This window comes from Sinohyriopsis cumingii, unplaced genomic scaffold (genome assembly GCF_028554795.1).
Source record: "Sinohyriopsis cumingii isolate HCF-2022 unplaced genomic scaffold, ASM2855479v2 utg000459l, whole genome shotgun sequence".
Lineage (NCBI taxonomy): Eukaryota > Metazoa > Mollusca > Bivalvia > Unionida > Unionidae > Sinohyriopsis > Sinohyriopsis cumingii.
The window spans coordinates 55,785-199,963 of record NW_028315902.1 but is presented as its reverse complement, the minus strand read 5'-3'; the positions used below and the strand labels follow the sequence as shown (position 1 = coordinate 199,963).

The 144,179-nt window shown below is 35.8% G+C and overlaps 1 protein-coding gene and 1 long non-coding RNA gene across 3 annotated transcripts; one reads left to right on the top strand and one right to left on the bottom strand.

The window, feature by feature from the left end:
- Positions 1-57,676: 57,676 nt before the first annotated feature.
- LOC149773988 (uncharacterized) lies at positions 57,677-62,736 on the bottom strand. Its single transcript, XR_016417108.1, has 3 exons — positions 62,639-62,736; positions 59,061-59,119; positions 57,677-58,655 (listed from the first exon to the last, which is right to left on the bottom strand). It is a non-coding gene; the product is annotated as an uncharacterized LOC149773988 (long non-coding RNA).
- A 7,246-nt stretch (positions 62,737-69,982) lies between these two features.
- LOC149773987 (uncharacterized) lies at positions 69,983-114,926 on the top strand. Of its 2 annotated transcripts, none has more exons than XM_089945918.1 (2): positions 69,983-70,038; positions 112,584-114,926. In XM_089945918.1, the coding sequence occupies exon 2, from the start codon at positions 112,734-112,736 to the stop codon at positions 113,526-113,528; it is 795 nt and encodes a 264-aa protein (XP_089802044.1). In that variant the 5' UTR covers positions 69,983-70,038; positions 112,584-112,733; the 3' UTR covers positions 113,529-114,926. The 2 variants fall into 2 exon arrangements, with proteins under 2 accessions (XP_089802044.1, XP_089802045.1); XM_089945919.1 differs by lacking the exon at positions 69,983-70,038 and adding an exon at positions 94,741-94,878.
- Positions 114,927-144,179: the final 29,253 nt, after the last annotated feature.

The window sequence follows — 144,179 nt, the reverse complement described above, 5'->3', positions numbered from 1 at the left end:
AGTAGGTGTTAACTCAAAGCTAACAAACTATGAATAGTATTCAGCAGAGTTGCAGGGATGTTAAGTCATAGGTAACAAACTATTGTTTTCAGCAGATCTGCAGTAGGTGTTGTCTGAATGTGTGTGACTTGTATTTTTAATGTAGCTTTTAACAATTTTTCAGTCATACTGCTACGATGTCTGCAGTGTGGCAGTTTATAGTGATGTCTAGCACTTAGGCATCATGCCACAGACATGTAGCATGATGTCCCACCCAGTCACATTATTCTGACACCAGGCTGACCAGTCCTAACACTAACCTCATAATGCTGGGTGCCAAGTGAGGCAGCTGTTAGTATAATTTTTATAAGTCTTTGGTATGACGCAGCCGTAGGTGTTAAATCAAAGGTAACAAACTGTAGTGGATTTAAAGTAGTTTTCTGTGCTTCAACTGCCTATTTAGTGGCATATCAGTGGAAGTACAGTGGGTCTGCAGCAAACCAAATGACATCTGCTATTCCCTTTCTGATCAGCAGATTACAGTGGATTTGCAGTAGACTGCTTAATCTCTGTTTGTTGAATTTCTGAATCTCAGCTGAATAAACAGCAGAATAGTAGCAGCAGCACACTGTCTAACCATAGCAGATTTGAGGAACAAACTATTTTTCTTCTTCCAGTCAGTGACTTTGACCTTTTCAGCTGCAAATCAATAAGGTTCGTCCCTACCCTAAGTGCACACAATCTACAGGCTTGGTAACTGTAGATGGTGGAGAAACCAAATAAAGTTATTGTACAGAAACCAAACTGGTAACAGACAGACAGACAGATGGATGGATGGACAACATCATGACATAATATGCTCCACCTTACTGCATCCCTTAAATAAGAAATCAGAAGATGCAAAATTTGCCAACAACACCTGCAGGAAGAAACTCATCAAAGATTCCTTTAGAATATGGCTGAATACCAAACATGATATCAACTTGGCAGAAATAGTAGATATAAAAGATTGAGCAAATTTCTTGTATGAAATTCATTTTAATTCAAAGACCATAGCCCAGAGATCTTTTCTACAGTTCATGCAATCACCCAACTTTATCTATTGCTTTGATTCTGCCCTGCCAAATTTTGGTGATTTTCTAAAATTGGAGTTACTAGCTGAGATTAAATACACGTTCGGAAAATCACCAAAGTGAATTCTTTATGCACTTTTGGTAATTTATTTATATTTTTGGCACTCTGATTTAAATCTGGCACTGACTAGTTTTCAGCAAATATAGCCAAAATCAAACTAATGCAAAATGCATGCACTATACAGGAATATTTTAACAGATAAGCCTGCATGCAGAGCAGAAATCAATAAGCCATTCAAACTAGAACATGAATTCTGTTTCTTTCGACTGTTTTAAAAGTTATCCTGTTATCTGACAGATATCTAAGAGTATGTACTCTCTAAAGATACTGGTGTCAAATCTGAAGCCAACCTTTGTCTAGTCTAATTATAACTACTAAAGATGTTGAAAAGCAGATGACATGCCGTACAATTTAGTCAAGCATTTGATTTGGCCATATAACTGTCACAAAAATAAAGTAGATTTACTTTCATGGTTCACAACTGCAAATTCCCATGCTTTTTATTATATAAGCTGACATGCCCCATGCAGCACCGGCACCTCCAACCAACCAAATCTCCTGAGCCTGATCTCCCTCCAACCCAAGGCTCACAACTGAAAGTATGTTGCATATATTATGTATCTGCATGTATCAAGTTTGGTCAAACAATATTCAAAATGTTTCGTTAATTTCAATTTTTCTATATCTTATATGCTTGCTTTATAGGTTGGATCCAAATACATACACCCAGATTTGTTATCACATAATGCTCCAGCAGATCTGGGTTGATGCAGTTTGTTAGGAGTAATCAATAAAATACAAAAATATTGACTCTGATTTACAGGCACATTATGCAATATCAGATCAGGGTCTATGTTGAACGCAGCTGGACCCAACTCATATGCCAGTATATACAGCATTTGACCTTGGATGTCTTCGAAGTTGGACCTGGGGCCTAAGGTGCACCAGTGTTATAAGACCCTTGAATTTAAAGATCCCATCTATGTAGGTTCAAGTCTTGTGGTAAAACAACATGGGTATGGGTGTGTGAGAAATCTCACCAGTAGATTTCCAATTGAGATGATGGTTCTTCCTGGAGATTTCCTGAGTTTTTCTTCCAACAAATATACTGGCCATAATGTAATGCCTATCATATGCTGAAAAATGTCAATGAACCCATAACAACTAACCAGTCAACCAACTTGGACCCTAGAGAGAAGCTCAAAAAATATACCCCTCTTTACAGATGCTTACCACATAGGAGACCTACATGTATATGCCCAGTTTCGGATAATTTTCAAACCAGTCATTCCAGTGAAAATGGATTTAAGAAGAGATGACTGAACAGGTATCATAACATCTCTGCTAAAGCATGAGGATAAAAATGTACAATTACTTCAAAATTGTAGAAGATATTAATTTAATGACAAAGAGTTCTGTACAGGGGTGGATTTATACTGAAGTGAAATCTTGTTGGTTTATACACCCTACATTGCTACTAGAGAGAATTTTGTAATAACAGTGAAACTCCCCAAAACCCAAACCTCTGAATACTGGAATACCCTCAAGGCCATATTTTTTAAGACTAGACCAAAAATCTTCTTAATAACATATATTTATCTTCCAGTAAATCCAAACCCCTCAATCCAGACTACTGAATTAAATTTAGATCCCAAAATTAATTTTTACACGTAAAACCCCACTGCCATAAAGTCAAAACTCACTTCAAACATGGAAATACATTGCTGACACACTGGAACTGATTAATTATGGTAAGCAAGTACTGTAGTGGGCTGATCTGTTAGACCAAGACCAGGAAAATACCTCAAAGGAAGATGAGGTCAAAACAATACTTGACATGCCTGCCAGCACAGATTATGGCTGACAATGGGCTAATCTGAAGTCTTTGCAACACAGAAAAGAGGCAGCATTTAAGGTGAATTATTAACAACAACTAAATGCTTGCAATTTTAGAAAGACTATGCCTATTATCTAATTGTCATTGGTGCTGTTTACTCCTATGCATTACTGACAGAACATTCTTTGCTCGTTTTTAAAAAAAAAAATTAAAGATCAGAGCTCTATTAACCAGGAATGTCCAGGCCTCACTTCTGATGATTTGCCTACGGAGATTAACAAAGCAGTATTATAAAGGTCAGATCCACCCAATGACATATCCTGAGATTTTAGATCTTAAACAAAGATTTAAAAACTTCATGATTGCTAAGAATGGCTGTTATTGACTATGGTGTCATTGTAATTACAAAAAATGTAAGAAAAAACAGATAATGTACCATGCCTTCTTCAAACCAAGCTCTTGAGCTTTGAACATTATGAATTATACTTAGAATTTAAAAATTATGAAGCATCATACATAATTCAAATGGAATTGTAGTAAAATTATAACAGTATGTCATTCCTCACATATTCCTTGAGACAAGGACTGTATTTCTATGTGATAACTGTACTTAATTCATGCGACAGGATGTGATTCTTGGAAAGAATGTATATTGTTCAACTACATGTACTTCTTCAAGAAATATCTCTTTTTTAAACATAACGGCTTTCTTAATTTGCATACTCTTACACATACAGACACTGATGCTCTCATAATTACATTATTTTACTCACTCTCCCTTCTTCCTCTCACCACATAAGTGCGTAGGAAAAGACTTTTTTCAAATCTGGAAAAACCTCAGTATACCAAAAACTTCCCAAAACTGATAAAAAATTGTCTTGGTTTTCAGGAATTTCACTGTATCAGGCTTGTAAAGATCTCTCAAATTCCTTCCTCAGATATTCAATGCTATCAAGATTCAATCTACTCGCACTTCAATGTCAATGAATTTAGCCTGACACGCAAAGAATATTGAAAAGACAACAACGCCTCCAAACAAAGGTTCTGCCTGTGCATGGCATCATAACGATTTGAATTTATTGTGCAGCAACCATAAACTAAAATGATATCATTGTAAAAAAAAAACATTATGCATAAATTAATATCATTCCAAAGTTGTAGATGAATATAGCCATTGATACAATGAACAGCACAATGTTTACCCACCCACTAGTGTTCATCCATCTCTTTAGGCACTAGTACAACAGGTTGACAAGATATTATTGTTTAGCATATCTCTCAATGACTTCAACCTTTGGTCAAGGTATGCAATCTAAAACTATAATTACTATGCAGAAACCATTTTTGTATGAGACTTAGCATGACCTTGACCATTGATCTTTAGACTCCACAATATATGTTTTTTGTTTTTGTTAAAAATAAATGCAAGTCATCTAAGGTCTGTTAAAGGAACTTTCCCTATAAGAAAAATTTGTCACACGACCTGCATCTTTCACCTTTAGACCCCAAACTCAATAGACCTTTTACTTACCCATTACTGCAATCCCTTGATGCACATTGGTCAAGGTGTATGACCTGGAAAAAAACTTATGTAAAAACTGTTTTACTTGCTTTAGGCACAGTGACCTTGATCTTTGACAATGTGATCCCAGTACCAGCAGGCTTTTTTCTTATGCAAAGTGTAAGCCATCCACAAACTCTAGGGAAAGTATATTTTTGAGAAACCAAACAATCTGTGCAAATCTCATTTTTCATTTTCTAACCAGTGACCTTGATCCTCCAACTTCTGACCCTAAAACACTAGGCTTTCTTAAAAACTACAAATGCAAGCCACTGACAAAGTTTAGTCTAGGTCTGTGACGTAGAACAAAAGTAATTGTGCAGAAACCATTTGGTCATTTCAGTTGGTGACCTTGATCTTAGACCATGTAACTCTCAAAACTGTAAGGCTTCTTTCTTATCCCAATTTCAAACCTTCAATTACAAAACTAATGTTCTTCTGCAGAAGATTTTTTTTCGTTTTTCAGTCATGCTGATCTTGACTTTTGAGCTTTGAATCCAAAATTGACAGTCTTCTTCCTCACTCCAAAAGAAAGCTATTTACAAAGTTTGGTAAGGTAAATGGTGCAGAACTCAAGTTTCAGAGAAAAAATGACATACAGATCAAACTGACAGATGAATGGATACCATATCATGACATACCCAGTCTTAAAGCAAGTACATAAAAAAATCTCAGAAACTTCTATAATAATACACATAATAATAATAATAATAATAACAATAACGATAATAATAATACTTTATTTTCTGAGGGTGACACAAATAGTTACAAATGTGAACTAATCTACCATGAGGACTTCTGTTATGTGCATATATAATACAAGCTCACAATATCAACATGCATACAGAGAGAGAGGGTCTATATGATAAATAAAGACAGAAACATGCCTCTTAAAAGAAGTGGTAAATGCCTAACTTGGTACAGTATCTAGCTGATGTAAGAGCGGCTCCAGATTAAAGGACATGTCACAGAGTTAAGATCAGCAGTTTTGTGATAATATAATTTTTTTTAGAATAGCTGTTACAACTCTATCACCTTAAACTAAGTAACAGAAAAGAGTGAGAACCAACAAGTAAAATTCAACAAATAATTTATTTCCATAGAATATAATGTGAAAATTTAAAGAGAACTTACAGTATTGTGTATTAGATCCCAAATAATCCTTAAAGTTCCAAGTCCAAAAGAATAGAGTTCCAAATAAATGCATTCCATTGGTGATCCACATTAGAGTTCCAAATGCATTCCATTGGTGATCCACATTAGTTCTAATTTTGTATGTGCTGATGTGCAAATAGCCTGGAATGTGGTGAAGTATTGACAGTCTTGATGTATCACAATGATATAATCCAAACTGTTCTTGAATAAATTCACAATAATCCCAAAATAGTGGTTTAGTCCAAGAAGTATTAATAAGCACATTGGAATTCCCATGAATAATTTAAATAAGTAAATCCTCTCAGATAAAAACTGAACACATCAGTAAAAACTCCAATTCCACTTGGGATGTTAAGATAGGAATGAATAATCATGAAGTACACAACTTTATATATCCCTCCACTTGACCTATATCCCTCCACTTGACCTAGGTCACATTACCATTTTCAGAAACTACAATGTCATCTTAATGGAAAATTCATTTCTGGAACCTTCCTAGCTCAGAATTAAGACTGTATCTAAAACTAAAACTAAAGTAAACATATTTACAATAAATAATTATCTTAATACATAACCTACAATGATAGACAAATATTAGCTATGTATTGTGTTGTTTACAAAATAAACATCACTAGTCAGGTAGGCCTTACAATCTATAATCATTAACAACAAACATTAAACACACAATACAAATTAAATATACATAACTTCAATCAGACTACAATAGTAAAATTATTACTTTGTATGTCTCAAAACCGTGTAAAGCCTTGAATGAATGAGACCTAACACAAATAAAATAATGATTTTTGGCACCATGCAACTGTACCATTGGACTCTTAACAAGAGGCTGCAATAGTCTGTATTGTTAATATGAAGCTACAATATTCAGTACTTATAACAATAGGCTGCAATAGTGTGTATTTATAACAAGAGTCTGCAATGGTCAGTATTTATAATAATAGGCTGCAATAGTCAGCATTTATAACAATTGGCTGCAATAGTCTGTATTTATAACAAGAGTCTGCAATAGTCAGTATTTATAACAATAGGCTGCAATAGTCAGTATTTATAATAATAGGCTGCAATAGTCAGCATTTATTACAATTGGCTGCAATAGTCTGTATTTATAACAAGAGTCTGCAATAGTCAATACTTATAACAATAGGCTGCAACAGTCAATATTTATAATAACAGGCTGCAATAGTCAGCATTTATAACAATTGGCTGCAACAGTCTGTATTTATAACAAGAGTCTGCAATAGTCAGTATTTATAACAATAGGCTGCAACAGTCAGTATTTATAATAATAGGCTGCAATAGTCAGCATTTATAACAACTGGCTGCAATAGTCTGTATTTATAACAAGAGTCTGCAATAGTCAGTATTTATAACAATAAGCTGCAATAATCAGTATTTATAACAAAATCCTGCAATAGTCAGCATTTATAACAAATGGCTGCAATAGTCAGTATTTATAAAAATAGGCTGCAATAGTCAGCATTTATAACAATAGGCTACAATAGTCAGTATTTAAAACAAAAGGCTGCAATAGTCAGCATTTATAACAAAAGCCTGCAATAGTCAGTATATATAACAATAGGCTGCAATAGCCAGTATCTATAACAAATGGCAGCAATATGCATTGATGCACTAATACTGCAACAATATACCGTAACAATATATGTACTACTGCCAGACTATGCCAACACATATTGTGTCCAGAGTGTGATAATAACATAGATCTACCTGTAGTTGTTGTTGTGGTTTAATGCCATTTTTCAGCAAACAATAGGCTATATATGGCAATCAGTATAACTGGTGAAGGAAGAACCAGGGAAAACCGAGGTAAGGGGCCATCCATTTAGTATGTATGCATGGAGGGGGGAGGGGGGGTTTAGCCAAATGTATACGCTTGTTTGGGAGGGTCTTCTGTTAATAGATGTACGCATAGGAAATGTGGGGGGCATTTGAAACCTTGAAAATTTGTCTAATACATAACCTGTTCAACTGGGTTCAGTTGGTGTTTAAATTTTAGTGGACACCAGACAAACATTTTAAAGTTAAGCAGCTTATTTCTTTGATGCATCCAGGCATTCAACGTCGGTGGACTGTTTTATTAAACACATCATTATTAATCTTTGATTGTTTCTGCGTGGATTAAATATAGGCCATTCTATAGAATTGGGATGGTGCATCAAGCATACATATGCAGGTGTGAGTGTGTGTGTGTGTAACAAAGTATGCATGTGTACAAGGAGGGGGGAGGGGTTAAGCTTTGCCAGATTTTTGCGTACATACTAAATGGATGGTCCCTAAGAACCACTGACTATGGGACCCTACAGGAAAGCTTTCTCAGATATCCACATTGGCCAAACCTGAGACTTGAACCCAGAGGTGAGATTGCAGTGATTGGTAAAGGAGAGCTGTTTAGACCATTCAGCCCCCACCAACAAGTAGTAGCCGTTAAAGGTGATGTATCACAACACACATCACAACACACATCACAACACACATTAATTCAAGTTTAAAGGTTTCAGTATTGTCCTTTCTCTGTGTTGTTGTTTTTGTTGTAGAGTTTAATGCCATTTTTCAGCATGCGATAGGCTATGCATGGTGGCCAGTATTAATGGTTGAGGAAGAACCCAGCAAAACCCCTAGGAAGAACCACTGACCCACAAGAAGCTACTGGCACGTTTTCTCACATACCCACATTGGCCGAATCTGAGACTCGAACCCATGCAGACAGAGGTGAGGTGGCAGTGATCTGTAACGGAGAGTGCTTTAGACCACTCGCACTCGGCCACTCTGGGCCCCCCCTTTCTTTGTGTAATAGTATCCATCAGCTATACATAGGTTATCAGGCCCATTCATCTACAAAAGAAACCAATAGTCTCTTTGACAACAACAGAACCATTTTTTAAAATTCAAATGTAGTTATGCAAAATGATTTTAAAAAATCCTATTTTAAATATTTCTGTTTATTTTAAATTACAAATTCAGTTATGAAAGACAATATGTACATTTAGCATCCCTACGAAAAGTAACTTTTGATCCCATGATTTGCCAAGACTAAAATAGCAGTCAATATCTTAAATGTGAACCCCTCAGCTGTTTTTACTTCTTTCATTCGGGACTATTTTGTTGTTGTTGTTTTTGTTGTTATGGGGTTTAACGCCATTTTTCAGCACATGATAGGCTATACATGGCGGCCAGTATTAATGGTGGAGGAAGAACCCGGGAAAACCACGAACCCACAAGAAGCTACCGGCAAGCTTTCTCACATACCCACACTGGCTAAATCTGAGACTCGAACCGGCGCATACAGAGGTGAGATGGCAGTGATCTGTAACGGACAGCGCTTTAGACCACTTGGCCACTCAGGGCCCCGGGACAATTTTGGGTTACAGAGTTAAATGATTACAAAGCTAGTAATAAAACCATATTAAAATCTTGCAAAGGAGTCATAATATGTTCAAACAGTTGTAGTAATCTTGCAATATGATCACAGTGCCAACACTGTGACATAACCATTACATGCAAAAACAGATAAGGCAGGTTGTTGTCTGTATCATGATATATATTGTCCTATTAATCTTATATTGCAATATGTATTGAATTGACTGCTAACTGTATGATACATATTGTATGTAATGTATAGCAGTTACGTATCATGATATGTATAGTATATTTCAACCAAGTTGGCAATGCACAGCTCCACAATGAACATTTATGGCAGCTGGTTAAAAGATGTTGAAATATAAACACAATCATTCTTAAGTAATGTTCCAAATCCTGCAGAAAAAGTCACAGTGACCTGATTTTTTAATGTGTGAAATGCTTTCATTCAGATATACTTTCTTAGTAAATGTTTAGTAGCTATAGGTGAAAAGGTATTTTGAACAAAACTGCAAACATTCATGTAACCTCTTTATAACCTGAAAAGTTGGTCAGTGCCCCTAAGCTTACTGGAATTCCATGATGCACACAAAGTTAAAGTTTCAGCTCAATAGGTGCAGTAGTATAGACCTTGCCGAGGGAGGGGATACAGTTTTAACAAATAAATCCTGGATTGTAGGCCACAGTTATCACATTTTTCTGCACTAACATCTATCCAAAGATGTACTTTAATGTAAGTTTTGGTGGCTAAAGATGAGAAAGTATTGGAATTGTAGACCAGACATGATTTTTGATGAATATTACATCCTTCAAAGAAGTTCATTGTGACTGATTGATTGATTACTTGGATTTACGTCAAGTGCACCCAAAAGGGCATGTGTGACGGTACTTTGTGATCCTCTTCTGGTGAACAAAATATATCCAATCAAACCTTTACTGTAAGTTTGGTGGCAATATGTGAAATGTTATTTGAAATAGAGTCTGTACAAGATTTTGACATAATTTTAATAAATCCAGTCAAGTAGGTCACATCAACCCAGTTTTGGTTTGTGCAGATACTAGCAAAAGGTTGCAATCATTAAGTTGCAATTGAGGTGTTACAGCCTGGACAATGAGAATGGGTACAAATTTTAAGAATTTTAAATCCAATCTAATGTGCACCTTTGGTGTAAGTTTGGTGGAAACAGGTGAAAAAGTGCTGAAATTACAACTTTGACAAAAAATTTTAGCCAATCTATAACAAATCCTGGAAGTAGGCTATAATGACCCTATTTTGTTGCATAATACATGTTCAGTCAAAGATGTGCATACTAAACAGTTTGATATCAGTAGCAGATGTGTCAACAAATGACTCCTATATAGTGCCAGTGGTACTTCTAAAAGCATGTTCTGGGACTTGGGCAGCAGCTGTGATGTGTGGCAGTAACAGGAATTGTAATATAAGATGAACAGCAGAGAAGATCTGCAAAGAATGAACACTTCTCTAAAGATGCAGTGTCATGATGACTGCACAGTAGTTATTAATTATTCCCTACTGTGGGAGAAGCATAAAAATCCTCCACACCACTTATTTATCTACAGTGTATTCACACTGGATGCCCAAACAATGTAGCATAGCAAGTGAGGAACTAAGTTCTAAAGATTCAGTGCCTTAGCTAATGACTGTACAGTAGTCCCTCATTATTCCATGCTGTGGGGAAAATAGAAAAATCCTCCATGCCACTGATTAATCTGCAATGTTTTCACCCTGGTTGCCCAAAGTAGTCCTGATTTCTTCGACCCCTTATTGTGTTGGTTTTCTTTTCTCTTGAAAATATGAATGTAATGACCAAACAAACATCTCTGTCAAATAAGAAAATGGAAAAGTATTGATTTGTAGCCATAAAGAGTGATGGTGAAGCCATCCTATCAAGAAATAAATGCCAGGTCAGCTACCATCAAGGGATGGTTGACCTCAAGACAAAGACTGCAAATGCTTAAGTGGATAGTGCATTAAAAACATATACCAAAGTACTGTATTTTTTCTATGATAACACAGCAGGCATATATGGTAAAGTTTCTGAAATGGAAGGAAGAGAATGCTCTAATTTAAATAGTTTTCTTCAATGAAAAAAATTTGTAGACTGGAAAATGGGTTTATTTATAATGAAGTTTGTGGGCTTAGAATCACAAATACTGACTCCTCAAGAAATCAGGAATTTGTTTTTCATTATCATTACTGTGAATAACAAAATTTGTATGAACAAATTTTCTTACTGAATATTTTGAGACAATAGTATTGAAAGGGACAACTAATAAGATAAAGTACAATAGCAAAAGAAGTTGAAATGTATGTCATGGTAAAAATGTCTTCATCCATGCCATCGTGATTAAAATTGGGACTTTTGAAATAAGATGTGAAACAATGACTACTGTGACTTTCGGACTCCAACAAAGTCAGACTAAGTCATTAAGACTATAAGCTGTAATTCTGTGTCGTGACAAAGGGTCTGTGACATCATCACAGTTCATGATAAACCCCAGAACAGCAAAAAAATAAGAACAATTTACATTTACAATGATGCCAAGTAATGCAAAAAGCTCTTCTCACCTTAAAAAAGGAATTAAAAAAGGAGTATTTTCAAGACAAGATTATTTAATGCAAAACTTTGCTGGTTCCAGTGCTTGAGTTTGTTTACAGATTCAAGACTTCTTGATAGATGTAAAGCAGACATATCCAAATTTCACAAGGTCAGATTAACCTTTAGAAACATGAGGGTAAGTTTGAGACTTGTGGGGAAAAGGAAATCCTAGATGCAAAAACTATGGGTCCAATAAGAAAGAAAAAAATGCAGAATTTTCACCCATATACTAATGCATTTATAAAATAGTAAATCCAAACTACTTCTTCATATCCAAGCAACTGCCAAAACAAAAGTCTCTGACTCAGATATGCTTGCTTGGATTCAGCTGTAAGTAACAAGAAAATTGTCTTTTACCTGTTCTGTTATTGTCTTGTACTCTCATCTCAGGTGAAAATAAGGATAATCTTCTGACATTTACAAATTAAATATTTCAAAATTTAAAGAGAAAAGGTTTAAAAAATTGACGTACATGTATACTGGCAATTCTGAGTACAGATGAACAATTGATTATGTTAATTAATTTGTTGTATATTTAAAGTCAGTCACCATATTTTCAAGGAAAAAGTTATAATGCAGAAAATATAAACTTGTATTCCATATTGTATTTTATAATTTGCCAAAACTTCACAAAATTTTCACTAAAACTAAATGGCATGAAAAACAGTATGATTTACAATATTTTGTTATGGAATTGCAGTTGTCTGGTTATATTCTTGTAGCCTTCAGGAACATGCTTTCCAAGTATCCTCATTAATAAAGATGGATAAATAGTCTCAGAAATTCCACAACTGACTGCTTCAGCTCTCAGTCTGTAGCATACTAACTGTCAACTTGTAATGTGCATTACCATATATAGTTGCTTATAAGTCGAGTAAAACTGAAAACAGCAAAGATCCAGATCTTCCATCACATATTGCACCTGTTAGATCATGGTAACTGAAGTCTGTTCTACTGATTACTCCTTTTAAACTGCACAGACCCAAATCTGCCAGTGCACTATGTGACAGCAAATATGGGTCTATAAAGTTTATGCTTGGACTTGGCTTATAAGTGAGTATATACGGTACCAATCTTTTAAGACTAGATGACTATTAATGAAAACTTCATCCTTAAAATGTGTTTTCAAGACTGGTGTCTGACTCACTGTTGGCCATATCATATTTACATGTCTATTATATGTGCCCAAGTGTGAACAGTGTCATTAGACCCAGATCTGTTATCTGAAAGTACACCAGCAGATCAGGGTCTATGCTGTTAAGTCTCTTGATAATTTCAGCAGCAAGATCTGCCAGCATATTGTGTGCCAACAGTTCAAGATCTATGATCCATTTTCACTTGTAAGTCTAATCCAACTGCAAACACTATAGACCCTGATCTGGTGTTGTATAGTGTGCCTGCAGATCAGAGTCCATCTTGTTGTTCAAATGATTGGCCCTAACAAACTTCAGAGACTCAGATCTGCCAGAGCATGATGCATGAGGAGATCTGGGTGATTGAAGTTTGTAGCTGAATCCAATTTATACAGTATGGTCTTCCACTTGTGTACATGTAAAACACTAGTATTTGGTAGCTTCATCAATACAGTTTGAAAGTCTGGAATCTATGAAAGCTGCTATTTGTATCTAATCACATCCCACATCAAGATATCAGAATTAGAATTAAAAAATACATGACTGCATTTATCTACAAGTCCATATGCATGTAAATTATTTTATTTGTAAATTTTCTCCCTGCTGACTTCGCTTAACAGTGACAATGACTCAGAAATAAATGCAATTTTGGATGACTCTGGTCAATATAAGATTTATTCACCCTTACAATATACGCTCATTTTTAATTTCTCTATCCTATGATGGCAGTGAATGAATGAACTAGCATGCAAGCAACAAAAAAGCCACTGACACCTCATCGCCGCTTCAACTCTCAGCATCAGTGGGACTATTTATTTATCACTGACACATCTTAAGTTAGAGACAATAGTGCTGACCAGAAATAAACATAGTGCATTAACAGGAATTGCGGGCTGCATGTTGCTGCTGAAATGGTGCAATTTGCATGGAAAGCTTGAGAAATTTGGTTTTTTGAAGCCATTTCTTTTCAAATATAACTTGCGTAGACAAAAAATCAGGCATGAAAGTACGTACTAAGTGAATCAGCATTACTCTGCATTAGAAAAAAATGCCCTCACCCCTGAATATACTTTCATAGAGTTCAGTAAGAGTGAAACAACCCAAAAAATTTCAAGGAAAACATAAGATGGCAGCTGGCTTCTGGAAGCAAAAACTGGGCAATAAACTGCACTGGCAGCATACATTTCAAGGAACACAAAAACTGTCAGATGGAATCAGCAAGCTCCAAGCTAAACTGAGGGAGTTCTTGAATCAACATTTTTATCTACATTCTACACATGTCAAAATGGTATTTTAAGCTGAAACAGCTTGACAATTCCAAGACTGTTAACTTAACCCTCAGATTTATGAGACATTATACTGAAGATGATATTTGCTTTTTCTGACTTAATGAAAAGATTTTCTTATTTCATGTTGTGCAACATCTCTGGTTTCGTCTGTTTTTTCTGCAGTTTGGTAAGAAGTTACCATATATACTCACTAATAAGTCCAGTCCAATTGCAAACTGCAAAGATCAAGATCAACTTTTGCATAATGCACCTGCAGATCATGGGGTATGTGCAGTTTGCTAGAAGTAATCAGTAGAACAAACAAAAATTTACCCTGAATTGCAGATGTATTATGCTATGGCAGATCAGGGTCAATGTTATTTGCAGCTTGATTTGACCTATAAGCGAGTATGTAAGGTACAAAATGGTTTTGTGTGTGTGTGTGTGATTTCGATTTTTAATGTAGCTTTAACAATTTTTCAGTCATATCACTATGATGTCTGCAGTGTGGCAGTTTATAGTGATGTCTAGCACTGGGGCATCATGCCACAGACATGTAGCATGATTTCCCACCCAGTCACATTATCCTGAGACCAGGCCGACCAGTCCTAACACTAACATCTTAATGCTGAGAGCCAAGCAAGGCAGCTGTTGGTACCATTTTTGTAAGTCTTTGGTATGACTCGGCCGGGAATCAACCCCACAACCTCCTGCATCCAACATCTAACCACAGACTTTTGATCATGCAGATGGAAAAATCCTCGCATATCAGGAAACAAACGTTAGACAGAGTAACAATTTTATAAATGTTTCAGTGAGTACAGCAACTTGGGTAAAAGATATATAATTTTCTAAATCTTTAACACATTATTTTAACTCATAATCCTAATGTACCACCTTTATGTGTCATGAGATTATACCCTACTTCTGAGATATGTATTGTTGGTATCATTTATGATGCAACAAAGTTGGGGTATTATAGAAAAGGAAAGATGTAATTTTTGCTGATATGCCAAAAAATGTAAACTTTCTACTCATGTTAGAAAAATACTGGGGAAATAACACAATTTTTAAACCAGATTGGTTCTTTTACCTAAATTTTTTTACCAGTTTCAGAACTTGTGTCTAGATTTTAGACTTTTTGGCATTAGACCTAATGCACATCCATCTGAACTAGACACAGACAGATGAATTTTGGCAAAATGTAGAATAAGTTTGAGATTAGAAGTAAATAAAGGTACCAGGACACAAAATTGTTGGTCCAATATGCAAAAGGGTCCAATAAGTGACCCTTCTTCAAATGACTGCTGGGCAAACAGCCAGTCAAAAACAGCATCTTTTCTATACTTAAGCACTCAGCTAAACAAAATTCTCTCAGAAACAGATGTATTTGGATGAAATCAGAAGTATCCCCAAAATGCATTTTCTACTGGCATTACAGGTGAACATGAAAAGACTCTTCAGGGATCAATGAGTTAACACTACTGCTGAGAGCACTGGTGCCTAAAAAGAGATGCCCACTATAATGCATATCATACCCACACAGCCCTAAATAAATACCAACTCCTTCCTTACCCATGAAAATGGCCATTTTTTATCACATGTCTAAACCCTAGCATGCCTCATGGAAAGGTACCTGTTGCTAAAACTACACTAGAAATATACTGATTTTCTCATTATCATTGTTTTAAGTTTCCTATTGGTGAAATCATTCATAGGACTTAAGTGTGGTTTGTAGGTATTGCAAGAAAGCAGTCATTTGGCCAAACACTGACATTGTGGTCTGTGAGAACTGAATTAGTTCTGCGGCCACAAGTAACCATTAAACGCTGAGGAAAAGGACCCACATAAAATGTGCCTAACCCCTTTCCCACCCATTTTATCAGCTAGTTAGGGTGAATTTGTTTATAATTTATAAATAAGTTGTCTGTTGTGCAAATTGAGACTTTTTAAGTTAGAGTACCATTTTTTAAAATCATACCTTAATAAAATTATGTGTAATGCATTTTCTCAGCAGCACTAATAATAACACTTGGACCCAAAATTATATTTTACATAAATTTGAGTTGGCAAATGTACAGTTACCAGATCTTGACTTTCCGAAGTGAAACTAGACTGCAATTATTATGGGTTAGGTAAGAAAATTACAATTTTTACATTAATGTTTGTCAAAATATATTGATGGAAGCTGTGGTAGCTTAGTTGGTAGAGCACCAGTCTTTTAATTCAATGGTCATGGGTTTGATATCTGACCAAACCAGACCATGCCAGCTACCTTAACATATCCTTGGGAAAGACACTGATCTACCATTTACCTGGCATAGCAAAGCCAATAATGTGTTAAAAGTGCAAAGCCAATAATGTATTAAAAGTGCATAGCCAATAATGTGTTAAAAGTGCATAGCCAATTACGTGTTATAAGTGCATAGCCAATAATGTATTAAAAGTGCATAGCCAATTACATGTTATAAGTACATAGCTAATAATGTGTAAAAAGTGCCATTGTGTCATATCAGGTACATATACCAAAACAAAACAGGACCACTAAATGAGGTTACACAATAACTAACAGTCAAGTTTCATGTCTGGTCAAGAAAACACTATAGCATACAAGTCCAACTGCAAACTGAACAGACTCAGATCTGCCATAGCATAATGTGTTGGTTTATCTGGGTCTGTTCAGTCTGTCATGCATAATTAGCAGAAGAAACAACACAAACCCTGATCTACATTCACATTATGCTAGGGTATAATGTCCTATGGAAACTGAATTAGTTCTCATGGCACATTAGAAAGTAAAGGGTATGCAATGCACACATTTTTTCAAGAAAATGGCTGATTCTTTCAATGAAAATTTTGTATCTAAACCATTATAATTCCTTCGATGTAAGTAATTCAAGATGTCAAGTTAATAAAGTTTGAAAAGATGTAGATGGACTGGCAAAGAACATGTGATGCATTTTTGCTTGCTGCTTGAAGGTCCAGTGGAAAGGTAATTAGCATAAGTACAACTTGTCTTAAAAGAACTCCTCTACTGCCAAAGAATCATGGTACTTCAAGACAGGTGGTCCTTCATCAAGGGTTATATCATTATATAATTAATATATCCTTGCATTAAGAACCTGGTCTCTTAAGACTGGTCCTTCATCATGGGTTATACCATAATATAATTAATATATCCTTGCATTATGAACCTGGTCTCTTAAGATAGGTGGTCTTTCATTCAGAACTACAGGAGATCTGGTGTAGAAATTTAAGAGAAAATTTTTATCCACTGACTTCCAAAAGACCTTAAGAAGTACAGAAATTCTTGTAGATAAAAAAGATCATTGGACACTCAAACTTTTATTGAGTCTTTCTGTGTAAGGAATTAAAATAGAAAGTCAAAATGAGAAATACTGGACGTTATAATAAATGATTTGAGACAGAACAGACTCTTATGTTAATACAACATGAATATAACCCATATTGTCAGCTAATACTGCTTGTAAATTATGGCAGATATTTGTGCCTTTTACTGGGGCTGACTAAATCCCAGGCTGCTGGCCCATGGCCTGTGTGTTTAGAGACCAGTCAATTAATAATAACATCCATAAGCCCATGGGAAAGAGTTAATTTTCTGAAGTATTAATTTTGTTTGATTGGGAGGGGAGGGGATTTTCTGCAGCCCCTGTTGATTTTCGTGGCCAATGGAAAAATCTGTGTTTAGCCTGTACTTGCTCTTACATAAATATAGATCCAACTGCTACATACACCTTATTTAGAAACTCCAATTAAAATCAATTAATATATTTTTAAAATTACACTCTTTTCATTTTCTACAAAATATTAAATAATGTAACACAGAGTGACCATGCTAGAGCATGCTGTTATAACAAGAACTCAGATATAACATGATCATGGCATGGCTCCCAAAGTTTCGTATGCACGTATTTTTCTCAAATGCCAAAAAATATTTTCTTCTTAAAAGTAAAAGAAATAATGTCTGAAAAGTTTACTGTCATTTTGGGGAAGAGACTGTGTCTAAATTCTAATATAAGACAATCTGTCATTAAAGTTTCCTTTTTACAGGAAAAACGTTTATACTTATGACTGCTACAAATAGTGTAAATTAAATTTCCAATCTTTTGAAACCAAAGATAACTGGCCATCAAGTTACTTCTTAATTTGTTCATGTTTTCATTTTCCTATGAATAGCCTCATCCTTTGCATAGCATAGGCAAGATGATAGCCGTCTCCAGCTGACCAAAATCTAGGCCAGTGAAGAGGATGTAAACGTGGCATGTAAACAACTATAGTGAATTGTTTAGTGACATGTTTGTTGACAATGGGATACAGATCAAACAAGGACCAACATTTTTTATATGTTATTTTTGTTTTAATGGGATGCCACTTATACATGAAATTTATAATGTGATCTCAACTCAGATTCATGCATTTTTCATATAGATCTACAGTACTTAACACATTATGGGGGCCCCGAGTGGCCAAGTAGTCTAAAGCGCTACGGATCACTGTCATCTTACCTCTGTCTGCGTGGGTTCGAGTCCAGGATTCGGCCAATGTGGGTATGTGAGAAAGCTTGCCAGTAGCTTCTCGTGGGTCGGTGGTTCTTCCTCCACCATTAATACTGGCCGCCATACATAGCCTATCGTGTGCTGAAAAATGGTGTTAAACCCAATAACAACAACACATTATGGACTGGACTACACAAATGTACGTTTTCAATATGCAAGTGTATTTCAGACTAGTTTATCTTCATTTAATCATAAACTCCGTCTTTGGCACTAGCTTTTATTACACTCCACACCCCAGCCTAGCCATCTTATTTTGTGGTACATGCCTAATTTTCTTCAGCTAACATGTTTGGTTATAACACAGTTCGGTCTATAACACAGTCGGGTTCTATGGACCCCAACAACTGTCACAGCATGGTCACATTGTATTTTCAAAACTATTATGTGACTATATCTCTCATTTAAATCACTCTCTGTATATCTATGTGAAACAAGTACAGCTCTACTTAGTAAAGGAATTAGCAAAATGATTTTGATCATTTTGGCGGGGCCCCCTGGATTTAAGTGCAAGGCCCCTTGTGAGTATGGCATTTGGAAATCATCTTTTAAACAAGTCTGATCTCATATTGAACTTAAAATTTTCTTTCATCACTTTAAAATTATTTTCTCTCTATAGACATATTTTTATGAATTACTAGCATGCCGGGCCTGATTGGGCCAAATCAAATTGGCCTAAGGCTGGCCCTGGCTCTACTTTGTTATAATGTCATAGATGGGGTTCATAACAGGTGACGACATTATGTGCCTATTACTAGTGAGAATGAGGATTTTAATAGGAACAGGATCAACTGAGGATAGCTGATTTATTGCTAGAAGTTCAGGCTGACAAATGAGAGACCAAATCATAGCTACCACATGTATTTGTTTATAAGTTGACTACAACTGCAAACTGCACAGACCCAGATCTTCTGTTGCTAGGGCAGATAAGGATATTTGTTGTTGCAGTTACACTCGACTTATAAGTAAGTGCATACAGTACCATAAAAAATGTAAACAACCTTTTTCTAGTAAAATATGTTTCTTCACAAATATTTACCCAATATTTACTGTAACCTTAGTACTACATGTACTACTAATTCGCAAATCCAGCCCTCCCAGATAACTCCTTTCGCTTATGTGATGGTCAGACAGAGTGATCTCTCCTTCATATATGGATTGTAGCAGAACTTATGAGGCATATGTGTATTTTGATAGGGCAAGCATTCATGAAGAAACATATTTTACAAGAAATATTAGTTTCTTCCTTAAATACATTTAAATACGTTAACCAATAATAATACCTTAGTAGGATTGGTAAGAGTTGGAGGGAGGTACATCTCCTTACCCCAGAGATGCCATCTCCAGTCCCCTATGACAGCTTATAGGTAATCCAACTGGAGAAGACTCCATCTGTCAGGGAGCGACTTCAGAAATGGAATATTTTACCCATCACAACTCCAGTCATGAACCCATGTCTTATGAAGTTGTCAAACAACCTGGAAAGGTGTCCTGTTGCACCATAGGTCCTACATGATTGAGTTGAGCCCTATGGGATGAAACATCTCTAAGGTAAAAACTGGAGAATGTGGACTTAGATCTCCACTCCAGGGCATGGATAATATCAGTTAGAGAACAGTTCCAGTCAAGGCAATGGTTGTGGCAAATGCTCTAACCTCATGAGCTGAAATGCGTAACAAATTCATCTAAGTTGGAGTTATTTCTCAATATGCAGAGCACATAACCCACTTAATCCAGAATGAAAGGGCCTGTGCTGTTATATAACATCTTATCCCTGCTTGAGAGGATAAAAATAGGTATGATCTCCCTCGACACAACAGCTCTATCTTTATAGCATACCACTGAAAGGCTCAGACTGGATATTGTAGGTGGACTCAATTGGAAGTGTCTAGAGTAAACAATGATTTCTGAAGAAAAAAGGTCTAGGAACCTGTCCTTGATGATGAAAGAGCGAACCATCATAAGTGAAACTGATCCATCTTGTCTAAAATGCCTGTTATTTGGGTCCCCTGATAGGGCATGAATTTCACTGATTCTGTAAAGGAAGCATGTCTTGTATGAAAGGCGAGTCAAAGATTCCCTTGAAAGCAGTTTAAATGGTGCTTTGTTCAACCATATTAGTAACAATGAAAAGTTCCACTTTGAGGGAAGAACCAATGTTTTTGACCATATATAATAAAAGCTGGAGAGGAGGTCGGAAAGCCTTTATTGTGCCTGATAGCCTTTCTTCCATCATGATGAATGATGTTGGCAATCATGGAATGGGAATCTTTGATTGTGCTTGGTGAAGATACTTGAGGATACTTTGCTGTACTCATTCCCCACCACCAGATCATTAAGAACTGTAGAGTGGAACCCTGATGAAGCAAGGCCTAAAGGTATCACCAACAATGAGGAGGCCTTTGGTGGTAGCAGCTGCTGGGGTTGTCTCTGATCATGTAGATTTCCAGTGTTTTGTAACTGGATAGCCCTTAGTTAATTTATCTATATTATCCACCAAAATTATTGCATTGAGCAATTGTAAGCTCATGGCGTCTTCATCCTTAGGCATGTGTTTCTGAACTTTCAACCTGTCAAACCTGTAAGACAAATAGATCAGAACATATAAACCTGTTGTAACCCTGCACCTGTCTCTTTTTATTTAACACAAACTTGGTGCAGAGCTATGCCTTATAGCATTACCTGGAAAACTGCAGATGAATTTCGTAAAGATATGATGTGTTTAGGCAAAAACCAAAATAATTCACCATACTACCTGAAGAAGGTTCAAAGACAACATGTACAGGTAAATGCAATGAAGTGTGGCATCTGGACGCTAAATGTATTAGCAGAGAAAACTCACCTGTATGTAGCTAGTTGTTGTTGTTGTTGTTGTTGTAGGGTTTAACGCCATTTTTCAGCACAAGATAGGCTATACATGGCGGCCAGTATTAATGGTGGAGGAAGAACCTGGAAAAACCCTGAAAGAACCACCAACCCATGAGAAGCTACTGGCAAGCTTTATCACATACCCACATTGGCTGAATACAAGACTCAAACCCACGCAGACAGGTGAGATGGCAGTGATCCGTAACAGAGAGCCCTTTAGACCACTCAGCCACTCAGGGCCCCCATGTAGCCAGCTGATGTGGAAACATACATATATTAAGAGTTCTCCATAGGTCTCAGGCATTTGCATGAACATAAATTAAAAAATACAGCCTGAACTTATGTGAAGTCACATAGGCTATCTGTGCAAGTACAAAGTGCCTTAGGCTACATGTACAATTAAATGTGTAAAGATGACAAAGTGTTGTAAAATTGTAAAGGCAGAACTTTGTTGACTCAGAAAGAAACGTTAGAAATATAGGAGCATGCTTTCCTTAGAAGTGAGAACTCCTCCAACTTGTATCATGTTAATTCTGGCTTTTGCAAGGTTTCTCGTGGTGAGAGACTGCTTGTTGGCACTAGTGGAAGTAGTAACAGAGATATTCATGGGTTTTGCCACCAATCCCAATATCAAAGGGAGATCACTCTGCCTGACTGCCACCTAGGTGTGCAGATATCTTTTAGCTCTTTTCAGCTAAAAGTGTTATCAGGGAGAGCTGGATTTGCAAGGTAGTAGTATTTCTCCTAAGGTATTATGATTGGGTAACGTATTTAAAGGAGAAAATACCATTTTCTACCTCAACACTAACAAGAGGCAGGTTTCTAGAGCACAAAGTATCCAAATAGTTCTGGGGGCCCCGAGTGGCCGAGTGGTCTAAAGCGCTCTCCGTTACGGATCACTGCCATCTCACCTTTGTCTGCGCAGGTTCGAGTCTCAGATTCAGCCAATGTGGGTATGTGAGAAAGCTTGCCAGTAGCTTCTTGTGGGTCGGTTCTTTCCGAGGTTTTCCTGGGTTCTTCCTCCACCATTAATGCTGGCCGCCATGTATAGCCTATCGTGTGCTGAAAAATGGCGTTAAACCCCACAACAACAACAACAACAACCAAACAGTTCTGAAAGATGTGAGTTTAACCTTACAGTGAAGCCCATAGAGAACATAAGAATATTAAAGAGCTGCTCTATCGTGAATAATGAACAATCATTATCATAAAAAGAAAATGAAAATCTGCAGCAGCAGATAGAATCAAAACATTACTTACTGCACTAATTACAGAATATAATCCACTTGGCTTCATAAACCTAGGAAATCAATAGCCATCTAGCAGGAGTTCTTGAAAACTGATCCTGGCATATAGATCGTGTCATGTGAGCCAGACTTGAAGGTAACCAATTCAAATAGTGCTGTGCACAAGGGATCCCCTGTATGGGACAGCAAAGTCCTCCTCAGTGGTGCTTTCCTGCAATCAATGAGCAACAAACTGATCAGGAAGATTGCCAAACCTAAACTGCTTGATTGATGTGGCCACAGGGGAGCTATCTGGATGAGCCAAATCTTAGAGGTTCTGACTCTGTGAAGAACTTTTGGGATTATTCTGAAAGGTGGCAAGATATAGGCATACAGTTATTCCCATCTCCAACTGAAGGCATCCACCTACGCCCTTTGGTCTAGTGCCGGAGAGACATGAGAGTACTTGTTGTTCTGCCTCATTGTGAACAAATCTACCATTGTCCTTCCCCTCAGATGAGACAGTGCCCCTGCTAACAAGTGGCACATAAATTATTCCATATGGACATCCTGAACCTATATGAACAAGCTGTCTGCCAAAATGTCCAGACTTTCAAACAGAAAGAGGCATGAATGCCCCTTTGATGTTTGAGATACACTATGACCAACATGTCTGTAATGACAATGACACATCTATTGCTAATGTGAAAGGGAAGATTCTTCTTCAGATGATAGGCCCAGCTGGACTACTCCCTTGGGATCTAGGTGAGCCCCACAACCTGAATCTGTGACACTGGTGTGGAATGATTGAGGTTCCAGAGCATGCATCGGAACTCCACTCAAAGACAGGTCCTCAAATACTTTGATGGTGATGTAATGTAGATCCTAAGGGGTTCTGAGTGGAGAGAAATGTCCTTGTGACATCCCCAGTTTGTGACAAGCAAGAACTGGAGGGGCCATTGATGATGCCTTCGCAGGAGACCCAATCCACTGCCATGTATAAACTGAAGTTCTCTCATTTACTCTTGCTAATAGTGCAAGTACCTTTGAGATTCTATTCATAGGAGCACTCTGATAAAATAGCACTCTGATAAAATAACAAATTTAATTGTTGGGTCTTAAATTCAGCCAGTCTCATCACTTACTATTACATGCCAGTTGCCTCAGTTGTGAAGAATACAATAATAAAGATATTTTCCCAATCATTTTAGTGTATCTGATCAATTTTCAATGAACGTTTACAATAAGAACAAAACAACTGAAAACACATTTTCATTCATTTTGGGAATATAGAATATTCTACAATGGACTGATGTAATGAATACATGCAATATTTGTTTTGAAAACATGGACTTATTTTAAATTTTTCAATTTATGCATGTGACAATATCATGAAACAGAGTGGGTAGCTTGTGCACTGATACTTTGACATTGTAATGTCTTTGTCAAATCAAACAGGTTCCATGTTTAATCTAGTGAATTAGATTATAATTACGTGTATTTATATTTGCACTTTCTCTAATTTCCTTTGGGGTTCTGAAACTGAAATTGATCTTAAATTGTGAGTGCTGCCCCATCTGCTTGGATGAAATAGTGCACCGAGATATAATGGGGTCATATTGTTTGAAATGGTATAAGATTAGACTTATCATTCACTGCATTTGACCATTTTCAACATTATCTAGAATGAATGTGCCAACTCTTTGTTGCAAAAAGAATAATTTGCAACTATTCTGTCAGAAGTATTTTCCCAAATTACATTGCAGCACTAGAGTTTGGTGTACATATTTACTGTAATATATTAACCTATGTTTCTTTGGCATGGATGGTGATACCCAGTTTTAGTAAATTTGTTTTTGCCTCACTGTGAAAAATCATGTTTCATGGACTTTAAAATTATTAGTAAAAGTTTTGCAGTACTTCTGAACTGCTCCGGTGGCCTAGTGGTTAAAGCATCCACCTCAGATGCAGGAGGTCATTGGTTCAATCCCTGGCTGAGTTATACCAAAAACTTACAAAAAAGGTACAAACAGCTGCCTTGCTTAGCGCTCAGCTTCAAGAGGTTAGTGTTAGGACTGGTCGGTCTGGTGTCAGGATAATGTAACTGGGTGGGTCATCATGTACATGTCTGCAGCATGATGCCCCAGTGCTAGGCATCACTATAAACTGCAACACTGCAGACAATGTAGCGATATGACTGAAAACATTGTTAAAGCTACGTTAAAATCCAAGTCACACACACACTCACATGCAGTACTTCTGCATTTATACATATTTCTCAGAATGTGATCAAAAGGAAAACTCCTCCAATTTACATGACCCTCTACAGAAGTCATACATCAGGTCTAGAAGTGAAAGTGGGGGAACATCTCCCTCCATGTGAAAACAGGTGGAAATATTTCAAAACTAAAGGGTTTTAAAAGCAATTAAACATATATCATCATAATAAAAAAACCCAGACATGTAGTCTGACTCACTCTTTAAATGCACTGTTGTTTTTTTTGATAAGTAGTTAAAACAAAATTACTAGAACTTGCCAGGTAACTCGTTGCAAACTGCGAATTACTTATTAAATAAAATGCTATAGACTGGTTCATCTAGCTCTATAAATATCTAACATTTTCTTTTATGTGGAGATAGGGCCCAGCCAAGTCTAAAATTTTATCAAATCCCAAACTATTGTAGACTCAGAAACAGTGGAACAAAATGTTATGATGCCTCAATTAAATATCTGATCATTGAGATCATTGGAGGCACCAACAATTCTCTAGAGATTGGAATCCTTGTGAAGTGCAAGGTTTCTTGCAATGTAGCACTTGTCTATTCTGTAATGTTTTCAGGTCAGTTCTTTCAATGGCATATTATGTGCCTTGCACAATAGTATTGGCCATTCTGAGTGAATATGTGATGTGACCAAACCAATCGCGCTTTCTCTTCGTCACAACTATTAGGACATCATCTCTGCAAAGGACTAACTGGATAGTGTTATGCCTTTCTTGGTCAGTATAGTTCAAGCATATGATTTACAGTGTCATGAAATAATGGCCAAAATGGTGAGGTAAATTAATATTTGTCATATATATATATATATATATATATATATATATATATATATATATATATATATATATATATATATATATATATATATATATATATATATATATATACACATACATACACAGTGTAACTCTGCTATAGCATGCTCTGTTATAAAAGTAATTTGGATTTAACATGGACATGGTGTGGCTCCCAAAATTTCATATACATGTATTTTTCTCATACACAAAAATTTCTTTCTTAAAAGTACTGCAAAAAAATGTAAAAAGTTTAATTTCATTTTGGGGAAGAGATCATGAATGAATAATACAAGACAATTGTTGCGTGGCTCCTGAAAATTTTATATGTATTTTTCTTGTACATGAAAAAATAGTTTTTTCTTCTTAAACGTATGAAAATTAACATGTAAAATGTTTATTATGGGATCGCGCAGCACTTCGCCAATGTCGCAAATATTGATTTTTTTTTTCTTTTTTTCTTATTGGTGGCAAAATATACACTCTGGTGATTTTTGTTTTTATTGGCAACATTGTTGGCTGTTTAAACTTGTATGAACAACACTTGGTTTGGAATGGAGAAATTCAGAAGCCCCATGAAATGAAGTGGCAAATTTGATATAAAGTGCACTGAAATTTATCTATTGTTACAGGAACAAATTCTTTGTCCACACTGACAAACCATCAGTACATTGTTATATCATAATCCACTTATGTTGACATCTAGCATGAGTTCTGCATGTAGTGGAAGCAAAGATCAGCTGGATGAGGCGTTATTCATAATCTATCTTTCATCAGATTTTTGGCCGCTCGATAGTAATTAATCTATTTACATAGACTGACATTTGTTCGTGGATGCTAAGTAAAATTCCACTTCTTTTCACTCAGAACTGAATCCAACAGAACACTTTTTTATAGTAATCCCTGTCATCAGACCAAAATACTTTTTTATAGTAATCCCTGTCATCAGACCAAAATACTTTTTTGTAGTAATCCCTGTCATCAGACCAAAATACTTTTTTATAGTAATCCCTGTCATCAGACCAAAACACTTTTTTATAGTAATCCCTGTCATCAGACCAAAACAATTTTTTATAGTAATCTCTGTCATCAGAACAGAACACCTGCATCTTTATCATCCGTTTATTCTTTTTTAAATTTCTGATGCATACATTGAAGGCGGCATCACTCCACTACCAAAAATGTAAAAAACAACAAAGCAAAAAGAGTACAAACAAGATCTTATTTGTTGGTCTATTCAGTGGGAAGGGAGGAACAATAACTATAATTGACTAAACAATGGCCAATTCCCTTTTTTTAAATGTACCCAGATAAAATAGTTTGCTAAAATTTCAAAGAAAACAGATTACCTTTGAAGCACCGATTGTTATGAAATTGTATTAAGCAAATGAAAAAAATAATGTCTCAATTATGCAATACAATTATTTGATGTTGCCACCACAATAAGAAATGGTAATTTGTTTTGTTCTCCAAAGCTGTCCTTTAGTGGTGACTTCAATAATGCATGCACCCTTCATCAAAGAAAGCTGGCTACAATCTTCAATAAAATCAAAGAACCTTTCTTCAAAGGAAGTCAGTACCAAACTTAAATAAAAGCAGTGAAGAATCTGATGGATTGTTTCATTTTCCAATGTGACTGGAACACGTTTACTGTGCTGTGAAAGTTTCCTTTATGCAGGAAAAAAGTTTATGCTTACGAATACTACCAACAGCAGCTTAAAATGCAAACTTTTACCGACTCGGGACGCACTGAAAGGTAAATGTGCTTCAACATTCGTTATGTGATTCTGCTATTTTTTCCACTGAATTCAGGCCTATGTGACCTGTGACAAAATTACTGAATATTTTAAATCTGTGTGTATGCATATTTTCAATGGAATTACTTGTATTGTATTCAATGTATGTGATGAGATTCGCAGGCGAGTACACAGTGTTGATAATCTATTCATGCTATACATGAGACATGTATATATAAACAAAAACATGTACCAATTCGAGGTTCTCTGAATAAAGTAAAATGTTATATATGCCTTCACTGTTTTCACTATAGGTGTATTTCTCATTTAATATGCATTGATTTAAGATGGAAACTGTGCCAATGAAGTACATATTTTTGAGCCTGCATTTATTTACCCCCCCCATTTTTGAGGGTACCTGCATCCTTTTCTTCAGCTAGCTGACCTGGTTGCCTATAACACAGTTTGGTCTATAACATGATTGGGTTCTATGGCTCCCAACTACCGTGTTATTGTGGGATCACATTATGTGTACCCAGTATATATATATATATATATATATATATATATATATATATATATATATATATATATATATATATATATATATATATATATATATATATATATATATATATATATATATATATATAATAGTAGTTGGCTCTGATAATTCAGTTTCTGAGACTGCAATTCCATCCATATCATCTTCAAAACTAGTTTATAATGATACATCCTCTAACAGTGATAATTCCTTCATGGTATTCTAAAGCCTCCATCATAATGTTCCCAATGATGATGTTGAACAGCAGATGGAAGAGTAAGCAGTCCTGATGCACACCCACTTTTGTTGAGAACCATTCCCCAATTGTACCATTTACTGTACAATTATTGCACTTTCTGTGTTCTTTATAGTTCTTGAATGGTGTTCATGAATTTGATCTCTTGCATTAAAATTCCTTCGTAGTCCTGGATGTTTCATGCCACTCAGTCAAAAACTTTATTGCAGTATAGGAACTAGTGGAACAATTCAAGTTGATATTGTGCATCCTTTCCACAAATCAAGCATAGCTTGAATATCTGTGTCTTCCTGCTGTGAAACCTGTCTGCGCACAGTCAATGACTTCCTCTGCACAAGGTTTCAGTCTGTTCAACCTTACCTTACATGCTTATCAGACATGGATTGGTAGTCTGAGATAATATGGCTACTACCCTTCTTTGGCAGAGTTATGATGAGTTCATGGATATTACCATGTCCTCCAGATTTCGTTATGTATTTCAGTTAAAAAGTCATTCATGGTAGAGCCTCCTGCTCAGTTAAGTTCTACAGGAATGTCATCCATGCTTGCTGCCTTCCCTGGCTTGACTGAATTGATTGCTGTCTCTGAACATAGGGTGTGCATTAGGATACATTGGTCACACTTGGGTACCACTGAACACCAAACAAAGTCATCTATATTAATCTTTGAAATTATTACTCACTGGGATTTACTCATGGCCAAACAGAGAAATGGTGTAGATGTCTTTAGTGCTAGATAGAGTAATGTTATAAATTTATGGTCACTTTATGTTTCTTGCAATAATCATTTGATGGCAAGTCCATAACTGATAATAGCCGGGATCCACCCACCCACCCCCATATACAAACTTTTGGCAAGTATTTACTCTGTCAATATTATCTTGATGGCAAACCCAAATCACTCTCTTCCAAAAATTAATAAGATAGGTCCTCTCAGCTTTTCAAGAAGAAATTACGTATTATAAATTAGTTTTCAAAGACTGGTTATTAATAAGACAAAATTTAATAAGATAGCACCTTGGGCTTTTCAATAAGAAATACTGCATTCTAAAAAAGTTTTCAGAGACTGATCAGCAAATATTAATAAGACATGTCCCTGTGCTTTTCAAGAAAAAATACTGTACTGTCACAGTTTTCAGAAACCGATTAGCAAATATTAATAAAACATGTCCTTGGGCTTTTCAAGAAGAAATACTGTACTGTCATAGTTTTCAGAGACCGATCAGCAAATATTAATAAGACATGTCTCTGGGCTTTTCAAGAAAAAGTACTGTACTATAATAGTTTTCAGAGACTGATTAGCAATACAGTAGTAACTGATTATAACACTCTGTATGGGAGTGGCAGCATCAGCATCATCAATCCCTTAACCATGAGGTCGTTTGGGCACCACAGTTAACTTTACAGCAATTCTCTCCATCTTTCCCTGCTCTTTACTGCTCTTTGGGCATCTCCAAATTACATGCCTGTGATTCCTTAACGTTGTCTTCCCACCTCTCTTTCTGTCTTCGTCTTCTTCTGCACCCTCACACTGTGCCTTGCAGGATTGTTTCTGCCAGTCCAGATGATCTTGAGACATGACCATACCACTTTGCACTTTTTTACAGTGGTCAAGAGGTCTTCATAGGGTTTAATGGCTCATTTGATCCTGTTGTGGACTTCTTCATTGGTTACATGGTCAATGTATGAGATGCCCAAGATCTTGTGGTAGCATCTCATTTAGAAGGTTTGAATCCTTTATTTGTAGATCTGATGTGAGCATCCATGTTTCACAAGCATACAGAAAGATGGATATGACAATCAAGCTCATCAGCTTTATTCTGGAAGCAAGAGCAATGTTGGTTTCTTTCCATATTGGTCTCAACCTTGTTATTGCTGCTGTTATCTGGGCAATCCTGCAAAGCAGTTCTGATTTGGAGCCCTCATCTGTGATAATTTATCCCAAGTACTTGAAGCTTGTGACTCTTTCCAGGTTCTGTCCACTGCCCTTGTTTTCTGCACTGATGCCATTGGTGTTGTTTGTCATCAGTTTTTTTTTTTGGCACTAATCTCCATACTGCATGCTGTGGAGGCTGTGTCAAAGTGCTCAACCAAGTCAGCCAGTTCTCCTGATAAACGATCAATATCATCTATGTTGCGAAGGTTGGTGATTGTTCTAATAGTGCCCTTGTGGTCATGCAAGGCATCCTCCATGATCCTTTCCAGGGAAAGGTTGAAGAGTGTAGATGACAGTATACATCACTGTCTGACTCCAACTGTTGTTAGAATCCAATCTCCTCTGCTACCATTGATGAGGACAGCACTGGTGGCTTCGTCATAGAGGTGCTCAGCAACCTGCACCAGGTCTGAGCTGATGTTGTACTTCCTCATAGTTGCCCATAAAGCCGGATGCCATACCCTGTCAAAGGCCTTTTGAAATCTATAGATTCTTCTAATGCTGCAGGTATTTCTCGCATTGGAGTCTGAGATTGAAAATTTGTTCTGTGGTGATCCTTCTTGCTCGGAAGCCTACCAGCACTTCAGCAATAATTTTCTCTGCTTGAGGCTTTAGTCTGTTGAAATTACCTTCAGCATGACTTTGCTCGGGTGACTGATTAGAATGATGGTTCTGTAGTTTTGCCATAGCTATAGGTTTCCTTTCTTGGGGAACACGCTGACCAAGGATTGAGTCCATGCGGTGGGCCATTCTCCTGTCTGCCATATCTTGTTGTAGCTTGTTGTTAGGACTGTGACTATCTCTTCTCCTGCTTGAATGAGCTCTGCTGGAATGTTGTCAATGCCGGCTGACTTTCCTTTCTTTAGTGACCCAACTGAAATTTCTACTTCCTCACGAAGAATAGGGTTGTCATCAGTTTCTTCTGCCTGAGGACAATTTAGTACTGCTGGTTCTCCTTGAGTCTTATAATTGTACCAATTCTGAGCAGTTTTCAGTCCCTCGCTTGAGGATCTATTGATCTTCTGTGAGGCATTTTCCAGTTTTGTCTTGGATGTATTAGACCACCATATAAATCTAGTGGGACTACTTTGTCCATTAAATAATTGTATTACCACTTAATGAATGGAATCTATGACTGTATCTGCCTTATGAAAGAAACAGTGTAATAATAATGGACCTTAAGCAAGGGAGTGCAGTTGTAAAGCAGTTCTATAGAAAGGTTTTTATTTATCTACAATACAGTACATGTAGTAGCAATATCAATTAATGCATTTTTCAATTGCAGTTTTCTTTACCAATTTTCAAATACAGGACACTCCATCACAATACTGCATAGAGATAAACAACTACATATTATCAATATAAAGTGTTAAAAATTATTTCTTTTGACTTGTGTCATTCCCTCCATTACTAATGAAGCTCACTTATATTGATGTGATTTTTTATTCTGCATGGTGTATAAGAAGAAATAAGAATTTTTTTATACTCTAAAGTCAACAAAGTTATTTCTGTACATCTTTGTGTAAAGGAATGACAACCTTTTCAATTTATTCATTTCACCAGAAACTTTCATCTATTTCATGCCCCACAAAAATTCAATAGAGCAGATGCCTTCTATAAGAAGCTTTTAACTACCTGAAAAGTCCCATTTTTAAGGGTCATGACCAGGTGAATAACAATAAATTAACCCCATGACTGATCTGTAACTAATTTGACACAAGGGTGAGAATATGGACCAGGAGATTATAACCCATTAAATTCAATATGGTCTACCACTTGAGAGGTGCCCCCCCCCCCCACAAGATAACAATCAAGTTCTACTGGCACACAAATTACAGGATACTCAGAGTTAGTGCTGTTTAGATGACACATTTTGAATATAATCTACCAGTGCATAATGCTAGATTTGATTATTAAGATTGTAATTCAGTAAAACTTCAGTAACTCAAACATCAATCACTTAAATACAAGTCATCACTTCACATATTTGCTCAGCCCAGCTGAAAAAGCTTTCTTTGCAAGCAACTTCAGAAAATCTAAATGTGCAAACACTAAAACAAATATATATGTCAACTGAGCTTTTTGAGTTTCACGGTTATGGTGTATTGTATATAATCTTTTGTAAGTATGGTCCAAATAGCATAGGCAAAGATCTGCCTTCGCATAACATGCTGGCAGATCTCGGTCCATGCATTTTGCTAGGAATAATCAGCAGAACAAGCAACACAGACTCTGTTCTGTTGGTACTTATGTGCTGAAGATCCAGGTCTGTCTTTTGTAACTAGACCCCACTTATACCTGAATATATACAATACATCAACTACACACTTAATTGTCTGAACCCATAATTATCCAAACCAGTCTCCCTGTAAGTAAAGTTCAAAGTACCTGCTTTTATGTACAGTGCATTTGACACTGACCGATTGCATCACACCAAGGTAACTGAGATGGAAAATGGGTACCTCATTATATTATTCCATCATTTGAAGATTGTAGAGTGAAACCATTTCATGCCAACATCATTCATCAAAATGTCTTGCTGTCCAAATGACAATTATTGAGAAGATATTTCCTCATCATCCATGATTCTTTAAACTAGTTTTCAGATTTTACACATATCATAACAAAATAGATGGGAACAAAAACATCCTGAGTACAGTGACTTGGATTAACAGAGATACATTAATATTACATATAAGAACAAGAGTATCTTGAAGGGACTGATGCTCTACTGACCCAAACAGATTTCCAGAAATCCCAGATAAGCATGTATCTTCTTTCTAACTGTTTAGTATTAAACCATTTCTGACACAAAAAGTGAAACAAAACTTTTTCTTCTGTTTGAGTTAACATGTTCACAAGATGGCTATCTGATTCTCTGGCTCCATTTTTTATTTAAGATCGTATTTCATTCAAAGTATTTTTTTTAGTGAAAAACCCATGTCACTATGACTACCCATTCAGGAGAAGTAGCTGTAACTAAATTTTAAAGATGGTTATCTTAGCAGCCATACTAGATGTCAGATAATCACAATTTTAATTTCGGGGCCCCGAGTTGCCTTGTGGTCTAAAGGGCTCTCTGTTACGGATCACTGCCATCTCACCTCTGTCTGTGTGGGTTCGAGTCTCGGATTCGGCCAATGTGGGTATGTGAGAAAGCTTGCCAGTAGCTTCTCGAGGGTCAGTGGTTCTTTCCGGGGATTTCTCGGGTTGTTCCTCCACCATTAATACTGGCTGCCATGTATAGCCTATCGTGTGCTGCAAAATGGCGTTAAACCCTACAAAAACAACAACAATTTTAATTTCGGACCAACTAGACAACATAAGCATTTTTCTAGCAAAAAAAAAACTCATGTCACTATTGTTGTCCATTTAGGAAAAGTAGCCATAACAAGATTTTCAAGTTGACAACCATATTGGCAATGGTTGTATGTCAGATTTATTTAATTTTGAACCAACCAAATACATGTCTTTTGATAAAAATCACATGTAACTAATGCCATCCATTTAAAGAACTAGCCATAACAAGATTTGGCAGCCATGTTTGAGGTCAGATTGGCAGCCATTTTATTTAGTACCTAATAAACGTTACAAATGAAAACCCCATGTAAACACAGCCATTAATTCAGGACTAATGAATTAACACTTCCAAGATGGCCACTTCAGCACTTACACTGGCTGTCAAAGAAACACCGTTTTTATTTAGAACCTAGTAAACTTCATTAGAAGTCTTTTAATGAAAACCCCATGTCATTATGACCATCTGTTCTAGAGAAGTAACAAAACTAAAAGTTTGAAATTATATGTTGGATAAGCACCATTTTCATTTAGGATTTCATGTAAAGTCTATAAGTGACAATCCCATGATGATATCTAGTGATAAGATTTTCAAGATAATCACTGTGGCAGCCATACTGGATGTCCAACCAGACATAACATGATGCCTTTCAGTGAAAACCCCATGTCAATACAACAATCTATTCAGAAGTAGAGGTAATAAGAATTATGATGTCATAATGGCTATATTAGATGTCAGATTGGCACTATTTTATTTCGGACCAACTAGACATTACTGAGAAATTCCCAAGCTGATATGAATATTCATTCAGAAGGAGTAGCAATAACAATATTTTTAAGATGGCCACCATGACAACTATATTGGTTGTCAGCAGGACCATTTTCATTTAGGACCAATAAAATATCATAAAAAAGTCTTTTGTGCAAATTCCATGCTGATATGCTATCATTTCAGAAGCAGTAATGAGACCTTCAAGATGACATCCATGGATCACCCTTTTCAATCAGGCTGAACTAAACCTTGGGATAAATGTATTTGTAAAGCTATGTGGCAATCCTTCCCGGGCCCCGAGTGGCAGAGTGGTCTAAAGCGTTCGGATCACTGCCATCTCACCTCTGTCTGCGTGGGTTCGAGTCTCGGATTCAGCCGATGTGGGTATGTGAGAAGCTTGCCAGTAGCTTCTCGTGGGTCGGTGGTTCTTTCCGGGGTTTTCCCGGGTTCTTCCTCCACCATTAATACTGGCCACCATGTATAGCCTATCATGTGCTGAAAAATGGCGTTAAACCCTACAACAACAACAACAACAACAAAGCAATCCTTCCAATAGTTAAGGAGGAGTAGTAATAACAAACCTGTTCTAGAGGACAATGGATTGACAACAGATTGATACAGGTTTTCTGATCCCTTTATTTTTCGTAAATTGTCAGTAGTTCAATCAAAATAATAATTACTTTTTTATATACAATTTTCCATACTCTGAAATGAATAATTATTTTTCCATGTACAAAAGATACAAAAATTAAGTACAGTAAAATCTCTCTTGAAAGACCACCCCTCCTGCAAAAAAAGTATGGTCTCTCAAGACAGATGGTCTCTGATAACAGGTCATACCACTATATAATCAACAAATCTGTGCACTGAGAATATGGTCTTTCAAGACAGGTGGTCTCACATAGCAGTGGTCTTTCAAGACAGGTTTTACTGTACTAAACATTCAAACAAAAGTGTTCATGCCCTGAAATTACCCACAAGGGTTATTGCTTTAAGGATGACAATGCTAAACTACTGTTCACATATGCAGATGCCCCCCCCCCCCCATTGTGTCTCAGTAATCCACTGTAAACAGCAGAGTTGTGCAACATTACTCATACATGCATTTCCAGATTTTGTGTGTGTGTGTGTGTGTGTGTGTGTACATAAGGTTTAACTGCACATTACCTTAATACTAGCTGTATGGGCTCATTACAAGTTCTAATCAAGGATCTGGGTCACTGGGGGGGGTCTAGGACACTCCCATTTACAGATTACTGACATCTCACCTCTATCCATGTGGGTTCAAGTCTCAGGCTCAGCCAATGTGGATATGTGAAAAAGCTTGCCAGCAGTTTCCAATGGGTCAATGGTTATTCTCAGAGTTTTCCTTCCTTCTTCTGCCACCAAATATAATGGCCAAAATGTATCTTCTATCATGTGCTGAAAAATGGCATTAAATCAATAACAACAACAACAGGTTCTAACTAGAATGCAAACAATTCTTACATACCTCGTCTCTACAAAATGTTCAGTACTTTCCAGTAGCCATTGTAAATATTAAATATTAATGATCAGGCAGAAATAAATTCAGACTAAAGCAACCCTGACAATATAATGTTAGTTCCTGTTACGGCATATAAGATATAAAAAAAAAAACAAAATAGAACATTGTTTTCCATAATATTGAAAATAAAAGTCTATAATGAGTTGATAAAAACCTGAGATTAATTTTGCTATTCATTTTATTTTTTTTAAATCAATTTTCCCATGCATCATAAATCAGCCATTTTTATAGGTAACCCCATATTGAGAAAGGGATGGTCCAGCTGTATATAGACTCATCGGGCACTGGGACAGGTCATGTGGTACCACTGTATATAAAGGCCAAAGGCATGCCAATTACAGTTTCTGAGGTTTAAGAGAGAAAAAAGACTTGAGAATTGGTAAATCAAATTAATCCTGAGGAAATTATTATAACAAATAGACTAGAGGTGAAGTGCCTGAAGAAGGCTTTCCACAGATCTAGCAATATTAAAGACATTAAAAAGAATCACTGTTTTTATCTTCTTCATATAGGCATGTGCCAGGGCTCAAGACAGTTTATCAGGCACAATACCAATCTCTGAGAAAAACAAAGTAACAGCAAGGGAGAAGGTTTTGTTACTAAAAGTTACAAATATTTCTTTACACAAGTCCCTTACATGTCACAATATTTTAAATCATTATTTTTAAAATCTGTCTCAGAAGCTATCAGTTTCTATCCTGGAAGCCAGAATTTAGTAACCCTGGAACTAACTGCTAGTATGACTGATTCTGGAAGCATAGCTTGTACATGAGGGATTACTTTGATTAGCCACTATTACGGAGACCTCCCATAAAATACATGCAGTCCACTCATCTAATTCCTGTACTCATTCACATGACCAACACACAGTTAACCTATTAAAAGCAACTTATCTCAACATATAATCTATTGAATAAACATACTTCTTCTTACTTCTAACGGTCTAGGATGTATACAGCATGAAATATCTGTGATCATGAGCTCAACACAAACTTAACCTATGCAAGTAAAGCATAAAATGTTGGTCACAATGACCTTCTTTGACTGTAAGGGTGTAGAACTAAGATAGATGCATCCAAGTTTAATGATTCTAAAGCACCCAATGAATGACTGTTAAACGTAAAATTTTGATAAAATCCCTGAAGCATTATATTTAAGTCACAGAGGCTTATTTTTGCCATGTTGCGATAAGAGTGTTAAACTTACCAAGATGCATCCACTCACCAAGTTCCATGATTCTAGAACATGCCAAAACATGCTGTGGTTATGAGCTACATCTAAAAACTTAACCAAAACCAGTTAAAGATCATATATAGGTCACAATGATCATATATAGGTCACAATGACCTTCTTTATCTGTAAGGGAGTAGAAAATCAAACATACTCTAGCATGAACAGATGTCTTAGGAATGAATATAAGCACAAATTGTAACCAAAGTTAGTGAAGTGTAAAATACAGTGAGGGAGTTGTGCCCAACAAGATGCATCCCTCACCATGTATTATGACTCGAAATAACAAGTATGTAAACAGCAAGCAAGAAACAAATATGGTAACGATTTAAATGCAAAAAGTTAACATAAGACAGCAATGTGTGAAATGTAGATCACAATGGCCATTTTTGCACGGTGTACAATAATCTAGTTTAATGATCCAACCATGAACAGTCAAAACAAATTTTAATCCATTGCTTAAATTTGAAATATAGGTCATGCTGGCAAACTATTGTGATGATGGTGCAGTATTCATCAAGGTGCATCCCTCAACAAGATTCATGATTCTGTGAATAATAACAGTATGCATATATTGTGATTAAAAACTTGACCTAACTGCAAAAACTTGACCAAGAATATGGAATAAGGTCACAATTAATAGTTCCGATTCAGTACCCACAAATGTAGTCCCATTCTATTTTTAAAGCATTTGTTCCAGTCTCCTTTTGGTGGTGACACAAGAGTTAGATTTAGGCATGCTTGGTATGGATTTAAAGGTAATTGTTTAATATTCTTTAGAATATGAGCTTATGGTTGTAGATGTGTGTTTCGGTGACAGTGTACAGTGAGTAATAAGGTCTTGGTGATGATCTGGAAGTGAAATCTGTGTTCCATTGAACACTGGTTTGTTTACAATGCAGCCTCTCAAAAAAATGCAGGTCAACCTTTGACAAGAACTTCAGTGAAGTCACCTTTGAAGGTATTTTAGATTAACATATAATTTGTATTGATTGTCACACAGTGGAAAGTTCAGTACAGAGAAACAAATGTAGAGAATATATAGTAAAATTAATTGTGTTCTATGTCCATATACAACTATAGTCCAGTTATCTCCCTTAACTCCCTCCCCCAGAGGGTAAGTGCTACAAAACCCATTCCAAACTGTTGCTTGTATTTTTGGATTCCAATACTGACACCCATAGTGACAATGCAGTTGCTGGGGGCAGAACAATAACTCTCCTGAACATCACAGAGGTAGCTAAAAAAATAACAAATAACAAATTGACCTACAAGATTATGTTAGATAAACCCTTCAAAACAAATTTAACATGGAGTCAGAGAAGACAAAAGAAAAGATCAAGCTGCTAGAATTCTCTAAAAAATATCTAAAATAAAAGACAAAAGTAAACATAAAATATCATTAAAATGTTGGGTCACAATTTCATAGAAAAGTGGCATTCTTCTAAAATTTCATAAATGCTCTCTTGTAATACATACTCATAAAACTTCTTAATTGATTTCACATTAATAAATGTCTTTCTAACTGGGTATAGGTCGATACAATCAACAAGAAAATGCATTCCTGTGTCAGCAAACACTCTGGTTGCAGTTCATCCTTCAAGAGGTATGTGCAATTCAGGTAGGTGTACCGTCCCAAATTATAATATAATCAGATAATCCCTACCTATTGTTTGAAAGTGTTGGGACAATTACCAGTACACTCTTATTTTGTAAATTGACTTTCTTACACCCCTGTTGGTATCAAGAATCAAGTTAACACTCTTGGCATTGCTTAAATTCCCAATCAAAATGAGCCACCCATTCACAACTGCTTAACAATCTCTCTTCCTTCTTGAAGGCATGCATTCTTGGTGAGAACATCAAAGTTGCTGCTTTGGCAACCCTCCTTAAGATTTTGTTTGCAAACACAGGATCTGTTACATGAGGCTGGAATGGAGATATAGCAATTGACAACCAATACATCCTGTTTTCTCAAGCTTGGTTGAAGATGCCAAAATCTGAAGAGAGATTTTTATGCATCTGTCAGTAGCGATTAAGCAGTACTGGGCATAGACATCAAAGGGTGAGAATATATCTTATTCTCTGAGTAGAACTGGGCATCTGGAAACATATTTACCAAACACTAAATTGTGGATGCTCAATTTTAAAGTGGCTATATCAGCTTCCAATAATAACACACCTATAAAATTAAGTACTGCTTATGATATCATTGCTCTACTTAATTTAGATAAAAGCTGATTAGACATGTCGTGGCAGTAAATAAACTGCTGCATAACCTCTTTTAACCAGCCACCTGCAGAAAAGGTAAGGTAAGGGTGACAAACACGCTGAAGAGAAGCAAAATATAAAGATGACTCAATGAATAACTAGAATGGTAAACATTTCATAAACATAAATATACCTCTGCCTCTACCAAATCCAATCCCTAATCCCATAAGGGAGATAAGTCTATAGTCAAAAAAGTGCACAACTTTCAAACATAGTATGTAAGTATTAGTCAATATACATTTCTTCTTCTTTTGGTGACCATAACATAGATTTTTGGGTCTTAAGAGTAGATGTTAGGGACATGATAGGTCCAATAAGAAAATGGTTTCTGCACAGCAAATTCAGTTCCAGACATAATACCTGACAAGAATTCCTCCTCCCTTTTAGACTTTCTAACATTTCTCTGGTTTGGGTTTTTCCCATTTAATATTGTTGTTGTTGTTGTAGGATTTAATGCCATTTTTCAGCACATGATAGGCTATACATGGCAGCCAGTATTAATGGTGGAGGAAGAGCCCGGGAAATCCCAGGAAAGAACCACCGACCCTTGAAAAGCTTCTGGCAAGCTTTCTCACATACCCACATTGGCCAAATCCGAGACTCGAACCTAAGCAGACAGGGGTGACCTTTTAAAATAAAAGACATAATTACTTCCTGAGAAATCCAAGAAAATGATGTGCCCAAAAAACCAGCTTGCCAAAACTAGTAGTGGAATGAACAGCAACTTGAAATGACAATTTTTGTCAAGTTGAAAAAGAAAAATGAAAATGGAACAGAAGCATAACCTAATTAGATCTTTATTTTAGCTTGTATTAATTCTGTAATGAATACATTATGGTTATGATTGTTAGTTGCTTAATATACAGCATGAACCAACCTTAGCATGATCTGGTATAACATGAATTCAGATATGATTGTGGCACGACGGGGTTGTTATGCCATTACTGTGGTAGGTGTGGGGTGGTGTGCATCCAATATTTATTTAAATTATTATAGAAGTCCCACCCAGGTTCAATTTTGGTTGGAAGTTAGATTAGTGAAAGATAGATGTAAAGCTCTGACCACCCAGTCAGCAATGCCAATGGTTAAATGACTGAATACACAAAAATGTGAAATTCAACTAATCTCCTTCTGCTCGACCCTGTGAAAGCCTATTGCATCATTTGATTTGGAGTGTGAGATAGCTTTCAACCTGTCCTTGTATTCTACTCATCTGTGTTGTCTTCTCTCCTATTCCTCCAATTCCTTCTCTCCTCAACTTCTCTATACCTCTCCTCCTTTTCCACTTTCTCCTCCTCAACCCCTTTTCCTCCTCCTCCTCGACTCTATACTGACTAGACTTGTTGACTCCAACTGCTCTGCTAGTCTTATTTCCTTCTCCCCTCTTAGAGACTCACTGAACCAGAAATTCTGTCCCCCAAAAGGTTTCCTGTGAAAACACAAGGACGGTACAATATTTCCCTAAGCCCTCTCATCTCACACTACACCCAGCCTATCATCAGATAACGGCTATCAAATTTCTTCAGTCACGCATTCATTCACATCCAAATACTCATATGTTCTTGTATGGTAAAACAACATTGTAATAAAAGAACTGTATCAATACCTTCACATATATACATCAATAAATTGCATCACATCAGTACATATTCCTAACCCCATTATACTAAACAATATCACAGGAATCAGACGCATTTCTTTACATTACAACTCATACAAAGTACACAAATATTCAAATATCCATTCTCTGATATATCCATATTAACCAATCTTATATACTTCAACCATTTTCCAAATTCACAATTCAAGCAAGTGTAAATTCTAACATATCACACAAATAAATGCACTAGTTTACTATGAAGTAACCTATTAGCGAATTAAAAAATTAATTCTGACCACAAGCTAAAATTCTACATAATTCTCTACATAATACTCAAATATATTTCTCAAATATGCATGTAAATTAAACATTACAAAGTTAAATCTACGTACTAAACGATCCTAGTAATTAAGTATACATATGACACATAATTACAATTACAATGCCGTAATATTCTTAAAATAATCAAGCAAATAACTTACTGACCTTTATGAAGCTTTGTCTTTACTTAGAATCTTCTAAGTTTTCCTGCCAAATTATGAGTGGCTTTCTCAGAGTAATCCTATTTGCTCAGCAATCTTCCCAGGAGAACTAAAATTTTGCTTCCTAATTAGAAGTTATAATTCGGATTGAAATTGTTACCACACCCTCTGTCTCAATTCCAACTGGATGTCTCTTTGATTCAATCCAATCAAACTTAGCAGAAAATATCCTTCTTGCTGTCTGTCCATCTGGGGACAGATTTAGAACATGCATCAGTCCTCGCGGGTTCCTCTAATCTTTGTAATACATAGGTGGGAAGTTGCTCGATCTAATGCCTGTACCAATTCAAGATGCGGAGTCATCTCTCTGGTCACAGTAACCTTGTGTAAGAGATTAACTCTAGCCTGCGGCTTGTTCAGACATCAAACATGGCTTGTAATAATAATACCTCAGTTAATACATGGCTTAAGAACTGGGGTTGAACAAACGTGACAATGATGATGGAGATGTGACTCAAAATTTCATATACACACATTTTTCTCATAGATAAACAAGTTTGTTCTTTAAAGTTTGAAAAACAATGTGTAAAAAAATTATTATCATTTTGGGGAAGAGATCACATATGAATTCTAATATAAGACGATCATGGCATGGCTTCTGAAATTTCATACTTAATCTCAAATGCAAAAAAAATATTTTTTATTGTTCCTAAAAGTACAGAAAATCAGATTGCAATTCTTTTTGCTGGCTGTTTAAACCTGAATATACAATCTTGGGTTTGGGGTGGAGAAATTCAAAAAGCACCATGAAAGGAAGCTGCAAACTTTCATATAAACTAGACTGGAATCTATCGTTACATACAAAAATCTTACCAATACATGAATTTTATAACATGTGATCTATACTTGAATTTGTGGAATTTTCATTTACATATAGTGTACTTAATGCATGATGGAGTGCACCACACAAATGTAAGTTGGCAATATACATGTGTATTTCAGACTAGTTTTATCATCGTTTAATCAAAAGCACATTTTCTTCTTGTGGGTCAGTGGTTCTTTCCAGGTTTTTTCCGGATTCTTTCTCCACCATTGATACTGAACACCATGATTTAGTAGGAGACTTTGGCATTTCCTCAACGTTAAATGTGCTGCATGGTTAAGTAGGAGGCTTTGGAATTTCCTCCACCTTAAATGTACTGCAAGGTTTTGTAGTAGGCTTTGGAATTTCCTCCATGTTAACTGTGCAGCATGTTTTAGTAGGAGGCTTTGGCATTTCCTCAATGTTAAATGTGTTGCATGGTTTAGAAGGAGGCTTTGGAATTTCTTCCATGTAAAATGAACTGCATGGTTTAGTAGGAGGCGTTGGAATTTCCTCCATGTTAAATGTGCTGCATGGTTTAGTAGGAAGCGTTGGAATTTCCTCCATGTTAAATGTGCTGCATGGTTTAGTAGGAAGCTTTGATATTTCTTCCATGTTGACTGTGCAGCATAGTTTAGTAGGACGCTTTGTCATTTCCTTGATGTTAAATGTGCTGCATGATTTAGAAGGAGAGTTTGGCATTTCCTCGATGTTAAATGTGTTGCATGGTTTAGTAGGAGGCTTTGGCATTTCCTCCATGTTAAATTACATGCATGCTTTAGTTGGAAGCTTTAGAATTTCCTCCATGTTAAATGTGCAGCGTGGTTTAGTAGGAGGTTTTGGAATTTCCTCCATGTTAAATGTGCAGCATGTAAAAGACTTTTACTTTTAAACATGCACAGTTTAATAGGAGGCTTTTACATTTCCTCCATGTTAAATGTGTTGCATGGTTTAGTAGGAGGCTTTTACATTTCCTCCATATTAAATGTGCTGCATGGTTTAGTAGGCGGCTTTTACATTTCCTCCATGTTAACTATGCAGCATGGTTTAGTAGGAGGCTTTGGCATTTCCTTAAAGTTAAATGTGCGGCATGGTTAAGTATAAGGCTTTGGAATTTCCTCCATGTTAAATGGGCTGCATGGTTTAGTAGGAGGTGTTTGCATTTCCTTGATGTTAAATGTGCTGCATGGTTTAGTAGGAAGCTTTGGAATTTCCTCCACGTTAAATGTACTGCAAGAATTAGTAGGAACCTTTGGCATTTCCTCCATGTTTAATGACCTGTATGGCAGAGTAGGAAGCTTTCAAATTTCCTCCATGTTAAATGTGCTACATAATTTAGTAAGAGGCTTTGGCATTTCCTCGATGTTAAATGTGCAGCATGGTTTAGTAGAAAGCTTTGGAATTTCTTCCATGTTAAATGGGCTGCATGGTTTAGTAGGAGGCATTGGCATTTCCTTGATGTTAAATGTGCTGCATGGTTTGGTAGGAGGCTTTGGAATTTCCTCCACCTTAAATGTGCTGCATGGCTTATTAGGAGCCTTTGGAATTTCCTCCATGTTAAATGTGCAGCATATTTTAGTTGGAGGCTTTGGCATTTCCTCAATCTTAAATGTGCTGCATGGTTTAGCAGGAGCCTTTGGCATTTCCTCCATGTTAAATGTGCTGCATGGTTGAGTTGGAGGCTTTGGCATTTCCTGCATGTTAAATGTGCAGCATGGTTTAGTTGGAGGCTTTTGCATTTCCTGCATGCTAAATGTGCAGCATGGTTTAGTTGGAGGCTTTGGCATTTCCTGCATGTTAAATGTACTGCATGGTTTAGTTGGAGGCTTTGGCATTTCCTCCATGTTAAATGTACTGCATGGTTTAGTAGAAAGCTTTGGAATTTCCTCTATGTTAAATGGGTTGCATGGTTTAGTAGGAGGCGTTGGCATTTCCTTGATGTTAAATGTGCTGCATGGTTTAGTAGGAGGCATTGGAATTTCCTCCACCTTAAATGTGCTGCATGGCTTAGTAGGAGCCTTTGGCATTTCCTCCATGTTAAATGTGCTGCATGGTTTAATAGGAAGCTTTGGAATTTCCTCCATGTTAAATGTGCAGCATATTTTAGTTGGAGGCTTTGGCATTTCCTCAATCTTAAATGTGCTGCATGGTTTAGCAGGAACCTTTGGCATTTCCTCTATGTTAAATGTGCTGCATGGTTTAGCAGGAGCCTTTGGCATTTCCTCCATCTTGAATGAGCTGCATGGTTTAGTAGGAAGCTTTGGCATTTCCTCCATGTTAAATGAGCTACAAGGTTTAGTAGGAGACTTTCGAATTTCCTCCACCTGAAATGTGCTGCATGGCTTAGTAGGAGCCTTTGGCATTTCCTCCATGTCAAATGCACTGCATGGTTGAGTTGGAGGCTTTGGCATTTCCTGCATGTTAAATGTGCAGCATGGTTTAGTTGGAGGCTTTGGCATTTCCTGCATGTTAAATGTACTGCATGGTTTAGTTGGAGGCTTTGGCATTTCCTGCATGTTAAAGTAGGAGGCTTTGGCATTTCCTGCATGTTAAATGTACTGCATGGTTTAGTTGGAGACTTTGGCATTTCCTGCATGTTAAATGTGCAGCATGGTTTAGTTGGAGGCTTTGGAATTTCCTCCATGTTCAATGTGCTGTATGGTTTAGTAGGAGCCTTTGGCATTTCCTCCATGTTAAATGTGCTGCATGATTTAATAGAAAGCTTTGGCATTTCCTCCATATTAATTGTGCTGCATGGTTTAGTAGGAGACTTTGGCATTTCTCCATGTTAAATGTGTTGCATGGTTTAGTAGGAAGCTTTGGAATTTCCTCCATGTTAAATGTGCTGTGTGGTTTAGCAAAAGGTTTAAGCATTTTATCCACTGTAAATTAGCTGCATGATTTAGTAGGAGGCTTTGGAATTTCCCTCGAATTTAAATGAACTGCATGGTTTAATAGGAGGCTTTGGAATTTCCCTTGAATTTAAATGAACTGCATGGTTTAGTAGGAGGCTTTGGAATTTCCTCAATGTTAAATGTGCTGCAACTTTTAGTAAGAGGTTTAAGCATTTCATCCATTGTAAATTAGCTGCATGATTTAGTAGCAGCCCAACATGAATTCTAGATATACAAAATTAAAATGTCTTCATTACACAAAAACCTTCAAACATTTCCCTGTGTTTAGCAATGTTGCTTCCATTGCAGAGAGCTGGACACTTACCAACACTACTGTTGTCAGCCATGTTGCTGGGTTCTGTTAAAACACACAGCGCACTATTGTAAATGAAAGCAATACCTGATGTATTTTAATTGCCCTGGATGATCCCATCAAGGATAAAAAATGAACCATTGCATACTTTCTTGAAACTATCATCTTTTATTGCATTTGTTTTTCACAGAGATAATTCTGTGAACTGTGTTGTCACCAGTTAACATCATCTAATGAAAGTTCCAATTAACTAGTAACTGTGACTGATGAGCTGGTGTTTTTAAATTATCCATCAGGCCAAACCAAAAACTCTGTGTTTCTCTAGCACTGGTTTAAAAATTTGGGTAGGCAGGTCGATTTTACCATTTTTTAAAAAACATTAAATATTTTTAATGTAATTTTTGTGATGTTTTTATTTATTTTCTTACCAAGGGGGAAAATGCGTGAGAGTCGGCAATGAGAAACAAGGATAGTCAGCCAACAAGAAACATATTTCATGTATGGCCTCACATAATATACCATATTTGACTCATTTAATTCTATAAAATGCAGATTCTGATCTGCTATTTCATAATGTGCCAGCAGATCAGGGTCTGTGTTGTTTATTTTATTGTTTACTCCTACCTGTATAGACACAGATCTGCTGGTACATTATAAGACAGCAGATCTGGGTCTGTGTTGTTTATTCTACTGTTTACTCCTAACTGTATAGACACAGATCTGCTGGTATGTTATAAGACAGCAGATCTGGGTCTATACAGTTTTCAGTTGCATCTGACTTGTACATGAGTAAATAAGATAGGTTTGGTTGCAACACAGTGATAGTGTTCATCAAAGACATTGTATCATTTGCCCACAGAATGACAAAAATCACTTATAATCAATTATGGAATGTCATATTCAAATACTTGGTCACTGAATTTGTTTTTCTTAATCAGCACCCAGTGGTTTGGAAAGCAATTTGTGAGTCCATTCAGAGCTAATTCACCCTTAAAGTACCAGGTACAATCTAACCCACAAGTCCATTCGGACCTATTTCACCCTTAAAGTACCAGGTACAATCGAACCCACAAGTCCATTTGCAGTTAATTCACCCTTAAGTTACCAGGTACAATCTAACCCAACACAGAGATTGTACAAGTTTATCCAACCAAGAGGAACCAGAATATCATGCACACATGGAAACAAAGAGAATTAAGAGAGCAGATATGAATCATATCTGAAATATCCAGACATTTCAAGATAAGTGTTATGTAAGACACACTCAAAATCCACTCCTTTATACAAATAAACATACTTTCTCCAAACAAGACTTTTTTCAACAAAAAATAGTCTCTTGAGTACACATGCATAAATCACTCCGTTATCTGCATCAAGGCACTTAATCATCATTTGTGTAGAGCCATTTTGAATTTAGCTTTTTTCAACATATTTCTTAATACTTAATTTTTAATGTACATGACAATTCTGATAAGAACCATATCTGAGCAACAAGGCCATTCAAGTTTGCACAAATGATGCTAATCCAATAAAACTTCATACAAAATTTATTCAAGAACAAATCTAACTTTATAGAGTCTAGTAAACTTTAACAAAGATAGACCTAGTTAGCATTAGCTTGATTTTCAGATGTACATACATACAAAAACTAATTAATGTGGTTAACAGATTTATGAAACATATTTATCAGCAATTTTGGCACAGACTAGGAATGTGGTGAGTAATTTCCTTGCATAAATATACCCCAATACCTCCTGCACGATGGAGATGAATCTATACGTAAAAAAAAGCAGATAACTCTACTGAAAATAGTGTGAGTAGAATGACTGGTCAACATGCATAACTTCTAGCGACGACCATAATATGTACTATGTTTCACAGCAATCCAGTGAAACCTGTATAAGTAGTTGGATTCATAGAATTCTGTTGTACAGTCGCTGAAACTCAAAGATCATTAACTCTTACAAAAATCATGGCAGCAAATAAATTTTTCAAACTTTGCATTTTTACATAATGACCTTAATATATATTGTAACATCCCGAGCTTTACTTCGGCACAAGGTCAGCGTTGACCTGACGTCAACTTGGGATTTTAATCACATGACAGGAAAGCTATTTAAGTTTCAACAATTTAATAAACACTAGTAACGGTAAATATTAACTGTGCAAAATGCAAGAAAGGATTAAGAATGAAATCGTAATGTTTCAGTCAAAACTCTGAAACAGGTCCAAATGAATCGGTGACACCTAAAATTCTTTCTTTACATAAATGTGTGGCTAAGTGTAAAGTTAAAAAAGTACATAATAAAATGATCACTGAAAACAATTGATGTACTTCTCAGGGAATAGTACAAGCAGAAACAAATTGAATTATAAAACACATGAAAAATTATACCAATTGAATGTGTTTCGCAGTGAGTATAGTACTGTTATGGTACAGAATGCACTAATAATTTGAAATATAAATTTAGAATTGTTTTTCTTCTTTATAGCTAACTAAATGTCACGTTATTGTATTATGCAAATAATGAATACTCCCTGTAGGAATATCACAATGAATGCTCCCTTCTATACATGTTTAGTTATTTACCATAGTAACAGTACTGATGTTTTAATATATTAATATATTTGAATTTCCGCACTCAGCAATATATAACAGCATAATAGATTATTGTTTTGTTACTCAAGTCAATATCAATACACATGTATGCAATCAGTTAAATAACACTACTGTAGTATAGCAATGTTAATTCTATGAGAGCATCAATCTTCAACACTGAAGAATATATTGTAGATTTATTTCATATCATTTGGAATTGTATGCTTTAGTTTGTTATACTATAATGCGATCTCTATTGTAAGCATACTGCAGTCGTATTAGCTCTCTTCTTTCCAGTATACACTGCTCTACTAGTTCTCCTATTAAACATATATAGTCTTTGCCTGTTAGAATGCATCGACCGGAACATGGCAGACAACTGGTATTTATAGCCTTGAGACCCATTGGTCTTACGCATAGATTGATGGGAAAAACCTTGGTCGTAAGTGCAATAGGGAAAAATGCAAGTAGTTTGAATGATACTTAACAACACTTACACAACTAATTTGGCACTGAAATTACTGTTTGATCACTTGATGTGAAGAAGCAAAATGACTTTTCAGTATTGCATCTTCTGGTCATGACCATGATATTACTGAAGATTTTCTGGCAATCCATGAAAAACTGTTGGACTAGTTGTACTATTGAGATTGTTTCATACAATGCATTTAGCTACAAGACAATAACTCTAACATCGGCGAAGCCAAGTGATTTGTTCCAATGTGCATCTTCAGGTGATGCCCACAATATTTAACAAGTTCCATGGCAATTCACACAAAATTCTGGACATGTTGCACTAACAATATAGTTACACTAAAATGCTACACATCAAAAAGAACAATAACTCTAATAAACTCTGCTGACCATATATTTACACAGTTTCAATGCAATTCAATAAAAATTAATGGACTAGTCACTCTAACGAGTGCCAGACAGAAGGACAGATGGATGGATGGGCTCAAGGACTAGCTATAAGGCAGGAATTTACAAAACATAACACTAATTACTCTAAGAGACACCAAATTTCATATATGTTGCAATGTTGTGCCTTCAATGTTGTCCTCTATGATACATCTCTTTTCCCTAATGTTACTCTTATGGTTTCACCATGCAATACATATTGTTAATGTTAAACATGATGTCATGTACATATGATACCTTATTTTATCTCTGCCAGTTCCTTTAGAACAATGTATACCCCAAGCCACTAGCCAATATATAATCAATAAGACCATCAAATATATAATTTCCCAATAGTCAAACTGAAAAGTTACAGATCCAAGATTTGATGATGGGAGGAGAGGCTCTAATTTTAGACATCTCCCGCCATCAAGTCTAAGCAAAGGGACAAGACCTGGTGAGCGACAAGAATCAATATCTATTAATTTTAGGGGGATGTGAATATAGATGGTGTGCACAACAAGTTCTGCTGTCATCAAAATCTACCACTGCCTAAGAGTCAGAAAGAAATGTGAAACATATCTTCTGCAGAATAAAAGGATAGAGACAAACATTTGGTGCAGATTGCTGCACCAGCTCCACAGTGCATACTAAGAACTTTCATCTCCATTTCCCATGAAAAAGCCTACAAAAGCTTCTTTAGTTACTTTCCTAAATTCAAAGCAGCTGTTGGACTGTTTGGCTCTTGCATGTTTATTGCATATGAGTAGAACTGCATTAAAATATGATCCAAATAAACAGGTATGAGGGACAATAACATGCCCCATAATTTGATCATGGTTAAAACTATGCAGGCAAACTTATTACCAAATTATAGCCACATTCTATGGCAATTAAAACAGCATGTGCTTCTGGATGGGAATTGGATCGATGTGCATATGGTGCCTAAAACAAGGTTTAATAATCCTGAGAAAATGCTGATTTTTGCTTTAGTTTCCTGAGAAAGATGTCTAATAGACAGTTTGTAATATTTGCATCATTATTACAGGCTTGAGTACCAGGATACAACTAATATAACAATAGAACAACAATACCAGTTGGTCCAGGTGTGTGTGTCACTTAAAATGGAAGCAGCTAGTGGTCTACATAATAGCAACCCAGTTCATCAGTCACAGACTCAATGGCTAACAAACATATTGCTATTTCCCAAAGGTATAGTAACTAAATGATCAAGTGTACTGACTTTAGCCAGATTAAGGGGTTTCCTAAAAGTGTGCTGTTTCGCTAATCAACAGACAAAAGTGACATAACATTTTCTGTAACTTAACATGCCTTTGTGTGACACCATCGTAGCAAGTCTGAATTGAGGCTACTGTTTGTCAAGCTAGGGTACTAGCCAGTTAGTCCAACACTTGCTTGTTTTTCCAGCTAGGGTACCTGCTTGTTTGTCATCATAGGGTACTAGCTTGTTTGTCAAGCTAGGGTTCTAGCCTGTTATGATAGGGCACAAGTTTGTCTGTCATGATAAGACACTAGCTAGTTTGTCATGATAGGGCATTATTTTGTTTGTTATGATAGGACATTAGCTAGTTTGTCATGATAGGACACTAGCTAGTTTGTCATGATAGGGTACTAGCTTGTTTGTCAAGCTAGGGTTCTAGCCTGTTATGATAGGGCACGTTTGTTTGTCATGATAGGACACTAGCTAGTTTGTCATGATAGGGCATTATTTTGTTTGTCATGATAGGGCACTAGCTAGTTTGTCATGATAGGACACTAGCTAGTTTGTCATGATAAGGCATTATTTTGTTTGCCATGCTAAGACACAAATTTGTTGGATTCTAGTACTGACATCTAGTTGAATTTTACTTCAAAGCACATTGCATAAATCCTTTATGTTCAATAGCTCATATTACAAGTGGTATATTTCACTAACCTGAACAGATATGTTGACTCACATTACAAATACCCTAACCACCCACCCATCCTTGGTCTCATAACTAGCACCCCATTAACCCTGGTCTGAGATTGTAATAAAATATCTTTTCCATGTTTATATAATTGTGTATATGCCAGCTATTGAGTGAATATGTAATATTTTATCATTGTAATGGTAATTTCAGTACACTGAACCTTTAAGAGCCAATCACATGCCAAACACCCCAAGGTAAAGAACCAGAAACTGTATCTTCTTGAACATAGTTATCACTGAAACAAGTCCATATGCTGCAAAGCCAAGTGAATTTTAATCTGAAATTTCAAGGGACAAAACACAGAAGACAGACAGCAGAGAAACAGACAATGGGTATTATAATATCTGCAACACATTTCAAGAATCAGAAAAATTAGATGGTTTGAAAAATGATAAACATTATGGAAGGATAGGATTTAAATCACAGTTGGGGCACACTCCTTATAGAATTAGTCCTCCAAATGTGAACAGTGTGCCATTGCAGCAATGGGATCCTACTCCGTTTGGTAATAACCAGCAAAGTATGTAACTTGATCTATGAAGATTTATCCAATTTTAATAATTTTGGGGAAATATTCACCATATATAATCACTTATAAGTCTAATCCAACCAAAAAACTATATAGATCTGCCATATCTTAACGCAACAGCAGAAGTGGATTTTTGCAGTTCAAATTAATCAGTGGAACAAATTACATAGACCCTGATGTGCTAGTTCATTATGCCATGTCAATTCAGGGTCTATCTTGTTTGCATTATGGACCTGACTTTTAAGTGAGTATATTGTTACTGTATATTTAATTTGCATTGTGTATTGGTTCTTCTCTGTGATTATATATGTATATCTATACTGTGTGACTGACCTTGGTTAGGGTCTATTGACCACTGGTACTCACATTTTCTTGTTCTGTTTTTTGGTAAACAACATATTACATAGCTAATACTGTCTATGATTTTTGTTTATATTTTAAGATCATTATTACTTGGAGGTAAAAATGTTTACAAATGTTGAGTTGAAGGTCAAGCTTTATTTAGAAATTAAGAATGTTCTAGAATCAAGTTGTTTATGAATTTGATGGGAAAATGACCCTCTTCCTGATTCTGTTATTGTGTCTTAGCATTACAAATAAATGTCGTATTCTTCAGAATTACTCATTCCTACCTTAGCATGTCTTTAGAGGAATCAATTTTAGTTTTGTTTCAATTGAGAGGATCTCATTTATTTAAATTATTCCTTGGAATTATAAAGTGCTCTTTGACTATAGGACTAAATTACTACCTTGGAATATTTGTGAATCATCCAGGGACATTTCTGGATAATATCATATTGATACATCATTACTGTTAGCACACAAACACTATTCCAGGCTATTAGCATATTAGTACATTCAATATCAGAATTCATTTGGAACATCACTGGAATTCCTTTGGAATACTCTATACTTTTGGACTTGGGATTTAACTCACAATACTATAAGTTCTTTTCAAATTTTCACTTTGACTCTAAAGAAATAAATATATGTTCGATTTAGCAAAACTTGTTGCTTTCCACTCTTTTCTGTTACTTAGTTCAAGACCATTAAGTCATAACATCATATGGTATATAAGAAGCTTTCTGAATGTAAACAGCAATATTTTTATTCATTTTTACATTTAATATTCCATATGATACATTTAAGGGGACTGAGGCAAAATTCAAGAACTTTTCCAGGTACCCCTATTTTTTTAAAGATTTTTATTTAGATTATAAGGTCCATGAATGGTTCTGCTGAATTTGTGTCAAACCAGTGAATAGCATTAAGTGGGTAAGACACAAATCCTATTGTATCAGTCATAAATTTTAGGCAATTACATACAGGTGATTCTACTAGCGGTAGGACAAAAATACCACTTTAAAGGCCATCTACCACACAATCATTTTATAGTCAAAAATCAGTTTTGAAAATTGAAAGAAGTTTTGTTTTTAAATTTAATCAAAATCACCAAACAGAATTTTTACATGTTCTATTACTACAATAGAGAAAATAGCCAGAACCACTCTACTTGGAACTGGAAATGTTCCACTAGTACTGCAACTGGTGTGATTATGCATGGCAGATCCACTTGTTCAAGAACATTTGAGATTATAGCCAAATGCTGGATGTCATTTACTTTTATGCAGATAATTTGCTTATGAGGACATGTGTCATCTGCTGACTATGGGTCTACAGTACTAAATCTACAGTTAACTTTAGCTAAATCAGTACTCAAGTGCTTAGCTTTTACAGTTCACTTACTGTAACCAGATCCTACTACTCCTCTCACATCCAGCAAATATGTACCTTCTCTACTTGCTTACAAGTCAGGTCCAGTTGATAAGAACACACACCCTAATATGCCATTGCATAATTTGCTGGCATGTCAGGGTCTTTGCTTTTTTATTACTCCTAAAAAAAATAGTGCAAACCAAGTACTGCCAGTGCATTATGCAATGGTAGATCTGAGTCTATGCAGTTTGTTGATGGATTCGACTTATAAGCAAGTATGCATGGTAGCTCAAGAGAAGTTTGTGTCATTTGAAAGTCAACTGCTCTGCATGCCTGAAGCACACAATGAACCTGTTTACATTCAATAATGGATTTTTCAATTCTGTTTATTGACATTATTTTACCTATGTAGATCTATAGGTGGTCTCACTTCTGCATCTTAATTTACTATAATCAAACAAGGCAGCTAGTTTCCCACTAGAGTAAAGACTTCATTTGGACCCCGTTATATGGGGGGGCATTGCAGGTACATTGAGGCATGTTACAAAAGTACACTGGAAACTGAACAAATGCATGTACTCTGATAATTTTATACCTATTTGATACAGGAGCTTGGGTCCTTGACAGCCCTGATCCTGTTGTATACTGTATCCAGCTGTACATCAAAAAGGGAAATAACTCTTCCAAAAAATCTAACCCTCACAAATATTTGCCAATATGTGCAACTTTATGTAATGACAATAACCAAATGTCACAGTGATCTACAAAACTTCAAGACATGCTGCACTCGTAAAATTCTGCCAAACATTACGTATACCTCCAAGACACAAAGTGCAGTCATTCTAAAAACTGTTACTTATACTGGCACAGTGATTTTCAGTAGTGATCGGAGTTTTCAGAGATTGCCAAAGTCCACCTTCTCTCTCTGACACGCTTCACAAAAACACATTGACCGACCTTGCATATAGCAATTTGCATAATTTATGCATTCCTGAAGTTGTCTGCGGAGGACACAATTGATTTCTGGAATAACTTTGATGCATAATATGATGCATTTATGCGGCATCTTAAAATCATCTGCAGACTTCTAAATTTTAGATTGTATTCCAAAAATCAGAAACTTGGACTTAAAATAAGAACAATTTGTGATAATTTTTGTGTTTATTTTTCATTATCTTTTGTTTCCAGGGTTTGAATAGCTGATTCACCATGTTTTAAAGTACAAAGATGTACCACTGCTGTAGAAAATAAATCAACAAAGTAGAATGATCATTGGAAATGATTCACCAACTTTTTAATGCTCTCTATAATCAGGTCCCTGTGCAATTATAAATATCTGATTGGTCACATGTTGTAAACAACCCAATAGCCAGCAGTTTAATCTCAATTACATGTTGTAATGGTATGACTTGAAAAAACTTGACACATTAACCCCTGGCACAGCGTTTACGCGACAGGCAGTAGTAGCCTACTGCCAGGCTCTGTAGCATCAAGGTCATGTATGATACACTAAAGTGGGTGATATTATCGAAAGGTAGATAGATAAAGCTCTACAATGATACCAAATAATCAGGACGTTCTAGTTGCACTACAAAATACAGAGGGAAAAACCTAATTTTTTGGATCTGATTGTTTTTCCACCCAAAATTTGCCCATGGTCAGAATCCGATTTTTGTCAGGATTTTAGACATTTTGGCCTCAGATCTAAGGCAGACTGGTCTGAACTGTGCACAGACAGGCAAACCTTTGCAAAAAGTAGGATATGACGGACATTTGGAATAAAGAGTAGTCTTGATACTAAAATGATGGGTCCATTAAGCAAAAAAATAAAATTTTAAAAAACCTCCAACTTTTACCCTTCTGCTCAAGCACAAGTGAAATAGCCAATGAAAAATGATGTTTCTAACACAACTAGGCATTAGGTTAATAGGAAATCTCATGGAAGTCAATGTATTAGGACGTATTCAGAAATAGCCCCCAAAATGTGTTTCCTACTCACACTTCAGCCAAAAACGACAAAAACTTCTAGGGGTTTAAGGAGTAATGGGTGCATTTTGTTGATGTCACCAAATCTGAATATTCCTTGCGTATTTAATCACTTGTGCATCAAGATTGCACATAAATTACAAATAAGTGGGTGGTATTTTAGAAAGGTTGACAGATGCAGCTCTGCAATAATACCAAATAATCAGGATGTTCTAGTTGTACTACAAAATACAGAAGGAAAAACCTAATATTTTGGACCCAATTTTTTTCCACCCAAAATTCGCCCATGGTCATAATCCAATTTTTGTTGTTGTCGATGTTGTTGTGGGGTTTAATGCCATTTTTCAGCACACGATAGGCTATACATGGCGGCCAGTATTAATGGTGGAGGAAGAACCCGGGAAAACCCCAGAAAGAACCACCAACCTGCGAGAAGCTACTGGCAAGCTTTCTCACATACCCACATTGGCTGAATCAGAGACTCGAACCAGCACAGACAGAGGTGAGATGGCAGTGATCCGTAATGGAGAGCGCTTTAAACCACTTGGCCACTCGGGACCCCCCCCACACACAATTTTGTCTGGATTTTAGACTTTTTGGCTTCAGATCTAAGGCAGACTAATCTGAACTGCACACAGACAGGTGAACCTTTGCAAAAAAAGTAGGATAAGATGGGCATTTGGAATAAAGAGTGGTCTCGATACGAAAATGATGGGTCTATTAAGCAACAAAAAAAAAAAACTCCAACTTTTACCCTTCTGCTCATGCATGAATGAAATAGCCAATGAAAAACAATTTTCTCCTGGAAGTCAATGTATTAGGATGTATTCATAAATATTCCCCAAAATGTGTTTCCTACTCACATTTCAGGTAAAAACAACAAAAAACCTCCGGGGGTTAATTAGTTAAAGTAAAAATGCAAAGGAAAACTTGAACACCATTGACATCACTGCTGCCCACACTGTCACAACAACCATCCGCCAAATAAATGATACCAATATGGCTCACAATGCTAACAGACATGAGACAAATGGGGCGTCACCTGTGTCCATTCTCTAACGTATCTCCCCGATTTTTACATGCAGTTAACTGATGCAAAATGTAATGCCGACAATTCCATCAGCATCATAAAAGTGGTACCTATATATCACCTTGATTATACAGGTGAAACAAAAAATTTACATACATGTGAGGACAAAAGACATTAAATTTACACAAACTAAAAGTATTTCTTCTCTATGAAAAAGAATTCAAGACAAGTGTTCCATGAGTGTTTTATCTTTGGTCAATCATACAATATATAGAGGAATTTTCTTTTTGCTTATGCTGTTTCAACAGCAACTCATAGCATATCAAGGTAGAAGCTAGTTTGGTTTGGTTTTGTGGCTTTAACACCATTTTCCTGCACATGATAGGCTTTACATGGCAGCCATCATATCCGGTGGAGGAAGAATCCAGGAAGAACCTAAGCGACCCATGGGAAACTGGCAAGCTTTCTCACATACTCAGATTGATCAAGCCCAGACTCAAACTCATGTGAACAAAGTTGAGCTTTGTGAGCAAGCAGCAATCACCTTATACCACCCAGAGCCCCAGGTATACAATGTAGACATATAACATTTATACTAGCTTACAAATCATGTCCAACTGCAAGCAACACAGACCCTGATCTGACATTGATTTGTGCACCAGTAGATCAGGATCTATGTTCATTCTACTGATAACTCCTTCCAAACTGCACAGACCCAGACCTGCCAGCACATTAAGCAATGACAGATCTCAGTCTGCACAGTTTGCATCTGGACTCGACTTCTAAGTGAGCATATAGTGTCATAATATTATCCCAAAATTCTATTAATACAACAACCTATGTATAAGACTGTCACTTTCAAAAAGTTTTAACACAGCACTTAAATACTGTGTTACAAGATTAACATACTAGCTTTTTGAAGCCCATACAGGAAAGCCAGGAACTCGAAACCTAAATATTGTCTACAACAATGCCCTACCAGTTTTCATGCTCCTGCAGAAAAAGAGGAACTTATAAGTATATCTGTGTGCAAGTTTTTTGACCAACAGCAATATTATTACAAAGCTGCATCTACGTAAAGAAACTGATGTTAAAGACATGTAACTTTCAAAAACATTCAAAATTATACTACTTCAGGGAAATACATGTTTGACCTTACATTTTCAGTGATTTTGACATAATTCAGAAATCTAGGAAAACAAAATAATGTAGGTACCTCATGGTGCATCAGGAAAGGGAGCTGTGAAGTGATCAACAGTACTTACCTGTAAATATCCAGAACTGTAAAAAAATCTCTTGCACCTCTACCTTTTTTGCTATTGCTTGGTAGGGCAAGGATGACTTGGATTTGTCCAAAAATGAAGATAAACACAATATATCTGCTAAGTAAAGCATAAATTTAATGGAATTAAGTGACATGTATCTGTTAATTTAACATTTTGCCTTTGTTTTCACAGCTGTTCATTTCAAGGAGAGCATATATTTACTGCAAACAGTGCAACCAGAAAAAAAGACTTGCAATTACAAAATCCTTTCACATTTGTTTACACTGCCGACTATCATCTTCATACATTGAGCTTATATGTCAAGTTCTCAAAAAATCTGAACAGCACAATTACCAGTTATACTCAGGTATAACAGGGTCCAACGGCAAGCAAACGACCGTTATGCCATCATGTAATATGTCTGCCAATAAGGGACTATTTTGTTTATTTGAATTATTACTCCTAACAAACTGCATAGACACAGATCTGCCAGTGCAAAATGTAATGGCAGATCTGGGTCTATGCAGTTTGCACTTGGACTGTACTTGCAAGTGAGTAAATATGGGACACATCCTAAATATGGTCATGTAAATAGAATCAAGTACTTTTTGTCTTGTCTGCCCAATAAGATCTTGTAAACAGAATTAAGTATTTGTCTCATCTGCCCAAATATGGTCTTATAAGTAAAATCAAGTCTTTTTTGTCTCGTTTGCCCAAAATGTCTTCTATTCACTGCAGTATTTGAAAATAAATCATGACACTAAACATTCTAAAGCATGTAAGAAACCATTTTGGAACACAAATGTAGCAACTTATGAGTTCTACTAGGTAGAAGTGACATCTGTGACACAAGTGACATCTGTGACACAAGCGACATCTGTGACATTTGATGTTCAAGAAAGTCAGTATTAACTATTCACAAAGGGCAGATTTCATGAAATTTGTTTCCTCCATCCACCATGTTAGAAAGTAAAACCTATACTTCCAGCAGAAGTTCATTAAAGTATGAAATCAAATACTGGTGGCTCATTACAGATGCAACAACTCAATGCCATTCACTTCTTTGATGGATTTTCTGCTTAACTGCCAGCTGGAATGAAAACATAACCAAGTAAACTGCAGCAATCAATTTTTTATTGTTGAAAACCTTAGAAGTAAATGACATTATTAATAAAATTTTCGTAATGCCTTCAATATGGCAGACTAGATTTGTGTTTGTAATAAACCATGATACTATCCCACCCCTGCCAACCAAATGTGTTGAAACTCAGAAATGTAAAATAAAATAAGACAAAATCACACAAAATTATAATCAAAGTTATCAATATACCCATATAAAAAGGCCTAGTAATTTCATCTACATAAGTGAAGAATATACAAAGTAACTGCTGAAAGGTTTTCACCAAAAGTCTAATCCATACAGTATAAAATGTACCACAAAACTTTTTTTTTATACAAAGTATATGGTCATCAATATTGCATAAAATATACTTACCTAATTTCACAAGCCGATTGTCATGCACTTAATGTAGAATCATGCTAAGTAGGATTATTCTGAAAAAGACAAAGTCCATTGTTTGTAAATATGTTTAAACAGCATTAAAATCGAATCAGGTCATCTAGGCATGCACGTATACATATCTTTTACTTTTATTTCAGTTAATTATTTGTCAAAGAGTTATGTGTGTATTAAAAATGATTCCATACTGATGAACAGATGCAGAAGTATTCAAGTGCACAGATCTACAATACAAACTGATGGCAGCAAAACAATATAGGACTTGCAGTACTAATTACATGGAAAAATTGGAACCAGTCTAGAAAACAGATGAATAAAAAACAGATTATATGTTGATTTCAGGGGACATGACTGGCTACTAATGAAAAGTAATTTTTTAGTGAAAAGAGTTGTTTGAGAGCTTATCCTATTTATAAGTGCAAAAACAACACAATGTGCTGTTGCTTTAATTTCAATCTTTTTTGCATACTTGACTTTGGAACATACAACACTCAACTTAGGACTATACAACACTTGACTTAGCACCATACAAAACTTGACTTAGCCTCATACAACACTGAAACTGCCCTAATAACAGTTTTACATAATGTTTGTTTGTGGGGGTCATGCCATTTTTCAGCAAGATACTTGGCAGCCTGTATATTTGGTGGAGAAAGAACCCAGGGATTCCAAGAAGAACCACTGACCCACGTGAATCTACTACCAAGCTTCTCTCATTTTCACACTGGCCAAGTTGAGACTTCAACTCAGACTGCGGTGAGATGTGCGAGTGATCTGCCTTACACTACTGTGCCAACATTTTACATGAGCAAGGTGCAGGACTGCTTACTGTTTATACAGGCTGTATGTTACATATATATATAATGTTGTGGTCAAAAATGGTCTGGTCTGATTTCTTCTTCTTTTGTTAAGATTACTGAAAATCTAGTTTTTTTCAAACATGACTGTGTCCAAATAAATTAGTAGAACAAACAACATAGACCTTGATATGCTGACACATACACTAGCAATTGAATCTATATTGTGTTTGTTCTACTGATTACTTCTAACAAATGGCTAAAAACAGATCTGTTGGTGAATTATGCAATGGCAAAGCTGGATCTGTGCAGTTGGTTGGGCTCGGCTCATAAGTTCAGTATACATGTTATATTGCATTTAGACACATTATAAACTATAAGCAAGAGGGAGAAAGTCTCAATTTGTTTATGTTTTCAAACTTTACATCATCAATTTAGAAGATAACTTACTCTGCCATTAGAAAATATGAAACAAAGGGAGGATACTTGTGCATGGTTGACAGACAAGCAATAGATCAACAAACCAGATTGTTTAAAATTGTGCATAAAATTACTTCCACTCATGCATGCTAATGGCTTTATTCAACTCAAATACATCTTTCCTACTAAAAAATGTATTTTCAAAAACAGAAACTTAGATTATATACCATATCCAAATTCTAAAAATATTAATAACATTTTCATTCAGCAAAATTAAATATTTTAAAGCTTTAAATTTAATGGGACATTAACTTCCATACAGAAATTCTTTATTGATTATCCCGAGTCCCAGTTTATTTACCAAGTTCCAAAGTCCCATATTATTTATTAAGTTACAAAGTCCCAGTTTATTTCTCAAATCCCAATGTCACAGTTTATTTCTAAAATCCCAAAGTCACAGTTTATTTCTAAAGTCCCAAGGGGGCCCAGAGTGGCCGAGTGGTCTAAAGCGCTCTCCGTTACGGATCAATGCCATCTCACCTCTGTCAGTGTGGGTTTGAGTCTCAGATTCGGCCAATGTGGGTATGTGAGAAAGCCTGCCAGTAGCTTCTCATGGTCGCTGATTCTTTCCAGGTTCTTCCTCCACCATTAATACTGGCTGCCATGTATAGCCTATCGTGTGCTGAAAAAAGCGTTAAACCCTACAACAACTAGAACTAAAGTCCCAATGTCACAGTTTATTTCCAAGTCCTACTCCATAATGAGACACATTTATGTCATAAATGGTAAATATCCATTTTTCCTGATGCTCACAAACACAATCAACATCGCACTGACCAGAGCAACATCTGGATGAACTCCAATTAACTTCATGCACAAATCACAAAACTGTACTCTATTTCTACATTAACCAAGTTTTCAAATACTATACTACTTTTTTATAGGGGCCCCGAGTGGCCGAGTGGTATAAAGCGCTCTTCGTTACGGATCACTGCCATCTCACCTCTGTCTGCGGCGGTTCGAGTCTAAGATTCAGCCAATGTGGGCATGTGAGAAAGCTTGCCAGTAGCTTCTCGTGGGTCGGTGGTTCTTTCCGGAGTTTTCCGGGTTCTTCCTCCACCATTAATACTGGCCGCCATGTATAGCCTATCGTGTGCTGAAAAATGGCGTTAAACCCCACAACAACAACAACAACAACTTTTTTATATTTATCTGATGTAACTGGTGACAGACAGTGAGCATTAGCATGATGAGAGCAGAGAGCAGCAAGACTCAATTCAAGAAGCAATGCATATCAACCGTCCAGCTCTGGACCAGTCACGAATGTTTTATCACGACAGGCATTAATGTAAAGAAGCATCTTGTAAAGGATTTAAATTTAATGCCATGGATCAGAAAAGGGATTATCATTACCATATGGTTAATAAATTCAATCAACATAATTTTGACATTAATAATTTTCTTGTTCCCAAATAGCTTCAAAAACAAAACATTATTACTTGGATGTTTACAACAAAAAGAACTTAATTTTTCTACCATATTATAACTGACATAAAGAAATTATTTTGAGGTTAAAAATGTTATACAAAATGTAGAGTGTCAACCTCGGATGAGGGAGGTCATGGTTTCTAACCACCGGCCAAGTCATACCAAAAACTTATAAAGATGGTACTTGCAGCTGCCTCGCTAGGAGCTCTGCATTAAGAGGTTAGTGTTAGTACTGGTCGGCCTGGTGTCAGGACATTATGTGCTATGTCACAAATTCACAATCAATCTAAAACTTAAAACAAATAGGATGTTTTCCATCACGTCCACGTGATGGATGATTTCAATCCCTTTTGTACAACATGAGTATCCAAAGCCCACCCCGTATGCTAAGGCATATATTTTCTACAGACACACACGCATATACAAAACAAACAGGTAGACACCTTATTATTTTATAAAGGCTTTTTTAAGATAAGGATGAATAAGGACTAAAACTCTCATGAATTTGACCTAAAAGGCTGTCCAAACACAAACATATACAACAACAACAAAAGCACCATTACTTACACACATGGACATATGACTCTGGCAAAGTCACTGAATACAACAACAAACTATACGGAAAGGGAAAGAAATATTCCATAGCCGTACCTAGCTCATGTAGTAATAGTACAACCCTAAATCTAAGCTACTAGGATGGAAATCAGGCCCAATGTAAGCACTGACATAGGGAAGATAGTACATCAAGTAGCTATATGTGCTAAGAAAACTGAATAACTTTATAGATAAAAAATAAAGCAACCCTGCAAAAATTTTTCCGCATTATTGTTTTTACTAAATAATACTTACACACAAACGGGAGGACTGGGGAAACCCACACCAAAAAAGCTTTTTGAAAAACAGGGTGTCACTTCTAAGTTCTAACCAGCCATATATGCTGGGATGGCGCTAAGAGGTGTCAACAACAGGATAATGTGACAGGATGGGACATGAATGATGTTACATGTCTGCGGCATGGCTCCCGTGCTCGACATCTCTATAAGCTGCCATACTGCAGACATAGCAAATGTCTGACTTAATTTTTTTTAAAGCTAGGTTAAAAATCCAAATCACACACACACGCGCGTGCGCGCAAAATGGCGAACAACTTAACGGACCTACTTCAAACCTAAATTGCCAACGACGAGTTTGGATATGCAGAGATCTGCCTACAGCTCAGTAAGAACGTGTTACCTGAACAAGAAGAAACCGCAATAGTTTCATTGTATATTGGAAATAAATGGTCAATTCAACAGTAAGCGTTGTGTCAATCATACAATTCACTTCTTTGCAACCAAGACACACATACACACACACACAAAAAAAACAATTCATGCACTTCGCGCCATTGCAATTTGGGAATGGTAAATCCGAGCCAGTGCCAAATGTCAAATTTGGTTACACTAACAGTGGATCCAACCAAGTAAAATTAGCTGACACTATAAATCAGTATTTTTGCTTCATGAACTTTATTTTACTACTTTAAGCAAATCTATTCCTCTGAACTAATATTAACACGGTATCAATTCGTACGGCGTCTGCTTTTTTAAAACAATCGACTATTGCACGTTGATGTGTACCCACTGTAGCATAGACTCGATTGTTAACAAGTGAAATTAAGAGTATTGGTTATTAGATACAGAAATATAATTATGGAGGTGGGTTCAACTCAAATGCCACGAACTTAATGTCTATCTTACAAATACGCAACAGCAGTGCAAATTCTCTTCGTTCATTTGGTACACGCAACCTGCAAATTATGTACATGGTATACCGGTCTTTAAAGACGAGGCACACCGCGGACGTCTTTTCCAGTTAATTTACACCGCATCCATTCGAATGGCCTCAGCCGAATAATAAACATAATAAACAATTATGCACAAGATAACCAGAATGACGAATATTAACCATAATATAAACTTAAAATGATGGTGCTTTTAGTATGGATATAAAGACAGACTAACTGAACATAGTCTACGAGAGACACTGCTACAGACAGCGACTAAATGAACATAATCTACGAGAGACACTGCTACAGTGTCTAACTGAACATAATCTACGAGAGAGACACTGCTAACGGGTGTGTGGGCCTCTAAATACAAGTCCACAGTTCGTGTCACTTGTGGCAAACGTAACTGGCTAGAAAATAAATCGCTACTTTCTAATAAACGTACTGTATAGTTTCCGACTAACGTGACACGACATGGTTGGTTGCTTTTCTTTTTTACCCTGGGGGTACGTGGACAGTGTTAAATTTTATGTTTAAATTTTTTTTTAAAAATTAAAAAAAAATAATACCGATTTGGTTGTCCTCTCGAGGACTCCGCCGGAATAGCTCCAGATTATCCAATGAAATCACGTGCGTTCCACTCGAACAAATTGACTGACTCCGACATACTTGACGTGGCATCATAATAATGGCGTTATAAACATTATCATGGTTCATTTCGTTGATATGATATATCTGCTGCATGTTTTATTTCAGACAATTTTAGTCGCTGTCAAGGGTATGCAGTATTCAGACTGCTTCAAACTTAGTCACTCATGATGACAAAAAAGTATAGCCTTTGTAAATGACATACAATATGAGAAAATATAACGATGTTTTTTTTTCTTCTTCTAATTTTCCATTTAAAAGGAAGCATTCTCCTACAACGCATTATGTTCAAAACATTTTCAACCAAATGTCAATATTATTACAGGAAGAAAATGCGCATATTTTTCTTCAAGCTTAGGTCATGGTAAACATACGCTTTACAGAAAAACGTGAATCTACAAGTGAATGAATATTTTCAGATTTTCGTCAGTATAATTTCGGCCTGTATAATTTTTGCTTGAATCTTCCAAGCAATTATTGAAATAAATGCAACCATTTCTATTTTATCTTTTTTTTATATACTTTTAGCTGTGCAAATCGTTTTTCTTTATTATTTTCTCTCATCATGTTTAGCATGAATCAATTATATCACTTTGGGTAACATCTAAGAATATCACTGTCTCAAAAGAAACATATGAAGCTGTAGTTTGTTGGGCTTTTTTGTGCTTTTTTTAAAAAAAAATAGTGCATCTTTTGTCAACAACACGTGATGATATCTGAAAAAACATATCGTCCTATCTTTTCATTTGATGACAAAATTTGTTAGTAAGGGTCAGCCTTCTTTCCTGCGTTTTATCCTCTGATTCAAGGATGATGGATGGACGGATTTGGTAACAACAGCAATGACATATAGATACATTGCAAGTCCACATCTGTAGGTGCATAAAGCATGTTAGTTAACGAGTTGTTATGTGGATATTTTGCGGTAAACTACGTGTTCTACTGATATGATATTTAAATTGCTCTCTGGGTCACATTAATTTCTTTTTAAAAAATAAAATTATCTGCAAATATACACACACTCTCTCTCTCTCTCTCTCTCTCTATATATATATATATATACGGTTAAAACTATTTGATGAACTGGACATATAAATTATTACATTTTCATTATTCTCGAAGTTAATAGTTTAAAACTTGTAGTGTCTTGTGGGATATCAGTATCAAAAAGTAAAATTCATTATCAAATAGCCCAAAGTTCCAGTTTATTTTTCAAATCTAGAAGGCCCAATTTACTTCCCAAATTCGAAACTCACATTTAATTTCTTAAGTCCCAAAGTCCCAGTGTCTTTCCAGACTCCCGAAGACAGTTTATCAACCCCAAGACCCACTCCAAAATAATGATGCAAATATTCATCTTGTTATATATATATATATATATATATATATATATATATATATATATATATATATATATATATATATATATATATATATATATATATATATATATATATATATATATATATATATAATTTTTTCCCCCATCACAAACGCAGTCAAAATGGTGCTGACAAGAGGAGCGTGTGGCTGGACTCCTGAAATTTCTTGCAAAATCCGACCAGTACTTGATGCTTATTTCTATGGTAACCATTTTCTAAAACACATTATTTCTATTTTCGCTGGATATCTTTCAGACTGATAAACAACCGATGTGTGTATGGCTACTGACAACAAAAAAAATAATCAAGGCACGTCACAAGAGGTAAGATTGGTCCGACACCAGAAAACTTCTGTCCTCAAGGCGACGCTGAAGTACTTTTTGATATCTTCAAACATGGCGATGCCAAATTTTGAGGTTATCCTTAAAAAAAAAAAAGGCCAGACTTTTCCCCGCTTTGTGTACAGGGACTCGCAATTTTTATATTGATGTCTACATTATAGACTTTTATTTTCTTCCTATTTTAACTGGGACCAGTTATGCGGCACATATACGAGTCAAAATAAAGTAAGATACGTTTGTATGTTACATATGTTACTGGTCATGTAGTATGTATTTATTTCTTATTTCGCAGTCTGTAAATAGGAGGGGAATTCCGTGCATTGCATCAAATTAAAATACATATCTGGAACAAGGCCTCAGTCCGAATTTTTGAAGTTGAGGGAGAACAAATAAGTCCTAAGTTTGTGATTTCGAGTCAAGAACCGTCTGTGTGTGAGAATTGGTGGAGGGGAGAGGGAGTTCTGATTATTTTTTTGTCTAACGACATTCCCAATTGCAAGTCATCGTCAATTTCTTTGATGCTTTTGCTTCAGAAAATGTGAGAAAATTGGAGGGCATTTAATTGCCTGACAATCTGATTAAAACAGCTAATTGCAAAAGTTGCACATGAACTTACTTCCCTGATCAAGTCCCTGGCAATAGTTCTTTAAAATCAAAGATCCATTTCTTGTTTGGAATATTTTTAAAAAAAATGTGTCCTAAAAACAGAAATATAACGTATCCAATTTTCACAATCTTAACTGATTTAAACTCCGATTCATTCAAAAGTAAAAACGTTGGAGCTTACCGTGTCTTGGAGAACTCCAGTTTCCAAATATCTTAGAAATCAGTTTATTTCCAAAAGTCTCATTCCTGAATAATTACAGAGGCTTTCATCTTGTCCAATATGTAGCTGGTTTATGTTTCCAAAACAAAATGGAAACACAATATGATGTCGCCTTGTAAATTACCCGCCCCTCCACCTGTTTTTAAAGATTCCATTGTCATATGCTGAATAAAACATGAAACATACTAATGAAACATAGAAAAAAAAAAAAAAACATCACCATCCCAACGGCAGCAAACCGTATGTTCTGTAAGAGTCAAAATAATCCGATAAATACAAATCCTAAATCTGTATTGATACTGGTGGATAATTTATGGGTATGATGTCACATATTCATTTCCCTATTCAAATACCCTATGAACTCACCAACACAGAACACAATGCCTTTTGGCAATCATACATTAGGGAGGGTGCATCCCTGTAGTTATTTTAAACAAAAAGGTGTAAAGGGATGTCCCCCCCCCCCGTCACGAAAAAAAGAACCTTTCAACCGACGGTAACTCAACAGCCGCGAGAAATACCGGTAAGTGTATCAAATGTATACCGATGTGTGCGGAGGAAATTGTCTGCAAATATTTGCATGTTTTAATGAGCATGTGAGATCATCCCCTAAACCCTACATTAATATCATTCCAGGTGTGCGGCTGATTCATCGCTGCTTTGATACCAACTTGCTTAGTGGCCACTATTGTTTGGTACAGAGGAGGGGGATATAATCGATGGATCAGTTAATCAACTCTTTGAAAAAAGCAGATCATATTAATCTCAGCTGTTCAGTACAAATCAAAATTGTTTTGCTGTATTGTATAATGCATTTAACATGGAAACAAAACAGGGTAAAAAAAAAGTCATCAAATAAATACAACGAGAATTTTTCTTTTTTATAATTTTGTGTGTGCTTGTTTTTCTTTTTTTTTCTACTTTTTTTATATAAGCTTGTTTTTCTTTTTTTTTCTACCTTTTTTATATAACCTTTCCTGATTGTTCCAGACACATATTAGCAACAGTTATCTTGAATCCATTGAGATGTAATTGGAGACAGAAAGTCCTACCGGATTATATCTTGCTTCGTCGTTCTAGTCCAGGGATAGGCAAAATACGGACCGCGGGTTTGATCTGGACCCTGGCCTGGCGTTATGCGTTAATTTACATCATAGGTTGTGGCTGTTAAAAATCACTAACCCGGACTGCGCCCTGGAGGAAGTTGCCCATGAATGTCAAGTTAGTCTGTATAATGTGTAAATTTTGGTCAAACAGCGCTACATGAACGCTATGTGGCTATCTTAACACCGCAAGTAATAACCTCGTTTCGGATTGAGCCCAGCGACGGCTGCCTTGGTCAAGTGGGAAATTGTCAAATATGTAGAACACTGCACGCGCACCTGTTAAGTATAGCACGTTTCAGAGAGAGAGAGAGAGAGAGAGAGAGAGAGAGAGAGAGAGAGAGAGCAAGATCTAACAGCTAACGATTTGCAACAAGTGTTATGTTTATAATTATTTAAAACAACAGAGGAGTCTAAATATACACAGATAGCCGGTTACTGCTTAGCGATAGTTATACGGAAATATACCATCTGGGTTTTTTAATACCAAAGCAAACTAAGACGTGCATGAACCAAGCAGATACCCATCTTACCAAAAAAAAAAGTGTTTTTCAATGCGTTTTATTTACTTACACTCGTATTGGAAACACTATACTCTGTCAGCGCCATAGAAACGTACTGTTTGACCTCGACATGGTGGAGATTTGGGATCAGTTATTTTGATTAAGTAAAATATTTGTTTAATTTTTTTATTTTTCGATTATACTGTACTCATGTCGATGATTGTATAGCTAGATTCTGGTTTGTTTTTCTTTCTTCATTGTTTTCTTTAAATCGGAGGTTAGTGTACTAGATTTAAGCTTTAAATTAATTATATCGGCAGCTTAAATTCGTTATTTCTTTGCATAGAAGCAAAGTTTGCATAATGCAGATTAATGTTATGAAAATGCAAATGCCAGATTTTTCGGCGTTGTTGAAAAAAAAGTTTTTGGTAATCTATGAAAAGAGCTTGGGTTTTATATGCTTTAAAAATAATTTTGAATTATGGTAAATGGACACTATATTCTTAACTTTATGTTCAACCATCCTATCGTCATTATTAGCGGGAGAGCGTTAACAATCAGTTTTTTATTAATCCGCTATCAAGGAACATTTTCCGGTTGTTTATTTCACGCACTGTTTCGATGCCTTTCTAAGCCACGGTGCGCATAGGCTAGAGATCCTCTTGTTGGGGTATCCGACATTTGAAATTTGACATTTACCATTTTCGCTGGAAATGCATCTGATTCGCACGCGCCAGATTCATACCATAATTTCAGAGTACTGGTTCACGCTTGATGGAAACATCTGGAGAATCGCCCGTAATAATATATCTGTCCTGTGTGTCTCAAATGGCATATCAAAGCACACTTACACTATATGTTGTTGTTGTTCTAAGGTTTAACGCCATTTTTCGGGGTCCCCACTTATACTATATAACTGTCCAATTCCAATATAACTTTTCAAGACAAAGCAGTAGTAGAACGCACGGTAATCATAAATGTATATATTAGAAAACCAACTGTTAGCTCTCAGAAGAAAATTCAGGTGAATTTTTGCGTTTTTGAACCAGTCATTCTGGACAACAACAAAAAACACCATCCCCCCACCCCCCCACAACAACAACAACAGTAGAATGACTAAAAATACTATGTAGGTGCACAGTAACAAAACGATATATTGTGTGTGTTACACACACACTTACACACATGTACTCACACACACACATCAGTTAAAACGTGAACTATGACATTGGCACGAGCTGCAAGTTTTTCATCTTACATACATTTTCATGATCCCTGCTTTTGTGTTGCTTTTTGGCTACATTTACCTCGAAACCTTATATCGTTTAACTTGTTGCAGTGACTACAGTCGAGCATTATATTTAAATACATATTCCTAGACAGCAGTTGTTTTAATATATATTTTCAGTGAAGGAATAAAGAAATTCTTTATCTATATCTTCAACAAGGTGAAGAAGAATCAGCACGCGCCATCAAAACTTGAAAGATCTATCAAAGAATGCAGCTGTCTTTCGTGTTTAAGTAAGGATTTTATAGCACATAGCTTTTATAATTATCATTACGTTAAATACTCCCATAAACTTAATGGTTTGGGTGGTCTTGCGTAGCGTAGGCTTAATGACATTGGCTCTGTATGTAATTTTAACATGGGACTGTAACGAGCTAGACCATATTTAAGGTAGGTGAAAACATTTGGTTTACAGGTCTTATTGTTCATTTTGCCCGAAATATTTTTTCCAATTATTTTATCAAAGAATCTCCCCAAATTAATTACAATAAATACTGGGAATAGATGCAAAAACTCTCTATTCCTTAAACAAAATGAGCTCACTTGATGTTATTATTTAATTTACCACGAAGTCAAAGGAATATGAGTCAAATAGTTGTTTCATATTGGCCTAATGCCAGCGATGCCCAGTAAAGTTATGTAAAAAGTTCGACAAAGGCAGAACAACCCGTGTTTACTGTTATTACATTTGAGAGATTTTGTTAGATTACATTTACGGAATAAGACCCGTGCCAAGTAACAATTCGGCCCTGTTTCATAGTGAAGTAGACTAAAAATTCACTTTCAATAAAAATTAAAACCGAGTTTTTATTTGGAGTCCAGAATATAAGATTTAAACGCCCATTGATGCATTTTCAGCAATAAATGCGAACAGTAGAGATTGAATCTTACTATAGTCTTCTTCAATGGGAAAGAGAAGCTCAGAGGGACTTTTGGGGTTTTGGTAGATCTATAAACAAAAAGAATGATGGATCGATTTCAATTACTATTGTGTCTGCAGTTAATTTAATTCTGACATTTATACTTCATTTGTATATGCCAGTTTACATAGTTGTGGAGATTGTGCACAGGTATGTACATTCGAATAATGTGCAAATTTGTGTACCTTGGCATGGTAACCCAAAAGCAAAGTTGTACGTATCTAATTTTGCATGCCATACCTTAAGAAAAATGGATACAAGACACAGAAGTGAACTTCTCCGTCGGACAGGGATGTTAAGCAGTTAAAACTAGATGAAAGAAAAAATAAAACATCACTTAGGTCTTAGTTCCGTGCTAAAAGTTTTTTTAATCCAAGAAAGACTTATAAAGCTGTGGTCACAAAAAATGTGAGACTCAGATAATAATCTGAATAGAACATTTTATCCGTGTTACTATTTTGACAGTAATGTTAAACTCTAAATTAAAATAGGTTTTATTGTATATTAAATACCATACCCAATTATGCTTTGATCCATTTTTGTTTATAAAAAAAAAAAATTAATGTAGAAAACGAATCAAGAGATATAAGGACATACGTATTTACAGGAAATACACGGGGCATGCTTTATGATTCAGTCGTGAGTGCAGTAGAAGATACTGTAAACACGGTCAATGGAAAATGAAAAAGCGTCAGATCTCGCCCAGTCCATTTATAAAGATAATTTATCAAAACTGTCATAATTTTAAAAATTATTCGAAATTTCCTTCTTTTCCTGTAATTTTGCAAGCATATCAGATTCATGTCATGGGTTATGTGCGTGTGTGTGTAAACGCGATCTTTATCTGTATCACAAAACATCGCTGAAAATACAAGTTGTAATTATTTGTATCGTTGATTGATGACGAGTACACTGATGATGATGATGGAATCTATATTGTTCTAGTTTATATACAAGGGAGTTTGTTAACTTTTATTTCCATATTATGCCTAGAAGCCGCAATAGATCAGTTGGTAGAATGCCAGACTGGTATTCCAAAAGTCACGAGTTCAGTACATGTTCAGGCTGGCCGCCCCATGGTTTCTTGGGAAAGTCACTTAATTTAAGGCACTTTTGCACGTGTGCTAATATACACACAATGTTCAATGGAGTAATGGATCCAACTCAAAATCAAAACGTCGCCCTTTATTTATAGCTTTTGAGGATTGGCAGTGTTATTTTATTTATGAGGTGAGGATATCTTTACGCCTTCCAGAAGATATAAAGTTCGTTTTCTATGGTATATTTTGTGTCCTTCATAAATTCGATTTACAACTTAAATGTTTCACTTTCCATTTGTAGATAGGCTACAACAGCAAGCCGACATATACCTCTTTTTTTATTTAAATTCCTCTTTCCCTACCACTCCGACTTAACCCAACCCACCCGAAACATTTAAGAACGATGAAAGAATGCAACAAACCCTATGCAGTTTGAGGTAATTGGCTGAATACTATATGTTTATGTATAAAATCATTTTCCCTAAAGCAGCGTTTTATTGTTGTTGTTGTTGCTGCTGTTTGTGAATCTCCGTAGTTGATTTAAGGAACAGGTCAAAACATACCCAAACCGAAACGTACCCCAGCCAAAAAGTACCCAAACCGGAACATACCCTAGTCAGAACGAACACAAACCGAAACATACTCAAGCATGGGTGCCCTCAGAACATTTTGCAAAGGGGGGGGGGGTCAGTCGGTCACGTCCGGGAGAGTTAGTTGCATAGTTCCGTGCATAAGCATTCTGAAACTAAATTTGATATTTACAAAGCGTTTTGAACAGAATATGGTGACATATTTTCAGCATCATTTGCATGATTAAACTTGTCTATATATCCAAGTCACAATGTACTCAAACCGAAGCCTACCCGAGTCAGAAAGTACCCAAACCTAAATATACCCAAGTCAAAACGGACCCAAATTAAAACATGACCCACACTCGCTTTAAATAATTACATAATTGTTGTGTATTGTGTTTCATATGACAGTGACCGATGAGCAACATAAATCGGTGTGACCAAAATACACAATAGATTTCCATTGCTCATCAGGCCGGTCACTGTCATCTGAAACAATACACTAAAATTATGCAGTTATTTACAGCGTTTAAATTTGGGTACGTTTTAACTTGAGTACGTTTTGTTTTGGGTACCTTTCGGTTTGGGTACGTTTTGACTTGGGTACGTTAAGGTTTGGTTACGTTTTAACTGTAAACATGATTTATAACTGTTTTTGTGTCAAAGTTTTGGGGCTTTATGGATCGGGGGACGTAACTTATTTTACAATTGCGATTGATTTTTGAAAGAGTTATATCCCATACAACCCTAAGGTATTCCTGTAGGACTCGCGGTACTAATTCGGCTCCCATAGTAAACCTATGCAAACGCCATGGTATTAAAAATTAAATAACTTTAAATTTCTGAGCGCTCATGATTAAACCTGTATTTATCAGTATAGATGAAACCTGGATGACAGCTTCTGTGTGGAGAAAATGATATGAGCCGCTGCATTTTCTGGAGATGCATGTATTTGAAACATATGCTTTTCATTTCCACACCAAAAGGGTCAGGTGCTAATTTCAGTAATGAGTGTTCCAAACTCAGGACGGTTAAAGGACTGAAATTCCATCAAGGAAGCAATGTCCTGTAATTGACATATGGAGAGTTCTCTTTGGTTGCGATATACCATTATTCTTCTTCCGCCGTTTTGTATATCAGATATTTATTTGCTAAGGTGAATTATTATCGAAGATTGCACACCGTAGAATGTCGAAAATTATGTTCATGACGCCTTAGTGCTAATGAGTTGTCGGATTTATCATTTTTATCTACTGCTTCATTTAGTATCAGCAATGGGAAATAAGAGAATACACACAGTCACTCACACGCACGCACGCGCACGCGTATCGTAAAGTTTCTAATATTCAGTCATGGGTGCCCGCACATAGTGGCAAGGGAGTGCATGCGCTACCCCAAACCCCAGTTTCACCTCCAAACGTGTTTTGGCCTACATCTATAAAACTTAAAAGCTGAACTCTATATGCCCCCCTCCCCCCCCCCGGAAAACTTCTGCGGGCGCCCTTTAGCTTACTGAGTATTTTGAAAAGATACAAAGAAATAGGGGCCGGGGGGGGGGGGGGGGCGTAAAACGTAGAAAATTGTGAGTCTACCTTATATATGCAGAATTCTATTTTACCTTGCTTTTTTTTACATCAGTGTAAAAGATTTATCTTTTTTTAAGATACTTTTTCAGGTTAGCAAACTAACACCATTCAAGAAGAACGATCATTTCATTTTGGACGAAATATAACACAGTGAAAATCATCATTTACAATAGGTTTTCGTGGACGGGGTACTAACCGGAGTATATGTGTATCAACGGAGCAGCCGGGTGTGATTCACACACGGTGCGTTTTCAGCCTATTATAAAAAAAATTGAACATGTTCCTTGCCAATTTTGAAAGAAGTTTAATATTTTTTTAAAGGGGTCTCGTTACCGAGCGAATTCAACCCTGGCGTAAATCCCGCTAGAAGTCACTTGTTTTCCCTTGATTTCCAAGAACTAATGAACAACAATCACTGTTTATTCCAACGCGTCGAGACTATAAACAATTTTCCTCTAATCAATACATGACCACAGATATTACAACTACACATTTACACCAAAACTTCACAGTTGCCTGCCAACCTCATAACTGCATGGTTTCTACTTATTGTATTTCCCTAACTTTGCGCCAGTATTTCACACCATGAAAATATAGAACCCAAACACCAAATACAGGGAGCTATTTTTCCATCTCTATCAAATTATGATTTTAAGTTTCATTTTGCCTGTAACCTTATACCATATTTACCATCATAGCAACAATAAAAGGCGTCTCCAGGTAATGGGACAAACCCTTCTCAGCTATTCCATTCTACAATGTACCAACCCCATCACAAATGCTGCACATGGAGTCACACAATCAGTTCACACAATTAGATTTTAACAGCGACTACTTGGCTACAGGGACACTTATGCGGCTCTGGCCTGAACTTGCTACGAAAGTAAACCATGCCATCATGAAATCTCATCGACATTGGACTCTGTCATGTTTGCCCCTAGCAACTGGCTAATTATTCGGGCTGAATACTATGTCCTCGACACTGACTTACCAAAATCAAGCAAGTAATCACGAAAATCAAAGAAAACTGGAGAGTTATGTACAAATGGCGCATACTCCAAATTTATTACAATACTATTATCGCTGCATGTCATTGTAGAAATACGTGCAAAATATAGTTTACCTTTTTCATCCAATAGTTTAATTTGTATCATCCGCCATACTAGTTTCACTGATAATTACTACCGTTTACAGCCTCGTTTTTGTGTGTGCCATATTAATGCATTGTTGCCTTATTTGGAAACGTAAGCAAGTCGTAGTATATATGGTATGCATTAAATAACATACAGTAGAATATCCAAATATAACACAGCAAGCCATATTTGGAAAACGAATTACCGCGAAAATCTTATGGCATCTGTAATGGTGGACAAGGTACTATTAGCGTAAACATTACAATATAATTTACCTGATATGGTTATCATTAGCCCAGCTTTTTAGAAATATAACTCTGTATAGGTTATAGATCTTACTTATAGTCATCTTTTTGTCTTGGACAATATTTTTATTTGCTCCATTCTAAGGTATAGGATCAGATCGTAGCCTCAACCACATCGAAGCTTAGGCGTATCTGGAGCCGATCGTACTAAATTGACGTACTAGTAACAGGATGGGTCCATTAAAAAAAACTGCCGTCGTTCCTTTTGATTGGTAATTTGGGACCCGACCGCCACAAAGAAAACAGTCCTTCAAATTAATTCATAAATTATTAGAAAATTAATAAATGGCAAACAACTCGTAGGATATTCGATTTGAAGGCCGATATACATGAAATATTATGCCATAATTTTGCACTTAGATAAGTTGCTGTGCCATTTATTTAGATTATTTTTATTTATTATTTATATTATTATTAGTATTTAAATCAGAAGAACATTACGGATTTCTACTAATCATTGGTGGATTAATATGAAGCAGTGTAGGTGGGGGCGGCTGATCTCTCCCTTTCTCATTCCTCGAAATGATTAATGTTAAAAACATGTACCTGACAAACAGTCTGTCATAAGAACACTCTCTTGTAGTGATAGGGGCCAACCAAGTGTTTATAATTTTGCCGTATAATGGAAGTTTGCCGCTCCTTTAATTTTGTCATCCCAGTTTTATCTACGTAATAGGAAATCCGCCACTCATTAGTTGCCTAGCTTCACATTGAAATAAATGAGCTATCTTTGCTTTCATGCTTTTATTTCATGCCGATTTTATGATCACGACGTTTTTAACACACCAAAGGGAAATAACTGTGAAGTTCTTCAAATACGCCAAAGGAACTGAAATCCAGTCGGCTTGCCTTTATCTTCCCTTTACATTGAAATTATTTTGATTTTTAAAATAATATTGAAGTTCCAACCACAACACTGCATAAGCTATTTTTAGCACAAACTAACTTGTCTGCATTCAATATATGCAATGTTTTATTTGAATATCTTCAAAACACAGCATTGAACGTATTAAAGGGGTGTAACCCTGATATATGTGTTTAAATGGGCATAAATACCAAAGTTACGGATTTATTCAGATCTTATCGAAGACGGCGTACAAAATCACATCTGTTGTATGAAAAAATAGACTCGCCCAAGCAATTATGGCGACAGAGTAGGTAAAGCCCCCATCCGCCACCCCTTTAGCTTGAAACGCGAAGAAGGGGATTTGAAACGCGAATAAGATGACAGCGTCAGAGACCCCCCAATAAGGTAAGAAGTTATAATTTGATGACTGAAATAACTATGTTTTGTCAATTTTGTTTAATATTAGGACTCTATGATTTTAGTTTTTAAATCGATATGGGGTACAAACTATTCGGGGTGGGGTGTGCGAATGGGGTAGTGTATAGGCATCACATTTGTAGTTAGCTTTGAAGATAAGATAAAAATAAATTTTAAATAGGAGTCTAACACCAATAGTACGAATATCCCAGGTTTACATTATTTATTTTTATCGCTGCCAGATCCACTTGATCAGATGATACAAAAATCCAATAAATAATTTGTAAAATTTGTATGGAACTCAAATATGTTAAAGTTAAAAGCGAAATTTACTACAAGATATTCCTTTGCGTGGATTAAAAATAACGGCGTTTTTTAAATGTCTGGCCTTGAAAATTACTTGCATTAGTCGTTTCTTTCAAAGGAATGCAAACTTGTTCAGATTTGTTTAAAAGGAGCCCTTAGTAGAATTGGCATTGAATATGCTGAATATTTGATAACGACAATCCAATCACCCTTTTGGACGGATATGTTGAAAGCATCGAAACATCTACTAGCACGTCAAATGACGAAGATGATATACTGTGCAGTGATATATGGATGAATAAAGAAATAAGAATGGAAATAATCCAATATTTTTTTAGGGGTTGATAATATAGGAATGTGAACTATATTTGTCACTTAATTGATGATGCTGACATATTTATAGATTTGAACTCCTTTCGAGAAATATGTAAAATGAATACAAATTATTTAATTCATCGGATAATAGTTAATACATTTAGAATGTAATTCAGATTTTTTTTTTAAAACCATCTTCTCTACCAAGCTTATTTTTTTCATTCGCTCAAAATTATATTTAAGGCAGACAATTGATATAGGCAATATTTATAAGACCTCAATAAAATCAAAACGGCTAACAGTTAGACCAATTGTAAAAAGTAAGTAGGGTTTGTATATTCATGCTTATGACTGGAAGAACATTTACTCAAGATTTTAAATATTTTTATAGAATAAATCTTTTATTTCAGTATTGAATTACACGCCAGATTCTAACAACAAAATCTTTATTACAAACAATAGGAATCACAAAAACTAAATTCGCTGTGAATACAATTCTATTCATGAAAACTAAACACTTGTTTTGGGAATGTGCAAGAGCAAATCAGTTTTGGATAAAATTAAATACTTGGATTTGCTAAATCTTGAAATTAGTTTAGTATTAGACGTAAAGAAGATTTCATTTGCGAAAGAAAGTTTGAGATACAAGTAATGATAACCCACTAGCAGCAGGGAGGGTTAATCCTACAACTTTTTTGCAGCGGTCATTTTTGAAAAATAAAGCTTCCTAGAAAAATGAAAATACAAGATCCATAACGTCAAATCGAAGCCTCTAATAGACCGAGACTTCTCTAATTGGGTAAACTCATTTTGTAATTTTATCTTTGACGTTTCTATTTTCGTTTTTTATGCCATCTCGTTTACCCACCCGGACACTGAATTTTTGGCGTAGCCCTCCCTGCTGCTGTGTCTCTCAACCCAAAATTTTATCGAGACCTATGCGATATCGCGACCGATTATCATGTAAATTTATCGCGATAAATCCGTGTGGGGTAGCTTGCGCTTTTGAAAAGAAGTTTTTAAACTTAATCATATCCAAATCCCCTGAACACCAAGTCTGGTGGATGTTTTTTAGTGCGTGGATATCAACTCCGCTAAATACAACCAGAAGGTTGCAGTTATCTCTGATCACTTTAGGTTTTTGTGTATACCGTTGAGTAACATAAATTACGTCAGTATTTTTATGTCTACCTCGGGAAAATATCCGAGCTGGATTTGATTGTTTGTCCAGCAATACATCATCGTATACTACGAGATTATTAATAAATCCATCGAGATGATCTACAGCTGGAGCTTCATCAATCGGTGATAAAATCAATAATATCATTCTCGTCTTCATCCGATTACTTCGCTTCTCTTTAAAATATTTAAGCACATCGTAACATCGCTGATCATCTACAAATGGTGCCACTAAATGCAATTTATCCCACTTGAGCCATCTCATTATCAGATTAAGGAGCTATTGCGTCTTTCTAGACCCAGATTGACCTATGATAATTGCTCTTATAGAAATTGGTAGCGCTGGACGATGCTCTTATTTTCGTGTCGTTGAGAAGTCAATGGTATCCATGTTGTAGAAATGTAATAAATATGGATTTATATTGTGTTCGATGCAGAGCACCCACCCAAACCGATGGATTAAAAACAATAATAACAAGAAATAAAAAGCTTGCGCTTACAGGCTAGTGTGTAAAGTGTGGTAAAAGCAAATACAGATTTATTTCGTCTCGTACGAAGACAGGCAGTGCTATCGCTGCTTCACTGGGAAAATTACCAAGGACTCCATGGGCTAAATACCCAGGAGAAAGACATCTTCCTGGATATAATTATTGTGGTCCTGGGCTTCGACATGCTATCCGACTTGACGAACGAGATCAGCCAAGACCTGGAGAGTATCCAATAAATGCGATTGATCAAGCGTGCCATATTCATAATGTCGTGTATAAAAATCCAAATTTACAACAACGACATATTGCAGATGTGATATTGATACACACGTGAAAGTCTGTAAAAATTAAATCTCTCAGAGAATCGTTAGCTTATTGGTTGGTAAGATCTGCAATGAAACGTAAACTGGTGCTAGGGGCTGGTAATTAATCATAGATAACTATTATAATGGAATCGATTTATTATAGCCCAAGAGGATATTGTAGGGGTAGAGTAGCTCTTAGTAAACTTGCTGATGCAGCAAATGTCACACGTTCTGTTGCTGAAAATCGGTTAACACGACATGCAATATGGCTAATTTATGTACCACCACCTAAAAAGATTCAGTACGCACAATTTTATGTCAGCGCTCCTAATGAAGTTCATCAAGCAGATATTTTGTTTTTACCACATGGTACTATTGAAACACGTTGATGTCAATCAAGCACATACAAATACGCATTAACTGTTGTTGACGTTGCAAGTAGAAGCAGAACCACTTTCAACAAATTAGTAACTGAAGTTGCATCTGCGTTTGAACGAATTTATCGACGAGGACTCGGACCACAAGGTGGTCTACGATGGCCACACCACAGCTACAACAGGTTGATCCTGGAAAATAATTTCTTCGGGCAGTAACATCTTTGATCAAACAGCATAACGTCAAAATCAGACGAGGACACACCGCAATTCACCGCTATCAAACAATCGTTGAGCAGTTTAATTGAACACTTGCTGAGCGATTGTTTGTATATAAGTATGCACAGGAAATATCCCTATATCAAATTCAGAAAGACAAAAGATAGCAAGTGTGATAGCTGCGTGAAATAGTGAAATTACTCGTGTAACTTCCACGAAACCGATCAGCACGATCACAAAAAAACATATACCAGTACAACGACCTGACTTTTTTCCTTCAAAAGAACCAGTACTAGGTAATATGACTGTAAGATATTTTTTTGAACCTGGTGAACTCGAAGGTGGTAAAAAAAGAGCAACTGATCCAGTCTGGAGTGTAATTACATATAAAATTTTCAGCGTGGTAAGATCCACGGGTAGACCTGCAATCTACAGACTATATTCAACTGCTCCGCAACGTATTTTTGTACGCGAACAATTGCACGTAATCCCTGAAGATACGCAATTACCACCGCCTTCACTTATGTGAAAGCAGGACACTAGCACCCCTGCGCTCAAAACAGGTCAACGTTACATTTTCGCGTGTGTGACCGAGATCACTATTAATTCTATCCACAGTAAACTGTCTTGGGTTATTATTCGAATACTGCTACAAACATTATTGTATTACAGCTCGCACAATGATTATTTTGTTGTTGTTTAAGCGTCATGATAAATTGAATATCAAGATCAAAGTCACGCTTACTTTTTTTCAGATCGCTGATAACCAGCTAATTGTTTTCCTTACTATATAATCGCAATTGCTATCAGTGGTTTTCTGAGTCATTGCGTAGTCCACGATAATCCTCCGTAGCTGAGACATTCTTCTAACTCTCGACACTGCTAGATAAACCAGATTTGATCATTCGATCCGATCATCGACAATACAGATATTTGCATCATAAATAGTTATTCTTTGTAAAGAATGAATCATTATAGCATATCCTAGAGTCCACGGAGTTTTGACTATCATTAACGCGCTGTCAAAAGCACTCACAGAAACAACAACAATATCATTAAGAACGAGTTTTTGTTTCTCATTAATTCCAGGAATATCAACTTCAATATTTTGCTTGCGTGTGTCTGCAGGGCGATACTATAATGGCACGGGTGAATCTGAACACTTTTCTTTATGTAACAGAAATAATTGTTGCTGAAGTGTAACACGAACTATCTTCCGACTTGCAACTTTCAAATCAGCAGGCTTCCATAAATTCCAAAAATCATTAATTGTAGTTTCTGGAATTACTTCACGCATTATCTCACACTGAATCTTATCTAGCTGAGGTCTGATTAGCTTTTTAAACTCTTTCAGCGGTTCATCAGTAACTATGATCATGTTATTTCCTCATAATAATCGACAATTTTTTCAGCCATTTATGCGGAGATGATCCAACAAAAAAGGATGGTTGACCATGATCGCCACACATGATAATATCAGTAATTTTCGTCAACAACCAATCAAGAAATATTTGTAATATCTCCAGCGACACCCTGCATATTTCATCCCAGATAATGATCTTAAGGATATATTTTTCACCCATTCGCTCAGGGGTCCATGCATCTCCTTTCCATCTAAACAAGCTGTGATAAGTATGAGATTTAACTCCTCGTTCGCTCATATCTCTGGCAAGCTGGTGACTTGGAGTTAGCACAACCATATCAAGATTCCCTGAACAACCGTTCAGGAATAATTCGATTGCACGCGTTGTTTTACCAGAACTGCCGGGTCCATTGAGAAAAACTGTTTTATGCCTGGCCACATGATCATAAACCGACTGAGCCGATGACAACGCTGGCATAACACTATTTTTTATACTAAATACCCCCAGATCCATCTGGAGGAATATAATCAGCAGATTCAGAATAACTAAGTATCTTTTCTCGTTTTATTCTCCATTCGCCCCATGATACATCAGCGCCGATATGTAATTATTTTAGGAAATTTATTCATCATCGATAATACATTTATCGAAACGTACTCGAGCATCGAAGAGCTTAAACGAGTAAACTGTGGTGAGTCACCATCAGTGTAGCTCACAATTGTACCTAATTTAGTTCCATCCGATAAATTAACTTTATTCCGAATTATAAATGTGCTTCTCTCCGTTGTATCAGCAATTATGAAATCGAGTTCGCTTCGTCGATAATTAATCTTTTACAATGTCGTTTATGATTATCTGTTCCTCCTTGTGTAAATTTACCAATTATATTTCTGTCAAGAACTTTTGCGATTTTATTTTCAAAATCAGTAATGTCTGGATTTTCATCAGGGGAATATTTCTTTTGTTTGGTAACCAAACCTGTTTCTGCGGACGATATGATATAATTGCTTCAATGAGCGTCAATGGCATCAAATTTTTGACATCAAGCATATGTCATAATAAAACTATTGGAGCCCAACGTTTTTCTGAAAAATGTATTCCAAACCAAACATAAACAATCAGATGAAGATTACATGCAAACTCGAATGACTCAATGCAGGCGAATCCAGTTAGGTCAAAAACTTGCAAAGGTCCATTTATCGGAACTTTGGTCATCTCATGTGTTGGATGTCCAAATCGCTCAATATACTTAGCACATTTACCCACTCCAAGAAAACTTCCAGGATAACATGCAACCATATAAAACGATATAACATTTTTATAACTGTATTTAGTATTACACAATCCGCCGTGCCCGTATTCGACACAACTGTGTTGGACATCTTCAAGAAATTGCAAATGTGTTGGTATCCATGAATTGTCCTTCTGAGCAGCATGGGCAGCAATTGACGGAACGGTGAAGCAATTGCTAAATAATCGATAACATTATCGTTCGTTCATTTCAACTCAAGATTTTTCATTTTGTCATGGAGAGATTCTGTACGATAAATATCTCATTAGGCTGTACAAACAGATCACAGTTCGCCGATTCTGAGCTTTGAAACAACCACAAGGCTACGGGATCACTCTTACTGATCTTTCTGATACAATCGAACATTTCACCGTTATAGAATTTAACATTTCAATTTCGTGGAAATCTACGCGTGTGCGTTATGATCAATAATCCCTATCGAAGCTCGCTTTTTCATATTTCGATTCGTATAAATTCTCTACGGTTAGTGTCTTCATCCTTATTGGAAATCTTAATTCTTTCCAGTTCAGCAAAGTCTTTGATAGACGCTCCTGTATCTTTAACTGTTTCTGCCCACTCATTTATTTTTTACGCCTTAGATCTATTAAATCATTTCCACGTATCACGTTTGTGAAGTGTTCTGTAATTCGCTTAGAAAAACAATTCAAAGGAGAAATTTTCATCGGCAGAAGGTCATCGACATTAGGTTTATCATTCAGCGGATATACCACATAAAGAACTACGGTCACGTCACAAGATATGCTCGTTCATAATATGGTTTGTCCATACGAGTCAGTATTCCTGGTTTGTAAATTTGTTTAACGTGACATCCATGTGGTGTAATCGAACAGGATCACTTTTGTCACGGATAATCCATGTGTCGTCTACTTCTGCGGTATCTACCGCTACGATAAATTTTATTCGTCAAAGTACATTAGCGTCTGTCAGAATATACTGAAAGGTTATTCGCTGGGTAAATGTTACTAAAACATAACGAAACTCCTGCTGAAAACAGAAGAAAAAAAAATTACATAATAATAATAATAATAATAATAATAATAATAATAATAATAATAATAATAATAATAATAATAATAATTCATTAACAACAAATAAAATCACATATATTTCTGAATCAGAATAAATATGATAATCTGATTCTGAATTAGAATAAAAATAATGTTCCTATTCCGATTTGTTTTTATTTTAAACAAAAATGTAATATATAATGAACTCCGTAAACATTAATTCAAGTACTTCTGAGATTAAAAAATTAAATGATGAGAATATAGAATTATCTGAACAATTGGATCCTGAATAATCACAAATGATTTTGAAGCGGTACAAAAACGGAAAGATGATGAGAGATATACACTAGCAGCTGAATGCAGATTTATAAATATTACTTCAACAAGCCGTGAAACAATCTCTACTTTATGTCGATGATGATGATATTCGAAAATTCTTTTCACTCGCAAACGCGATTGAGAAAATTAGATCAGAGTTATCACGCAAATACAAAACAATAAAGATTGTAGTTCAGCTGAAAAAATTATGTACGATGGTAAACTCGGTGACAAGGTCACTGACGAAAGTCAAGAGGGATTGTGGAAGTGAAACACCGAATAATAGCGCGTGTAATATTTATTTTGATTCACATTATAATGTTTATTCTGATTCAGAAATATTTTTAATTGTATTTATTGTTTATGAATTATTATTATTATGTAAAAAAATTCTTCTTCGGATTTTCATTATTTTTGAGTACCATTTACCCCAGCAAATTATTAAATCTGGCCGACAATCACAATTTTGAGTATCATTTACCCCAGCAAATTATGAAATCTGGCCGACAATCACAATTTTTAGTATCATTTACTTCAGCAAATTATGAAATCTGGACGAGAATCAGTAAAACATTCTATTATAATATATTAATTTTTATTTGTGAAATTATTATTAAGTAATTTTTTATTTTATTCTAATTCATATTTATTCAGATTATAATACTTGTTCAGAATCAGAAATATTTTCATTTTATTATGATTAAATACTTGTTGTGATTCTGATTCCGATTGAGAATTTTTTTTTTATATACTTATTCATATTTATTCAGATTATAATATTTATTCAGAATCTTAAACATTTCTGTTTTTATTCTGATTGTAATATTTGTTGTGTATCTGATTTAAAAATACTTTTGTTATTTTTATTGTGATTCAGATTTATTTAGATTATAATATTTATCCAGAATCAGAAACATTTTTATTTTTATTCTGATTATAATATTTGTTGTGATTCTGATTGTGATTCAGATATATTTTTATTTTATTTTTATTCTGATTTAGAAATAATTTCATTTTTATTTTTATTCAGATTCAGATTGGTTTTTTTTCATTAATCTATAATTTTTTACGATATCAACTACATCGTCGATAATCTTGCTGCGAAGTTTGTTTAGACAATAATAACACAGCATCAATTATTGTGCATGGTTTAATTTTCTATCTCAGCAATAATTGCATTCATTAAATTCATTTGTGTGATTCAGTTTGAGACGAGATCATTCATGATCTCACATACGAACGTACTGTCAAGACTTCATGCTTAAATCAAGTAAGTGTCCGGCCTGATCAGTAAGTCTAAAATGTATCCGTGACAACAGCGGATTATGACATCGCAGATAAACTTGATTAACAAGCACTGGCACAATACTGACACAATTGAAGAACCAGGAGATACTTCAAGGGTAAATGTTTATAGAATATATCTCTGTTGTACTTGTGTGGATCTTTCTAGATCTTCTTGACATTTGCCATCGATTGCATCACAGATACCATTGACTGCGAACGTTGATGTAATATTTACAATACCTGGCGGTATATGGCGACCACCGCCATATGGATCATTGTTGTATCGGAGAATTATAGTCGGCATAGATATTTTTCTCCATGCGGCAACGACCGGTGGAAACGAATTATCGATGATATCATTAATTGCTTTTGGTATCTCGCCGATGCTAAATCCTGGTATTATAAATTTTGTTAATTGTTTTTCCGTCAACACGTAATGTTTGAGGAACAGCTGTTGAAGTGATGTCGTGGGGGGGGGGTAAATCAACGAAATGATCACCGTCGGCAATTACTGTTACAATGATAATTTTATTGATATACTCAAGGTCTGATGTAATTTGGCTTAGACGTTGTATCGTTTTGATGATCTGTTATTTTGTATCATCGTTGTAATGCTGTGCAACGCATCAAAAATAAATTTCGCAGTTTTCTGATTGATTCTTAAGCTTGGATTTAATGGCGTCGGAAAATGATTTAATAAATTCTTTGTCGATGAATGGTTTTCTATGTTCATCACAGTGTTACGTGTTTAGGCTCGAATAAACAGCAACACAAAAACAGTGAAAACAACAAGGTTTAAAAAATATTACAAATAAATTTTTTTCTCTTTAAAAATTCTGTAAAAAATGAAAAATTAAGAACTTACGGTTTTAAGAATCAAATCTAAAAATAATCGAAGAATAATCCACGGATCAAATTTTAGAAGTCCTAATAATAAAATGTTCTAATGAATTCAAGTTCGAGTCCGACGAAGAATCCAAGATAGAAGGCGATGACATATACGGTATTCTTTATGGTTTCGGAATGTTTACAGTTTTGTGTCACAAACAATAATCCGGTGTTGGAAATCCGAATAAAATTGTTAAGATATGTCTTTGTTCACGAATTATGTATGAGCTCTCAAAATATTTCCAGAGAAACGAATTAATCTTTTAGAATCCAAATAATCTGAATAACATTAAAATGTAATTCTCAAAATGACACAACAAAAAGAAACATCTTTACGTCCCAGTGTTTAGAAGCCCGACTGAGATCTCTCTCTCTCTAAGCATCACTATTGAAACTAAATAATGCATAATTGCGGAAATGCCTAATTGCGAAATAGAGGATCACGTGATCATATTTATATATAAATAATCACGTAGTCCCAGTATGACCTTGATAAAAAGCAATCATTTTACTCCGTGAAATAAAGCTGTTTACTTCACTAAAAGCTATTTACGCGTCGAGGGTCACTTACCCAACACAGCCTCGATCTCAGCCTTGTTATTCTTATTATTCCCACAATAAAAATAAATAAAATATCTTGTTTAGTGACTTTTATTAATTTTGAATTAAGGTCGGGAACCAGGTCAGACTTATGTGTTTACAAAAATTAACAGTCAAGGTCAAAGTATTTTCTGGAAAAAGTATCGAGTTCCTAGTAAACAGAACTACATTATTTTGACAGATAATAAAATTTAAAGAAAAGGATTTTAGAACTTACAAACATTTAAATCTGATATAAATAAAATCAAAAATACATAACAATATTCATATAGGGTTGTCATTCGAATTTGTCTTGTACCATCAGACGCAGTAAAAAAATAGTTTTCAACAGTAGAATCACGTGCTTCAGTATACTTCCATGGATCTGGTTTTCGGTAATTGGGAAGTGAATTATTATAAAATATTTTTTTTGTCTTTGGTTTTATCAGATTTCATAAACAGGTGGAATTTCAGGCCAACCAAGAATGGATCGGATCATTGATTGATAAATATCAACGGCGAAGTCTGGTGTCGATATTTATATCGTGGCTGATAACGTTGGCCCGTGAACCGTAATATCGATTTTGGATTTCTTTTCAGTAATAGATTTAATCGCACGCTGAAATTCACTACTAATCTGTTCTGTTTTACAATCGCCCGTAGGAAGACCAGCAACTTGCTAATCGGGAGTTCCATCAGATTTTTTTTTTAAATTAAGAAAACACTAATGAGTTGTTTGCGGGTAACCCACCGAACGACTTTGATCTAATATTTGGCCAGCTGTAATATACTTGCACTTGTGCGAATGCTATTATTTTGTTTTGAACTGCCGCTGAAAAGCTAACGTCGAATTCATGATTAGTTGAGCTCGCTGATATCATCGTAGTTGTTGGCGGTGTTGTATTAGCGACGATTTGTTCTAGCAATTCTTGTGACGTAGTAATTAGTGACATTATTATTATTTACTTCCTGATTTAAATTAAGGTGACTCTGTCTTTGACTCTGTCCTTGTTTCCGACAAGGAGGTTTGGTTTCCATTTGATTGATGGTAAACCATAATTGTTTCTGCGAATTCCTGATCTGATATTATTCCATCTTTGAGCCCTGATGATATCAGCGATGATACATTGGCGTGCGCATGTGTTGCCGATGGTACTAACATTTGATATTCGTGTAATTATTCAGCGGCACATGTGGATATATTTTTTCGATCATATTAAGGACACCAGCAACACCGGTTATAACTGTAACACTAATTCCTATTGCTGGTGGTATTATGTATGTGGCTGATAATGATCTGATCATAGTGGCTGTTTCAGCGACTACCGCAGATGCCGAATGTCCAATTATATCAGTAACACTGACAAGTCTGCTGTATTTATTTAGTTTTACTATATACTCATCAATGAAATCTTTCAGATGGTTTGGAACAAACACAATTGCTCATATCTGTAATGTTGCGCTGAAACAAAGTCAGTCGTTTGGTTCATTAAATAATTTAATTAGTTGATAGTTAAGCGGATAATTCAAGACACCAATAATAAAACAAAACGATTTTTTTTTTTGGGGGGGTCCCACCACGAATGTTTCCTCGTCGTTTTGATCCAGTACTACTAATGCAGATCCAGAGGATCCACTTACACTAACCGGATAACGACGTAGTTCAAATGTGGTAGATATTGTAAATGTTGTAACGCCGAGTACTGAAAATTCGTATATGCCTGTAACCTCAGCACGATGTTTAATGGATTTATTGAGTGGTGTTCATAATGCTGATCCGAAATATTACTGCATATACTATCTCATCGGTAATTTAGTTTTATTTCAGAGAGCTTAATGTCGATGACTGCTGCAATTCCAAACAAATTCGTTAATAACTCTATTTGTGTTTCTACGAAAACATTTTAAACGCTTGTACGTAAGTACAAAATTCAGATCTAAATTTGGTCAGTCTATCATTGATTGTCATTATCGAGGTCATCATCGAGATATTGCTATTGTCGACCAATTTCTTCGTGGCAGCGTCATCGCTAGATTCTGGTTCTCTAAGACCAGTAATTTTGTTAATAGCCATATTGAGATAACCAGTCATTGTATCACCGGCGGATAGGAAACTATCATTGATTTCATTGTGATCGTGTTGTTGTTGCTGTATTTTTGATGCTACATCGTCTGATTTTGGTTCTCTCACATTGATAATTTTATTTCTGCTAATATTGAGATCACCATACATAATATCTCGAATTCCTCTGATTCGTCCAGTAATCTCTCCCATGAGTGTTAATATTGATTCCTCCGAGTTTGCAATTTTGCCGTTTTTAGTGAAAACCGCTAAGTTATCTTCTGTTGCATCTGGAACTCGCTGAATAATATATGTCAATGGAATATTACTCATCTTTAATCGTCCTTGTTGATCCTGACAAACGACAATTTCATTTTGGAACATCTGCGAGACGCAAAAGATTGGCGAGAACGTCCTTGACTTGGTCAAGGGTTGCATATTTGGATAATTCACCATGAAGTTTGAAACTTCAAAAAATACCAACCACTGTATATTCACTCAGGCCTGTGTAAACGACGGCTATACCGTTTGGTGGTATAATCGTGCACGACTTTATGAGGTGGCGTCGTTGGCGATGACACAACTTTGAGCACAGCAATTACTTCACAGCCATATATTGGCGGATCAGTTATTGTCTGTGTTAGTAATGTTGAATACCAGATTGGAGTGTTTTGCACTCCGCTGACATATTTTAAAAATTATATCGACGGAGCTAGCCCGTAGAAATCAAAATAAATAACTCCACGTGGATCAGTCGCGTATACAACCCAGTGAGTACCTGGACCAGAACTTGCACGCATAAAAACACGTCTGAAGTTTTTAATGTTTAATCGTTTAGCAGTATCAAGTAAATCAAACTTGGACATAGGAAGACTCAGCGAAGTGTCCCGGGCAGTCTCAATCCTTTCCCAGTGGACTGACCGTACCACGAATGAGCTGTTCCTGGCAGTCTTAGACCTTTCCCTTTTTGGAATTGTTTAGGCCTTTCCCTGTTGCTTTCTTTAATGCCATCGCAGCAGCAGTTCCAACAGCACCAAGTGCAGGTGATTTTGCAACAGCTGAGGCTGCAGCGGATATCAACGCTGGTATAGCTGCAAGAATCGGAAATATACCACCATCTTGATTGAGTCTTTTATTGCACCCGCAGGAAGATTAAGTTGAACTCCAGGTTTTAATTATTTAGCATCACTGAAGTGCTTCCATTGACGTTCAGTCAGTGATAGTTTATTTCTGATTTCAGTAATATTTTTATTCCCAAATTCCTTTTTATACTGGTTGTAGCTTTTTAATCTGACCAGGAGTCAGAGTAACAGTAATGTGATGAAATGACATTAAAATGTCATGAGCGATTTAATTACATGTTTACCACTGGGGCATCAATAACTCTCATTCGTCCACCAACATCTTCAAGCAACATTGTTTTGTCTGAGAGTATAACATCGATTGCTCTGTAATTAGCTATAATTTCTCTTGCCACACGAGCTCGAACATGTATATTAACAACATGTTGCCTGAATAAATACAAATGTTCCAGAGCAAAATAATAGATCGGATACAGCGTTGTAAAATCCCGCTGAGATATTTGTAAACCAGAATCAACATACTGATCACGCCACATAAATATTATCAAACCGTGATATTCAGGTGCATCATGATTGTTTCCAAAATTCAATAATATATCTATCTTCGGATGTTTCTTGATGTCAATTTATTCTCAGTGAAACTTCATAACACCAAGATCGTCAAATATCATTGAGCTATGTAATTGTGAGTTTACTAATGCATCATCTTGGAAAGCAACATATATATGTCGCGGTGCAGATATACCTTGCTGTGATGCTATCTACCATGTACATAAACCATTAATGTTACTTTGAACACTATCCGTGGTGATCATCAGCCATGACAATGTTGGTTTGGTGCCGCTGTCCATAAAAGAAAGTAACCGTTGTTCTTCGGTTAGTGATGGAGTCATTGTTGGCATCCACAGCGAAAGTTTTGTCAGTATTACTTTTTCACGAAGTGCCGCTGTTTTCTTTCACTGTTGCAACTTCAGTTCCAGCTATATTCAGTCTCATGTTATTGCTTTTGGATTGATCAGTGGTATCTTCGGCAAACATCAATGACGGACCAGCTGATCTCGAGTAATCATAGGAATATCTTGCCAGACCCAGTATCATCAACATTTTCGAGATACGATTCAATATTTCTTCCGTCGACTCTGTACGTGACACTGTTAAATAATGCCATGACGCCATTATTAACAAAATCAACTCAATCACCAATTCCGTAGACTGTATCATCTGCTTTCAAAAGTTTACATTCGATCTCAGTGAATGCCTCGGTGGGCAGGAAATATCTACTTGTATCCTGAACTTGCAGCTCGATTCTTCCTCGTGCGTTAGGTATACGTGCGTCATAAGAACAATATTGCTAACCACGCACAGGCTCATCATTGAGAACTGGTACGTCCATGTCAAATACGGGATCAGATACACGTTTAAATATCTTTATTATATTTGTTACCGTCTACCACGAAGACCAGTTCCTGTTATCAGACTATAGTTATATTTGTTTCTTTTTCTGACAGGGGTACACCAGCCAACTCTGCTTTTTGAGTTTTGATTTGCAGCTTGATTTATTATTTTACTAACATTTGCAGGCATAACTTCAGTGCTGGATAATCTTACTGCCTGAGATTTTCGTCGTATTAATCGTGCTAGTCTGTCCTTGATTGCTGAGAATGCTTTGTCGGCAGGATCACCAACAACACCAATACCTTTTTCATGAACAACATCAATAGCTTTCATTCCCAGTTGATTTGCAATCGGTATTGCTTATAGCCCCTATCCTTCGGTATAGCCCCTATTCTTCTGAATAAATCCTGAACAACATCACCTCACCGAGTCCATCTCCGTAGATCGCTTTTTACGTAGGTAATCGCGAATTTATCACACTGATCATGACTGGTCCACGTTGAGTATTATGTATGATCAACTTATTTTCTTGTCACTGATCTAATTGTATACCCTTAATCACTGCGGTGATCATTGGCGATTTCGTCAATAAGGGACCAATAAACAGCAATATTCATAATAAAGCCTGTATATAATCTCTGACAAATAGCAGATGCTTCATTGATGATTTCTGGGGAATTATTGCCTGGCCCGTCTTCCACCAATCAGAATTTCTAATTTTTCGACATCGGCAAGGACGTTGCTGGAACATGGAGTATGAAGACAACTTCCTAGAGTGACCCCAATCACTCAGACCACTTCCAGTTGTTTCTTTTTTCTCGCCGACTGGTTGTTTTAATTGTTTTCCTTGCTCAATTATTTTCTTAATTGATTTTTGTAGTTTTGGTGGTATTAGTGAACGTAATGCCCTCCTTCGTCTAATTTCTTCGGATTCCACATCCTCATCTTCTTTTACTTTTCGTGTCCTTGATTGTTTAGCTTCTTCAAGTTTCGACTTTATTTCTTCTTCTTTATGTCTCCTTTCCAGCATTGATCGTCTAATACGCTCATCTACTGTCTGTTTAAAAATGTTAAAATTATTAACATCTTCCTCAGATCTGATTTGCGGAGTATTAATAGCGATGCGATATACATCCCTAATCCAATCGGCAGATCTCATAGTTTTCACAGATTTGGGTTTTACATACTTATCTCTTTCTTGATACCCAAACGAGGCATTTCACAGATTTGGGTTTTACATACTTATCTCTTTCTTGATACCCAAACGAGGCAATATTACTTGTTTGGTCTAGGTCCTTGATGGTAGCAATACCTTCAGGCGTGAATTTATCTGTAATGCTAATTCTAACTCTTGGCAGAGGTTGTGGCTCATCTTCCAAGTATTTCATTAGAACTCGATGCATGGGTTAATGTAATCAGACTATCTACCAAGTATTTCAATGGAACTCGAGGCATGGATTAACGTAATCAGTCTATTTCAGACCAAATATTTCATTAAGATAAAGGATAGTATATATTCGATTGAATAGAGAACTGTCACAGAATATAATGGAAGAAATAAATGTACTGAGCTGCAAAGCGAGTAGGATAATAACTATTTTTGTTGTGCAGTTCTATTTTCAAACGTTGAAACATATATTTTGTAGTTCTATTGTCTAACGTTGAACTATTTTTTTCTTCAGTTATATTATCATACGTTGAAACATATTTTTGTTCTTCTGTTTTTAAAAGTTGAAACATTTTGTAATTTATCTAGTTTAGTACTGGCATTAATTTATTTATTATTTTGCTATTAGAAGTAATTCGTTTAATTTCATAAGTAACGAATCCACTGTTTCGCGATTTTGTGTATTTCATTGCATTTCTTTAAGTTACCTTAAAATCATCAGAAAATGGAAGAATAAAAAGATATTAATCTCTCTTCTATCTCTCGGGGCTGAATGTGAATTGATTTTATTGCCTACGTAAAAGATATGAATTGAATACGAATGAAACATACTGCATATAAATTGTAAATATCGGATATGAATGGAATTTTCAGGACAGGAATGAGGAATATCTGATTTGCAAACATATCGCATATTAAAGATAATTATGGCAGACGAATAGGAAATATTGAAGATGAATTGGAAGTCAAGTTATATAAATATGAATTATTGCATATCAACTGCCTTTTTGTTTTAATGTTTGACATGCCATACACTAGGAGTACAAGCATTGGTTCTCAAAGACACGCGTAGCCCCTGTTTAAATAAGAAAGAAAATACAAAAGAATTAGAAATTGAAAATAAGTCTTATCCCTTCGAAATACACCATGTTACATTGTTATGTCATACATGTATATATATATATATATATATATATATATATATATATATATATATATATATATATATATATATATATATATATATATATATATATATATATACGTTGGTCTTTAGGTGTATGAGTTACTGCAAAACCGAATTCACCGTATTCACCGTTATAGGCGTGCAACTAGTTAAACTCAAGCACACCAAGAAATTGTAATCTTGTACTCATGTGTTAAAACGCGATCCTTGAAAGGAGAAGGTGAGATTAAGTTGCTAAAATTTTCTACCCATTCCCAACTGCACTGTTTGCAAAATAAATACATGTATATTTAAACCCATACTAAGAGCTTCCTATTCATTTTCCGTCGCGTACAATTAAAAAAAAATGGTTGTAAATAGTGGCTATATTGAACTGTCGAAATGCCACTTCTTGGTAATACGTCATATTAACCTCGTTGATGTTACGATAAATTTTCGTTGTTATAGCAACGTATGAAGTATGTTGAGGCTACGGAAAACTGATTTTGCCTGTTGTTTTTCCTCCAAAGTTTTATTAAAAAAATTAAAAAATGTGAAGTGCTGAGTTTTCTTTAATTTGTTGAAACAGCATAAAATTCTTTGTATTTTTTGTCCACCAAAAACTTATCAGTTTGTTAAGTATTATTACGATTACTTCCTATTCTCTCCGACTTGCATCCGAAAAAGATGAGGATGTCCGAATGTTACATCAAGTTTGTGTCGGAACAACCTTATCTCTCTCTCCAATGCGAATCGACTGACTTCAACACTCTGACAGACATCAAGAAATAATCGTAGTGATACTTCCTATTTGGCAAACTTTTGATTGACTAATATCTGACGGATATAGAAAGAACAGATCCTCCTAATGAAAGCTAGACGTTAAAAATAACACTTGACAACGTTTCACCCATCAAACAAATATGTGCAGTATCATTTTCTAAAATAATGTATTGCAACTTTGAATAAAATAGAATTTAAAAGGTCACAGTTCCAATGGACGGAAAATGCTTACCTGTCTACAGTTGATGACGTGTTATCAAATCGTATTAAAGCCATGAAACAAAATGTGACGTAAAAACAACAACGGGCAGGATGGCAGATCACAATAGCCATATACTATAAATAAATAATTGTCATGAGTTAATTGTTCCTTTAATAAATGTTAAATAAAGCCATACATGTTAAAATGATAATTAAATAAATGTGAAAACCATAAATATTGTCAGTTAATTTTTCCTGACCTCTTATCCATGCAAAAGTGAACTAAAGTTTAATTTAGTTTGGATATATAGGGTAATCCGTTGGTTGATTGAATAAGCTGAAATTTGAGGACACCAGGCATTGTTACCCTTAAAGAACGAAGTGTGACTGTCTCTAGTCAAGAAAGAAACAAGCTGACACTTTATATCCTTCTTTTGTTTTATTCTGATTAAGGCAATACTATCGATCCTGAAATATTTAAACTCACAGTGTATAAGCCAAGTAAAGTTCATTGCGTTAACAAAGTGCTTACCAATTTGTAAAACATTTCAGGGATTTTAACAGTTGTTACATTTCACACTATGAGCTTTGGCAACTTGGCATTCAAATACAGGTAAGTTAAGAGGTAAATCTTCTACGCCTTGTATTTTCACTGGATATGTATAACATTTTCAATGATATCAATAATACAGAAAGTCTGATAATTTAGAGCGTATCACTCGTATATCAGTTGTATCTAAAGCAACTGCCAACGTATCCTGCATTTGTAACATTGTTCCGGTAATCTCTTGAGGGATATAAAGGTCTACATTTGTAACATTGCTCCGGTACTCTCGTGATGGATACAATTTTATTTTATCTTATTTTAAACAGCCGAGAACAAATGTAATTTTGCAAACGATTACAAATAATTGCATAATAATAATAATAATAATAATAATAATAATAATAATAATAATATTATTATTATTATTATTATTATTATTATTATTAATAAAAAATTATTTTCTGATGATAAAATACATTTGGTTCTGAATATATTAACCAGTCTTACATGCAGTCCTCATTAACAGAATATTAAAATTATAAATAAAACGTACATGTACAAATATCACTATACATGTACTTACTACAGTGTCTGGCACATTCACATGTAATCATAAAATACACATACATATATTAGAATTAAACGTACGTCAGATATTGATCTGGATATGGTAGATAACAAGGTGGTGGGGTTACAAAACTTAGGTGTCTCAGGTTTTTTAAACACTGGACATAATCAGAAAGATGAAAATTGTGAAACGCGCTCTTAGAATATAGTGTTGGTGTTTGGTTAATATCACTGAGAATGATATTTCAGAACAGAATATGAAATATATGTTTTGCACGCAGTCTTTTTGATTGTTGACAAATGAAGATTAGAGTCCGAAACAGACCGTAGTTTGCGTGAAAAATGTATTGGAAGCTGGAGTTAGGAGATCGTTGACATATTGTGGATTTATATGTCAAAATACTACTTTATCCACGATTAAAAGGACAATTTAAATTATTTTCTAAAGCATATTTATATTCGGCATGGTTCTTTTTAAAGTTAGTTTTTATTCTTTAATTTATTTTGGATAGTTTGTGATGATGCATCACATGAGGGAGACAACCTTGAGGGTTAGAGTGGCTCGTAAGTAGGTGAGGGATCCGTTAGACCAAACCGTCAGTTCCCCTTTGACGGTTCTGCAATTTAAACGTGTCCACGGCGTAATTATAACCATCTAATTGTATTTAAAACTTACGGTAGGAAATGTCCCGTTCGTTTCGCGCTCATTTAAACGAGAGAGGTTAAGGGGGTGGGTGGGAGGGTCGGCGCCGATTCGGACGTCATCCTCATGGACCCAATCTGGGCAACAAAAAATGATATTTGCTATGGAGAAAAGCTAGCAGCGTTGTTCATTCTCAGGTATTTGTACATCTGATCTGTATAATGTCGTTTTGGCGGTGCTTCCTAGCACACGTTTCACTAAATGTATGAAACTTTCTCCTGAAGTTCATAATATTTCTAACAATATTTAAATTTTTGTCAGAGATATAAAGTGATTTTTTTTACTTTTATTTTAAAAGTTTCAGTTTTCAAATTGTAGGATGGGAATCTTTTAATTTTTTGAGAAAAAAATCATCTCAATTTTCACAGTGGTAAAGGAAAAAAGAAACTATTTTCAGAACTAAATATAACTGTTTTAAGTTTTTATTTGTTATGAATTTTTTAGTAAGAAATTCATTGTTTGCACCCAGTCAGTTAGGAAAATAATTACAACTCTTAATTTAAAAAATGAAAAATATATATGCTTTGTGAACTTGAATATGATTAAAATAAGATCTCCACTTTTCTAAGTAAAGATCGGACAGGGGCAGCTTAGGGGGGCATCTTCTGGGGACGTTTGAATTAGCCAATGGAAATGCAGCTTTCGGAAATTTGAAAGTGACTTAGATCTTTCGGCACTCATTAATGCTCTTCAGTCGTGCGGTATGAGGCGCCGTAGCGGAAAAAAGCTGGTCCGATGAGAAAATTGCAGTTGAAATTTCGATCTAGTATGTCGAGAAATCCAGTATCACGTGTTGGATCAAGTACCACGTCCTTAAAGTTCCATTTTCAAGATCGAGATTTTAGATTTGATATATTGAATTATACAGTGGTGGTTTAAAGTTTTATTTCCTATGTCGACGTTTTACAGCGTATATTTTGAATTACACAGTGGTGGTTGAAATTTCAACATCATATGTCGAGAATCCCTAATTCACACGTTGAATGTAACTGTTTGTGATGAAAGTTCCATTTCATATGTCGAGTATTAGAGTTAATCTATTGAATTTCACAGCAACGAGAAGCTGCCTCCTTCTTAAACAAAAACGCGGTCAGTTCAGAAAGCGACCTCTAGCAAAGAAATTCATATTAATTCTCGACTGTAAATGGTAACTTTCAGCTGTAAATGAATGAAATGTAACGGCGCCTCATAACTGAATACACGAATGATACATCTTAACACTCGATATTATTTTGAATTGTTAAAGTGGACATTGTGTAATGTTACTTTTAACACGAACACATCATTTCACCATTTAAAATAACAATTCTGACAATCACAATAAGATGTCCAACAACCGGTTTGTAATTCAACATATATCTAAACACTCAGCATACGAAATGGAACTTTCAGCACAGTCAATGTGATTGAGCATGTTAAATTTAAACTCTCGACATATGACATTACAATTTCAACAACCGCCGTGTAATTCAGAAGATACAATCTAAATACTCGACATTTGACATCGAATTTTCAACCAGCGTTGTGTAATTCAACAGATGAAATCTAAATACTCAACATATGAAATGGAACTTTCAACATAAACTCTTTGAACCAATACGTAAATTAGGAATTCTGGACGTATGACATTGAAATTTCAACCACCGCAGTGTAATTCAAACGACCCTAAAACATCGGCATAGAAAATATAACTTCCAGCCACTACTGTTTAATTCAATAGACACAATGTAAAATCTCGACCTAGAAAATGGAACTTTAGGGCCAGGCATTTTTGATACAACACATGAAATTGGAATTCTGGACATATTAAAATTTTAACGACAACGTTCTAATTGGACCAGCTTTTGTCCGCTACGGCGCCTCATAGTATTGCTCAGTCTCCCAAACTTCATCTGATTGGTTGATGAAAATAGCTATTATGGTAATAATGTTGGTCATCAGAACGTGACCCCTATTCTATTAAAATATAGGGAAAGATTGTAATCACCGTAATTTTAGGAGTCGCTAATTGTTGTCGGAGCCGCTAATTGTTGCCCATATAATAATATAGGGAAAAATTTTGATCACCGCCGGGTACCTGCGGCTTTCCATGGATATGAGATGTATCGTGTTTTACAGAGGAAAATGGTTAATATTGACGCAAGCCACATACGTTTATCCGTTGTGATCCTTTATCACCCGTGTTCGTCTGTGCAGAGATTTTCTCGTTTCTCACGAGTATGCACACACCTGCCTAAACTATCATTTCGATCGCAAGTACATTTTTCTGGACACTGACTCAGTATGACCTAACACGCCGTTTAAATGAACCAAAGTTTCCCTGCCTAGTAAAATCAATTGTCGATCAGTAACATTGACACTTTCATTGATTAAACATGGCGACGACTGCACTGTGTTGACTATGCACATTTGTTTATGTAAAACTTCTTTAATCTCAGTACATGAAGACACAATGATAAACGAACGTAGCGGATTATCGCCCGTGTCTTGTGAGGAGGGTATCTACATTACATTAAAAGTAAGTGCCGGGGGGGGGGGGAGCTTTGGGAGAGGGCAGTTGTCTATAGCCAACAGGTGAAGGGGGCGCTGTCGGCAGGTTATATTTTACATTCCGGATTTTTTTTTTTTCTTGGGTGCTCAGATGTTAATAGTATTTCACCTTCATCTTTGTGTAACTGGGGTAATTCTTCACAAGCATATATTAAGTAGTGGGTAAAGTTAGCAACTGACATAAAACTTTTTTTCTATTGCAACTACGAGCGCCACTAAAGAGCATTACCACCTGCCACCCTGAAAGCTCACGTCAGCAATGTACATACACATGAACGGGTTCTTCCTCCACCATTAATACTGGCCGCCATGTATAGCCCCTTTTGTGCTGAAAAATGGCGTTAAACCCTACAACAACAACATAAACATGACAACGAAGTTAGCTTAGAACTCTTTGGCAGTGAAAGCGATAAATGGGAGTGGTACTAATTGAGCATAATTTCTTTTTCACTGCACATGGCAAAGCAATTCGAGAATAAGTTGTTGTTCAAGTAGTCGTTATTATATATAGATTCAGATTATAATTATTACTTAGAGACTGGTTCACGAAGTCAGTCACATTTATTATAAAATAATTTGATGGTTGTGGTGGTGGTAGTGTGTGTGTGAATTATTAATCGCACTTAATAGAATGAACTTCAATAATAAAAAATGTAGATTTTAACATATCATTAAATAAATGTGACTTGTGTCATCAATTCATTATGGGGTAAAATAAGAAATTCTTTCCAGAAATTAGGTCAATTCAGATACTTTGCAACTTCGGTGACTTTACTACATTTTGTGATTTAGCATTTGTGTGTGTGTTGCTTTTGTGGTTGCTACAAGCCATGAATTCAGGCATAGCATGCAAGGATCCTTCTTTAAAAACAGTAGGATCCCTTCCATGTCCACGAAGTTCAGTATCGACGGAACTGTTACCTCTGACAAAACCATGAAAATCGACACTCCCGATAATGAATGATTTCGCACTGTCTTTCTTGATGCGGAAATGGGGTAAATTTGAAGAAAAGGTTCAACTTACGTGTCAGGAATGACAATATAAATCCACATTAATTAGCGATTTTTACCTTGCCTCTGTAACAAGCATTTGGTGTGGTTAAATTCATATAATACAGAAAGCAACAGATTTTAATTCGTAAGTTCGCAGAGCAACTACTTGTGCATTCAAGCTTCCTTGTGTGATCGACAATATTTGCAAATAATTTTAAATTATAATTTTGTTTATTCATTTTTGTTTTTGTAAATTTCGGTTATAAGAAGTGAACTTCATATCTCAAAGTATTCACTAAGCCAAGAAAATCGATTGTACACTATAAATGAAAAGCCTTAACATAACTATGACCTCGATGCACCCTTTAAAACTGCAGTTCATTTCATTTTTCATATAAAACTAATATGTGCCCTTCACAAACAGTTACATGATTTAGATTAATTAACACACACACACACACACACACACACACACACACACACACATGCCTGGCATAAAAGAGGTGGGAAAACACCCCCAAAGGATACAAACACAGAAATGTATTATTCAAATAATACAAAGGTAATAACTATATATAAGTAATGCATATTATCAAAAGGCTGGCGGGTCTTCCACATATCGTAATAATCACAATAATTAATCACAACGTTTTATGGACTCTTGATCGGAACATAAACTATCGCCGAAAACAGAAGACACTCAAAGTGGTTTCACGCATCCGAAGCGTAGTACATTTTAGTTGAGATAATGGACATAAAACTTAAAGTTGATCTCTTTATTTTTTAATATCCGTATGTTGCTTTAGTGAAAACCGCCAGCATGGAGAACTGTATAAATGTATGCACTAAAAAATAATCAGATTATATGTTAATAATATTGTTTTGTGAAATACAATCTGACTTCGTGAAATTTTCATCTAAATGATTAATACTTTTGACTTAGTAACTTCAGATCAATTTCAGGGGATTTGCACGCGATTGTATACATTTTGAACACGTATTTTTATTTTATTTTCTTTTTAATGAAAATGTCCGTGATCAAGCCGATATTGACGAAATCCAGCATGGTATCTGTTCTGTTTAATAATCCATCGTTATTCCTTGTCAGTAAAGCACTTGATACACTCCATAATTCCATCCTTCTAAGAGTCAGACCAGCGCTACAGTGATTGCGATTTTCGACTCGAAATATAAATGCATTTGCTATAGAGGTTTATCGTGGCGAAGGTTTTCCAAGTTAAGGAATGCACGTTGAATATGTGCTGCAAGAAAGGACAGGTCAACAAATGTCAATCAAATGACAAAGAAGACCATGATTTGTCGTCCTTCTTGACAGATATGTGCTAATTGAGCTGCTCGATGTAAGCCATAGTGTTACGTTGTTTTAAAACATAGCTGGATGGATGTTTTTGTGAGCAAAGAATATAAAAAATTGTTTTGTATCGACCCCCCTTCACTTTTGATATTAAAATGACCAAGAATTAATGGCGAGGTTACACGGATATTAGGCTCGAAACATTTTGAGCACGCAATTCAAAATCTAGCGTAAAATCCAAAATATCCAATAGGCTGTAACTTTAAAACTGGAGTGAAACTGAAATTGTGCAAAATTCCGGATTCACATACTGCAACATTTCAAGGATCTACAGTGGCAGTTGGTGGAGGGGGGGGGGGGGCAAAACTCTTTAGTTTATTTGTCTGTTTCCAGCCTTCCTTATATCTCCCCGACCCCTGCTGTACTAAGGATAAGTTTTATGAACAATTACCACATTAATTTAAGAATAATTTCGACGGCGCCGCCTTTGCCTGGCGCCCGCTGGAGGTGGGTGGTGGTGGGGGCAATTGCTCGCTCCTACAACACTCTCTTGCCGTCACAGCCGAACTAGATGGACTCCATTCTTGTCCGATTCGTCACGAAAATATCAGAAAAGAAAACTTTTAAAAAGTTCAAAAGCTTTTATTGTCTAGTTTGAATACCACATACACGTCTAATTTGATTGAGATAAAAGTTTGTGTCGTTTTTCGATTTGACTCTTTGTATCCGAGTTTATTTTTTTGTGCTAAAATTATTCGTTCTTGGGCGTGATTTTCGGGTTTTCAGCTTCAGTTTAAGTTTTGCACTCCAGACGTTTTGAAAATACCGGGACAGGTGTCCTTGTAGTTTGTACGACCTTTAGTTGACACGTGAAACACATGATCGCACTCAAGACCTAATGGCATGGTTAACTATATATTTTTACTGAGCCAACATTGTTGAGTTGAATTTTACCTAACAACAGTATACACATTTGATACCTTTAAATAGAGAAAATGGAAAATATAACACCACGACAGTATCAAAGGGGACGTATTGAATCCCCCTAATGGTTAGTTGCCAACATGTTCTGGTTGAAATAACATTTGTTTAATTCTCATTAATGTTGTTTTAAAAAGTAGCCGTATTTTAAGAATGTCCTACACCAAACATAATACAGACACAGATTAATCAGATACTCTTTAAGAAGGGACAAGCAATGAGGACTTCGTAACTTCGAAAAACAATAAAAGTCGTCATAGCAAGATATATAGATTATAGATCCATGTTACTTATCCTTGGTATATAAATGTTTTGCATGAATCGCTCCACCGTATGCCCCTACAGACAGTACACTATAATAATACAGCATAAATGTACTATCTAACACACACACACACACACCATGATAATAACAAGCCCCACCCACCCACCTGTGTGCTTTCTGACTAAAATGTGCAACCCCCTAAATAAAAGCGCCCATTAGAAGTTAAAACAATGTAATTGCACAGTCATTCCTGCATTCCAATATTCACCCTTTCTGCCAAAGAAAGTATATGAAAGACTTTATAAGCAAATCTTGAGAAATTTTAGCATTTTGCTTCAACAATGTTTCACCGGCTGTTATTCAAGGTCAGAAGCATATTTCGAGCAAGTGATCTCACTAAAAATGGACACGATTCTGCTTATGAAAGATCATAGTGTATACAAAGAAGAAAAAAACTATTGCTATAATACCACGTGCCATACGCAAGCGTAAAAAAGAAAATAGGTATAGCCTTGTTTAAAGAGCATCGTCCAATTGTGTGTGTGTACACACACACACACACACACACACGCACATACACACACGCACACACACACACACACACACACACACACACACACACAGATTTTTAGAAAATTATAATAGGTTTAAGAAACAACAACATCAACAATAAATAATTAAATATGTTAAAGTATGTGTGCCTCATAACCAACAAATTTAACTTCCAGTGTCGACAGGATATTGCAACTATGCATCATTGATTTTGCACACACTCAAGATAGATCTCAAGGAAAGTGTAAGCATACAGTTACGACGAAACATATTTTTGTAGGTTACTTGATGCAAGTTTAGTTTTGAGGTTTTCATCCAACCCAAATTGTTTTTCTCTCTCGCTCCATATTTCTGCGTATGTTACCACTTATGCATGATAGGGAAGAGGGGAACGGAAAAAAGAATGGATTGTGATGAAATTGCATACCATGTTAAATTCAGTTTAAAAACGGGGACTATTAATAATATTTATCGTTATTTTCATACGTCATTGCTTCTTGTGATAGAGTGGTTTCATTTGATCGAGTTGATGACGCTAAAAGAGTCGCTAATGATAACTGCTTTTTAATGTCGAGATTCTTAAATAGTCGGAACTGTAGGAATGAAGCCACTACAGTTCCGTGGTTATGTGTGAGTGTCACACTTCTTAATTGGTCTGTCTGGAAGAGGCAAAAGTGGAAAGAAATTTAGGATCGGCGCTCAAACCCAAACAAACAATTTCCAATCCGCCTACTAATAAGAGCGTTTTATTAAACTCAATTAGCATTTCCAATCATAGTTAATACCCAATATTCCCAACTAAAAGAATTAAGTTATTAGTTGAGAATTCAGCCCTCAGTTAGATTTATTCAATCATGGCTGCACATTGCAAGTTAAATTCCAACAAGAGTATTAAACTACCAATCAAATTTGAGTTAATACATCGAACCTTACAAGCTGAAAAACTAGTCAAAGAATTCAACCTCCAATCAGATGCAGCCTTTCATAGTTAGTATGTTTGAGTTAGCCCAAGTAGAAAAACTAGCTAAAGGTTTCAACTTCCAATCAAATTCGAGTTTACATACCTGATACCACCAAGGTAGAAAACCAACCCAAAAATTCAACTACTAATCAAATTCCGGTTTACAAACCTGCTTCCACCAAGTAAGAGTACGAACCGAAATTTTCAACTGTCAGTCAGATTTAGTTTAACGTAGTTATTTCAATCAACTAATATACCGAGCACGTTCTAACAGCCTTAAAACGCCAGATGTATTTTATTTCAAATCAAGCCCAGTTGTACTAGTGGACAATAAATAAACCCAATAATGTTTAAGCCACATGTGCAATTGATCACATATAGCGAGTTGAAGAATTTCAAAAATGACCCATTCGTTAATAAGTTGGAATTTTGTGTACTGAGTGTACATATGATTTATTAGTAAAAAGCAATCAGTAAAGTCAAATTGACTTATGTGCGTTTTGCATCACACATTTGATAAAGATAGGTGAAATTTTAATGGCGGTCGACGAATACATCAAATTAGGTTATTATATAGAGATATTGTCAAAATAGGTCCTCGAGCCAAATTGAGAAGTACCAGTTACATTATGGCAATGTTAGCAATCTTTGGTTCTGAGTTCTTCTCTGTGACTGCTGTTGTGGAACAGGTGCTAGAAAGTTGGTTAGCTGCTTTGGTATAAGAGGGTGGCATAGCTTGTTTTTGTGGTGACGTCACTGGATTTACGTCTTCTTTTTTTAGCAGACCACCTAGTGTACGCCTTCCCATTAAACTTCTATGGTTCCACTTTTTTCTCCGTACAGCTAATTTTCTTACCCACCTCTTTACAGTCGTGGTTCTGGTGGTGCTTGTCATATCACTGGTTGCCCTGCATTATGTGGGCTACCTCGTGTTTACTGCTTCCCCCGTCTTCTCTGTGTCTGTTTTAGTTGATTATTATCAGCAACATTTTGATGTAAGGTCTTAGCAGCGAGTAATAATAATAATAACAATAATAATGAGGACTTTGTATCGCGCCTAATCTTTAGAAGCTCTAAGCGCTTTAGAACATTAGAAAACACCTATAAGATAAAAAACATATAATGATATGATTACAAAAACAAACACCATGAAATTAGAAAACATAAAGAACACGCTGAGAATATTTAAGGTAGGAAACATTATTAGGTCTTTAAGTTTGTTCTTGCAGTCGAAATAAGTGAGTTTTGAGAGCACTCCTGAATGGGATCACTGTGTCTTTGTGTATAAGGTCAGTGGGCAATTCATTCCACGTTGCTGGGCCCTGGTATGCAAAAGAACGCTGTCCATATGACTTTATTTCATAGTGTGGAATAATGAGTATACGATTGTCAGAAGAGGAGCGTACGTATCTTACTGGTGTTTACACATGGGTGAGGTCGGATAGGTATGTTGGACTAGAGTCCGACAGTGAAACGTAGCACAGAGAATAAATTTTGTGTTTGATTCTGGATCGAATGGATAGCCAGTGTAGGGTACAGATCAGCGGGGAGGTGTGCTTTGATCATGGTACTCTAAGTATGATCCGAGCAGCTGTGTTTTGAACTTTTTGAAGTTTCTGGGCCAGATATTGAGATGAACCAGACATAATAGAGTTACAATAGTCCAGTCTTGAAAGTACTAATGAACACACAAGTGTTTTAGTGGCATCAACTGAAAGATATTTGCGAATTGAGCCGATGCGTCTCAGCTCAAGATATGTAGCCTTGCATATGTTCATGAATGTTGATACAATGTGAGAGTACTGTCCAGAGTAACACCTAGGTTTCGTACTGATTGTGTGAATTTAATGTTGGTTTTGCTGATATTTATTGTTTGAGGTAAAGGATGTGAATGAGAAAGACTTTGTGTTGTGATCAGAATGGCCTCAGTTTTATCATCATTCATCTGCAGTTGTTACATGTCATCCATGATTTCACATCAGAAATGCACCTCTCTACATTTTTATTATTCTTCTTATTCTTTGTTCTGTGTTCCTAGGTGCACGCTTTCTTTTCCCACCTGCCCTGCCCCGCACCTAGTCCTTGGTGTTCACTGCTCGAATGGTGAATGAATCTGAATCTGAATTGTGGCGCGAAATTGCTTGCTTGCTTATTTAGATTAAAGTGGTGTGCGTACATAAGTACATTTACCACTGGTTTCTGACTGCACGGCAGCCTGATAATTGTTCCTGGGGAGAAGGAAAGAGAGCCATATTCCCCAGGCGTTTATGTGTACACCGTGATCCCTTTTTGGACCCATTACAGTCTGACTGGTGTACTACTCATGAGAGGAATAGACCCACGCACTCATGATCTTAAAAAAAAATAATTCTGTTTACCAATCACTGTGGTGTCGACCAATGTAGTTTGTAACGTCAGTCGCGGTTGGTCTGCGACAATGACATTAAACTGGGACACCTTATTTAGGCGGGTGGAAATCATTCCACATCTCCGCACATGTGTACGACGTCCAGACGTGGAAAGTGAGGGAGATTCCGGTAAGAAGGCCATCCGCATGGAGTTACTGAAGACCAGCCCGTACTTAAGTATTTATGTCCAGTTATTTTTAAATAGATCCTAACAAAATCGATGTTGTGTAAGCCACCTGTGCAACTGAGTCAAATTCAACAAAGTCTTATAATATTCCTAATTCCTAACAATTCCTAATTATTTGTACAGAGTGTACATAATAAAAGGCCCTAATATTTTAAATTAGCTAATTGTCTAAGCGACAATTAAAAATGTAGTCACTGTTAGGTAATTAGGTTTAACTTTTGATGCAGGCGACCGAAAAGATCAAGTCAGTGCACACAAAACACAAAGATTTTATCAAATGGGTTCTCTAGCCAAACTGAGAACCAAATTCAATGAACCAATCAATTTGACGTGTTGCTCGATCTTTCCAAATTGAGATCAGGAACGTCGTCCAGGTAGGTCCGGAATTGGTTTCCACTGCTATTTTAGCGGTCATGACGTCTTTTCGGCATTAGCATAATACTGTGCTAATAACTGGTCACTGGTAATCCGTTTTTTTTTTGTTTATTCGGATTAAAATGCGTGGTAGACAGGTAACCGTGGGCTCCATGCTCCGTGTATATAGCCGCGCACCATTTGTCTTCTCTTCTTATGGTTAGACACGGCCCAAGTGCTGAATGCTTATCCACTCCTTTCTCCCTACTTTTATATACACATGTATGTGTATATATATATATATATATATATATATATATATATATATATATATATATATATATATATATATATATATATATTCCTAGTGACGACGAGTGCTTTGGTGTATTCCCCTGTGACGCTCCACTTATCTTGCAGCGAAATCCTTATGCGGCGGTGCCCTTTGTCGCTATCCACTGCCACTTTCGTCCTTTGTCTTCGCAGCATGTGGTGACTACGCTGCACTGCTCTGCGATGTTCACTGGACGACGTTCCCTGGCGCGAACGATGATGAGATTTGATTATCATCGCTTGTGCACAAAGTGCATGCACGAAGATTTAAATTCCGCAATAGCGGACTAATTAATTGTTCGAGGGGGACGGAAAAAGAGCCTCATCCCCCAACGCTTTAATGCACACAAAGTGTGCTACATTAGTTGACCTGCTTATAGATCAGTGAGAATCGGCTCATACACTCGTCTTTAGATGTCCGTGCAGGCAGAAGATGGACTCGAAGGAGTGGTCCAAACGTTGTCGAAACACAGCAGTTTAAGTGCACATCACAAGGCGAGGTTATATGTCTTCTGACGAATTCCTCTCTTAAATCATTCCCAAAATGTAAAGCAGATAATTTTAGCATAAAATAGGACGGCAAAGACTAATTTACACTGGGATAAAGACTTACCGATGTATACTTTTTTATGTACAAGCGATATGGGTCTTAACAAGAAGGATTGATAGTGGAGAGTAGAGGGGCTATGTGTATCAGAGAACTGACAGAGCATAGGTGAAGATTCAACGTAACTTTCATATTACAGGTCAACATTCACCATTAGCAAGTAAGAATTAAACTTTGTTGACCCGAAGTTACTAAACGGCAGACATAGATAAACATTTGACAAACCGATCGATGCAAGTTATGTCTACTCAGATTTTTATACGTCTTGGTACAGATGCTTGAATATCTAAGAGCTACCGTCAGGGAAAATTTCATAACTTGTTATTTTCATAAAGACACATAACTCCCCTTTAATAAACTCCACTACCAATTCCTTCCATTATGGGCAAAAATTGGTGTGTGTTAACACTGGATGTTTACCGCATTTGATGCGGCTTTTCGCATACGTTATGTATATACATAAAACTTCGCTTCAGATACCTTTTGTATCCTCTTGTTACATTAAATAATTTTGATTGCTAGTTAGATTATCGTAATTATACAGAATAATATAAATACATGTACAAAATTTCAAACTCAATCACCGTGACAGACATGCAGGGTCATGTAAATTGTTTATGGTACAAGGTAGAAAGTCATTTTAATTCTTCAAAAAGATGATGTAGTGTCATGGGTATGCCATCTTTGCATTAAAATTATGTTTGTCGTTATGAAAATGTTGTCACCATTTTTCAAGATCGTCTAGATTAGGTTAGATTTCAAAAGCTAAAGTATCGGTTCTGCGGATCCAGGGATAAAATGTTAAACATAGGAACTTTCATCTGTGATTCCTTTTCATCCGTGTATTCCGTGTATGTGTGTGTGTGTCTGCATGTCAAGAATCCTAAAATGTCATCAATTATTTACATTCCCGTGTTGATGGATACTCCTATGCGGAATTTTGCTCAGAAACAACCAGGTAGAATTGGACTATCCCCAGATTGTTTTAGCTACATCTAAATTGGTTAGGCTTCGCATAGCATGATTCAGCAATACGCTGATCTGAATTGTTTTCTCAAATCAGAATGCACGTACTGCCATTGTAGTATCAGCTTAACCCAGGATCGGACCGTTTGAATGAAGATGTCTATTAAATTTCTTAAACTCCATTCATTACTGCAAACTGGGACACACGTTTGTTCGTTTGTTTGTTTGGTGAAATTGTTAAATGCGAATAGACGAACGTCTTAAAATAGCATGGGGTATTCAAAAGCGCAAATACAAACAGAGACTGGTTGACCATAGTGAAAATTAACACGAATGCAAATCTTTCCACACACACAGTAAATACATAAATAATCAAATACAGGCATCAAGAAACTCTACATTCATCATTGCAATATGTACACTACCATAACTACCCGACGCATCAGTCTTGGGTATACATCACATTAAAATTATTAGCCCAGAGTATGAAAGTAATAATCTCAGGGAAAAACAGATATTGTGCTAATATGAAAGTAAACGGCTGACAGTTGATTTTGTGGTGTTAGTAACTGACGCCGGTTCTTCAAGGCTTACATGATTACCGCTCGAAATGTATGTCATTTTGTACTCACCAGAGATTTATTTTAACACACACACACACACACACACACACACACACGAGCCCTAAGGTTTCTAATATTTAATCATAACTCCTGCAAATAGGGTCATGTATTTCACCTCGAAACACGTTTTGGCCTATATCCGTAAAAGTTAATAGCTAACCACTCTGTATCGTCAAGAGTACAGTTTCATTGCATCAAAAGGCTCGAGTCAAGGGGAGCATGATATCAATAATATCAAATTAGTGTCAAGAATATGAATTGAAATTACTTCAGATATCAAGGCATGCAAACAGCGGTGCTCCTTAAATCGATGGAGACGATTTCACAGGTTGTGCATATTTTATATCACGCAGCGACAACCTTGCTAATTTTAGGTAACAAACTGACGGAAGAACTGTACTAATTAGTCGTAAGAAAAAGCGACAAATCCTGTCCCTGATAGCGTCAGTACACCCCAAACTTCAGAGATGGCTTCCACCAGGGAATGAAACATCTAAGAAAACCGATGGACGTTTGAATAAATTTATGATAAAGATCGCATCTCGTAGATATAGATGTCCACATCTACAACAAAATGTTTGGCCAACTCAATAAGTCTTGGGTCCATTTTGAAAATCATTGAGAAATGAATAGAGCCTTAGCCGGACTACTGAATAACGGTGCTGAATTATAACCATTTAAAATTATTGAGGAAGACAGGTGTCCACAACAGGCAGATATTCACAAGGATTTCTTAAGTGTAAGAATAATTAATATGCGTACGTTTAAAATGATCGTGCAGAATAGGTCACATAAGGAAGTTACCATCATCCTCACACATACTGGACAAATTTCAGCTGGCGTCATAATAACATGAACAATTACAACTGTAAAGAATTAAATTCATACATTTCAGCAGACTTTCTACAAGACATTGAACATTGCACATATTGCAACAAATGGTTGTAGACACAAAAGAGCATCGAGAAAGTTCAAGGCTGATGGGTACTATTGTATCCCACAACAGTTTGTGTATAACTAAATAGCTTCGGTAAACTCAGACACAAGCCATGAAAATAACAGCTTAAATAGCTGTTTGATATACATTTTAGACGTCGGCTCTAGCTTGCAACTAAATTAGTTGCATTTAAATGCTAAATTAAACTATTAAAACTATGTTTAGTAATAAGTGAAAATGATATTTTCTATGTTTCTTTTTATACCAGATATTTAAACTACACAAATCTAGAACATTTCTGGGACGTAATAATTATTGCTAGGTCTGCTTGGCATGTATGTTTTAGTCATGGTCTTCGACGTTGGACTTTAACGTGCCAAAAGCTCTTTTGCTTCCATTAAGGCTCTTCCGTTGTGTCGGACACTGTGTTTGTATGAAGAAATCACGCTTCGCACGGACTCAGGCCTTGCTTTTCACTTTGATCAGTAGGATGGTTATGTGTGCAACTTGTATACGCAATAGCCGCTACCAGTAATTAAAAAATAAAAAAATTAATAAAACCTTTTCCATATTTAGATTTTCTGCTTTCACAACCTTTTCTATGCATTCCTCCATTTCTTCCGGATCTCCGTCTATTTCTTCCAAATAATTTTGCTCGAATGTTCCGATGTTTCTTAATGCAGTTTTAATTCGTTTCCCACTAGCTCGTATACCACTTCTGGTCGCAAAAGGGCAAAAGCTAGTCGAAACGTGATCCTGTACTCGGACACAGAATGTCCTGCACAATGGAAAATCCAAAGCGAGCAAAGTAAACATGTATATGGCACCTTAAATGTCTGAGAAAAAAAAAAGAAACAACAAAAAACATCGTAAATGTTTTACAATTAATTACTAAAGAGAGTGGCAACAGTTTCATTCATTGTGTCGCTGCAAACAGTAATTGGTTACAAGACTGCAAACAGTAATTGGTTACAAGAGAGGACCAGCGTCTAGAATATCCATCGAAGAGCTGTATAGTTTTACCTAGGACTTTCGGACTGTGCACTGATTGTTGCCTTTTCAGTAGTTACATTGGTTACCTACAGTTATCATCATGATTTTTCAATATCTTTTGTTTCTATAACCTTTGTCATAATATGTGCAAAGTCTAACTCCTTATTAAAAGCTGTATTTTATTGGACTTAATGTTTCGTTCTAGTATTCTACCAATTTAAGAATTTTATTCTTTACAGCTGTTAATTTATAGGACGTTGCTGTGATGAAAACTGAAATTTTACAATTTTGTCTAAACATGATGGTAGATGATGTAAATTGTTTTGCGTAATCTATTCAGCAAGGTCAGTTTAAGTCCATGCAAAATGTCTATTCTTATCCTTAACAGATCAACGTGTATACCTAGCTATTGCGATTTCTTTAATAATTTTAAGGTCGCGCTCTAACTTTTCGTAATTTGCATAGGGTTTAGTTTTTAAAGAACACGAAATTCCCAGGTTTTCTTCAATGGTTACCCTGGGTGTAAAAAACAACGTATTTTTTTAAAGAACAATTAATTCCCATTACATTGGTGTATTATCGATGGGCGTAATTTGGGTTATATAGTATGCAGCTTAGCCTTACTTCAGAAGTGCATGTTTCAAAACAATGCTAGCTCCGGTTTGGTCATTGCCACACCCTGGACTTTAAAAGGGTCGAAAAACAACGATCTGATAACTTCTATTTATCATTCATTAAACGTGCTGTCGGAAGCTGGCATTGTTCTAATCTGGCAAAATGCTTTTTCTCTTATTTTGATAACTGCAAAAGTTAATGCAGTTTTGACTAGTTTTGGCTCGTTTTTGTATCACATGGGAGCAACCACTTTATCAGTTGTCTTCTTTAGATAGTGCATTGTTTCCATAATCACCACATTAAAAAAAAATTCAGTCACAGTACACGAAAGTATTATAGAGGTATGCCAACATTCTCTCTATTGCGCATGTTGCCCATGCAAACAACTTCACCGTGTGTTTGTGCGTGTGTGAGTGTGATTGTGTGTTAAAACCGTGTACAGCATACTAGCAGAGTATAGTTGGTGATGTTCTCTTCACTAATTGTCCTTATAGTTTAATTGGCCTCGTAAAGTTGTTAATTTTGTTGAATTCTTGGGTCTGCCCGGTCTAGTCATTTCTTCGTTTGTGAAATACTCAAGTCCTGCTGGTCTAGTAACGTTTATAGTAGTGTAAATATGCAGATACTGGAATTAAAATGTCCCTATGTATTGATTTATTGCTTACGTGAAAAAGAGAAACTTTATCTTGAAACTTTATTCTCAATATTTACTCTGCTAGCACTGTGCCAAACAGATTAAAAGCTCCGAGTTGACACATTTCTCAAGAACCAGAGCGTTGAAGGTGTTGATTGAATATCTGACTTGTTCCTACATTGTAACTTTTAAATCCATTGAAGACTTTTTTATATTTTGTGCTCTAGATTCTACAAAGTATAAGAATCTAAGGATACTGCATACATCAGAACAATATAAACATGATCCGAACCAGGCAGTGAAAGTGAAATTCCAGAGGATAGGAGAGGGAAAAAAAATCAGCTTCAGCGTTTTGTGTTTCACATTTGAAGGAATCCATGGCTGACAACCCTGAACGATCCGGGGCAACGATGGACAATTTTTATGACTATACAAAAGATGCACGATTTGAGTCCATGTGGGACTATCCACGAAGGACTCATCTGTACCGGAAACACAAGGACTTACGTGCCGAATGTGAACGAAAACTAAAGTACTATCAAAGGAACCAGTCCATCTTCTGCACAGAGACACAACGTCAACAACAGATGGTCTGGGATCGCTTCTCGCGCCTTCAGAAGCATACCATTGAGGATAGTCCAACGAAAAGTGATGCACCAAAGTTTAGTTACAACCGGTTCCGGGATGTTCCCAAAAGGAAAGAATCGCTAATGGTAAGTTTAAAAAGTCTCAGAAAATCCAACGAGGAAATTAGCAACAGACGATTTAGTCAATTGAACATTCCAGATAATTCTCAAACATCTCTATTGAGTCCCGCAGGGCGACGTATAAGTCAAGTAAATATCCCTGTTGGAGGCTTCCAAAGAGAGGAAAATATAATGTTCACTGCCGTTGGAGACCAAGGACAAAAAAGAAGTGTTGAAGAGGCCCCTCAGTCTTCGTCGTCCAAGCAACAGACGCAGCAGGAGTCTCAGCAAGATAATAATGATGCATTCCGTCCCATTTTGGTCAGATCCGCATCTTCTGGTGGGGTTCCAATGGGAGAAGTGAATACGACAGATCTGTCACTGCGTAGATCAGCAACCACTTTGCAGAAGGAGGTTTTGCGCTTCCTCTTAGAGGGGCCTGATAACTACAAGTCTCCCTTTCATCGGAGAAAAAAGGGATTTTAGTACACGTATTTGTGTCCTTATATACTAGTTCTTCTGACTGTTACCCGATAAAGGTATCATGTTACTGGATATTAGGTTATATAGCAAGGTAAAGAACACAGTTTTCATTTGCTGAAGCTGACATAATGCAACATTCTTTTGTTTCTTTCTTTAGATGAATAAATGAAAACAAAATATCAGAACAGTTACAATGCATGTAAAAAATATAATATAACTTAAAGGATTTTTTGTTTCTGGAAATAAGTTCAAACACAACCTTGCTCGAAGAAAATGACATCTGTCCGTCAAAAAGTAACTAAATTAAATCAAAAGTTATAACTATGAGTACTCCATCTCGGTTTCGCGGGTTAGTTGCCAATCAAACTCAAAATCCTATGAATACTGACCAATCCATTCGTCACATTAATGATATGAATTACGTCATTGGAAATTTCAATAGAAATGCTTCCTTGTCTCGATAAATAAATAAACACCCACATATTCAATAGAGAATATACAATTCAAAGCCGGATAATTTCGACTTTTATGTCTAATTTTCTTAACATTTAAACTCTGTTCTCTAAAAGTATTGCATTTTTCGTTATGAAAGTTTCATACAATAAAACATTGATTCTAAAGGAAAGGTTATGTTAATCAGTGATTAAATCACGTTTATCCCATTGAGCCGCCTTGTACAGAATACTTTTAAAAACAAAAACAACCCCACTATTCGGGGATTTCAGCAATTAGTTGATTAATTAATCACTTTTTCCTATGCAAATGAATCAACTACTGAACTGCTTGATAATAGTATACTGTCTCTACGAAGCATATGACATGTCAAGATAGGCGTACATTATTGAACTTTGTTCAAAAAGAGTTACGATGGAAATCGATTAACCTGGACCGAATATCTGGTGCAAGCTATTTTTAAGTCAAAATTGTATTTTCATTTAACATTCTTTCTTTTCCAAATGTAAATAGATGCAGCTAATTAATTGTTAATTAAGTGATAAACAATTAAGTTATGTCAAGGCAGTATTGTGTATCGATTCGTTACCAGAGAGGGGCTGTATAGAGCTTCTAATTTTATCCCATCGCTATTGAAAACTTTGAACGCTAAATAATAGTCAAACATCCATACATTACTATTTGCATTAATGCTGACATTTGAAGAAAAATCTCTTTTGTACCATTAGAAGGATAATTTTGCTTTTGAATTGATTAAAATTTTAGACTGAATCTCAGAACTGATCTTTGTGTTATGAATAAAACCTCGAGTATTCAATATGAATATTCCCTTTAAAGTAATTTGATGTGAAAACTATACGAATGTGTAAAAGACCGGTGGCTGGGGTTAGTAAATACGTACTTATATATTTTTATAATTTACTTAATAAATGTAATCCTATTTTCAAACTTTTATTATTAATTTTTATTCTCATCATTGTAGGTTAACCACCGAGTTGAACAACTAACACAGAGATTTACTGAGGTTAAATCAAGTATCGAAAATCTATGTCTAAATTCGATAAGATGACCCTGTATAGAATAGTCCATAATAATCTAATGATTCAGTGAAATTTATAGCTCTAGATTCTATCCCGAATATGCAAGGGCTTTAGTCACCCATCTAAGTATAATGGTTTTCTGTGGCTTTTCCTGTTTCCTCCATCAGTCAACACATCGTATGTCTAAGAACAGTGCCTATGAATGATCAACACACGTCATGTTGAAATGAGAGATATGATGATACATTTGAACACCTACAATAATCTGCCGAAAATATGTAACTCAGTTTTTCCCAATTGGTTAGTGTTTGATGGATTCGGAGTAATTTATAAAGACAGTGTGTAACCTATTAAGTAATACTGAGAGAGAGAGAGAGAGAGAGAGAGACAGAGAGAGAGAGACTTTTAAAATAATACATTCTTTAAGAACATGTATCAGCTGATTTTTATATTTGAACATTTTGAAGTAGTCTAAGGCGTGGAAGTTTCTAATGGCGCCGAAGAGCGAGTGTGTGTGTGTGATTTTCATTTTTAACGTAGCTCTACAAATTTCATTCATATCGCTACTATGTCTGAAGTTTTTATAGTGATGTCTAGCACTGGGGCATCATGTCGCAGACAGGTAGCATCTTTATCCTGACACCATGCCGACCAGTCCCAACACGAACCTCTCTAATGCTGAGCGCCTAGCGAGGGAACTGTTAGTACAATTTTTATTAGTCTTTGTTATGACTCGGTCGTGGTTCGAACCCACCACCTCCCGCATTTTTCAAGTACAGTTAAATTTTTGTTTAACTTGTTTTTAATCTTTAAATTAATTATTGAACATTTAATCGATGATTTTTTTAACAAGCAAAAATTTGAATATATAATTCATTTTTGAAGATAAATGTTGGTGGACAAATGAGGAAATATATCGTTTGCAATTGTATGGGAACACAGCAAGAATTAAAAAATTTGTTACCAGCGTAATTGAAAATATAAATTGAAAGAATAAAATGCTTTTTATTTATTCCAAATAAAAGTTTGATTCTGTTCGTTCGGAGCAACCATTCGCTAAAAAGAAGAGTCAGGTATTCGCAGCATGAACAGGTATGTCATGTGACGCGTGGTTATTCACTCTAAACGGGTATCCACTATGAGCAGGTGTACTGTGCGCATGGTTCGAAAGCACACGGACTCCTGAAAATAACATAAATTAATTTTAGTGGAAAGAATACGTTTCATCACTCGATTTAAGCAACGACAACGATTAAGCTATGCAAAGAAAAAATATTTTCAGGAATTTACATCATCATTAGAGATGAACTGTTTGGCACTTCAACCGTGTTTGAGAAAGAAAAATAATGGTATACCCTGCTTAACAAGGAAATATGTGCAAGTTTATAAGATCAGTAGAAAGTGATAAATACTTCAAGAACCTTACGGTAATTTAGATCTTTCGCACAATAAAATTCGTTCTTGCAATGACTTCAAATTTGACCGTGCAATCTGTCCATCGAATGCATGGAAAATGCAACATCTACAAATGTAAATGGCTTTCTGCTTGCAAAAAATTACAAAATCGTTAAAATGTAAATGAACTCGCATTTGGCTGTCAGTGATCTACCCGCTCCTTTTAAATGCTATATTTTCAAATCAGAAGACTAATGATTTTTCTGCTAATTCTTTTTTTCAAGGCGTGGGTGGTTTTCATATAAAATGTGGTATTAATGAAATATAATTAGAAGTTGACCACAATAATTTGGTTGCAATGCACATTACACAGCGTTATAAATCAGGTAGATTTACTGATAATCCTGATGCAAATCTCTTTAAACATTCTTTGCCTTTGAAAAACATGTTTGCTGACATAACTTTACATTAGCCAAATTTAATTTTGAAGAAACACCTTTTCAAGGTTTGTAAGACACTGCAACATCTCAGACATGGTAGATGCAACAAAACCATCATGTGCGCATGTGCAAGCACTAACCTTGGTTGCATCACCATTCTAGTTTTTCATGATATGCATATAAATAGCAGTTCGAAACGATATCATAAAAAAGTAGCAGAGAGGGAGAACAGACCTTTCGCTGAAACGACATTTTTGAAAAATAAAGCTTCCTACGAAGCCTCTAACTACAACCGAGAGTTTCTCTAATTGGGTAACTTTATTTTTGTCGTTCGTGTTTTTCAAAATTTTATTTACCCATTGTGACACTTAATTTTGGTCGCACCCTCTCTGCTGCTATAAATGTGTGAGTAATTAAATCATTATTTTTTCAGTCTCTCAACCAGATATTTTATCAAGACCTATATGATATCGAGATCGAGGATCATGTAAATTTACTGTTATAAATCCGTGTGGAACAGATTGTGCTTTTGAAAAGAAGTTTTTGAAATTAATCATGTCCATATCCTCTGAACACCAAGTCTGATGAATATTTCGCAGAGTATGTGTATCGACTCTATTAAACACAACTAAAATATTACAGTTATCTCTGATCACATTAGGTATTTGTGTATACCATTGAGTAACATAAATTACGTCTGTGTTTTGTGTCTGCCTCAAGAAGATATTCTTGCTGGATTTGATTGAATGTCAAGCATTACATCATCGTATACTACGAGATTATTAATAAATCTATCGAGGTCATCTACTGATGGAGCTGCATCAATATCGGTGATAAAATAAATAATATCATTACCATTCTCGTCCAACAATTTTGAGTTTTCATTAAAATCTGTAAGCACCTCGTAACATCTCTGTTCATTAACTGACGGAACTACTAAATACAACTTATCCCACTTTCGCAATCTCATTATCAAATTAAGCAGTAATTATGTTTTACCCAATCCGGATGGACCTATTATTATCATTCTAATGGAATTCGGTAAAACAGAAACTTTTACTGGTTCTTGTTTTCGTGTCGCTGAGAAATCAATGACTTCCATGTTTTACACATATAAAAAATAATATGGATCTATTTTGTGTTCGATGTAGAGCATCCATCTCCACCAGTGGATTAACAACAATAATAACATAAAATAAAAAGCGTGCACTTACAGGCGAACGTGTAAAATGTGGCACAAAAAATATAAATTTCGTATCATATGAAAACAGGTGGTGATATTGCTGCTTCATTATTAAAATTACCAGGAACTCCATGGGCTAAATATCCAGGAGAAAAACATTTTCCAGGATACAATTATTGCGGCCCTGGAAATTGAGTTGATATCTGACTTGATGAGCGAAATCAACCAAAACCTGGTGAATATCCGATAAAAGAAATTGATAAAGCATGTCATATTCATGACGTTAGGTATACATATAAGGAGTTCCAACAACGACATATTGAAGATGTGAAGCTGATTCACTCGTTAAATTCCATAAAAAATAGATTTTTCAGAGAATCATTAGCTAATCAGTTGGTAAGATCTGCGGTGAAAGGTAAACTAGTATTAGGAGCCGGTAAATGATCAACCGATTAATATAAAATAAAGGAATCGCTTTATTATAACCCAAGAGGATATTGGAAAGGTAGAGAGGTGATTAGTAAACTTGCTGATGCAGCAAATGTTGTACGTTATGTTGCTGCAAATTGGTTAGCACGACAGGCAATATGGCAAATTTCCCTACCACCACCTAAAAATTTCCGCATGCACATTTTGATGTCAGCACTCCTAATGAAGTTCATCAAGCAGATTTTATTTTTACCACACGATACTATTAAAATTGGTAGACGTCAATCACGTACATACAAATACGCGTTGACTGTCGCTGACGTTGCAAGTAGATATAAGGCGGCAGAGCCGTTATCTACTAAAACAGCAACTTAAGTTTCTTCTGGTTTTGAACGAATTTATCAACGAAGACTCTTGCGATGGCCACAGTTGTTACAGGTTGATCCTGGCAAGGAATTTCTTGGTGCAGTATCATCTCTAATGAAAATACATAACATCAAAATTCGACTAGGACACACTGCAATTCATCGCGATCAGACAATTGTTGAACTATTTAATCGAACACTTGCAGAGCGGTTATTTGGATATCAATATGCGGAGGAAATAATTCAGAAAGATATGAGATCTCGCGTATGGGTTGCAAGATTGCCAAGTGTGATAGCTGCATTAAATAATGAAATTAATCGAACAACCTCCATGAAACATTAATGCGATTACAAAAATAATTTAATCACACGAGTTGTTTTACCAGAACTTCAGGCCCATTAAGATAAGCTGTTTTATGTATAGCTTCAGGATCATATACAGATGATAAAGATGATAATTTTGATATTCGATTTTTTGGTATTAAATATCCTTAATTTCAACGTCGGCTGATTCAGAATAATTAAGTACATATTTTCTTGTTTCATTCTCCATTCGCCCCATGATGCACAAGTGCCGATATGTAGTAGTTCTAGCAATAATGTATCCTTGTTAATATTAAACAGCAAACTCAGAATTTATATTTATTTTCGATAATAGATTTATCGAAACATACGCAATCATTGAAGATCTTTAATGAGTAAACTGTGGAGACTCACCATCGATATACTCACAATTGTACCTAATTTAGTTCCGTCTGATAAATTAACATTACTTTGACTTATAAATATGTTTCTATTCGCTGTATCAACATTTATAAAATCAAGTTCAGTATCATCTATAACCAATTTTGTACAATGTCGTTTATGATCATATGATCCTTCTTGGGTGAATTTACCGAATATTTTTCTGGCAAGATCTTTTGCGATTTTATTTTCAAAATCAGCCCTATCACAATTTTCATCATCATAATATTTCTTTTGTTGTTATAACCAAACTTCTTTCTGCGGACGATTTGATATAATTGCCTCACTTACAATCAACGATATCAGTATTTTTACATCGAGCCTGTATCGGAATAATACTGTTGGTGCCCAATTTTTTTTCTGAAAAGTGTTTGCCAAACCAAACATAACAAATTGAATGAAGATTTTCAGCAAACTTAAATGACTCGATACAAGCGAATCCAATCAGGTCAAAATCTGGTTATTGCTCCATTTATCGATACTCTGGTCATGTCGTGTTTTGGGTGTCCAAATCGCTCAAAATATTTAGAATACTCTCCCATTCCAAGAAAAATTCCTGGATAACATGCAACCATATCAACCGAGATAACATCTTTATGATCATATTTACTATTCCACAATCCACCGTGTACATATTCGACACAACTCGATATTATATAATCGAGAAAATCAAACCGAGTTGGTTTCCACGAATCTTTCTCTCTAGCAAAATGAGCCACGACTGATGGAATCTTAAAGCAATGACTCCGCAATTGCTCGGTATCATTGGTACATTTCAACGCAAGATTTTTCCTTTCTTCGTGGAGTGATTTTGTGCGATAAATATCTCCATTAGGTCGTACAAATTGATTCCAGCACCGTAACTCTGAAATAACCATATTGACACAAGACCACTCTTACTTATTTCGTTAATAAAACCAAACGTATCACCGTTATAAAATTTAACAGTTCGATCTCGTGGAAATATTGCTGCTACAGATGTCCACGCATGCGCATTATGATCAGTAATATTTTTCGGAGCTCTTTAAGATTTATATTTCGATTCGTAGAAAATCTCTTCTGTTATTGTTTTTACTTTTATTGTGAATTTTAATTTCTTTCCAGAATCCTAATTCAGCAACATTGTTTATTGTAGCTGCTTTATCCTTGACTGATTCAGTCCAATCATTTATGTTATGATTTTTTTTCTCACGTTGCTGATCTGTTAGTTTATTTCCAGATAATCGCGTTTCTAAAATGTTCCATTACACGTTCGGCTACACTATTTTGTTTTCAAAATGTTTAACGGTTTTAGATCATGAACGCTGGATTCAAACAAAGAATGGCTTATGATAGGTTCTACAACTTCTTGTAACAATGCACGCGTAAATGAATTCTTTGAATATCATTTACAAAGTGGACTAAGTAGGGCGTTTAGGACCAAAACCATTTTTGAAGTGTGATGATGGAGTTAGAGGAGAAACACAGTTGTGTGTGCAATGTGGTGGTAAAATACAGAGCTGTAAAGATATTATGATAAATAAATAATACCGACCATGATAAGGTTATACGAAACGCTGAAGACTATCTCTCTAGATTTTTAAAATAACGATTTAGATAAATAATCATTTAGACAAATAATATTATATATAAATTGACGAAAATGAGTTTCTAAAACACCATATCATCAAGAATTACGAGGCATCTCGTGATGGTTTTATCAGGCACTGTCGAATGAAAAAGCAATCGGTAGTAATGGTTATCTTCAATTTACTGTTGGGGGATGAAACATTATTTCTGTCACCGGTTCGTTTACGAATGTTTTACCGGATTGATCGAAGACGGTCTTGTGATCAATGATATTGATTCAAATCCGAAGAAAATAATTTAAACAATTTACAGGTGGTTACACAGAATCAGAATTTTGCATACGTTGGTACTGGAAAATAATTTTTTTTTCCTGGAGCCGTTAAGTCCATAAATATAGAGACTGGTGAAGAAAAATATTTTGCTCGATAAATAAAGCTGTTAAATATTTTGATATCACCCGCGTTCGTTGTTGTTGTTGTTGTTGGGTTTAACGCCATTTTTCAGCACGCGATTGGCTATACATGGCGGCCAGTATTAATGGTGGAGGAAGAACCCGGGAAAACCCGGGAAAGAACCACCGACCCACGAGAAGCTACTGGCAAGCTTTCTCACATACCCACATTAGCCGAATCCGAGACTCGAACCCACGCAGACAGCGGTGAGATGGCAGTGATCCGTAACGAAGAACGCTTTAAACCACTCGGCCACTCGGGGCCCCACCCGCGTTCGTACAATATGTCACATATATTATTACTAAATCGGTATATTCAAGAAAGTATAAACAATAAAAATTTCCGTATCCCCCGATTGTGTTAGATATAAGCAGATGAAATGAGATAACTCTGTCAAGCTAAGATACATCCGGTAGAGTAATCAGGTAGCTATATCGCTTGTTGTTACTTATATTATATTAATATTTATTTAACTTTTTGTGTCATTATACTCATTGTTAGGATAAGTATTGATATAACAATTATTTGATCAGTTTGAGGCGTCTATTGTCGGTGAGGAAACGGGGGTAATTATATATAGTATATGTAATTCTCTCGTTTCCTTAGTCGCAAAGTATGCATGATAGAACAATTATTTCATCATTTTGATGCTTCTATCTTCGGCGAGGAAAAGGGCGTAATTATATATATTATATGAAAATGCCCTTTGTCTCAGTCGCAAAATATACGTGATAGAACGATTATTTCATCATTTGGAGGCTTCTATCACTGATGTGAAAATGGGGGTTATGTTATATTATATTATATTTTATTATATTATATTATATTTTATATATATATATATATATATATATATATATATATATATATATATATATATATATATATATATATATATATATATATATATATATATATATATATGCCCTTTTTAACAAAGAGTTAACTATGCCAAGCTAAGCTCTCTCCGGCAGAGTAATTAAGTAGTTTTTGCTTGTTATTGCATAATATTTATACGACTAATTAAGATTTTATTTTTTGTGCCAACGTAACTAATTATACAAATATACAGTAATTTAACCATTTGCGTGATAATTAACTCAACATAGATCAAGAAAATATGTTACTTACCTCTGTTCACTCCCGATGCACTTCCAGACTGACTGTAAGAGCGATTCTGACCGTCTTTTATAGTCATCAATACGCCCAGGCAGAACAGTTAAAAAGTTTCCAGAATAACTCAGTCAAGTAATTTTCCCGAACATTCTGAACATTCGCCCACGCAAAATGACGGAAATGTTTGGATGGGAATTTTCTGAAATGTTCTGGGTTTGCGTATTTATGACTATAAAAGGCACAAATTGATCTCTTAGTCAGACTGGAAGAGCATTAGGGAGTGAACAGAGTTAAGGGAAATTTTTATTTAGTAATCTAGTGGTTGTAATTGCGCTATACTACACAATTGTATTATACCGTCTTGGCTGAGAAATATAATTTAAATATATATTCATTATATAACGAACTACGAAAATATTAATGCTGTTATTTCTGCAATTAAAAAATTAAAACATGATGGTATAAAAATATTAGATGACCTAATTCCTGAGAAAAGTATTTGCGATTTTGAATCACTATAACAGTGAAAATATGAAGATAGATATACACTTACAGCAGAAAATAGATTCATTAAGCCGATCCAACAAGCCATGTTCCAATCCTTGGGGACAGACGTTGAGAAATTAGTTTCTCTCTCACGCGCAAATAATAAAATTAGAACAGAATTAGCTAACGAATACGAAACAGAAAATGATATTAGCAATCGTGTGAGGCAATTGAGAAGGATTATGTTTGATCGTGAAAATTAAGGTAGTGATTGTGAAAGTCAAAGTCATGGCGGCGAGCGTTTCAACTTTGTTTGGTAATGGATTGTATGGACAATATTTATTTCTGATAATAAAATATATTTATTTTTATTTCTTATAATGATATTTATCCTGATTCAGATTTATTTCTGATAATAATATTTTTTGAAAATTTCTGATAATAATATTTATTTTGTCATTTATAGTCGGATTCCTTGTCTTTCGGTTTTCATAGGATTTTAAGCTGTGATGAGAGAGACAAGATTGGATTCAGTCAATACTAATAAGCAAACAATCGAGCAAGGTTTTGATGACTAAGGGGCCAGGGCCAGTTTTTATATACAAATTTAACGCTGCAATCAGCGAACTAGTATAAAAAAGTCATATACACAAGTGAGGTTAAATATTTACTTATTTTTAGATACCTATATTAAAACAAAGCAGAAGAATAGTATCCACTTGACCAGAGACGTGAATGGCAGTTCATAACAGAAGAAGTTGATACACCCCGATCCCAAATTTATTCCTGCAATTTTTATGTCAGACGGTCATTTTTAACACCATGTGATGCTCACAGTGCAAACACAAGCCCTTTTCGTAGATGACAATTCTGCAAAACAGTGTATACTAAACAGGCTGATGCAATTGAAAATAGTTGTCATCCACGCGGTTTTTGAGATATTCTTCTTGTCCCAAGCCCATGCGTTTACTGCTATGGGAGGCTAGATCTTCTCCCCAGCCGACAATTGGTATTTCACTATCAACATACTGCAGAGTACATGCCTAACATCAATTTCAAGAACAACATGAGCCCGAAGCACCTAGTTTAAACATCTATCCATATCTTTAAATGGTAAACAATAATAGCTGAAAAAGTCACACCATAGCCTTAAGAAATTTGCCAAGGGTCAATTTACGAAACTGGACCCTGCCACATATAGGGTCAAAACGACCTTACGGCAGCGATATATTCCGAAAGAATACAAGCTGTGAGGAGAAGGAAAACAAACTAGATATTTTTGTAAATGGCCCCACCATATTAATGCAAGAAATATATATAACATTTTGAGGACGAGACAAACGTACCAAGCATTGAAAATTAAGCTCATTACTTTCGTCGTCTATCTATATCAACCAATATACATATAAATGCCATCTGTAATCATTCCTGCATGACTCTCCAATTGTATTTACAAAGTTAAAAATTAAAAATCGATATTGTGGTTTTGGTTAAGTTACAGTGAATGAGAAAATCACGTTTTTCTCCGCTTACAAGTTTTTTATTGACCGAGTTTAGCAGAATAGTGCTGGAACGTTTATGCATCTGTTACAGTTGACAAGACAGTTCAAATCATGTTCTCCATATACAACCAGATATAAAATATATTTTGTTAAAATCCCCAAACTGGAGTCTTCAGTACTTTCGACGGGCTTGCAAAAGGGTTGTAAAATTGGTCATTGATAGCTGGTAGTAAAATTTTAGACAAAATTTCGTTTTCAACTTTACAGTATCAATGAATTAATATTTTTGGCCCAGAACTGCTGACACGTGTTACGTGCGTTCGTGTTGTGTCACGGAACATCTTAAACTAGAAAGACAAGTGAAAGTTCAAAAGCTTTGACCGTGTGCGACTTCGACTGGAACCAAATTAGAACGCAGAGCTTTAAATACTTTCTTAATGCTTATACTTTGAGGTTCAGATTTTGAGTTTTTGCTGAAGAAAAGAAAGGCTTCTAGAACACGCTGAGAAGAGTGTGACATTCACTACTTCAAAACAACTGAGTGGAAGCTGTGAGTGATGTGAGTGATGTTTGTCAACAAAAGAGCTAGGCTTACGATAGTTGTACTTAACGGAACAGAATTGTTGGTGAAAGGTAATGTAAAGTTTAGTACGAGTTACTGGGGTTTCTAAACCATTGATAACTTTCACGATAGACCAACATTCGCGACCTTTGCTAAAATGGTCATGACCCCCACCAACCCAAGAATAACAAACCATCTATCTCATTTTCTTTCTAAAAGATAAAATGTTTCAATTATAATGAAATATTTTTTATTATTAAATGAGAAAACGAAGAAAGGTCGCGAATGTTGGTCTAACAGGAAAATTGTAAATAATCTAGAAACACCATTATCCCTTAGTACTACATGTTACTATACTGTTGCTTTATTTTATTGTCACATAAAATTTGATTTAGAGAGAATTTTTTTTAGTCTCAACTGCGATTCGAACATGTAATGTTGAATATAGAATTTAAGCACGTTACCGATTCGGCATCCATCTTACTTAATGTAGCTGGTTAAAAAAAAACAATATATTAATATACCTTACGAGTCGACAACAAACAATAGCTCCCTCCTTTTAAGCCAATAAAAACCGAATCTATGTTATATTTCAGTGCGCCCACCGATTTATAACATGAATTTTATTTATACTGGCAGCTGAATTATTCATGCATGGAAAGCGTTAGTCCAACCAGATAAATAAAATCTAAAGACGACCGATTTCTGATGAAATTAGACGTACAGAATCGGCCCTGTTAATATATTTCATCGATTCAAATAGACTGGCTATACAACGAATTAGTTACGATTCCATCAAGTTTATTTTTAGCGAATAGGGTAATGATTAATTTTGTTTAAGAGCTCGTCGCCGTTACGTTATTACAACTCCTATTAATACTGTTTCAGCTATAGCAGTTAAACATCTCATCGTCATGAGTGTATAAATACAGATTCACTTTACCACTGATCATTCTACTTGAAACTAACATCTTCATTTTAGCATTATTTAATGTATATGTTCTATTCAGGCAGTATAATCTAGACTCGTCAAGATCGATCGTTATTTTGAGTACTTGTAGATATGATATAAAATTTTAAATTGTTCCATAATAACGATAAGCTCTTTTAGCATAATAACTTTTCTTATGATATTAGTTGTAGTACACGATAAGCTCATTCCGATCCGTTGCTGGAAGGTCATCTCAAATATGATTGAAATCGATAACTTGTTTCATTATTATTCTGTGTAAATAATACTTATTGTTTGCAGCAGCTTCATGGACTAAAAGTGTGAAATTATTAGTCTTAAGATCTGCCAGAAACTTGCGATATCGCTCACATCTAGCTGTTGTTGTGTCTCTTAATTGTTCTTCGTCACCTTTAGTATAAACCTTTCATGATTTTTTAAAATTATAAACCTCATCAGCATTAACCTTATTGATGCTCTCCAGATTGATAACATATTCCAACGTATCAATCCATTTTAATGCTGCCTTAATCTCGTGGAGTTTCTCAAAGAGTTAGATATTGACATATTGACACACTAATGCGTATGCTTCAGCACAATGTGAGTTCTACTTTCGGGAATGCTAGTAAGCGTCCTTTTTTGGTCGTCTAGTAAGGTTTTAGACTTAATGTTTCTAATATCTGCCAGAAAACCTTTGTATTTTTTTAATCTCTTTGAATCTGGTTCTGTTAGTTCGAGTTCTCTTCTATTGCATGCTTTTGTTGCCTCAGGCAGTAAGCGTCTGTCTATATCAGCCATATCATTAACAATCTTTTACAGTTTCTTCATACTTGTCAAAATACTCGACATTTTTTAAAAAAAATAGCTCTGATGGAAATCTATTTTTGAAACGATTAATAAGTATCATGCAAGCATTAGCAAAAGTATTTAAAATAATTTTGTTAATACACCTTTTAAGTTGTTTTCTACCTTTTTCTTCCATTTTTGTGTATTCTAATTATGTTAATAATTTTCAAGTTTCTGAATAATATTGCTTCACCTTTGTCTTTTTTGAGAAACTCTCCTGCTAAATGAACTTCAATAGGCCACGCTGTTTTTCTACACTTCAGCGTTATCAAGATCTTTATTAAAGATTTTTTCTTGTTTTTCAGCTGCCACTTGTGCTTCGATTTTTTCAATCGCATAAATGCAGTGTAAACTTCAGCGTCATTATGAAAAAACTTGAGTCAGGTCTTAGCGATAACACAAGTATAAAATAAGCTTCTGTTAATGCTTCAGCATCATATGATTTAACTTATACTGCCAGAATAGTTTCTACATCGTTATAAGCTTGTCCGAGTTCTGTGCAATCGTCCTTTAGCAGAATGTTCACGAATTTTAGGATGTTTACTTAATACAAACTTCCTTTTATCGTCTATTGTGTCTATGCATTCCATCTTTTTTATGTTGAGCACCTTTTGTTTTGTCAGCAAAGTTTATTCTTTTTACGCCTTTGACACGATAAATCGTCAGAACATCGTCACGACTAAACTCGAGCATAATGCTGTGTAGAAGTTCCTATTTGTTTTTTCCATTTCAGCTTTACCTTTATTCGAGCAATTATTCATAAATACTTCATACTGATCTAACATTTCTCTCATCTGCTCAGCTCATTGCGCAAACCAACTGAAAAGTTAATCAGTTTTCTGATAATTTTTGTATTTGTCATGTATTAGACCGATGGAAACATTACTCCTTCCGGAGCTCTATATCCGAAAAAATCCCGATTACAAACATAATAAAATTCTTTGCCTACGTCAACTATATCGCTCATCCTTATTTTATTGTTTACACTAAATCGTCCAACGATAATATTTGAAAAGTCGTTACACCAGGATTGAATGGTTCATCATCTATACAAAATATTCTGAACCATTTGTACTTATTTAATGTTGCTGCAGCGTCAAGTGTAAACTCCTGTATAGCTGATCTGATTTAAACTCCAACAGCTTTAAATAATGTTGTAAAATGATAATTATCATTTGATCCTTCTAATCACCAGTAAATACGTCCTTCTCCTGGTGCTATTCGACCTCTCATCTGAAACTTCCATATAGCAGTTGCAGTAGGAAGTTGTATCTTAATCCAAAAATTAGTGTCTACACCACTTGTTGCCCACTCCGTTCAAATACTGTTCCATAAGAAAGCAGTATCATGCGTGTTTCCCGGATAGCTTGATGATGTTGCAACAAACTCAACTCGACTGCTAGTAGCATCAGCTAAATGAGTTATAAATCCAATATTGTTTCTGACTCTTTATTCCACCACCAACAGTAAAATATTCGGCGTAAGGCTTTGTTACCTGTTTAGGCTCGAATAATCAGTAACACAAGAAAGAGTGAAAACAACAAGCTTTAAAAAATATAATTTATTTCCCTAGAAAATTCTGTAAAAATGGAAAAAAACTGAACATAATGTTTTAAGAATCAATTCCAAAAATAATCCAAGAATAATCCATGAATTTATTTTTAGGAGTGCTAATAATAAAATGTTCTAATAATTTCAAGTTCGAGTCCCGACGAAGAATCCAAGATGGAAGGCGATGACATATGCTGTAATCTGTAGTGTTGACGTATACAGTTCCTTGTAGAAACAAAACATATCACTCCGGTTTTGAAAATCTTAATACATTTTTATAAAAGCTCTCCTTGTTGAGCAAATAGATATGAGCACACGTATTTTCCGGGAAAAAAGAATTAATCCTTTTGAATCCAAATATTTGGAAATAACTCCAAACATCACAACATATAACTTCCAGTGTAAGAGCTTAACTACTGAAAATATCTCTCCAAAACAAAGGTTATATCGTAAGTTTGCGTACAAGTTGTTACTCGATACGTCTCAAACTACAGCTGACAGCATGAACATTGCTGTTACTTATAACCCTCCAATCAAACTTGATCCTATCCAGCAGTATAAATATGATTAGTTTTAGCTACTACATGGTATTCAACGGCCAACGTAAAAAAGGGGTCAGTGATGATCTTACGTTTCATCTGGAACATGGGCTTCTGTTAGGATACTACTAGGTGCTTACAACACAATAGATTTAAACAAGATTATAAATCTCTAATAAAAGAAAACGGCGGTACAGCTGACAATTTTGAGCTGGCTCCAAACTAAAACACACTACGAGCAAAGATCGCATTAAAATAATATGCTTGTTGATTTTTAGCATGAACAATATTGGATCATTACTCGGGTTTGATAAATAGCAAAGAAAGCAATAGAACCCGAGCGTTCCGGTGGTGGCACCAACCAAACAATGTATTTTTTTCTAATGAAAAGATAAATAACGCCAAAAATTTAAAGCGACTGGAAAGACAACCAAACAAGAGCAGCATATGTGAAATCGAATTGACAAGAGAAGCAGGGAAGATTCATAGGACCACTGTTAGCAAGAGCATCCGGAAGTCTACTTCCGAATCAGCTAGGAATAGAACGTGGCCTGCAACTTCCAGGAACAAGCAGGATTCGAGCGTCCCAGGGAAGAGGAATGACGCTTCTAGGGAAAAAACGTCAGCAACACCGCTTCTTAGTACTTGTGAGATTGCTGAACAGCTGAATGCACTAAAATGATTTTTTGGGGCTCTGTTTCTCTAAATATTTAAAGGGAAAAAGGACAACAGTAAGATGCCAAGTCAGAGAAGACATCCTAAATTTAGACTAATTGGAAGAACCTGTAAGACAATGTTTCAAAACTAGAGTCACTGTTCAGTGATAAACACGAGGCCCTTTTGGAATCTCATCGCAAAATGGTCCAAATAACGTCATGTAAAAACATTTCAGTATACTCTTTAATTTCGTCCTTTTATTACTATAATCGTGTAGCCAGCTAGCGTTAAACCACCAAACAATATACCAGTTTTCAGATTAATCACAACGCCTAACATGTTTCCAGCATAATAATCATATTTAGGACGTGGACAGAATATTTATTGTTCTCTGACAGATGGTTTAAGATCGAGAGGCATTATATTTTCGCTCATACTATAAGCGTTTTAAAAATAATCTGTCAAAACGAATACAGACAATTTTTTAAAACCTGTTTTACTTAGAGAAACAGTCACCAGCCTGGCAGTATAGATATTGCGATTGAGCGATATTGCGAAAAGAAGCTTAATGAAAGCAGGCAAAGTTTCAACAGCGTTTGTAAGTAGCTGAACGTTTGATGATCACATTTAATCTGAAGGTTTCTCTGCTACATATTTATATCATCTGCTTCTGCAAACTGTACAAAGTGAGCTTAGTAAGCACAACGGACTAAAGGTCATGGTGCAGTATCGTGTTCTGTTAACTAAACTTCACACTGGCGTTGATGGCCCTTCTCTTTAAGAACTTGCGGATCCTTTTATTACAGCAAAATCGAGAAAGAAATTAGTAGGAACAGCTATTTAAAATCTTTGTCAGATAAAATAGACCATGAGATCTGTAAGAAGATTGACGAATATACATTATTATATTTAGGTCGGAGATTTCAGACAATAACAAGTTTTATTTCATACTATATTCCATTGCGAGATCGTTTGTTGAGCTACCTGCTAGAATTAAAAACTCGAAAGTGTTGCAGCAACGATAAAAATAAAAACGATATGTGCTTTCAGTGGTCAGTGCTGTCAGCATTATTTCTGCTCATTAACATGTTGATAGTGTCGAATTATATTAAACATGTTAGCAAACTTGATCTTAGCGGAATCAATATTCCTGTTTCAGAACATCAAGTTTTATAATCCTAATATTATTTCTAGTTTTATTGCTTATCTTACGCTTCCAATTGATATGGTTACGCGATGTCGGAACCTATGCCATGTGGTGGCCTCAAGCGGATTGGTGAACAACAGGTTTACAAAGAAACAGACAAAAAGGTATTATATATGTTGGATATTTTGTTGAAGTTGTTATTGAATATCCTTCAGAACTTCATAGCGAGCATAATGATTATCCCTTCTGTCCAGAATTAATGTTGATAGACAATCATTTATTATCCCCAGGGCAATTCGAGCTCAAAAACGTAAAATCGGAAGATATTTTGTCAATAAACTAGTTCCGAATTTATTTAACAAAGAGCGGTACATGCTGCATATAAAAATCTAAAACAAGAGCTTGATCATGGCCTAGTGCTAAGAAAGGTTCAAAGAGTTTTAAAGTTCAGCCACCCTGGATGCGAGGATATATTTATGCTAATACTAGCAGAAGAGCGGAGGCTACAAAAGAATTTGAGAAAAACATGTGAACAATAGTGTATTTGGCAAGGGAAAGGAGAATGTTAGAAAGCGAGTTAATGTGAAGATTATCAATAACTTTAAGCGAAGAAATAAGGTTGTAGCAACTGATACTTTTGTCAGCATGAAAATATTTAACGAAAACTTGGTAGCAGCCCCCAAAAGACAAACCTAAAGCTAAGTCAATTTACGTTAGAATGGCAGTATTGGAACTATCAATGTGGCTTATATACTAGTTCCATTATGATTTTATCAAAACGTTTTGACTTAGCGCGGAATTGCTATTCACCGACACCGATTCGCTGATGTATCAAATGTTTGCTTATTAGTATAAGGAGATTAACGGACATAATGAACTGTTTGATATTTCAGATTATCAGAAGAAAACGAATTTCATTGCGACGACAGCAAGAAAGTGATAGGAAAGCTTAAAGATGAAACTTAGTTCACATTGCAGAGTTTATCGGAATAAGTAAAATGTAATGTCTGAAATTAGCAGATGAAAAAGTTAAGAAACGAGCAAAAGGAATAAAAATGTGAGGTGATAGGATTTGACGATTATAAACCTTTGTTAAGAGGATATGTGAGCCACGTTGAGATGATGGCGATCTGATCAAATGGTCATAAGATTGAAACAAATGTTAAAATCTGGGTCATGTAATTTTGATGACAAACAATATTGTGCAGATATTGTAATACATTTTGCTCATGGGCATTTTACGCACGCAAAAAACGTGACACTAAAATAAAGCAACAGTACAGTAGCATAGTAGGAGAAACTTTGGTTTCTAGATCATTGACGATTTTCGCGTTAGAACAGCATTCACGATATTTGTTCATTTCTAGTTTTAAAAAAATCTTTCATTATAATTGAAACATTTTACCTTCTAGAACGAAAATGAAAAAGATGTTTGATTATCCTTGGGATAGGGGTCATAAATGTTTAGCAAAGGTCTCGAATGCTCGTCTAACGAGAAAATTGTCAATTGTCTAGAACCCATAGTACCCCTTACTACTAGCGCTATCTCATCTTGGAGAAACTGGATCAATTCTAACTCAAGTTTGATACTTTATTCTCAAGTCTTTGGTTTTATACATTTCGGATGAAGCAGTGAGCTATTCTCATCTTAACGGGGTCATCTATTTTTAGAACTCATTTGTTCAACAAAGGATTTAGGTCAACCTATCGACTCTTGACTACGTTGTATGAAAATTAACCTAGCTTGAACAGCGTGAATTACGTATATACTCATCTTGTAAAAGTTGACACGGAATTACGAGTAAAATGCACATCCTTGGTCAATGATTTCTCTTTTGACGAATTATGCTGCTTAAACAAAATTCAATACAGACACATGATTCATACCGACATGTGTATTCATTTACCCAATCATAACAAGACGTCTCTTGAAAGCGCAGTACATTACATCAGCAACATGCACAACAATGAGGTATGGCGTTTAAAAGTTTGAAAACGGAGACAACAATCAACAAAATCAATAAACCCGAAAGAAAATGAACCAATCCATGTAAAAAAAAATCCATTTTGCAGATTCAAAGAAATTGATGACCTTAATTCAGAACGGGAAGACGATGAACCAGATGAAAATAGCAATGATGCGTATTGTGATAACCTGAACGAACAACACTGGGGACGACATTATAACAAGTAAAACAGATTAAACCTCAAGCAGTTATCTCGACGAACCCGGACGAAAAATACCGAAGCTGAATCTAATAATCAATACAAACTCTGGCTGTAAAGCAATAGGCAAATCAAAAACAAAAGTAACAGTTTGACAACATGTAACATTTGAATGTCTTGGTACCACGACATGTGTGTTGGTATTAGCAGAGCAAACCGAATAGGATTCTGCCTCTGTACTCAATGTAGAAAAATACATGCATACCTTACGGTCATTTTAAACCAAATACAAATTCTGTCAAACAATACGGAATCAAAATTTGTAAACATAAACGACCAAATATCCAGCATCACAAAATGATTGCTTGTATATGACAAATCAACCTCAATACAACTTGAAGAAATCAAACGGCAAACATTAAATGCCAAGCTTGAAACAAAATAAGAAAACAGATGTATTGTTGAACAAAACATAAAATGTAATGGACTTCATAAAAGCTAATTCAAAATACCCAAAGTTGGATCATGAAACGGCTACAAGTCTGACAGGAGTCAACCAAGAACTGAAACCAACACGCGCTTAAGATACGAACATTCTCAGATTAAAATTGACTTAATCATTCTCCTCCAAAACCAACCATGACACTGATCAGAGGATCATCTCTCCAAGAATGGAATCAACACCAGAGGACTTTCACGCGAGGTACTTCTGAAATCAAACTCTGGTGTCACCAATGACAGTCTCAAAAGAGAACTGAACAAACATGACCTAAATAAATAGCATACAATTATTGTCCAAGTAGGTGAAAATGACACAGATATAGGTCTGGAATTAACCAGTTTGAAAACAAATACATGTCCCTCATCAACCAATCGATAGCCCAGGTACACAATATCGTTATATCTGGCCTGACGTGACGTGAATATGATGCAATTTGATGACATACTGACAAACATTGGCAGATCTTTCAACCTACCATGCATATCGAATCACGACAGTGTTTTGCTAGCGTCGGGTCAACTAACATCTATTTTCTTTCACTCCGACCTTATCCATCTGAAAGTCGCGGGCACAGTAAACCTATTGAAAATATGTATAGTGTTACTCATGTACTCAAAAAAACACCTACGAACGTGAGTAAACACTACTCAACTGCGCAATACCATCATAGGCAACAGAAAAGCCTCAGACTTGCAATGCAAGCCCGTAATGGTGGGAACAGAAACATAAACATAACACAGAGTACATGGCATGGTTGTCGAGGCAGACTCGATGGTAATACAAGGTCCAAGGAAAAGGGACCCTTCGATCAAACAACAGTACGTACATAACAGACGTACGTATATCTGGTTACATTGATAATAATACAAATACCTCAGTAAAAATAAGTATCCTTTTTCTTGGAGATATTTGTTCCGACTGTCTTTCAAAAGGACTAATTCTAATTGTACATGCCAAGGTTATAATGTCTCTTCCGCCAACTCGGAAATAACTAATAAATATGTCTTCATTCCTACAACGACGAGAAAAATGTAAACTACATCTTTTGATCTAAAAACAAGGTTTGCAACTTATCGAACAGACTGGCATTGCAAAATGAATCCAACCTTGCAGTATTTGGGCTATGTGAAACGTTTCTATACTGAAAAGTACCCGACTGTGCTATCCTCATTAGTATTTTTTCTTTGGAACGATTCGATCGACCGTAATGCATAGGAAGAAAGATAGTCATGTACGTTTCAAATAACAGACAAGAAAACAGATTTCAAAATATCTACTATAAAATCAATATAGATCTAGTTAAGTTTTCCTCATTAGTCAATCTATTTATATCTAGCTTACTGACCTCGAAACTCCCTTTTATGGTGGACTGATCAATTTGGACATGACCTAGAGCTGCTTTCTCTTCCAACAATTACATAATTTACATGAGAGACATTAATATTGATTACCCATCTGATACTAATGCTAAATGGCCACGTGATACAACTACAAGTCCTTATACGGGTACTAAATGCTCGAACAAGAGTAACAGTATGTACTCCTACACTGATGGTAGAAGTTTGGACCTAAATGCCTAATAATATGTAGCGTCAACGTGTTTGCTATTTTTGAGTTCTCGATACAGTCTGGTTTCTTTCCTTAGAGACCTCGAAAAACGAATTTTCTTTAGTTTCATGGAAAATTCCATTGAAAACGATGTATGTCAAGGACATTTTGTCGAAACATCAGTCAGGTGACTAAATTTGAAGCAAAAAATTATTTATTCCTATCTTAACATCAGTCTTTAAGGGACTTATAAAGGAATCGTGACAAAAGTATTTTAAAGATCTTTCTGCAGATTGTATCTCTAACCTAACTGAAGTAAGAACTGAGTGTAATATTCACTGATCAAAGACTAACATCGATCTCAGGATTCGGTGGTCGAAACCAACCATTACTAAAGCGCATTCACTGTATCAGCACTAAATTCCATACCCCTGAGGAATCGTAATTCAAATACCCTTACTTTTAAAATATCATTAATGAAATTCTTCCTTGAACAGCTGGAATGACGTTAAAGTCTCTGAACAGGAAACTTCAACAATATGTCCAGGTCTTATTCGATATATGTAATACGTAAGACTTAATTTATGATGAAATGAATGCACCTGTGTATAGAATATTGTTCATATATGTGTATATTTCCAAGTATAGTCGCACATAGTCATTCATGTTAAATATGTATGAATGAGAATGCGACAATATTTGATTATATGAACGATTTTGTATTGTTTCTTTTTTAAGATAACCATTCCAAAAAACTGATGACCACATTGCAGATTTGTCAATCATGACCAATTGTGCTATCTTCGTTAAAGTGTATTTAATTTCAATAATAATAATAATAATAATAATAATAATAATAATAATAAACGATTTCGTTAATATGACAGTTTTATTTCATATTCAAGAGAAAAAAGAGATTTTTAATTGTTTTTTACTTTACCATATTTTACTTTAGCAAGTAACGTGGTTGGATGTACATGACGTAAGCAGCGTTTAGACTCTGGGTAAGAAAAGATCATTAGCAGCAGAGAGACTGAGCCCACCAACTATTCCGTCCAACAGAACCCTCTATCGAGAACACTCTTGATAGAGGATCTTATTTCACAAAATAAACCCTCTATTCAGAAAACTATGATAAATAAGCCTTCTCTGCTGACTAGAAGAGTTATTTCATGAAAAATAACTAACTATAAAAATACTTCTTGACTCCGGGGTCTAGTAGACGAAACACTTGGTGGCCTAGTCTCTCTGCTGCTATTGATTTAAAAATTTTAGGATTTCTGCTGTGAATTAAAAATTTAAGTTAACAATAATGGCCAACATTGGAGAAGCACATTCTGCTAGACTAGCTCGAGAGCGACTAGAAGCAATAAAAAAATTTCTTCCTGTGAGAGATTCTGTAAGACAAAAATTACAAGAACGGCAGCAAGCACAAGTTGAATTTGCAACAGGTGCAGAAGAATTATTTAAACCCGTTACAACAGCTACTGAAAAAGCTGCGGCGGTCACTGAAAGAGCTTTACTGGGAGATCCAGGTGATATAACAAAACCGGGTATTCTTCCAGTGCTAAAACAAACCGCCGAGCAGACTGAAAAGATTGCTAGAAGAACCAAACAAACAAAAAAGATTTTACGAGAGCTTCCAACTGATATAGCTGCGGCAATACCGCCTAAAGAAGAAGAAGTTTTTGAAGATGCTCCAGAAATAGTACCAGAAACAGCTTCAGCTAAGGCTAAGGTTGATTTGATGGATAAATTTATAACGGGTGCTGTTGATGGTTTAAAAAAAATGCCAGAAAATCTGTTAGGTCCAATAGCTTATATAACTTTTGATAAGCGAGATAAATTTTTAAAACCCGAGCACGTTAAAATGGGTCGTGATGAATGGAATAAGGGTATATTTCGCGGGTATTATAGCTTTTCTCAGGCTAGAAAAGACAATCCTAAATGGTCTCAATTTGATAAGGGTATTAGCGATTTTCTCAATAAACCTGTTCAACAACAAGAAAAACAAGAGAGCGATATTCTTGTGGATCTTGGGCTTATTGATCCTCCTAAAAGTTTAACACCATTAAAAACACAACCAACTAAAAAACATCCGGCAAAGGTTTGGGGGGTGATTTTATTCCCTGTCCTGATAATATCATCAATGATGTATCAGGGTTGGAAATTCTCTTAGGAGGAAGGCGTGCCGGAAATAACTCACCAGAAATAATTAATGAAGCGGCTGATATCTGTCAGCGATTATTTCAAGGCGGCATCATGGGTACTCACATCTATCGAGAACTTATTGATGAACTCGTCGACAGCGATTAGAGAAATAACTAATTAAATAAAATGATAGTACACAATTCTCATCGTAGACCAGTCATGGTCAGGGTGGTAAATTCACGAGTACCCGTATACAGGATGACATATGGAAACGGATTAGGCGATGTTGTTCAGGGTTTATTTGCGAGAATGCAACCTAAAGCAATACCGATCGCAAAACAATTATCGATGAAAGCCATTGATGTTATTAAAGATAAAGCTCCTGGCGCTGTTGGTAGCGCTGCCAGTAAAGCATTCCTGGCAATCAAGGACAGACTAACACGACTGATACGTAGAAAACCTCCGCCGGTAAAATTACCAGCCACCGCAGACATGCCAGCAAATGTTAGTAAAGTAATAAATGAAGCCGCAAATCAAAAACTAGCGGCGCTGATAAATCCTGAACAAATGAATACAAGTTTGGTGGCGGGAAGTGGTCTTCGTTTTAGACGATAACTTCTATAAGAAAATGTTTAAACGGGAATCCGACCCAGCATTCGACATAGACGAACCGGTTCTTAAAAATGAATCAGTGCGTGATTATCAGTATTACTCTTATGACGCACGAGAACCAAATAAACTAGGACGAACTGAACTTCAGGTTCAGGATACAAGTAGATATTTCCTGCCCGCTGAAGCATTTATTGAAGCGAAGGAGAAATTATAAAAACAGATGATACAGAATAAGGATCTGATGTTAAAATCGGTTTTGTCAATAATGGAATTATGGCCTTGTTTGATAGTGCTATTTACAGCATTGATGGAAAAAATATTGAATCAATTCAAAAGGATGTCGATGTTGCTACAACAATAATTGGTCTAGCAAGATATTCTGATGATTATACAAGATCAGCCAGTCCATCAATGATATTTGCCAAGGACACTTCTGATCATCCTAACAGTGATCAGTACGATATTAGACGACAAAGAAATAATGCCGGCAATGCCGACGCTGATGTGAATCCGGTGGTTCATGGTGCTAATGCACAATTTAATTTAGGTTTCGCTGCACGTAGACAAATGCTAAAAGGTAGTCGTAGAAATTTTTCATGTGCCATTCCGCTGTCGCACATCTTTGGATTTTGCAGAGATGTTAGAAAGGTGATTTTTGGAGCAAAACATACGGTCGTGCTTGTTAGAAAAGCCAACGACAATGATGCGCTATGGCGACCTCTAGGTGACGAGGGTAAGGTAAACATAACAAAACTATCACTGTGGATGCCGGTAATGACCCCTGCAATTGCCGAAGAACAGCGACTGCTTTCTTTTATGGATCAAGGTGGTAAAACGCTGCTATCGTGGCTCACAACAACCACAGATAGTATTCAAAGCGCCATCAATGGTTTATTTACATGGCATATAGCATCACAGCAGGGGGTTTCTGCACCGCGACATATTTTCATTGCTCTTCAGGATGCTGCACGGGTGGGTAATGAAATACGTTCGCATATGATATTTGATCAACTTGGTATCACTGACGTTTCTCTGAGAATAAACGGGCATCAAGAACCATCTGAGAACATACTGTTAAATTTTGCTAACAACCATGTTGCACGTGCATATCAACGATTGACAAAATATCTAGCGCGTGATCTAAATATCGATACTGGTTTGCAAATATCACAATGGATTTTATATCTCATGATCCAATCTATTACTTCTCGTTGGAGCATCTTGATTTAACCAGACAGTCTGTCGTTGATATTCACTTTCAGGCTACCGTGAATAGAAACGCAGGAGTTATAGCTAATTACAGAGCAATTGCTGTTATACTTTCCGATAAAGCAATGTTGCTTGAAGGTGCTGGCGGCCGAATGATACTCGTTGATGCACCAGTAGAAAATATGTAATATTTTCCGAAGATATGTAACAATCAGATCAATCTCGTATTAAATAAAATGTCATACAGTCATATTAATGTCACTCTGACTCCTGGTCAGGCTAAGAAATTACAATCGAAAAACGCGAGCACATGTGGGAGAACAATAACACTAAAACACGATCAGATTACTGGCGGTCCAAACAAACTGTCATTAACTAAAACCCAACTAAAACATTTCAATAAAGCAAAGCAAGCAACGACTGGAGTTCGACTTGATTTCTCTCCAGCCGCGGTCAAAGATATGGTTAAAACCGGTGGTGTATTTCCTCTTCTCTCCGCGATACCAGCACTGATAGCTGCTGCTGCTCCCGCAGTCGCAAAAGCAGCCGCGTTAGGGGCTGTTGGAACAGCTGCTGGACTGGCACTAAAGAAAGCCACAGGAAAAGGATACAAAAAAAGGGATGCGGCTTAAGACTTCCAGGAACTCCGCCATCATGGTACCCAAAAAGGTTTTAAATGTTTTCACACCGATGTCCAACTTTGATTTGCTTGATGCTGTTAAACAATTGCGTATAAAGAACTTCAGAGGCGTCTTTATGCGAGATCAATTACCAGCAAACCGAATAATTATGGAATTATCTATTTTGATTCGTACGGGCTAGCACCACCAATTGAGTTTCTTCGATATACAAAAAACATCCCCCTGACAGGTAAGGTTTGGTATTCAACGTTACCAACACAAACGCTAACCGATCCTCCGATATGTGGCCGTGAAGTATTAAATGTTCTTGATGCGATCTCGAAATCAGCGAGTTCTCCTCACAATGTCGTGCATGAATACACGTTGAAAGCACAGATGTGATTTCCAAATTTAAACAACCCCATAACTAATAATGGCTGATATTTACGGAAGATCAAGCAGAACAAAGGAAGAAAAAAAAGATATCGATTTATCAAAGTATGCGACCAAAGATTAAATCGATAATCTTTTAACGTTAACCGGAATAGACACAGATGAGGTTGTAATTTTTCAAGATCGACATGGCAGGCTAAAAACCAGTAACATTAAGTGGAATGACATAATTCGCAGGGTTATTGGAGCTACCGCGGACAACATCGTTGTATTCACTGACAGCGGCAGAATCAGAGATTCGCTGATATCAATCGCGGCGCTTTGAGATGATATGCAAAAACTTGCACTAGCCCGTGTAGCGAAGACCGGTGATACAATGACAGGTGAACTCAATCTCGGCAACAACAAAATAACCGCGTTAGCGATTCCAACATCCCCGGAAGATGCCGCAAACAAACAATATGTAGACACCATTGACGGTAAACTAACCACGTTGCGGGCAGAGTATGATGTTCACGTGAGCGCGTTTACAAGACTTCGAAGAAACTTCGCAAAAGCTGATGAGTCCATTGATAAGTTCTTTGGGACTCCTCCAGTCATCGATATGAAACTTTCTGAAATCAAACAAAAACTTACTGGTAACGCCAGCGACGTCAACGCGATTAATACCCGGTTAGGTGTAGTCAGAACAGATAGAAGTTTTTCGGATCAAATCGCGTTGATACAAAATAACATTGACACGATCGAACAAACACAGCAGGATATCGTATCGGGAATTCCTGAGATCGTTAACAAAACCAGTCTGATTAAAGTCCCCACTGGAGTTACCCCCGGGCATATCACCAACATAGTATACACGGTATCATCGGGATTCGCAACATGGTCCCGACAAAATAATACTATCAAATATACAGCAACAGCCACTGGTGTGTATAGACTGTCTGTGTTCAGTGCCGCTAAATTTTAGATTTTAACAACATATCCCTGGAGACATTCCACCGATAAATATTCCGGGGTTGTGACTATCATATTAAACAAGGGAACCGAAGAGGATTTTATACTGGAAGCTTCAAACAAGAAATTAACCGCAACATCTTACTGGTGGTGTTTGGAATTTGTAGCTGAAACGCCTCAATTGGTTACCGCGTAAAATAATAAAATGGCATCAACGACAACACTGTCATTAAATGCTCAGCAATATAGATATGATCAAGTACGCGAATGACAGTCAGAGTTAAAAAAAAACACTATTGACAAATGCGCAACAAAGATAAAAAAATACAAACGGCGTGTAACTGTATTAGACACAATAGTGTATTCGGTATCCGCGGTAGTTGCATCCACGGGTGTTATTGTCTGCGTTAATTCCGGTAACGACCGCAATCGCGATTAAAATCACAGTTTCAACATCAACGACAATTGCAGGAGTTGCTAATATTATTGCGAAAAAAATATCCTCATGCGCGCTAACAAAACTACATGAATATGAAAAGTTAAACAGCGCGGGCACAAGCACCTACTCGAAATTGTCCTCGTTGATATCATCCAGCCTTGACGATACAACAATATCAGATTCCGAATTCGCGCAGATGGCAGCCGCGTATAACGATTACGAAAACACAAAGTGTTTTTCAAAGTACTTTGATTTGAAACGACAGCAAATAAATAATGACGGAGATACTTCAAGAGATAGCCGCAAACACAGCTCCGGTAAAAACATCAATGATAACAATATCTTCGACGCAACCAGAGTTTAATATTAATTTTCCAACTGCAATTCCAGTAAAAGAAATCGCGTTGGCACAATTACGAGTATATCACAGTTAGCCCAACATCAGGTCGACATCATTTCACGGACAGTTGCCAGATAATTCATTTGTATTTTCGTATCAGAATAACCCCGACGGTACTCCAGATTGGAACGTCATTCATTTACAAACAGGGTCTTATCAGATAGAAGAAATCAACAAAGAAATACAGCGTCAAATGAAGCGTATCACCGGAAAAGAAGCAAAAATATCAATAACCGCCCACGAGCCAACGTTGTCAACGATCATCGAAGTCGCTTCACCGGGTTACGCCGTAGACATTTATAACAGTTCAATCAGAACAGTATTAGGATGGCCTGAAAATCCACCACCGACAACACCGATACCACCTGAACCAAAAAAGTCTGATTATATCACCGATAATAAGTCATATCACGGAATTACACCGTCATACAAACAACATCTTGACAACATAAAAAGTGCAACGTTGGGTAACTTGATTAACTTCTATGAAGATGGCAGCGATATTGTGTGGGTTTTTGTTTATACAGCAGATGAAGGATTTAATATTCGCCTGAGCGAAATTACTGAATATTTTAAAATTATTAATCAATTACATAAAACACAACTAGCGCATCTACGGCAACGCTTCCAAGAACATCTTGGAAGCGCATACATTTCCGATATAAGTTCACGCAGCGAAATTATTAAACAAATTGAGACATTGAATCAGCTTCCCGCAGATATGGAATATATTAACCAGCGAGCAATTCAAACAGTAATTGACAGTAAACCCGGTGATAAACAAAGATTTCTAAATAAGTTCCCGCTGAAAGAAGCTGAACTACCGAATTTTAAATTACCAGGATACGTTTCCCCGGTCATCTTGAGAAAATTTATCATTGATGTCATCGATGAATACTTCGATGACATACTTGACCAGTACAAGCGAATATTGCCATCGCCAACTATCCTCAGATATGACAATTCCACAGCGAGTGATGGCAGACATATTTCTCCGGGAATCGTAAATATCACTGATGTCGTCGCGGTCAATCTTGTGTGTGACGTAATCGATGGCAGTTACAACATAGACACAACAGTATCAAATCAAGCCCAGCAAGGGTTTATACTATATTCATTTACTCCTAAAGAACCACCTGGGTTTTTGATTGTACAAGAGCCAATTAATCCAGTATTTCTGCAGTGTTTAAATCCAACGCTGATAAGGATGAATTTTAAAGTCACTGACCAACAGGGTAGACTTTTGGACCTGAGAAACGAAACTATTAGTATTAATTTGCTGGTGAAATCGTGAAACGATTTTCAAGTCCTAAGGACTTTCAAATCCTAAAAAATTTTCAAATCGTGAAACGATTTTCAATTAATGATGTCATATTATAATAATATCCAAAAAATCTTCGATTTTCAAGAAATGCAAAGCATTTCCGAAAAAATATGATGATGATGATGAAAATGTCTCTGACAGTGAAACACAAAGTGTTTGCACCGACAGTGATTTTATTGTTAGTGACAGTGATGAAAATGTTTCTGATAGTGATTTTATTGTTAGTGACAGTGATGAAAATGTCTCTGACATTTCCACTGACAGTGACGACACCGACAGTGATGTCGGCAACAATAACAGTGCCATCACCATCAATGACAGCACTGTCACAATAAATTATATTAAATGATAAAAAAAATATAGCATGTATCAGCACGTGAAATGTTTCATATACGAAAAAACAAACACTTGAAGAATATATCAGGAAAATATTCAGCGGAACATCAATGATGAAATTAGGTGAAGTTAAAATAGTTATTGATAAATACGGCAATGATGATTTTTTACTGACAGAATCGCAGTTGAAACAACTACAAGAAAATCATATCATAGCGATCACATGTTTTCCAGACCAAATCATGAATTATGCTCACTCGTGTATTTCGCGGGATCATCTTGATAAGATATTGCAGTGAAAGTGCAAGCACTTTTGAAAATCCTAAGGATTTCCACTGACAGCGTCCTTGACTTTGTCAACGGGGGAAAAATCACAGAAATCGGACGATTTTACGATAATTTTATTTTTTTTGCAGTAAAAATATTTGAAAATTCTAAAGAATTTTTACTTTGTATATATTTTTTACAACACCGACAATTTCTCTGGTTTTCACAGGGTATTTGCTAGTAAAAACCAGAGAAAATGTCCAAGTTGCTAATCTTGATAGGGTATTTGCTAGTAAAAATCAGAGAAA

What these genes read in the sequence shown, in the direction of transcription:
- LOC149773987 (XM_089945918.1), top strand. Translation starts at nt 112,734, where the DNA reads ATGGCTGACAACCCTGAACGATCCGGGGCAACGATGGACAATTTTTAT.